This window comes from Homo sapiens, chromosome 1 (genome assembly GCF_000001405.40).
Source record: "Homo sapiens chromosome 1, GRCh38.p14 Primary Assembly".
Classification (NCBI taxonomy): domain Eukaryota; kingdom Metazoa; phylum Chordata; class Mammalia; order Primates; family Hominidae; genus Homo; species Homo sapiens.
Window position 1 is genome coordinate 143,304,726 of NC_000001.11, and position 138,734 is coordinate 143,443,459.

The following is a 138,734-nucleotide window of genomic DNA, read 5'->3' on the forward strand; positions in this document are numbered from 1 at the left end:
CTTCCCTAAAGCTAGCACCAAAATTTATCTCCTCAGTATAAAGAAGAATCAGAGGTAAATTAGTCTCATTTCACATTCCCTGGAAATGGCAAATAAAAATGACTTGAGATTGGACAGATTTAAAGAAACTCAATCATTAATGATTTACAGCAATTAATTTAAAAATTGTTTAAATGTGCTGTCCAAACATACGTCCAAACACCTTTAGGCCAAGAATTAATATAATGTGGTCCCAGAATGGTGGTGCCTTTAGTAGACTCACAAAAAATTCAAATTCTCTTTGGCAAATTTTCTTCTTACTAATATGCAAAAGTGCACAATAATAATTTTCAGAGAAAAATAAATCTTTGTCATTCAAAGGCATCTAAGTACGCAAGGAAATGATATTCCACCATTTGAAAGGAAAGCAGAAAAAGAGTACAAACAGATCCACAGAGGTTCATTAGTAGAAATATCACTGTTAGATTATAAAGCACATTTGCTTTCAAAAAATTTAAAAAAAGGAATATATTTTTAGGAGACTAAAAAGTTGATGTAGTAAATTTGAAAAGTAGTTTGTATATAGTATTTTAAATTAAAAACTCAAAAATGAACTCATCAGATTAGACATGGCCATGGTGAGAGCTCATAAATATTTCAGAATGCATTACAGAAAATTTAAAAAAAGGCACAATGTGGACAGAATCATGAAGAGACATGGAAGATACAGTGAGAAAGTGTAGCATGTGTTTAGTGAGTGTTCTCATAGAGGAAGGGAACGGGGAAGGGACAATATGTGATGGTATTTTGGCTGAAAGTTCTCTAGAGTTCTGTAAGACACTAATCCACATATTCAAAACTTCTATGCATGCTAAGCAAGCTACGATGGAGATAAACCTACATCTACATATCTCCTAGAGAAATAGTAAACAATCAGGAAGGGAAAAATATTTCAATTAGCACTAGAAAAATCAAATTACCTTTAATCATATTGAAATCTGAAAGCATGAAAGGTAAAATAAACAATATTATTTGTTAAGAATAATAATGCCATTCTGAAATTCTCAACCAAGAAAAATATTCATCAACCTATGGCTAAATCACATATTTAGAGACAAAAAACAAAATACCACCAGCAGAATTCCACTAAAGAAACTCAAAGGAAACTCTGAAAACACGCTTCAGAAAGATTGAAGTTCTGAAATCAAAGAATGAACACAGAGCAAAATATATTGTAAACATAAAGATAGATCAAAATAGAAAATTAGGTGTTGAAACAAAAGAATATTTAAAATTAGATAAGCACTGCAATATGTATGTTAGGAAGCAAATTATTAGGGCTGAAGTATTCAAAGACCCCTTAATTGTCTGACAAGAGCAGAAAGATATGACTTTGCAACTCTTTTTTTTTTTTTTTTTTGAGAAGGAGTCTCATTCACCCTTTCTCCCAGGCTGGAGTATGGTGGCGTCATCTCTGCTCACTGCAACCTCTGCCTCCCAGGTTCAAGCAATTCTCCTGCCTCAGCCTCCTGAGTAGCGGGGATTACAGCCGCGTGCCACCCTGCCTGGCTAATTTTTGTATTTTTAGTAGAGACGGGGTTTCACCATGTTGATCAGGCTAGTCTCCAACTCCTGACCTCGTGATCCACACGCCTCGGCCTCCCGAAGTGTTGAGATTACAGGCGTGAGCCACTGCGCGCGACCGACTTTGGAACTTTAATAAATTGACTGGACATTATGCATTTCTCTGTTGTATCTATGAAAACAATAAAAATAAAAGTCATAATTTTAAAACAAGAAGACAGAAAGTGATAGGAGAAAATGAGACATTATATATATATATATATATACACAACAAATTACTAATACAAAATTAAGTATAAATGATCAAAGATTAACTTAAACCTAAGTAGACAATGTTTTTGTTAAAATACAAAGATTGGCAAAATTTAAAACATCCGTCTCTATCATAGTTACAAGAGACACAACTAATATATAAATTTACAGAAACTTTGAAGTTCAAACAATACAGATACTGTGTATATATGATATACATACAAACATACTACATGAATATAATTTTTTAAAAAGTTGCTATGTAGACCAAATAGAATGTAAGTTAGAAACATTTATTAAAATAAGTTAGTGTAACCAGTGTGATAAAAGTTTTAAGTTATTAAGAAGATGTGATGACTTCAATGTGTATTAGCCTGATACATACATATATATACACACAAACCACACACTCTCTCTCACACACACAGACACACACGTATTTAGAGAGAGAGTCAAATTATATAAAGCAAAAATATCAGAAAGTAAGTAGAAATGGATAAGCCCCCAAATATTATAGACATTTCAAACACACGTCTTTCAGTAATAGATAAAAGAAAAAATTAAAAGAGTAAGTTTTAAAAGAAGCTAGTGGATTTTAAAACGGGCAAATATTATATAAGGAACTTGAATATTATAATTCATGTTATTTTCATGTTCATACAGAATACTTACAAAAATTAACATTTTCTAGACCATACCACAAATTCAAACAATTTTCACGGAAATAACGTGACACAGAATATATGTCCTAAACAAACAGCAATGAAGGCAGATATCAATACAAAAACGAAAGTTAGAAACATAAGTGTAATAATATTGGTTGGAAGCCATTTTATTGAATATTGAAATATTTTAAAGGTGAATAGTCACTACAAATAAACCAAACACTTTTGTGAGGCCACTAAGATGCATGTGTAATGTGTAATGCCTCCTTTTATAAGGAGTAAATCTGTAACATCACCTGGGCTATTTGACAACTGCAAAGTGAATGTGAGAAGGAGAGAAACAGTGAGAGAGAGAGAGATAAAAGCAGTAAAATAAACATAAAGAATGAAGGAGATAGCCAGGCGCCATTGTTCACGCCTGTAATCCCAGCACTTTGGGAGGCCGAGGCAGGTGGGTCACCTGAGGTCAGGAGTTCGAGACCAGCCTGGTCTAACATGGTGAAACCCACTCTCTACTAAATATACAAAAATTAGCCTGGCATGGTGGCATGCATCTGTAACCCCAGCTACTCGGGAGGCTGAGGTGGGAGAATTGCTTGAACGTGGGGGCTGGAAGTTGCAGTGAGTAGAGATCACGCGACTGCACTCCAGCTTGGGCGACAGAGCAAGACTCCGTGTCAGAAAAAAAAAAAAACAAAAAACAAGAAAGAAAAAAACGAGGAAATAGTACACGAAAAAGCAGAATTAAAGCAACTGGGTATATATTTAAAAATGCAAAAGCTCACTTTTTCAGAAAAATATTAAAATATTAAATCTAACAAATATCTAGGTAGACTGATGGAGAAAAATACAGAAAATGCACAAAAAAGCAATTACCTGGAATGCGAACGTTACAAAACGTCAGCAGTTGTAGATTTTAAATAAGCAATGATTTTTGAGTTCAACCATGATGGGGTATATTGAAAAGAATCTCTCAGAAAAAAAGAAAAAGAAAACTGTTATAAAGCTATGTACAAAATGTTAAGCACTATTAAAGTCTTCCAAATCTACCAGTTACGGAGTTATTGGTCTTGGACTAAGACTCCTGAAAAGAAAAAAAACAAACAAAATAAGACAATACCTAAAAACCTGGATAAAATGGCCTACCGTGGGCACTGGCAATGCATCCAAGCAGGTAGGACCTGGGTGCTACATTCTCTTTGTCAGAACACAAAGCATTCATACACTCTTCTCACCCTCACTTTCACCTTTTAATCTTTGATCTACTATTAAATGTATTCAACATTACTATCAATCCTTTGCTCAAAATTTCTTTACTCACATTTTGCTTGATGCACTTGGATAGACTGTTCAAGAAAGTGTGAGTAGTGAATTCCTCAAACTCTTGCATATTCAAAATCACATTTTTGAACCTCGATGCTTGAAGTGTAGCTTGGGTAACAGATGGGCTTTAAGCCAATTTTGGCATGCAAGGGGTTGAGTTTATTAGGCATCAGCACCGCTGAAAATCGTGGGGATGCAGGCTTAATTTCAACACTATTCTAAATACTTGAAAGATATTATATAAGTCTTTAATAAACTCCTGTGTCTACAAATGGTTCACATTAACTCAATATCCATGATGAAACATCTATAAAATCAAGGCACTGTTATTTAGTGGAGACTTGCTGGCTATTCTATGAGAGGAGGTATTGTTATTGTAATCTCATCATCTCATAAAATTGTATCACATTACTCATAACCAGCCCTTCATATTCTATTCCTATTTTGGTATTTTAAAATAAGACATCTTTGAAACTCTTGAATTCAAAGAGGGAATCTGAATAATTTTTAAAATGTCAATGAAATGCCATTTCTTCATGCTTCAACAACTAAAAATTGACTAAAGTGCTTCTCTTCAATCTTTCTGGGACATTTCTTATCTAAATTCTAAGAACAATCACAATAGGTTTTAACCACAAATGTGAGAATATTCTAAATGTTAGGGTGGAAAAAATTTTTAAATATTTTATAGTAATTTTTTTCATCATAGTGACAGTGTGCTAAATTTTTTTAAGCCAACTATTACTGTAGACATTTAAGTCAGGATTCTAAGAAGCTGTTCTAAAGTCCAAAATTCAGTTTCATATACACTGATATTATATATATATATTTGCTTAAAAAATTAATACATGTGAGCCGTGTTTCAAATAGTTGAGAGATTATTATATCAAAGATTCTTGATTATATAAAATGTCAATTACTTATAGGCAGACATGCTTTAAATAATTACTAAGGCAGTTGTGGTTGATTCTACTCTTGCTACTGGCATTTATATGGACATACTATTATGGTCTGAAGAATATTTAGGCAAATTTATCCCTCATATGATCAGAAGAACAATGCAAGATAGTTTATATCTGAAAGGAAAAAAATCTTTATATGGTTCTGAAAGCGTAAATCATTAACAACTTGGATAATAACTAGCATAAAAATACACAAACATGCCCTCTTCCTAGCAGTAAGTACACAGTGACAACAGAATCAAAGCATGTGGCTATGTGCATGTTTATATTTCAAGACGCAGAGCACTCTATTCCTCCTCTCTGCCCTTTCTAGATGGCACAATCCCTCATGAATCTAAGTGCAGTCATAGGGTGGATTAGGGTGACCTGCCATTTGTATGCAACTGATCTCTAGTTTGGAAGTAATTAATGTCAAAATATATTTTTAAAAGGTAATTTCAAATTTCAGGGCAAACTAGCATGGTTTCGCCCCTTTTCTTTGGAACATTTTTTCTAAGGTTGGAAAAGTAAGGTAGGCTTTAGTAAGATTTTAAATAATAAGTTTTCAAAGTGAGACGCAAAATGGTGGCGCCAACACATTTCAAATCTGCTACATTTTGAAGACACTTATTGGAGAAAAGACCTTCTCATCATTTTTCTCTTACAGGAAAGGAAATAACATGTACAGTTGACCCTTAAGCAACACGGAGGTTGGGGTGCTGGCCCCCCTGCACGGTAGAAAATCCACTATAACTTTGACTCCCCCAAAACTTAACTACTAATAGCCTACTGTAAGCCTGACAAATAACACAGTCAATTAACACATATTTAATATGTTATATGTCTTATATACTGTATTCTTAACAAACATGCCAGAGAAATGAAAAAAGAAAATCATAAGGAAAATAGATTTACTAGTTATTAAATGGAAGTAGATGATCAAACAGGTCTTCATCCTCATCTTTCTCATGGGCAGGATGTGGATAAGGATGTAGAATTGTTGGTTTTGCTAAGTGGACGTGCACAGTTCAAACCCCTGTGGTGCAAAGGCCAACTCTATAGCCATTGAATAGCAATTTATATTTAGAAATTAACCTCACTAAAATACTCTTAGAAAGATGCCCAGAATAAAAGTGAATAAGAATTTCTGGTTCATCTATTACATCATTTCATTTCATTATTTCATTTCTTTTCATCATTTCATTTCATTTCCTCATTTCATCCTTTCATTTCATCATTTCATCTCATTTCCTCATTTCATCCTTTCATTTCATCATTTCATCTCATTTCCTCATTTCATCATTTCATTTCATCCTTCCATTTCATCATTTCATCATTTCATCTTATCATTTCATCTCATTTTATCATTTCATTTCATTCTTTCATTTCATTCCATCATTTCATCTCAACATTTCATTTCATCATTTCACTTCATCTCATCATTTCATCATTTCATCTCATCATTTCATTTCATCTCACCATTTCATTTCATCTCATCATTTCATTTCATCTCATCATTTCATCTTTTCATCTCATCATTTCATCATTTCATTTCATCTTTTCATCTCATTTCATTTCATCAATTCATCATTTCATCTCATTTCATTTCACTTCATTTCATTGTTTCATTTCATCATTTCATTTCATCACTTCATCTCGACATTTGATTTCGTCATTTCACTTTATCTCATTTCATCTTTTCATCTCATGATTTCATTTCATCTCATTTCATTTCATCTCATTTCATTTCATCTCATCATTTCATTTCATCTTTTCATCTCATCATTTCATCATTTCATCTCATTTCATTTCATCATTTCATTTCATTTATTTCATCATTGCATCATTTGACTTCATGTCATCATTTCATCATTTCATATCATTTCATCATTTCATGTTTTCATTCAATCATTTCATCATTTCACTTATTCATTTCATTTCATCTTTTCATTTCCTCATTTCATCATTTCATTTCATCCTTTCATCATTTCATCTCATCATTTCATCCTTTCATTTCATTATTTCATTTCATAATTTCTTCTCATTGTTGCATTTTGTCATTCCATCATTTCATCATTTCACTTCATCTCATCATTTCATCATCTCACGATTTCATTTCATCTCATTTCATCTCATTTCATCTTTTCATCTCGTCATTTCATTTCATCATTTCATTTCATCTCATCTTTTCATCTCATTTCATTTGATCATTTCATCAATTCATCATTTCATCATTTCATTTCATTATTTCATCATTTAATCATTTAACTTCATTTCATCACTTCATTTCATTTCATCATTTCATATCATTTCTTCATTTCACCATTTGATCTTCTCATTTCATTTCATCATTTCATCATTTCATCATTTCATTTCAACATTTCATCATTTCATCGCATCATTTCATCTCATCTTTCAATTTCATTTCAATATCATTTCATCATTTCTTTTCATTTCATCTCATTTCATTATTTCATTATTTCATTTCATTTCATCTCATCATTTCATCTCATCATTTTTCATCTCATCATTTTTCATCTCATCATCTCATCTCATCATTTCATCTCATTTCTTCTCATCATTTCATCTCATCATTTTATCTCATTTCATCTCATCTCATTTCAATTTCATTATTTCATTTCATTTCACTTCATTTCATTTCATCTCATTTTATCTCATCTCATTTCATCTCATCATTTCTTCTCGTCTCATCTCATCATTTCACCATTTCATCTCGTTTCATCTCATTTCATCTCATCTCACCTCATATCATCATTTCATCTCATCCTTTCATTTCATCTCATCGTTTCATCTCCTCATTTCATCTCATCTCACCTCAGATCTCATCTTTTCATCTCATCATTTCATCTTATCATCTCATCAACTCTTTTCATCAACCATTTCATCATTTCATCTTATCACTTCATTTCATCTTGTATCTTCTCATCTCATTTCAATTTCATTTCATTATTTCATTTCATTATTTCATGTCATCTCATCTCATCATTTCATCTCATCACATCTCATCATTTTATCATTTTATTTCATCATCTCATCATTTCATCTCATCTCATTTCAATTTTATTTATTTATTTCAATTTCATTTCATCTCATCAGTTCATCTCATTTCATCTCATCATCTCATCTCATCTCATCATTTCATCTCATCATTCATCTCATTTCATATCATTTTATCTCATCTCATCTCATTTCATCATTACATTTCATCTCATTTTGTCATCATTTCATGTCATCATTTCATCACATCTCATCTCATCATTTCATCTCATCATTTCATCATTTCATCTCATTTCAACTCATTGCATCTCATCTCATTTCCATTTCATTATTCCATTTCATCATTTCATTTCATTATGTCATTTCACCTCATCATATTTCATCTCATTTCATCTCATCTCATCATTTCATTTCATCTCATCATTTCATCTCATTTTATCTCATCTCATCTCATCATTTCCATTTCATTTTCATTTCATTATTTCATCATTTCATTATTTCATCTCATTTCATTATTTCATTTCATTATGTCATTTCATTTCATCTCATTACATTTCATCTCATTTCATCTCATCATTTCATCCATCATTTCATTTCATTTCATCATTTCATCTCATGATTTCATCTCATCTCATCTCATTTCATCTCATTATTTCATCTCATTTCCATCCTCCTCGTTTCATCTCCTCATTTCATTTCATATCACCTCAGCATTTCATCATTTCACCTCATCATTTCTTATTTCATCTCATTTTATCTCATTTCATCTCATATATCAATTCAATTTCCTTTCATTATTTCATCTCATTCATCTCATTTCATTACATCTCATCATTTCCTCTCATCATTACATCTCATCTCATCATTTCATCATTTCATCTCATCATTGCATCTCATCATTTCATCTCATTTCGTCTCATCATTCATCTCGTCATTTCATCTCATCTCATCATTTCCATTTCATTATTTCATTTCATCATTTAATTTCATCATCTCATTTAATTTCACCTCATTTCATTATTTCATTTTTTCATTTCATTATGTCATTTCATTTCATCTCCTTTCATCTCATTTCATTTCATCTCATCTTTTCATCTCATCATTTCATCTTATCATCTCATTCCATTTCATTTTCATTATTTCATTTCATCATTTCATTTCAGTATTTCATTTCATTTCATCTAATTTCATTTAATTCATTGTCATTTCATATACTCATTTCATTTCATCTCATATTTTTGATATCATTTTTCATCTCATTTCATCTCAATTCATCTCATCATTTCATCTCCTCATCTCATCATTTCCTCCTTTCATTACAACATTTCATCTCATTTCTTCTCATCTCATTTCAATTTCATTATTTCATCTCATTTCATTATTTCACCTAATTTCATTATTTCATCTCATCTCATCTCAGTTCATCTGATCTCATTTCATCTCAGCATTTCATCTCATCATTTTTCATCTCATCATTTTTCATCTCATCATTTAATCTCATTTCATTTCATTTGATCTCATCATTTCAGCTCATTTCAAGTCACATCTATTCATTTCATCATTTCATTTCAACATTTCATCATTTCATCGCATCATTTCATCTCATCTTTCACTTTCATTTCAATATCATTTCATCATTTCTTTTCATTTCATCTCATTTCATTATTTCATTATTTCATTTCATTTCATCTCATCATTTCATCTCATCATTTTTCATCTCATCATTTTTCATCTCATCATTTTTCATCTCATCATCTCATCTCATCATTTCATCTCATTTCTCATCATTTCATCTCATCATTTTATCTCATTTCATCTCATCTCATTTCAATTTCATTATTTCATTTCATTTCACTTCATTTCATTTCATCTCATTTTATCTCATCTCATTTCATCTCATTTCTTCTCGTCTCATCTCATCATTTCATTATCTCATTTCATCTCATATATCAATTCAATTTCCTTTCATTATTTCATCTCATTCATTTCATCTCATTTCATTACATCTCATCATTTCCTCTCATCATTACATCTCATCTCATCTCATCATTTCATCATTGCATCTCATCATTGCATCTCATCATTTCATCTCATTTCGTCTCATCATTCATCTCGTCATTTCATCTCATCTCATCATTTCCATTTCATTATTTCATCATTTAATTTCATCATCTCATTTAATTTCACCTCATTTCATTATTTCATTTTTTCATTTCATTATGTCATTTCATTTCATCTCATTTCATCTCATCATTTCATTTCATCTCATCTTTTCATCTCATCATTTCATCTTATCATCTCATCAACTCTTTTCATCTTATCATTTCATCATTTCATCTTATCACTTCATTTCATCTCGTATCTTCTCATCTCATTTCAATTTCATTTCATTATTTCATTTCATTATTTCATGTCATCTCATCATTTCATCTCATCACATCTCATCATTTTATCATTTTATTTCATCATCTCATTTCATCTCATCTCATTTCAATTTTATTTATTTATTTCAATTTCATTTCATCTCATCAGTTCATCTCATCATTTCATCTCATCATCTCATCTCATCTCATCATTTCATCTCATCATTCATCTCATTTCATATCATTTTATCTCATCTCATTTCATCTCATTTCATCATTACATTTCATCTCATTTTATGTCATCATTTCATGTCATCATTTCATCACATCTCATCTCATCATTTCATCACATCTCATCTCATCATTTCATCTCATCATTTCATCATTTCATCTCATTTCAACTCATTGCATCTCATCTCTTTTCATCTCATCAACTCTTTTCATCTTATCATTTCATCATTTCATCTTATCACTTCATTTCATCTCGTATCTTCTCATCTCATTTCAATTTCATTTCATTATTTCATTTCATTATTTCATGTCATCTCATCATTTCATCTCATCACATCTCATCATTTTATCATTTTATTTCATCATCTCATTTCATCTCATCTCATTTCAATTTTATTTATTTATTTCAATTTCATTTCATCTCATCAGTTCATCTCATCATTTCATCTCATCATCTCATCTCATCTCATCATTTCATCTCATCATTCATCTCATTTCATATCATTTTATCTCATCTCATTTCATCTCATTTCATCATTACATTTCATCTCATTTTATGTCATCATTTCATGTCATCATTTCATCACATCTCATCTCATCATTTCATCACATCTCATCTCATCATTTCATCTCATCATTTCATCATTTCATCTCATTTCAACTCATTGCATCTCATCTCTTTTCCATTTCATTATTCCATTTCATCATTTCATTTCATTATGTCATTTCACCTCATCATATTTCATCTCATTTCATCTCATCTCATCATTTCATTTCATCTCATCATTTCATCTCATTTTATCTCATCTCATCTCATCATTTCTTCTCATCTCATCATTTCCATTTCATTTTCATTTCATTATTTCATCATTTCATTATTTCATCTCATTTCATTATTTCATTTCATTATGTCATTTCATTTCATCTCATTACATTTCATCTCATTTCATCTCATCATTTCATCCATCATTTCATTTCATTTCATCATTTCATCTCATGATTTCATCTCATCTCATCATCTCATTTCATCTCATTATTTCATCTCATTTCATCTCATCTCATTTCATCATTTCATTTCATCATTACATCTCATCATTTCAACTCATCTCATTTCAATTTCATTTCAATTTCATTACATTTCATAATTTCCTTTCATTATTTCATTTCATTTCATCTCATTTCATTATTTCATTTCATTATTTCATTTCATCTCATTTTTCATCTCATCATTTTTCATCTCATTTCATCTCATCATGTCATCTCATCGTTCATCTCATTTCATCTCATTTTATCTCATTATTTCATCTCATCTCATTTCAATTTCATTATTTCATATCATTTCATTATTTCATTTCATTTCATCTCATCATTTCATCTCGTTTCATCTCATCATTTCATCATCTCATCATTTCATCTCATTTCATCTCATCTCATCTCCTTTCAATTTCTTTTCAACTTTGTCATTTCATCTCATCATTTAATCTCATCATTTCCACTCTCCATTTCATCTCAAAATTTCTTCTCATCATCTCATCTCATCTCATCATTTTGTCATTTCATCTCATCATTTCATCTCATCTCAAGTCATCTTATCATTTCATCTAAGTGAAATGACATAATGGAATCATGAAATGAAATGGATAGGATGCCCTCAGTGATGTTAAATTTAAAAATTGTTTCTTTTCATGCATGCATTTTTATATTTATATGTATTTATATTTATATTTACTAATATTTCTTTTTACTTATTTTTATTTATATTTTTACTTATTTCTTTATTCATAGACAAGGTCCTGTTCTGTGGCCTAGGCTGGAATGCAGTGGTGCATTCACAGTTCACTGCAGCCTCGAGAAAACCTCCCACATTAGCCTCCCAGGTAGCTGGGACCCCAGGTGCGCACCACCACACCTGGTTAATATTTTATTATTTGTAGAGATGGAGTCTTGCTATTCTGCCCAGGCTGGTCTCAAACTCCTGGGCTCAAGCAATCCTCCTGCACTGGCAACCCAAAATGCTGGGATGACAGATATGAGCCACAGTGCCCAACCTATTTATTTATTTATTTAATAAGGACAAGGTCTCACTATGTTGCCCAGGCTGGTCAACTCCTGGACTCAAATGATTCTCCAAACTTGGCCTCTCAAAATGTTGGGATTACAGGTATGAGCCACCATGCCTGGCCTAAAAATAGTATTATATTTTTGTATCATATAATTTTCAATTAGGTAATATGAATATTCTGTACAGGAAATACGCCCTTAATTACATAGGAATAAACGTTTGTTACACTGAGAAAAATCTAATAGAGCTAAAAATAAATATTAATTTGGAAAGGTCATTAGATACTGATACATTCTTACGTTTATACATTCTTTCATATATTCATATATTCTTTTAACAGTATCAATGGTTTGGAGTTATGTGTACAAAACCATGACCTATATGTAATACAACTAATAACAGGCATTTACAATTCAAGGCATATTATATACAAAGCTTTAACTTCTTATCAAAATATTTTGTTTTTTTTCTTTCTGTTTTGGCAGATACTATGAACACTACATTCAACTCACAGACACCATGGAGCCCTTACTAAGCATAAAGTACTGTGAAAGGCCAGGGCTAGGACAGAACTGAGACAGGGCCAGGGATAGGACAGAACAGGGGCAGGGTCATGGCCAGAGAAAAACCAGGGGCAGGGTCACGGCCAGGGACATGAGAGGACCAAGGCCAGGGCCAGAAGCAGGGCAGAACCAGGGCCAGGGCAGGGACATGGCAGGGCCAGGGCCATGGCAGGATCAGGGTCAGCAGAAGGCCAGGGCAGGGCTAGGGTAGCGCAGGGCCAAGGCAGGGCAGGGTCAGTGTAGAGCAAGGAACGGGCCAGGGTATGGCAGGGCAGGGACAGGGAGGTCCAGGGCCAGAGTCAGGTCCAGGACATGGACAGGACAGGGCCAGAAATATGGCAGGACCAGAAAGGGGACAGGGCAAGGGCAAGGCCAGAGAAGGACCATGGAAAAAACACGGCCAGGGAGGGTCCAGGGCAAGGGCAAGGCCAGGGCAGAACCAGAGCCAGAGCAGGCCAAAGGCAGGGCCAGGGCAGGGCAAGGCCAGGGTAGGGCGGGGCCAGTGTAGGGTGAGGGTAGGGCCAGGGTGAGTTCAGGGCCAGGGCAGGACTAAGATAGCACAGGGCCAAGGCAGGGCCAGGGCAGGGCCAAAAGGAGGGGCCAGGGCCAAGCATGGCCAGTGTCAGACCTGGGGATTGTCAGGGCCAGGGTCAGGGTCAAGGCTGGGCCAGGGACAGGGCCAGAGCAAGGGCAGGGCCAGGGAGAAAGCAGAACCAGAGAGGATCCAGAGCAAGGCCAGGGTCAGGGCAGAACCAGGACCAGGATAAGGCAAAGCCAAGGCCAGGGCAGGGCAAGGCCAGGGCAAGGCAAGACCAGGGAAGGGCAAGGCCAGAGTAGAAAAGGCCAGTGTAGGGCCAGGCCAGGGTAGGAGAAGGCCATGGTAGGGCCAAGGCCAAGGCAGGGCAGGGCTAGGGTAGCACAGGGCATGGCCAAAAACAGGGCAGGGCCATAACAGTGGCAGGACTAGCAACAGGGCCAGGGCAAGCGCTGGACCAGAGCATGGTGGGGACAATACAGGGCCAGGACAGACGATGGCAAGGCAGGTCCAGGGCCATTTCATGGACTCGGTAGGCCTGGGGTCAGGCCAGGGCAGGGCAAAGGCAAGACCAGGGAGAAGGCAGGGCCGGGGCCAAGGCAGTGCCAGGGCAGGGCAGGACCAGTGCAGGGCCAATGCAGGGTGAGGGCAAGGCCAGGGCATGGAAGGGCAGGGCAGGACCAAGGAAGGGCCAGGAGAGGGCCACGGCAGGGTCACGGCCAGAACAAGGGTATGGCTGGGGTCAGGAATGTGGTAGGACGAGGGCTGGGCCCAGGCTGGGACACGCAGGGCAGAGCATGATCTGTGCAAGGCACGGCCAGAGCCAGGCCATAGAGATGGGAGGGCAACACCAAGGCAGAGTCAGGGTAGATCCAGGGCTGAGCAGAGTCAGGGCAGGTCCAGAGTCGAGGCAGAGCTAGGGCCCAAGCAGGGCCATGGTAGCACCAGGGCAGAGGAGGGCAGGGCAATGCAGGACTGGGCCATGGCAGTGCCTGGTCAACTCCCGGGCAGGGCCAGAAGCAGGACAGGGCCAGGGCCAATGCTCAGGCCAGGGACAGGGCATGACAGGAAGTGCCAGAGCAGGGCTGGACCAACGTTGGGGCAGGGCAAATCAGACCAGGACACCTCCAAGTCCATCTCTGGCCCTGCCTTGGCCCTGGCCCCTTCCTGGCCTGACCTTGTCCCTGGCCCTGCCCTATCCATGCCCTGTGTGTTTGACCAGTGTTTTATAACCAGAATCCTACAAGAAACTTAAATTAGTTCTTTTTGTGCATTTTTAGTAGAGATGGGGTTTCACAATGTTGCCCAGGCTGGTTCCAAACTCCTGAGCTCAAGCCATCTGCCTGCCTTGGCCTCCCAAAGTGCTGGGATTACAGGAGTAATCTGGCCAAGTATTTAACTTCTTTATACCTGTTTCCTACATTTGGAAAATGGGGATGCTTTAAGTACCTAGCACATAGAATTATTGTGAGAATCAATGCCTCACATATTAACATATTGATAAAATTATACTCATAGAACACTACTGGAAGCAAAGATAGTATTAGTTAAAATTTAGTGATTACTGCAAATATTATTACTATTACAAACAATATAGTATAGACATTACTACTACTATAGTTATCTTAAAAATCTAAAATAAAAATTTTATGTAATAGCCCAATGTAATCTCTCCTGCTCTGTCCTGGCTCAGCCCTAGTGCCGGCTCTGCCCCTAGTCCTACTACATCCCTGGCCCTGACCCTTCCCTGGTCCAGCCGCTGCCCTGGCCCTTCCCATCTTCAGGCCTTACCATGGCCCTACCCTGGTCCTGACCCTGCCCTGGTCTGGTCCTGACCCTGGCCCTACCCCAGAGAAGGGGTATGGCAGAGCCAGGGAAGGGCCAGGGCAAATAAGGGACAGGACACATCCAAATCCAGGAAAGGGCCAGGGCCATGACAGAGCCAGGGCGAGTCCTTGGCAGGGCCAGGTTCCAGGCCAGGGCCAGGAAAGGGTCATGGCAGGGTCACTGTATGGCCAAGGTCCAGGCCAAAGCCAAGGCAGTGGCAGGGTCAGGTCTGCATAAGGGCAGGACCAGAGCCAGTGATACGGCAGGGCCAGGGCCAGGGCCAGGGCTGTGCCAGGACAGAACAAGAGCAGAGCAGGGCAGGACCAGAGCCAGGCCATAGAGAGAGTAGGGCAAATGCCAAGGCAAGGCCAGGGTAGTGGTAGTGCCAGGGCTGAGGCAAGATCAGGGAAGGTCCAGGGCTCAGTCAAGGCTAGAACCAAGACAGGGGCAAAGGCCGGGGCAGATCTAGGGCACAAGCAGGGCAGGCTAGGGCAGGGAAATGGCAAGACCAGGCCATGGCAGGGCCAGCCCAGGATAGAACAGGGCACAGGCAGGGCAGGGCCAGGGCCACGGCTGGGGCAGGACAAGGACCAGGACTGGGGTCCAGGCCAGGGCAAGGGTATGGCCAGGGCAGAGGTAGGGCCAGAGCCAGGGTCTGGGCAGGACCAAGGCAGGTCTATTGCAGGGCCAGGGTTCAGACCAGGGCCAGAGCAGGGCTGGGACAGGGCCAGGGCCAGAACCAGGAAAGGGCAATGTCAGGACAAGGGCCGTGGCAGGACCAGCAATGGGGCTGGGGCCAGAACAGGGACAGGGACAGGGTCAGGGCTAGGGCCAGAATAGCATGCCAGGGTAGAGCCAGGCCAAATTAGGGCCAGGACAGGGTCAGGACCAGGGCTGGGCCAGGGTATGGCCTTAAGTAGCGAAGGGTCAGGGCCAGGGTCCATGCCAGTGCCAGTGCTGGTCCAGGGAAGATGCAGGGCCATGGCCAGATCTAGGACAAGGCTGGGGCAGGGCCAAGGTCTGGGTCAGGGTCAGCAGAAGGCCAGGACAGAGCCAGGGGAGGGACAGGGCCATGGTAAGACCAGGTTACATCAGGGACAAGACACCTGCAAATCCACTTCAGGGCCAGGGTCAGGGCAGGGCCAGTTCAGGGCCAGGGTCAGGGCTGCCAGGGTCATTGGCAGGGCCAGGGCCATGGCAGGACCGGGGTCAGGAGCAGGGGTCAATGCCAGGCCTAGGCCACACATAGGACCAGGTCTGTGCTAGGGCCAGTGTGAGGGCCAAGGCAGGGTCAGGGCAGGGCCAAAGGGAGGGCAGGGCCAGGGCAGGGTGGAGCAGGCCCAGGGTAGCACAGGGTTAAGGTAGGGCACGACCAACCAGGGCAGGTCTATGGTTGGGGCCGGGGCAGGGCCAGAGCCAGGGCACAGCCAAGACAGTGGCAGCTCCTGGGCAGGGCCAGGGTTAGGACCATGGACATGTCCAAGGCCAGTGCCAGGGCAACAGCAAGGGCAGGAGCAGGGCCAGGTTCATCTAAGAACCAGGGACAAAGCCAGGCCCAGAGCTGGGCCAGGACAGGTACCTGGCAGGGCTAGGGTCTGAGACAGGGCCACAGCAGGACCAGGGCCACAACCAGGTCTGTGCTATGGCCAGGTCCAACACAATGCCCAGGTAAGGCTAGGGTGAAGGCCAAGGTAGGGCCAGGGCAGGGTCAAAGCCAGGCTAGGGCCAAGGCAGGGCCAGGGCCGGCAAGGCAGGGCCAGGAAAGCATAGGGCCAGGGCAGGGCAGGGCCAGGGCAGGGCGGGGCCAGGACAGTGCCAAGACCTGGGCAGGGCCAGGGCCAGGGCCATGGCCACGGCCTGGGGAAGACCAGGTTCAGGGCAGGAGCAAAACAATGGCAAGGACAGTGCAGGTTCTTGGCACAGCCAGGGTCCAGGACAGTGTCAGGGCAGGGCCAAGGCAGGGTCTGGGCCATGGTAAGACCAGCAACAGGGCTGGGGCTAGGCCAGTGACAGGACCAGAGTCAGGGCAAGGGCCAGAGCAGTGCAAGGCCAGGGTAGGGCCAGGCATTTCAGGGTCAGGGCCAGGGGAGAACCAGGGCAAGGTCTCAAGCAGGGAAGGGCCAGGGCCAGGACAGGTCCAGGGCAGGGCCATGACAGGGCCAGGGGCTGCGTTAGGGCAAGGGCAGGGCCACAGCAAGGTAAGGGTCAGGGCCAAGGCCAGGGTAGGGACAGGGCAAGAAATATGGCATGACCAGGGGCAATGCCAAGGCCAAGGTTGGGCCAGGGCTGACCCGGGACTGAGTCAGGGCAGGGCAGGGCATGGTATGGCCAGTGCAGGACAGGACAAGAGCCGGTCCACAGAGAGAGCAGAGCTGATGCCAAGAAAGAGCCAGGCTAGTGCCGAGGCTGAGGCAGTGTCAGAGCATGTCCAGGGCAGGGCCAGGGCCAGGGCCAGAACCGAGCCAGGGCACAGCCAAGGCAGGGTAGGGAAGGGAAATAGCACGGCCGGGTCAGTACTGGGACAGGACAGAGCAGGGCAAGGAGATGGTAGCGGCAGGGCAGGGACAGGCCAATGCAGAGCCATGTTATGCCGGGGCCAGGACACCTCCAAGTCCACTTCAGGGCCAGGGCTATGGCAGGACAAAGACCACGGCCAGGATCAGGGCCAGGTCTGTGCTAGGGTCAGCTCCAGAGCAGGGTCTAGCGCAGGCTAGGGTGAGGGCCAAGGTAAGGCCAGGGCAGGGTCAAAGGCAGAGTAGGGCCAGGGCAGGGTGATGACACATCCAGAGCGCAGCAGGGCAGGGTGATGGCAAGACCAGGGGCAGACCATTGCCAGCTCAGGGCCAGGGAAAGTCCAGTGCAGAGCCAGGAAAGGGTCTGGGTCTGGGTCAGGGCCAGGAACAAGGCAGAGCAGGGCCAGGGCCATGGCAGAGTCAGGGCAGGTTCTTGACAGGACCAGGTTCCAGGCCAGGGCCAGGGCAGCAGCAGGGGCAGGGCCTGGATAAGGGCAGGGCCAGGGATATGGCAGGACCAGGGCTAGGGCCAGGGCCAGGCCATAGTGAGGGCAGGGCAAAAGCCAAGGGCAGGGTCAGGGCAGGTCCAGGGCAGGTCCAGGGAGTGGCCAGCACCAAGCGGGGCCAAGTCACAACCAGCGCAGGGTAAGGCAGGGCAATGGCACCACTGGGCCATGACAGGGCAAGGTCAGTGCCAGGAGAGGGCAGAACAGGCAGGCCCATGGTGGAGCCAGGGCAGGGATGGGCCAAAGCAGGGCCAGGACATGTCCAAGGCCAGGTCAGGGCCAGAACAGGAGCAGGACCATGACCATTGGCAGGGCCAGTGCCATGACACGACCAGGGTCAGGACAAGAGGCAGGGCCAGAGCCAGGGCCAGAGCCAAGGTCAGGCCAGTGCAGGTTCAGGGCAGGGCCAGTGCCAGGGCAAGACCAGGGCAGGGACAGGGTAGCACAGGGCCAAGACAGGGTCAGGATGGGACCAGAGCAGGACAGGGCCGAGAGTCCAAGTAACAGTAGGGCAGGTACAGGGCAAGGCAGGGCAGTACAGGGCCAGATCCACGGCAGGCGCAGGGCAAAGCCAGGCCCATTGCCAAGGCACCAGCCCTCCCTACAAGGCTCCTACCACCTGGCCACTGCTGCAGCCCGTCCATCGCTCTAAGCCTGACCCCCAACCCTGGCTGCAGCCGCCTGCCCTCCTAGCGCAGCCGCTCTCCTACCGCTCTGGCGCACCGCAGTCTCTGTCACTGCCGCCCACCCGCAGCGAGGCGAGCCATGGTGTCGCAGGCTCTAGGTGTCTCCTCCTCCTCCTGGCACAGAGCAGCTGGGCGGGCAAAACCAGAAAAGCCTAGGGAAAGATGTGAGGGGTGGAAGGGTTAGAGCCTCAACTTGTCATGCCGGCCACTGGGTGGCAGGGGCCAGTTTCAGCAAAGGCACTCACACCCACCCTACAAAGTCCAGCCTCTCCTTTTGGCCCAAGCTGGGCAGGAACTGGGGTCTGGGGTGGGTGCTGGAGACACCACAGCATCCAGCTCCCCACTCCACAGGAACCATTGGGCCCACTGGGGCTGCACTCCTCGGGGAGCAGGAGAAGCAGAAAAATTCAGACCCAGCCAGCCCTCCACACCCAGGTGCCAATTCCTGTTCCGGACGCCTCCACGCACAGGGCCCTGTCCCCCGTGGTGTCCCCAGGGGTGCCTGGCAGCCTCTGAGGCACAGACCCACAGTACACAGGCCCAGGAACCACGGTGGGTGTGGGGGCTCTGCCATGCTCAGGATTCCCACGCAAACGCTGTGTGCCCTGCTGCACTCCAGTATGACCAAGAGTGGGTCGCCCTCTGGAGTGTGGAGTCAGGGAGAGGAGAACCACTCCTTCCTTGGATGCCAACTCTGTTGACCGACACCAGCAGTGCAGCCCCTGATAGCACCGAACTCGCCCCCGCTCCATGGCTAGCCCTGCCCTCAATAGCGCCCCCCACCTCCGTCCCCCAATGCCGCCAGTAGCGTATAACTGATAGTGCCCTAACCTGTCCTCCTCCATGGGCATTGCAGCCCCAGAGAGCACCCATAACCCACCCTCCCTGCCGTGGGCAGTGCAGCCCTGTACAGTGCTACCAACCAGTACCCCTAATGCAGGCAATGACACCCTGGATAGCGCCCTCAACCCACCCCACACTGCGAAAGGTGCAGCCCTGGATAGCCCCTGTCCTACCACTCTGGTCGTCCTGCAGTCTCTGTCACCACCACCACCAACCACAGTGAGGCAAGCCAGTGGGCCACAGGCTCTAGGACCCAGCAGCCAGGCATGGAGCAGCTCTCGCTGATGGCCGGCTCCTACCACTCTGACCACGCTGCTGTCTGTCTCCGTGGCCATCTTCTTTCACTACAAAGGAATAAAACTAGGTATCAATAAGAAAAGCAATTTTGGAAACAATACAATCACATGGAAGTTAAACACTACCCTCCTGAATAAATGACTAGTGGGTCAATGAAGATACTAAGACAGAAATTCAAAAATTTCATGAAACAAAGGGTAATGAAAACACAGTATACCAAAACTTGTTATGCAGAAAGCAGTACAAAGGCAGAGATTTACAGCTATAAGTGCCTACCATCCAAACAAAAGAAAACCTTCAAATAAACAATACATCTTAAAGAACTAGTAAAGAACAAACTAAACTGAAAATAAGAAAATAAATAAGATCATAGCACAAACAAAATTGAAATAAAAAACAGACAAGATTAAACGAAAAGTTGGTTTTCTGGAAAGCTAAACAAAATTGACAAACTTTTAACCAGGCTAAGAAAAGAGACAAGATTCAAATAAATAAAATCAACAGATTAAAAAAAGGAGACATTACAACTAATACTTCAGAAATTCAAAGGATCATAACTGGCTACTATATGCCAATAAATTGGAAAGCCTAGTAGAAATTGGCAAATTCCTAGATGCATACAACCTACTTAGGTTAAACAATGAAAACATCCAAGACCAGAACAGATTGGTAACAAGTAATGAGATTGAAGCCATCAGAAAAAGTCTCCCAGTAAAGAAAAGCCCAGGAACTGATGTCTTCACTGCTGATGGCTTCACACCAAACAATTTAAAGACCTAGTACGAATCCTGCTCAAACTATTTTGAAAAACAGGAGGGAATACTTCCAAACTTATTCTATGAGACCATTATTACTGTGATGCCAAAATCAGACAAAAGCATCAAAGAAGGAAACTACAGGCCAGGATCTCTAATATTGATGCAAAAATCCTCAACAAAATACCAGTGAATCAAATTCAGTAATACATTAAAAAGATAATTCATCATGATCAAGTGGGATGTATCCCTGGGACCCAAGGGTCACTCAACATACAATGTGATACATCATATCAACCAAATAAACGACAAAAACAGTATCATCACGTCAACTGAAACTGAAAAAGCATTTGATGAAATTCAACATCCCTTCATGCTATAAATCCTCAAAGAAACGGGCACAGAAGAAACATACCGCAACGTAATAAAAACTACAGGAAAGACACCCACAGCTAGAATCATATGGAATGGGGAAAAATGGAAAGCTTTTCCTCTAAGATCTGGAACATAAGGATGCCCCCTGTCACCACTGTTGTTTAACATAGTACCAGAAATCCTAGCTAAAGCCATCAGTGCAGCCCCTGATATGGCCCCCAACCCACCCTGCCCCCTACCACCAGCAGTGTCACCCCCCCAATAGCACACCCAACATACCCAAACTGCCCCGCCTCCCCACACCATGGGCATTACAGCACCCCATAGCGCCCTCAACCCGAAACCGCCACCCCCCCGACAGCCGCACAGTGCAGCCCCGGATAGCACACTTAGCCCACCTCACTGTTGCCAGCAATACAGTCTGGGATAGTGCCCCCAACCGGCTCCCCACCAAAGGCAGTGCAGCCCCGGTTTGGCCCCCAAACCACCCCCCCCCCGCCCGGTGCAGGCAGCACAGCCCCAGATAGCACACCCAACCGGCCACCCAAGACGGGCAGTGACGCCTGAGATAGGGCTCCCAACCCGTCCCAGGCCACCCACAGTGCAGCCTGGATAGTGCACTTACCCCGACGCCTTTCTACGCTCTGGCTGGCTGCAGTGTCCATCGCTGCCACCAACCACAAACAGGGCTGCAAACAGGAAGGATTTTATTCACTGTCCATGCGGCCCTGAGTTGTCCCAAAGCGAGGCAGTGCCCCCAAGGTCTGTGCAGAGCAGAACGCAGCTCCGCCCTCGCGGTGCCACCGGCCCGCCCGCCCGCGTCTCTGCTGAGGAGAACATTGCTCTGCCTTCGCTGTATCTCCGAAGTCTGCAGAGGAGAACTCAGCTCCGCCCTCGCAATGCTCTCCGGGTCTGTGCTGAGGAGACCGCAGCTCCGCCCTCGCAAAGGCACACAGCGCTGGCGCCGGCGTGGCGGAGAGGGGGCCAGTGGCGGAGAGGCGGCCAGCGGCGGCGCGGCGGAGAGACGGACAGCGGCGGAGAGGCGGCCAGCGGCGGCGCGGCGGAGAGACGGACAGCGGCGGCGCGGCGGAGAGGCGGACGGCGGCGGAGAGGCGGCCAGCGGCGGCGCGGCGGAGAGGCGGACGGCGGCGGAGAGGCGGCCAGCGGCGGCGCGGCGGAGAGGCGGACGGCGGCGGAGAGGCGGCCAGCGGCGGCGCGGCGGAGAGGCGGACGGCGGCGGAGAGGCGGATAGCGGCGGCGCGGCGGAGAGGCGGACGGCGGCGGAGAGGCGGACAGCGGCGGCGCGGCGGAGAGACGGACGGCGGCGGAGAGGCGGACAGAGGCGGAGAGGCGGACAGCGGCGGCGCGGCGGAGAGGCGGACAGCGGCGGAGAGGCGGACAGCGGCGGCGCGGCGGAGAGACGGACAGCGGCGGAGAGGCGGACAGCGGCGGCGCGGCGGAGAGGCGGACAGCGGCGGAGAGGCGGACAGCGGCGGCACAGCGGCGGCGCGGCGGAGAGACGGACAGCGGCGGAGAGGCGGACAGCGGCGGCGAGGCGCGCAGCGGCGGCGCAGGCGCGGAGAGGCCGTGGCGCCGGCTCTGGCGCGGAGAGGCGCAGGCCCAGGCTCCACTCCCCAGCTGTGAAAGGGTAAGAACCGAGGGTGGCTGAGACTCGGGGTTGTTCAGGGCGGGGTGGGCTCTGGACCCAGCAGGCCCGGCACCCAGGTCAGGGCTCCAGGGGAGGCCGGGTGGGCGAAGGCCAAGAAGGGGCTGGGGCTGGTCAGGAAGGGCTCCTGGTGACCGGAGCACTTTGCGTGAGCCAGCGTGGGAGGAAGGTGGGCTGGATGAGCCAGGGAGGCGCCGGGAGGGGCCTTGGCAGAGGCGACCCCCTCCGTCACCCCCAGGCCACTGAACCCTGGGTAGCGGAGAACCGACAGGGGAGGCTGCAGACAGAGGAGTGGAGGCTCCCCGGCTTTGGGGGCTCTGAGTAGAAGCATCTAGGGTGTCCCTCAAGAGGCCCCCAAACGCTTCCCCATGGTGAGAAAAGAAGGTGCAGAGAGGGGCACGGCGCTGGTGCAGAGGGGCACACAGCGAGATTTGCTGTGAGTTCTTTTATTGCCCCAAGTGTACCTCATCTTGGTAGATTTCTATTGGCTTTAAAAATGTGTGTGTTTTGCTGTTGGGGAGTGGGGTATTATACGGATGTCAGATTTTGCTGGTTGACTGTTCAGATCTTTTGTAAATCCTTGCTCCTTTTGTGCCTAGTTTCACTCTGTCACTTACACTAGAGTGCGGTGGCACGAACATGACTCACTGCAGCCTTGACTTCCTAGGGTCAAGTACTTCCCCTGGCTTAACCTCCTGAGTAGCTGGTACTATAGGTGTGTGCCGCCACACCTGGCTAAATTTAAAATTTTTTGGAGAGATGAGGCCTTGCTATGTTGCCCAGGCTCGAACTCCTGGCCTCAAGCTATCCTTTGTTTTTGCCTCCCAGAGTTCTGGGATTACAGGCATGAGCCACTGTGCCCGGCCTCTGCCTAGTTTTAACAGTTGCTAAGAGGAGGATGTTGAAGTAGATGTCTTCTTGGTGGGTTAATCCTTTTGTCATTAAGCAGTTGTTATGGTCACTTCCTCTTTTCACCCCATTGGTGAAGGAGGGGTCCCTGCCCTAAAGTGTAGGAGATGGCTGAACACGACACCTGGCGTGGATGGATGCGATTGACAGCAGTGTTTTAGTCACATATACCCACAGCTCAGAGGAGGACACTGCATGCCACACAGGGTCAGATGGGCACCGCACTCTGTAGTGGAGTGAGGGCTGCGGGCTGAGGAAGCAGGCGGGCTTGGTAGTAACAAGAGCACACGATGACCAATGGTTCCCGAGGGGGAATGCAATTGGCTTGTTTGAATAAATTCATGGGCTGGCAGACAGGTGAAGTGAAACTTCTTAGGCTGAGGTGCAACTGTTCTGGCTGATAAAAGAACTAGCCAGGTGGGGAGCCTTTCCTGTTGGGTGGCGGGGTAGGGGGTGTCTGGTAGAAACAGGAAAACCCACGGCTAGGTCTTTGGGGCCCTGTGAGGCTCAAACATGTCAAGGCAGCATAGGAAATTTTAGATCTTAAAATTCAGCGAAGACCCTCTCCAGCTCTGGTAAATTATTTTGCTTGAAGTCTACTTCATGAGATATTAATATATTCACTCCTGCTTCCTTAAAAAATTAATGATTTCACAGGATATCTTTCTCCATTCTTTTACTTTCAACCTACTTAGGTCCTTAAGTGAGTTTGAAGTTTCTTATGAACAGTATTTAGTTGGGCCATGTGTTTATTATAGGCTCTCCATCAATCTGTCTTTTGGTTTATTTAGACCATTTACATTTAAGGTGCTTATTGTTACATAATTGCTTATGTCTGATGTTTTTATTATTTGCTTTTTTGTTTCCTTTTTCTTTCCCTCCATCTTGATCTATTTCTGTATAATGTTGTTGCGTGTATCTCTTTGTATAGTCTTAAAGTGTTTGCTCTGGATGTTACAATATGTGTATTGTAATATAGTAGTCTACTGGTACCAGTATTTACCACTTCAAAGTGTGGAAACCTGCCTTGCATTTATGTCTCTTTACCTTTTCCACTTGTATAAATCACTGGCTTGAGTATTAGGTGGTGGTATAGTTTTTGTTTCAGTCGTCAAATGTGATTTTAAGAACTGTGGATTGTCTCGCATATGTATCCACATTTCTCGTCTTTCCTTTGTCCCTCCTCCCATAGTCCCATATTCATCCCTTCTGCATAAGAACTTTCTATAGCCATTTTTTTATTTTGATTTTTTTGTTTTAATTTTTTATATTGTGGAAATGACAGAACATATTTCTGTAGCCACTTTTTAGCATTTCTAAATTGACCAGTGACAAATTCCTATATTCTCTTCCTCTGAGAATGTCTTTATTTCTCTCTTCATTTCTGAAGGGTAGTTTCATGGGATATAGAATTTGCCTTTCATGTATTCAGAGGTTTTCAGTATTCGTATAATCAAACCTGATAGTTTTCCTTTTGGTTTTGAGGTTGTGTCTTGTTTGGGTGAGTCTCCTACCCATTTGACTACAGAAATGCCCTTTCATTTTAAATATCCTCCTATTATGAAACACATTTCCACATTTTCTAAATTTTTAATTTTTAGCTGAGAAATAAATTAGTAATTATTTAAGTATTAATTACTTTTATCTTGCTATTATTGGTTTTATTTATTTACATGTAGTTGGCTTACATTTAGTTTAGTTTAACTTAATTACTTTAAAGTAATGTATAACTATCTGCAGTTTGTACCTCATGTTCTCACTCATAAATGGGAGCTGAACAATGAGAACACGTAGACACAGGGAGGGGAACATCACACACCAGGTTCTATCCAGGGGTTGGAGGCAAGGGAAAGGAGAGCATTATGACAAATACCTAATGCATGCAGGGCTTAAAACCTAGATGACAAATTGATAGGTGCAGCAAACCACCATGGCACATGTATACCTATGTAATAAACCTACATGTTCTGAACATGTATCCCAGAACTTAAAGTAAAATTAAAAAAAAAATAATTAATTAAAAATATATATCTTCAGTTTGTAAACGTCCCGACAACACAGGAACAGAGTTAAAAGAGTGTGTGTCGTCCTTAGCTGCTCCCACCCCATCGTCTCCTCCCTAGCCAACCCAGCCGCCAGTCTGGCGTGCGCCTTCAAGGTTTCTTCCTAGACACTGGCAAACATAGATCACTATTTTCTGCCACATGGTATCTTTTAAACACACACGATTGTTTTGTGCAGAAACTTTCTATTTTTACCTCTCATAAGTGTCCTGTGGATTCTTTCCATGTCACTGTGGTGTGTGTGCGTGTGTGAGATTCAAGTTCAGCTTGCTAATCTTGTAGAAAGAATTACACTCCACTTCCCCTGTGCTCTGGCCCTCCCTAACACAGCAGCCCATCCCTGGAGGCTGATGGAGCCCCTCGAGCACCTGCTTACCATTTCTGTTTGTTCTGTTTATTCAGGTTTTCTGCCTCCTGCTAAGCCAATTTATACATTCCAAGAAAATCTTCCATTTCATCCAGGTGAAACAGAACCTACTGGAATGAAGCTGGCCTCCCATGGAATGAAGCTGGCCTCCCGTCTCCTTGATTTGAAGCAGCTTCTCCACGTTGGTTATTATGCCATTTTTCTAAATCTAACATTTTAAAATTTGTGCCTTTTCTTTCTCTTTTGCTTGACTTCTCAGAGGTTTTTTTAATGGTCTTTTCAAAGAAGTGGTTTTGGGTTTTATTTATCAAGTCTACTTTTATTATGGCTGTTTTAAAATTAAATACATTTATTTCTTGTTTCCCTTAAAAAAGCTTCTTGTATGTTTACTTAGTTTATATAATTTTATATGTCTTCTGTTGAAGCATATTAACAAACACTTCCAGCTATAACGTTTCCCCTGAGAACTGCTTTGGACACATCCAGAGATTTTGATAGGTCACACACTTATTGTAGTTTGTTTCTGAAAAGTTTTTCATTTTAGTTTTTATTTTCTCTTTTACTCAAATTATCATCAGCTTTCTCCTTTTATCCTGTTTCTGACAAATTAATCTGAGGATATAAATTTCTCCCTAAATGTCAATTTTGTTGAGTTTCATAATTTTAATATGTAATACCCTATTGCTATTGAGTTCCAGGCATTTTATAATTTTCATTGTGAAAACTAACTTTGTTTCCAAAACACACTTTTTCTTCTTTTTTGAGACAGAGTTTCACTCTGTCGCTCAGGCTGGAGTGCAGTAGCACAATCTCATCTCACTGCAACCTCTGCCTCCTAAGTTTAGGTGATTTTGTTGCCTCAGCCTCCCTAGTAGCCGGGTTTACAGGCTTTTGCCACTATGCCTGGCTAATTTTTTGTATTTTTAGTAGAGACAGGGTTTCGTCATGTTGCCCAGGGTGGTCTCGATCTCCTGACCTGGGGTGATCCACCCGCTTCAGCCTCTCAAAGTGCTGCGATTACAGGCATGAGCCACCATGCCCGGCCCCAAAATGCACTTTTAACATGGCCTTTGTTATTCCATGTTTCTAATTTTGTTGCACCCTGGTGAGAGAATGTGATTTGTGTAACAGCAATTCTTGGGAAAGGGGCTGAGGCTTCCTGCTCCTTTAGCACAGCTAAATTTTCCCAAACGCCATCCATGAGCTTGGAAAGAGCATTGTACTCTGTTGGGATGGGCTCAAATCTCTCTGTAAAAATGAGTGTTCTTCTGTTGTTGTTGTTCTGTTTTTTGTTTGTTTTGTTTTGTTTGTTTTTTGTCTCAGTCGTTTTGTTTGCTCAGATCTTTTGATGATCCAGATGATCTTTTAATTTATGCAGGATGTTTCTCTGCTTGTGCAGGCTGGTGGGATTGGGGACTGGAGAGAGGATAAGTGTCTGCTTGCCCAGGACTGGCAAACTGTCACTTGCCCTGGTTGTGCCTTGCCAGGAGCTCCCGTGCCTGTCTCTGAGAGTGTCATGAGCGCAGCAGTGGTAGTTGTGTGGTGGATGCATTTCCCCTGGGTTGGGGGGTGGGTGGCTGGTCCTAGCTCTGTTTGTTGTTGCCGATGAGACACAGCACACTTCTGCTTCCTGATGGATCTTGTCGGTCATTTGACTTCTTCCTGGTCTGGGCTCCTGAGCTGGCCCTCCGCAGGCCAAGCAGGAATGGAGCTGGCTGCTACAAGAGTTCCTTCACTAGAGGGCATCTCTCCTCTCTCCTCCCACACATGGGAACACAAGGGTGGGCTTTCCTCCGCCCACTGTGATCCGCAGCCCGGCTTTCCCCTCCTCACCCTCTGCTCTCAGACAGACTTGGTTTTCGCTGGTGTCTGTGAGAGGTGATTCTTCATGGTGCCAAGAATGTGGATTTTTTTGAGAGCAGGCACTCTCACAGATATTTGCACACCCATGTTCAAAGCAGCGTGATTCACAAGAGTCAAAAGGTAGAAGCATTCTGAGGGTCTATGGGTGAGTGGATGGGCAAGCGAAATGTGGTTATGCATACAGTAGACTGTTACTGAACCTTTACCAGGAAGGAGATTCTTTTTTTTCTTTCTTTTTGTGGAAAATGCAGTCTCGCTATATTGCCCAGGCAGGTCTCGAACTCCTGGGTTCAAGCTATCTTCCTACCTCTGCCTCCCTAACAGCTAGGATAATAGGCGTGAGCCTATAATATCACCCAGCCAGGAGGGAAATTCTGAGAGGTGTGCCAACACACATGAACCTTGAGGACATTGTGCTAGATGGAATAAGCCAGCCACAAAAGGACAAATACATTGCGATTTCACTTACATGAGGGGCCCAGAATGGGCAAATTCAAATACAGAAAGAGCAATGGTTAACAAAAGGAGGGAGTTGGTGTTCAATGGGTCTGGTTTCCTTTTGGGAAGATGAAGACGTTCTGGAGATGGACGGTGGTAGGGGATATGCGACAATGTGAGTGCACTTAATGCCAGTTATAACACGGGGAGCGCGTGTGCACACGGCTCTGGGAGTTCTCGTGCAGCACTCAGAGCTCAGCGTGGGCGAGGGCGTCACCCCTCTGGGGGCGTCCATGGGGCCTTGGAGAAGGGAGGCTTCAGGGCACCAGAGCAGTCTACCGGGAGAGGCCGGGCCGAGCGCTTGTTCACCCCCAGCCCTCTTAGGGAACTTTCACATGCTTCTCCCACTAGGCCTAGGCACCCCTCCCTACTCTCCCTACCCTCCTGGTTCCCTGACCCTCAGTGACTGTGTCCTTCAAGACTGAACTCCAGAGTCCCCACCCGAGGACCCGCAGTGCCCAGCCCCCGCGAGCTCGCGGGGTGTATGCCCACCCCGAGGCTCCACCGCGCCTGTGTGCTGGGAAGCCTGGCTCCATGGGACCCTCGGGCTCTGGGCGCGCTGTCGCTGCAGCTGCCAGCAGCTCCTGAGGAAGTGGCTCGAGGCCCTGGGGCGGGCCAGGCGTGCGGTGGGCCCGCAGCCCTCACACCGGCCCCGGCCGCACACAGGAGGCACAATCAGCAGAGACGTTGGACAGGGTTGGACACTGGCTGTCTCTTTCGGGCCTCAGTTTTCACATCTGAAATAAAAGCGAGCATCCTGGCCCTGGCGCCATGCCTCTGCCGCGGTAGAGGTTTCCACCCCTATGAGCCCAGTGCGCCTTCCAGGCTCGAGGGAGAGGGAGTGTGCGTGCGTGTGAACGCGTCACACTCTTGTGTGAACGCGTCATACGCTTGTGAAAGACTGTGCGTGTGCACACGCGTGTACGTGCATGTGAACGCATCAGGGTGCCCGAGGATGCACACATGCACGTGTGAGTGTGCGCGAGTGCGTGCTCAGAGGACAGCTCTCAGCAGGCTGGGGACCTCCTTCCTCTCACCCCTGAGGGTTTTGGGGGACCAGCCCCCGTCTCCGGGTGCTATGGGATGCCCTGGGGCGAGCTCCCACCGCTGTGCTCGGGCTCCGGCTTTGTGGGGACCCGGCCTTCCCCGCCCGCACCACGGGGAGTTCCACGCAGCACCCACGAGGTGGCGCCGCAGACTCGCTATCGCGGAGCGTGGCGGCTCCCAGCAGCCTTGCCTACAGCTGTGGCCAGGGCGATCCCTCTCAGGCCCAGGCCGCTGCTGCCAGGAAGAGCAGGAACAATAGCCAGTCACGCCTGGTGATGCCCCTGAAGTGCTTATGCTCCCAGGCATGGGCTGTCCACAACGTGCATTCTCTCCTTTTATGCCCCTACTATTTGGAACGCTGTATTTTTTCATTTTTATTTTTATTTTTTGTTGTAAATCTGCCACTTAAAAATACCCAGGGTGGAGCTAAAAGTACAGACACTGCTCAACTTACCCCTGGCTGCGGCCCAATAAGGCCGCTGCGAGTGGAAAATGACTGAGTCCACCTGACTACCGAATAGCACAGCGTGGGGGGGCCCACCTTGGCCTGCTGAGAACACTGCCCTGAGCCTGCGGTGGGCAGAAGCATCAACACGAAGCCTGTTTTGTAGTCAAGTGTCGGATACCTCATGTAATCATTGACTGCTGTACTGAAAGTGAAAAACTGGCCGTGTGGGACTCACACGAGGGTTTCTGCTGACTGTGGATGGCTTTTGCATCACTATAAAGTTGAAAACTGTTAAGTGGAACTGCGGTAAGTCGGGGCTGTGTGCGCTAGAGACCTGAGTTCTGCCGCTCCATAGCTGTGTGACTTTGGACACATATTTGAGCCTGAGTGTCTTCTACACAAAATGGATTTCTTAGCATAACCTACACATGTGTACGTGCCCGTGAGCGTGCACGTGTGTGTTTGCATGAACACATCTGTGTATGCACGAATGTGTGCACATTTGTGTGTGTCTGTGTAAGTCCGTATGTACATTTGTGTGCATGTCTGTGTGTGCATATGTTTGTATGTGTGTGTGCTATGCATGTGTGTGTTAAGGCCCTGGGGTGGAGCTGAGGAGTTGAGGGGAGATGCTGGGAGGGCAGCCAGCACCAGGCGTTTGTTGGCCAGGAGAGAAGCTGCCATCCAGGTGCACTCTGGAGCTCGTGCTTCAGTGGCACAAGGCTTTGGGAGTGAGGAAGCTGGGGGCTGGGGCAGGGCAGTCCTGCACCTCAGGGGAGGTGCAGAGTGAGGCCAGGAGGATGGAAAGAGTGCCAGAGAATGGGGGAAATCTGAGGCATCAGGAAAGGAAGACAAAGGCCATGGAGAGGGCAGCTGGGCCCTGGGTGAGGCCGGCCCTCAGGAAGGAGGTGCCACAGGCAGGGGAGTGCCCAGATGGAGAGCCCAGGGGTATGGACCCACGGGTGTATGACAGTGGGGGTACTCCTGAAACAGAGCAGTGTTATCCAACAAGCAGGGTTGGGACAACTAGTTATTTCATTTAAAAAAACAGGTCAATGTCAGTCCTCATACTGTGCTTTAAAATAAGCTCCAGATGGACTCATGTTTTACATGTAAAGAAAAGAAGGCAAAAAGAAAATAAAGAAAAGGCTTGTAAGCAGGTAGTTAATTGGAGGCAATCCCAGGATGCAGGAGAGAGGGGATGGAGCCACAGCAGGTCTGGGGAAGGGAGAGAAGCCGGCCCCGAGACCGCAGCCCGAGGACCCATTCAGGCCAGCAGTGCCTTCTGTGCACTTCCACAAGGTCACACGTTCTTCCAAAGTTGCCATCATGGAGAGATAGGCTTCCACGTAGTCTTGACTCCACTGGATTTCAGTCCTTAGGTGACTTTTCCTGTGATCACACTCAGCCCTGATACAGTCATTGCTGGGGCCTCCCCTGGCTGGACGTTCCGCTTTTGGTTCACATTCTTTCCTCCTGCCCCGAGACTGGCCATGGGCCTCCCAAAGGCTAGCTGGGAGGACCTCCCTTCCACGGCTGTGCTCTTGCTCTGCCCATGCTGTCGCCTCCATCTCCACCTCCCTCTCCATCCTCACCACCAGCCCTCGAGTCAGTGGGGAGCTTTCCACTCACCAAGCCCAGGCAAGTGCATCGTGTGAATTTCTCTTGCGCCTCCCACTAGAGGTAGAGGCGCTGTTGTCACCCTATCTGCTGAGGATATGCTGGGGCTGGCAGGGGCCACCCAAGACCAAGGGTGTCACTGTCTCCATCCTGTGCCCACCCAGTCCTGCCCCCTGGGCTCCCTTCAAATCTTTTTTTTTTTTTTTTTTTGAGACAGAGTCCTGCTCTGTCTCCCAGGCTGCAGTGCAGTGGTACAATCTCAGCTCACTGCAATCTCTGCCTCCTGGGTTCAAGCGATTCTCCTGCCTCAGCCTCCCAAACTGCTGGGACTACAGGCACCCACCACCACACCCGGCTAATTTTTTATTTTTATTTTTGTATTTTTAGTAGAGATGAGGTTTCACTATGTTGGCCAGGCTGGTCTTGAACTCCTGACCTCGTGATCCCCCTGCTGCAGCCTCCCAAAGTGCTAGGATTACAGGCGTGAGCCACCACACCTGGCCCCCTTCAAATCTTAACAGAGAAGCCACCAAAGTCTCCTTGGGTCCATCACATGGATGGGCCTCCTGGGCCCCTCAGACCCTGGGCTTCCCTTGAGGTCCTGGAGCTATGTGGGCTCCAGCTCTGGGAAGGTGGACCCCCATGCATGTGTCCTGCCGTCACTGTCTCTATGGAGTCTGGCTCACACTAAGTGAGCCATAAGGCCTTCTTCAAGGTCATCTGTCCCACTGATTTCAGACTCAGGGCGGAGTGTGAAATCATCTGTCCCCCACAGTGCACTCAGAACCCTGTCTGGACTAGGGCACACACACATGCATGCGCATATGAACACACATATGCATATGCACGCACACATGCAAGGCTGCAAGTCTCATGCACACACACATGCACACACATGCACATGCATGCTCACATGCACAGGCACTCAGGCACCTAGAGCCTTCTCATCCTGCACTTTGAGTCCCCCCTCCCCTTGCCCATCCTTGCCCATCCTTCAAGGCCTCAGTCAAAAGCCATCTTTTACAAATTGTCTCTGGTTGACTTTCCTTTTTTTCCCTCTTAGAAGAAGCGATGCTGTCCTCAATCATCAAGCGTTCACTAGGCGCTTGGTGTGTGCCAGGCCCCGATGTGGGTCTTGGGCATGTTCCAGTTCTCACGTCCTCAGGGCTCCTTGGTGAGTCGAGGGTGAGGAGGACACAGAGGCACAGGAGGCCATGGGGCAGGTCTGGGTGCACTCAGGCTCCAGAGCTCAGCCCTCCCTGCTGAGTCAGGGCGAGCAGGATAGACGCCTGCTCCTGGAACTCAGTGGGTGAGGTGGACACGCATGCAGGGAGGTACCAGCCTCAGGGGCTGTGGAACAGAGAAAGGGAGCTTCCAGGACATCAAACAATTCCTGGAGTGCCAGGGCAAGAGGGGAATCTGGGTGGAGGAAAGTGTGAACAGGGCAGAGGTTGGAAGTGGTTGTGGCCCCCGAGCATGTCGGAGGCGACTGAGCTGCTCCTTGACTTTGGGCATCTTTGTTCATCTCTGCATTTGCACATTTGTTGAACAAACCTACTGAGACACTTGTTTTCTTTCCATGGTCCATACATTAGGAATATAGAGTTAGCTTCCTGGGGAACATTTTAAGACGTATTCTTAGAGAAGAAACCAGGAGGCATCCTTGTGGGACGTTGGTCCAGGATCTTGGGTGTGTCCTTTGGTCTTTTGTGGGTCAGGTTAGCAGGAATTGTGTCCTGAGGTGTTGGAACTGCAAAGTGCAGGTTCCCTCCTGCCCGCACTGATGCCTTCAGGGAATGGCCTGTCCGCTTTTCTAAGAAGAACACTTAACTCAGCCTTGGCTGACTTCAGCTACCTGTGCTTTCTCCAGCCAGGCTCTGTGTTTTGTGCTTTTACTCTCAAAACAACCCTATTATTATCCGTGTCCCACAGATGAGGATGCTGAGCCCCTGAGAGGCTCAGTAGGTGCCTGAAGGCATTCCAGCCAAGAGGTGGCAGAGCCAGGGCCAGCCTGGCCTGAGGACTCTGAAGCTCCCACAGGCACAGCTCCTTCATGCCAGCTCTGTGTCAGGATTTTCTGTGGTCATCACAGCCATCTTCCTGGTCGGCTAAGTTACAGACAGGGTGGAACTAGGATGGCCAAGCTGGAAGCAGAGCTCATTCCTGAGCAGGGCACCCGGGCCCTGCCTACGGTGCTGGGCAGGCTTCTGGTGTGGAGGGTGGGCTCAGATCCTGCTGTCCCTGTGGCTGTGGGAGGCTTTTCTAGGCACCCTCCTGACTGCTAACACCAGGAGGGCCTATGATATGGGACCGCTGCCCCATGACGTGTGCCAGGTTTCTGCACGCGACTGCTGGGAAAGGCTGGCCCTGGGCTGGGTGGACCCGCACTGCCTGCTGGCCCCTGCACCCAGATGGTGCAGCCCACACCCCTCTGATGTCCACCCATGCTCGGCTCTGGGACTTCCCTCCTTCCACCGTGTCTGACCCTGGTTGCCCTTGTTCTGCCACTGGCTTGTAGCAGCCCTTCCTGAAGCCACGTCCTCCAGGGAGATTTGATTATGTCCTGGTGTTGCAACCTCGCTAATGCAATCAGGAAGTTTTCTCAAGACTTCAGCTGCTTTGTTGGCAGCCAGGCCTGACTCTCAGCAGCTCTGCAGGCTGGAAGGGCCCAAGAGACCCCTCACCCACCTGGTGTCTCCAGCAGTGGGGAGGGCTCCGGGGCATAGCCTATTGCTGCTCTGCTCTCCTCCTTTCTTTGGGTAAGCTCCTTTGCTCTGATTTTATCTGGAATCATCGAGAGCCTCTATCTGTCTAGAAAAAGCACTTAGCAATGAGGAATCAGCACTGCGGAGGATACTCCAGAAAGCAGCCATTTTCCATCAAGATTAGGCTCTTAATTGAAAATTTTAAGAGGAGAGGAAATTAGGGGAGAATCCAGATATTCTCTCCATTATGGTAATTGGCTGTAATCAGAGCCCAAGAGCTGTGTTCAATCCTGGGGGTTCTTCCAGGATTACCAGAGCTGTCATAGTCACCTTCACTGACCTGCACTGGAGTCAGTGGGAGGGGCTGGCGGGGTCCGGGGCTGCTCTGGCAAGTGGATCCAGGAGGGCTGGGCTGGATCCAGGGGGCTGAGTTCAGAGGGGACTCTGCTTAGCAAGTGTGAAACACACGACAGGGCCTTCCAGGCAGAGGGAAGATTGAGAACTGCGGCCGAGCGAGTGCGTCCAGGGGCCCGAGTTTAGTTGAGGGCCTAAGTTTTCCCAGCAGGGCAAGGTTGAGGGTGAGGATGCTGCAGGCCAGTTTTGTATGGCCTCAGAATGAGGACAAGAAGGGGGAGATGGGCCACAGGGATGAGGGTGCCTGCTCCCTGCAGCAGTGTGCACACCACGGCTGTGCAGAGGCAGCAGGTGGCAGGTATTGGGAAGAAGCCCTTCCCTTGTGTGTCCTAGGGGCTGGGCACAGCCTGATGGGCCCCCTTTGCTCACAGTTGCAGAAGCCCATCCATGTAGGGTCCTGCTGAACTGGCTTCCATGGGGCTGGGAAGGACTGGCCTGGCCTCTTTGCTCACTTCACCTTATGGGCAGTGTCCTGCAGGTTTCTGTGAGCAGAGCAGACAGAAAGGAGATGCCCAGTGACGTCAGCTGTCCCCCACAGAGCTTCCTGGAGCCTGGGCTCCAGGCTGAGGGTCCTTGGACAGACGTCATCTCCCTGGCTTCAGCAGAATCACCCACAAACCCACCCTGTGCCCACCCTCCCATCACAGAGAGCAGCTGCTGGAGAAGGCAGCATGAGACTTTGAAGACCTCGAGGAGCAGGAGACACAGGAGACAATGGCCAGGATGGTCATGGTGGCGCGGCTATGCCATCACTGATTTCTGCCTACCTGCCCCCTAAGTCTCACTTGCTACTACTCTCAATTTCCTACTTAATGCTTCAGAGAGCACCAGTCCTGAGATGAGAGGCGGGATGTTCACTCTCTGGGAGTTGAGATGGAACCCAGGCAGTTAGAAAAAAGTGCCACAGCCACGTGCCGAGCCTACTACTTGTCAGGAGCTCAGTGAGTCATCCAATTCCTAAAACAACTGTGCTGCATGTGCTCCACCGCGCCTGGGCGACTCGGGGAAATGGGCTGCGGGAGGCTTAGTGACCTGCCCTGGGTGACACGGATGGCATGGATGCCCTGTCCATGCACGGGGCTGTGCTAGGAGAGGACAGGATCATCCCCAGAAGCTGGTCCTGTGTCCACTGCTCACGGTGGCAGCTGCTTGGGCTGACAACGCCCCCCACCTCCTGATCAGATAGTGATATACTTGGTCCAAACTTCGAAAGTAAAAAAGTTAAAACAGAAAAATAGTCTCCTGGTCATTCATGCTCTCTGGTTCCCTTTTCATTAGTATCTCTTTCTCCTTCTATTTATGGATCTAGTTATTTAAAGCACAGATGGTGACATTCTGTACATATTCTGCATTTTGCTTTTTAAGTCTATTTTATTATGACGTACAATACATATAGAAAAGTGGAAAAAACTGAAATGAATGAATTTTCATGAAGTGAGCATTGGTGTAAACTGAGCCAGTACATTGGGAACCCCCTTCATTCTCCCTCCCAGTTACTGCACCATCCCTCCTGCCACCGGTAAATACTGCCCTGACCTTCATGGTAACTACTTGCTTTGCTTCCATTAGATATTCTATTTTTGTTTCAGCTGTGCTTTTGAACTTTATAGAAATGGATTCATACAGGGTGTATTCCTTCACATTGAGCTGGCTGTGTGCAGCATTGTGTGCAGTTGTTTCATATTGTAGCCGGGAACAGTGACTCATCTTCATTGCTCTTTAGCATTCCATTGTTTAATTGAATCCCAGTTTTCTTTTCCACTGTTGGTTGTGTTTAGATTTTTTTCAGTTTGGGGTTACTATGAAGGATGCTATAAAGAGCATTCTTGTACATGGCTCTTGTAGCACAGTGAACACATTTCTGTTGGGTGTAGAGATGTACGTATATGTGTGTGTGTGTGTGTGTGTGTGTGTATATATATATATACACCCCAAGGGGTAAAATTGTTGGATGTACATACCTTTGACTTCAGTAAATCATGCCAAACTGCTTTCCAAAGTGGTTGTTCATCTTTTTTTCCTTTTGTTTTTCAGTGGATCCTTATAGTTTGGGATTCTTCCATAATGGTACATATAGATGTGTCTCATTTTTTTAAACAGTTGCATAGTTTTCACAGCATGGACATAACATGATTTATTTAACCTGTCTTCTGTTGTTGGACTTCGTTATATTTATACTCAAACAATGCCACAATGAATAACCTTCTTCATAAGTTAATTAAATACTCGATGAAAAATACAGGTTTTTTTTCAGTTTATAAAAGTAATACTTGCTCACTGAGGAAAAAAAATCTGTAAATTACAGAAAAACACAAAGGAAATATATCCTCTGATACAACCAGAAAGAAAACTACTTTTCCTATGTTGTGCGTAGCTCTCTAGTTTTTTCTTTCTTTATATCAATTGGATTTTTTTTTTTTTTTTTTTTTTTTTTTTGGAGACAGGGTCTCACTGTGTCACCCAGGCCAGAGTGCAGTGGCATGATCACAGCTCACTGAAGCCTCGACTTCCCAGGCTTAAGTGATCCTCCTACCTCACTCAGCCTCCCGAGTAGTTGGGACCACAGGCATGTGCCACCACATCTGGCTATTTTTAATATTTTTTGTATAGATGGGGTTTCGCCATGCTGCTCAGGCAGGTCTCAAACTCCTGGCCTCAAGCCATCTGCTTGTGTTGGCCTCCCAAAGTGCTGGATTACAGGCATGCACCACCACCCCCGGCCTAATTGAATTTTTATTTTGGAAGAACCATATACCTTTATACATATTCTTTCTATGACTTATTTTCTGTAGTTGAAGTTCAAGGGTGTTTGACAGTGTGATGTGGTTATTGTTAACCTGTATGTGGGGGCATACAGATATGTTTTTTTACTTTTTCCCATAAGGCTAAGATCATCTCCAGAAATATTAATTTTTTAGACAGTGTGATTATAGTTATTTAATACTCATACTTATCAAAATATTATATGTTAAAACCAATAACCATCTGAACTTATTTGAATATAGTTTTTCCTATTCTGTTCTTAGAAATTTCAGTCACTAACAATCTTTACACTTAGAAAGTGTTTTAATTTTACTTTGATGACAGGAATAGTGTTCTTCTCAATGAAATATAGAATAGCAGCTTATAAGTGATAACTGTTTTCATTCTGTTTTTAAGAGAAAATACTTTGGTCTTTTTTACCATGATAGTTTAGTGTGTGATGTCATAAAAATGGGCTGTAGCCATTTAAATTCTTGTTCAAGTGCAGAAACTAAGAGACTGCAGTTTCTATTAAGCCATGTCAACTCCTATTAGGAGACCTTTAGTGGTTCCAGTTCCAGGGCCTTCTTGAAGAAATTGTGATACTTGTGTAAGTATATCTAGAGTTTTCTTTCCAGCATTGGCTAAGTCACATAGCTGAGAAATATGATACATGGAGAAGGTTGCTGACTGGATGAACTTTTCTACATTGAATACTTTAAATCTGGATTCTAGAATAAAATATATTGATGCATATTTGAGTTGTCAACTGTTTATGTCTTGTTCTTTTCAGCTTCAACATTGCTTTATGGCATGTGTGGTCGTTTTTCACTCCATTGTTGTTGTTTACCCAGTTTATGGGGGTTGTAATGTTTATCACACTCCTTGGATGATTTCCGAAGGTAAGATATCTGGAATGGTTTTTCTAAAAATGAACTCATTTGAAAAATGTCTTTTATGACAATTTTCAGTGGATGGAGCTGTAACAGACTATTTGTGAATTATTTTCAGTCATGTTTACACCAGAGTTGTCCACACTAGAATTATCCATTCGTTGAACTCTGAGATAGACTCCTTTTTTTTGAGACAGTGTCTCACTCTGTTGTCCAGGCTGGAGTACAGTGGCATGATCACCGCTCACTGCAGCCTTGACCACCTGGGGGCTCAAGCGATCCTCCCACCTTAGCTTCCCAAGGAGCTGGTATTACAAACATGTGCTACCACGCTTGGCTAATTTTTAAAATTTTTTTTGTAGAAACAGAGTCTCCTTATTTTGCCCAGGCTGGCAGGGGTTGGGGGCTGAGACTCTTTCTTTTGTAAAAGTTGGTTCTAAGTGACTACTTTTTAGAGAAGGTACCCTGCCTTTCAAAGACCTCATAAAGACAGGATTTGTACCTTCCAATATAGTTAAATTCACACATTAGACCATTTTATGTTGAAATTATATTAATTTGTGTCAGCTTATATTCAATGACTGTTGGCTAGATCATTCTTAAGAAATGGGAATACAGGAAGAATGGACAATTTTACCCAACTGGGAAAAAAAATTCTACCATCTTCTAATTATTCTGACTTCCTCATAAAAATGTGTTGGATGACACAATCAGCTTTTGTTTGGTGTTATTTATAGAATTTCTGCCTCCCTACAGATCACCCCATCCTGAGATCTGCTGCCTTACACAGTGGAGGCTGTTTTCTGAGTGTCGGATAACTCTGTTATTAAATAAGTGCATATTGAGAATACTCACTCCAGATGCTTAGAGGCATGTTGAGAAGGACAAAGATAGTGCCTCCTGTCAGGTCACTTACATCAGAACTTGCAGGAAACCTGCTTTATACAGCAGTTGACAGGTGTGGAAATTGAAGCTCATGGAAATGAAAGTTAATACGCTAAATTTTCAAGGAGTTAATGAAAACTGACATTTCTGCTAAAAACAGCATGTTCTCCCTGTGGGATTTTAAAGGAAGGTCAATGGTAACTGTACAAAGAAGAAATGGACACAGTCTCATTGTTAGCAGTCTGAAAATAGTTGCTAGCACCTCCATGCCCACGCCAATGTCTCCAGCCTCTTTCAGGCACCTTGCTGTGTCTTGGAACCACTGGGAGCCCTCACAGGAGGCCCTTCGTTCCTGTATGCATGTGGTGCCACAAGCTGCTTTGGGCCCGGAGGAATCCTACACATCTCAGAACACTTCCTCACCTGACCCTGTCACCCATCTCTCCCCTTCTCATGTGCTCAGCCCCTTCTTTGACTCTTGAATTTTGAGTTTTTACAGATGTTTGGGAGCTCTTACCCTGACATGAATTTACAATTGTAATGGAGACTCAGACAACGTTGTAGATCACAGAGTGAACTATGCTTTTTAGTGTTAAATGCAATAGCTTAAGATAGAATGTTTTACTTGTTACATAAATGCTGGTTTTCTTTCAGATTTAAGGATATATACTTTTTTTTTTTAAGAGATAGGGTCTTCTATGTTGCCCAGGCTGGCTTTGAACTCCTGGGATCAAGTGATCCTCCTGCCTCAGCCTTCAAAGTAGTTGGGACTACAGGCCCACGCCACCGTGCATGGCTGGACACGTAAATTTGAAGTGAATGGTTAAACATCCAGCTAGCTGAAAGCATGACAGACCCTAACAGAAAAGCTACAGTGTGTTTTTGCAGCTATGAAGTGAATGGTTTCCTGGGGAAAATTGTGACTTTGTATAACTATTTTTGAAACCAGAATAAATTATATTTCACTTGCATATTCTTAAATTATTAAAATTTTCAGAAGTCAGTGATACAGAAATACTATTTTGCAATGTTAATCTGTTTGAGTCTTTGGAGAAAGTGGTTTCATTATAGGTACATGATGCACTCTTAATATTTTAAACAAATAGTTCACTCTTCCATTTAAGGGATAGCAGTTCCTTGTATAAAATGACTGGATATGTATAAAGGAATTACGTTGTCATGTGCCTTTAACCAGCTTTAGTAATTACTATAATCTCATATTTATGATCGTTTTGTTAGGTGACAGGACCAAATGAAAATATTTTATGTTTTCCCATCACTTTAGATTTTATCATTGTGTAAATTACTGGGTTTTTAGCATTTCCTAATGTGAAGTTTTAATCATTTTTAAGTATACATATTTTTTTCTGTACCATTTAAATAAAATATTTTTATAACTTTCTTGTGAGTTTTGTTCATGCAAACTTTGGAATGACTTCTGGTTTTTAGCTATTAGCACTTTGAATTAACCATAGAAATAACAAGGGCTAACTCTGTTCTTCAAAGACTTTATAAAGACAGTATTTGCACTTTCAAATGCAAATATATCTACATTAAATCTAAACAGCATAAGCATTGTGACAGAATGTACCTCATGTTGATTGTTTTCTCTGTAAGGTGACTTCTAGTAATGATTTGACTTAATCACCACTTGTGTCTGGTTCAGATCATACCCTGCCATTTACTAGCTGCAAGACCTTCAGTAGTACAGGTTTAGTATCCCTAATTTCAAAATCTGAAACTTTTTGATTGCTGATATGGCACTCAAAGGAAATGCTCATTGGAGCATTTCGGGTTTTGGAATACAATGCAAGTATTCCAAAATCCAAAACACTTCTGGTCCCAAGCATTTCAGAGAAGGGGTAGTCAGCCTGTAATCTTTTTTCAGCTGTGAAGTGGGAACAATATCTGTCTTGTAGGGTTGTGGGTAATAGTAATAATGTTTGTAAAACACCAATTACAGTGCCTGACACAGTAGGTGTCCACTCAATAAATGGTAATGGAGAGGGAAAGAAAGGGAAAGCAGAATCTAGGATCAGGAATATCACATCCCGTCATGATGTTTGCAAAGGGGAAAGTCAGGCATGATGAGTAGACAGAAGTAAACCCAGTTTGTTGTCATGGGTATGTGAAGGTGTGGCGAGAGTGTCATTTAAAATAGGGAGCAAGGCCAGGCAAAGGCCACAATCAGGCAGCCGAATCAGGCAGTGATGAATCAGGCAGTGATGTGAGGGTCCGGCACAACCGAGGCAGCAGCCCGGGAAGGGAGGGCATTTGGATCACACTCCCTGGAGGGAGCTTGGGTGGAGAGTGCCCCAGTGTCAGCCTTCACACATTTTATATCTTTTTTTTTTTCTTGAAGAGTATGTTTACAACATGGATAGAAATCTAAGGCTGGCATGTGTTTAAAACAATTAGTTAAAACCCAGTTTCCCAAGAGCTAATAACTGGCCAATTAGGATGGTATGAAGATTGTCCTATTACTTAAAAAAAGACTTTTTGAGACAGAGTCTTTAACTTGTCATAACATGTCTGAACAGGATCTAGTTTGAGACACTAAGAAGGATAAGACATCAGTTTGAAAAGAGACCACATCAGTGCAACATTAATTCTGCTAAAATCGAAGCAAGAACAAACATCAATTTATTATGAAGCTTGGGTGAAAAATGGTAAAATCACTAATGCTTCATGAAAAGTTTATGGGAACAATGCCCCAAAGAAATCAACAGCTTACAAATGAATAACTTGTTTTAAGAAGGTATGAGATGATGTTGAAGAGGAAGCCCTCAGTAAGAGACCCTACACACGAATCTTTGAGGAAAAAATTCATCTTGTTTATGCCCTAATCAAAGAGGACTGATGATTAATAGCAGTTAACAATAGCAGAAACAATAGACAGTGTCATAGACGTCAAATTGGTTCAGGTTACACAATTCTGACTGAAAGCCAACTTTGCACTTGATGGGTGCCAAAACTGTTGTGCCCAGATCAGTTGCAAACAACAGCAGAGCTTTCAATGGAAATTTAAACAGTGGGATCAAGATCCTGAAGCATTTGTTCGAAAAGTTGCAACAAGTTATGAAACATGGATTTCGTAGTACTATCCTGAAGACAAAGCACAATCAAAGCAATGGCTACCAAGAAGTGGAAGTGGGTCAGTCAAAGCAAAAGCAGACCAGTCAAGAGCACAACTCATAGCAACAGTATTTTGGGGCTCAAGGCACTTTCCTTGTTGACTTTCAGGAGGACCAAAGAATGGTAACATCTGCTTATTATGAGAGGGTTTTGAGAAAGTTACCCAAAGCTTTAGCAGAAAATTCTTGGGAAAATTTCAGCAGAGTCCTCCTCCACCATGACAATGCTTCTGGTTATTCCTGTCATCAAGGGCAATTTTGGGAGAATTTTGATGGGAAATCATTACAGTCCTGATTTGGCTCCTCCTAACTTCTTTTTGTTTCGTAATCTTAATCTGTAAAGGATACCCTTTTCAGTTAATGTGTAAAAGACTGCATTGATATGGTTAAATTCTCAGGACCTTCAGTTCCTTAAGGATGGGCTAAATGGCTGTAGCATGACTTATACAAGTGTCTTGAACTTGATGGAGCTTATGTTGAGACATAAAGTTTATATTTTCAATTCATTTTTTCCAAGTTTTGAAGTCCAAGGGTACATGTGGAATGGCTAGATGGAGTTCATTAATATATGCATTACTTTGCATACTTATTTTTTGTGGTGAGATTTCTTAAAATCTACTCTTCACAATTTTTAAAATGCTATAAATTGTTATTAACTATAATTACTAAGCTGTACAATAGATCTCTTGAACTTACTCTTCTTACTTAAATGAAATTTTGTACCCTTTGACCAACATCTCCCAACCCACAAATTCCACCTGCTGCCCAGCCCCTGGTAGCCACTCTTCTACTCTCTACCTATATGACCTCAGCTTTTTTAGATCTACATATAAATGAGATCATGTGACATTTGTCTTTCTGTGCTTGGCTTATGTCACTTAACATAGTATCTTCCAGGTTCATATCCATACTGTTACAAATGTCAGGATTTCCTTTTTTTTCTTTTTTGAGACAGGGTCTGGCTCTGTCACCAAGGCTGGAGTGCAGTGGCACAATCTCAGCTCACTGAAACCTGGACCTCCCAGGCTCAAATGATCCTCCTACCTCAGCCTCCCAAGTAGCTGGGACTACAGGTGCACACCACTGGGTTTAGCTAATTTTTTTTTTTTTTTTGAGAGAGAGTTTCACTCTTGTTGCCCAGGCTGGAGTGCAATGGTGTGATCTTGTCTCACCCACAACCTCTGCCTCCTGGGTTCAAGTGATTATCCTGCCTCAGCCTCCTGAGTAGTTGAGATTACAGGCATTTTTAGTAGAGAAGGGGTTTCTCCATGTTGGTCAGGCTGGTCTCAAATTCCTGACCTCAGGTGATCCAACTGCCTCAGCCTCCCAAAGTGCTGGGATTACAGGCATGAGCCACCACACTCAGCCTTTTTATTTTTATTTTTTTGTAGAGTTGAGGTTTTGCCATGTTGCCCAGTTGGTCTTGAACTCCTGGGCACAAGCAGTCCACCCACCATGGCCTCCCAAAGTGTTGGGTTTACAAGCGTGAGCCATTGTGCCCGGCCATTTCCTTCTTTTTAAGGTTGAATAATATTCTGTTGTGTATGTATACAATGTGTATACATACACACATTTTCTTTGTCCATTCATTCATCCATTGATGGATGCACAGGTTAATTCCATATCTTGACTATCATTTGTGTGTTATAGATTAAATTTTTGCTCACCAGAAGATCTGTTGAAATCTTAACCCCTGGTTCCTCTGATTGTGGCCCTATTTGGAAATGGAGTCTTTGTAGATTTAATTAAGATGTAAATTACAATGAAGTCATACTGGAGTAGGTTGGGCCCTTAACCCATTATGACTGGTGTCTTTATAAGAAGAGGAAAAGAGACACAGATACAAAGGAAAGATGGTCAAGTCACAACAGAGGCAAAGATTGGAGTGATACAGCCACAAGCCAAGGAATGCTAGGGGTTGCCAGCAACCAGCAGAAACTGGAAGAGGCTGGCGATGACCCCCCATTGGAGCCTTCAGAGGGAACTTGGCTCTTCTGACGTCTAGATTTTGGACTTCTGGCCTCCCAAACTGTGAGAGAATAAATTTTCATTGTTTTGAAGCCACCCCGTCAGTGGCACTTTGTTAGACCCACCCACTTGGCTGTGCACAGTGACTCATGCCTGTAATCCCAGCACTTTGGGAGGCCGAGGTGGGTGGATCATGAGGTCAGGAGCTCAAGACCAACCTGGCCAACATGGTGAAATCCCATCTCTACTAACAATACAAAAAATTATCCAGGCATGGTGGTGTGTGCCTGTAATCCCAGCTACTCGGGAGACTGAATCAGGAGAATCACTGGAACCCAGGAGACAGAGGTTGCAGTGAGCCAAGATCACACCACTGTACTCCCGCCTGGGTGATAGAGTAAGATTCTGTCTCAAAAAAAAAAAAAAAAAAAAAAAAAAAAAGAAGTGAATACACTGTCTAACTCTTTTGTTCTTAAAAATACTGGGATTACATAGCTACCACCAAAGGTGACTGGGGGCAAAATGTGCTAATTGCCCCTTGGGACCTTCTATTATCTCTGGTAGTTGAGAGTGCCAGTGGGCCTCTGGCCTTGTGAAATCCTGTCAACTTCACTGGAAGAAGGGAGCTCATGTGATCATTAAAAAGGAAACAACAGGTGCTGGAGAGGATGTGGAGAAATAGGAATGCTTTTACACTGTTGGTGGGAGTGTAAACTAGTTCAACCATTGTCGAAAACCGTGTGGTGATTCCTCAAGGATCTAGAACTAGAAATACCATTTGACCCAGCGATCCCATTACTGGGTATATGCCCAAAGGACTATAAATCATTCTACTATAAAGACACATACACATGTATGATTATGGCGGCACTATTCACAATAGCAAAGACTTGGAACCAACCCAAATGTCCATCAATGATAGACTGGATTAAGAAAATATGGCACATGTACACCATGGAATACTATGCAGCCATAAAAAGGATGAGTTCATGTCGTTTGTAGGGACATGGATGAAACTGGAAACCATAATTCTGAGCAAACTGTCGCAAGGACAGAAAACCAAACACTGCATGTTCTCACTCATAGGTGGGAATTGAACAATGAGAACACTTGGACACAGGATGGGGAACATCACACACCGGGGCCTGTCATGGGGTGGGGGGAAGGGGGAGGGATAGCATTAAAAGAAATACCTAATGTAGATGACGAATTAATGGGTGCAGCACACCACCATGGCACATATATACATATGTAACAAACCTGCATGTTGTGCACATGTACCCTAGAACTTAAAATATTAAAAAAAAAAAAGAAAAAAAGGAAGGGAGCCCATGCCCGAGGGCACCATGCCTCCCTGTCCATCTGCGTGGTACTGAATCATCACTGGGAAGCAGCTGCCTGGTCAGGACGTTTCCAGCTTTTACACTGATTGAGCCATGCCACACAGTTCTCAGGACACAGTGTGGGCAGGGGTAACATGCACCAAATGTGGTGAAAACAGCAGGCCTGGGCACCACCAGAGCACCATTTCTGACCCCTTGTATCTTCCCATCATGGAGCAGGGGTCAGTCGTAAGAAATTGGGGGCCCCGTGTGGCTCAGACTTTTGAAAAAAATCTCACTGGTGGAAGGCAGAACACAGTGTGGGTAAATCTCTCAGTTTTATTTATGTATTTATTGAGATGGAGTCTCTGTCATCCAGGTTGGAGTCCGGTGGCACAATCTTGGCTCACTGCAACCTCTGCCTCCTGGGTTCAAGAGATTCTCCTGCCTCAGCCTCCCAAGTAGCTGGGATTACAGGTGTGCACCACCACACCAGCTATTTTTTGTATTTTTAGTAGAGACGGGGTTTCACCATGTTGGCCAGGCTAGTCTCGAACTCCTGACCTCAAGTGATCTGCCTCGACCTCCCAAAGTGCTGGGATTACAGGCTCTCAGTGAGTTTTAACATTGTCTTGAGATTACAATAAAGGGGGCTGACTTTAGCCTCCAGAAACTTTCATTTCATTGCTTCTTAAAAAAATGCAGGCCAGGTGTGGTGGCTCATGCCTGTAATCCCAGCACTTTGGGAGGCCAAGGGGTGGATCACCAGGTCAGGAGTTGAGACCAGCCTAACCAACATGGTGAAACCACATCTCTACTAAAAATACAGAAATTAGCCGGGCATGGTGGCAGGCGCCTGTAATCCCAGCTACTCGGGAGGCTGAGGCAGGAGAATCGCTTGAACTCAGGAGGCAGAGGTTACAGTGAGCTGAGATGATTGTGCCACTGCACTCCAGCCTGGGTAACAGAGTGAGACTGCATCTCAAAAACAAACAAACAAACAAACAAACAAACAAACAAACAAACAAAAGTGCAGGTAGCCCAGAGACAGGCATTCCACTTGATTTTCAGATAGTGACTGAGTGTTATTTATCTTTGTACTCAATGGGTTAAGGTACTGCTAGCTGCTGTAACATTTCAGACTTTGGTGGCTTAGCACAATGGAAGTTTATTTCTCACTGATGTAAGGTCCAGCTTCGGGAGGAAAAGCCACCTCACTAGTCACTGGGGAGACACGCAGACAGGCTCTTCCATCTTCAGCTCAGCCTCCCAGGTTGCTCTGGCTGTTGGTAGGAAGAGGAGGGGAGAAGGTGGAGGATTCCCAGTAGGTTTGCTGGATCCTCTCTCTGGACTGCCTTTCCAGACCCCTGCTCCCTTCCACCTGGCCATCCACTCCTAAGCCTAAAGAATGTGCAGGAGGCTGGACGTGGTAGCTGGAGCCTGTAATCCCAGTGCTTTGGGAGGCTGAGGTAGGAGGATGGCTTGAGCCCAGGAGTTTGAGATCAACCTGAGCAACACAGCGAGACCCCTGTCTCTACAAAAAACAATTTTAAAAAACTGAGCCAGGCGTGGTAGCACACACCTGTAGTCCCAGCTATCTGGGAGGCTGAGGTGGGAGGAGCACTTGAGCCCCAGAGTTCGAGGCTGTAGTGAGCTATTATCACACCACTTCATTCCAGCCTGGGAGACATAGGGAGGCCCTGTCCTTATTAAAAGATAAAAATAAAATAAAGAAAGAAAGAAGACTGTGCAGGTGTTGCCTCCTCCCTGAACCTCGCAGCCTTCCTGCAGACCTGGGCTCCTCCCAGGCCCCTGGTGGTAGCCCTGCTCAAGGGTGCTGTGCTGCTTACTCTGTCCCCACCCCCAAGCTCTTAGAAGTTGAGGGCTAAGTCTCACAGGTCACGCTCCCCAGCTTCCCAGTCAAGGCTCATTAGCTGTTTGTTTATTGCTGTTTCTCTACCTGAACATCAGCTCCACCTGAACAGAGCCTTTCATAGCTGAAACCCCAGCGCCTACAACAGAGACCAGCAAATGATTCATAGGTCAACACATACATGTGTGTTGATCAAATGAATGAATGCATGAATTGGAAGAATGATGGCGGCAAGGCAAGGTCCCCCAGGTTGACTTCTTGCCGGCCCAGGACTCCCCACCCCTCCTTTACTAGTCAGGACCTGCTATTGCAATTTGCTGCGCTTAGCGCAAAACAAAAACCTGGGCCCTCTTGTTCAAAAATTAAGAATTTCAAGACTGCAAGAGCCTTAAACCAAGAGGGAGAGGGTGTCTTCCGGGGCCCAGCCCCGGGCTGCTGCATGGTGGGATGGGGGCTCGCCCCAGGCTCGCTCCCAACTCCCCTCTCCAACCTGCAGCTGGGGGGCTGGGGTCCACCGCCTCCTGTCAGCCACGCCCGACCGGTAGAACGCTCTTCTGCAGAAACTTCCCAGACCTCCACTTAATGGCACCCGAGCAGGGCGCCCTGGCAGACGCAGTCTCCTTCCGGGAGCAGGCAGGTGCAAGGCAGGCACCGGGGCTTTGGAAGGGGCTGGTGGAGATGCTTGGGCGCCGGTTGCCCCAGGGCAGACCCTGGGGCCTCCCTCATTCCAGCTCCTCTGCGTCCAGAATGGCTGCCGCTCCTTTGGGGGAGGGTGCGGGATGGTCTCTTTTCTTAGAAAGTGGCTCAGGTCTTATTCTGCGCCTGGGCGTCTCGCAGCCGACACACAGGCACACCAGATGGACAAACAGAAAAACCCACAGAAGGCGGCCCCTCCCCCAATTCAGAGAGCCAGTGACTGGCGCTCCTCCACCCCTAACCAGACACACCCGAAAACAGACGGCCAGACACAGAGTGACCGGCACAGAGAAGACAATACAGAAATACGCAGGGACAAGGACAGACCATCGGACGCTCGGACACGGACCCAGGCAGGATCACCTGGACCTCTGGGTTCCCCAACGGAGACCCTCGGGGAAGGCCCGGAGCATAGCACGCCCCTGTGGAGCCCCGTGCGCCCCACTTGGCAGCAGCCACGCCCCCCGCGCACACCCCACTTCGGGCTGGCTCTGGAAGACCCCCTCTCCCCAGCCCCGCAACCCCGGGACTCTGGGAGGCATCTCTCGTCACCCAGCGTTTCTGAGGCGCCGGGACAGGGGCTGGGTGGGTGGGCGTCGGCGCAGGAGTGAGGGCTGCAGACGGTGGGCGGGGGCCGGGCGCGCGGGCGGAGGTGCGGGAGGACGCGCTAGTGTCGGGGCAGGGCTGGCCAGTGTCCCAGGGATCAGGAGCCGGGAGCGGTCCGCGTGGGTCCCGGAGGGGACAGATGGCTGCCCCGGGCGTTGCCCAGTGAGGGGCAGTGGGCAAGGGAGCTCGTAGAATCCCGGGTCAGCGGGGTGGGGCGCTGGGTAAGTGGACAGGGTGGTACCTTGACTGAGGACGAAGGGGCAGAAGAGGGGAGGGCGGGCGTCGGGAAGTGACAGGAGACGGGGCAGGTTGTCGGGGGCGTGGGGTAGGAATCGGAGGGGAGTTGAAAAGGGGGGTGCTGGTTGCAGAGGCGTCGGGGCAAGGACAGGAGCCAGGAGCGCAGGCGGGGCCCGACGGCAGCCACCCCCGGGGCCAGACTTGGCGCGGGTGTCTTGAAGATGCTTGAGGGCCTGGGGTCGCCCGCCTGGCCCCGGGCAGCTGCGAGCGCCTCAGTCGCGAGGTCATCGGGGCCCGCGGCCTGCCCGCCTCCCTCGCCGTCGGCCCCGAGGTGCCCGGAGTCCCCGGCCCCCCGGAGGGGCGGTGTGCGCGCCAGCGTCCCACAGAGGCTGGCCGAGATGCTGAGCAGCCAGTATGGGCTGATCGTGTTCGTGGCGGGGCTGCTGCTGCTGCTGGCCTGGGCCGTGCACGCCGCGGGCGTGAGCAAGAGCGACCTGCTGTGCTTCCTGACGGCGCTCATGCTGCTGCAGATGCTGTGGTACGTGGGCCGCAGCTCCGCGAACCGCCGCCTCTTCCGCCTCAAGGACACGCACGCCGGCGCCGGCTGGCTGCACCGGCTGGTGAGTCCAGGCACCGGGCAAGCGGGTCTCTGCCTCCTCGCCCGCTGGCTGCATCCTGAGACGGCTCTGCCCCCTTCCTACCACTGCCGTCTTCCCTTCAGCCTTTTCTGCCTTGGTCTCTCTGTGCATCTTTCCTAGCTTTCCTATCTGCCCTTCCTTCTTTCCTCTCTCTCTCTCTCTCTGAAGCCTGGGTCGTCGCAGGAGCCTCCTCTCCGCCTCCAGACGCTTCCATCATTACAGCCACAGTTACAGAAACCTCTCCTGTCCTTCCCTGGCTTAAAGCCATACAGTGGCCCTACTGACCCCATGAGGGAGGTCACGCTCCCTCTCCTGACACTCAGAGCCTTCTAGCACCCGGCCACCGAGGGCCCGTTTCCTTTGATCCCCTTCTTTGTTCTCATCCTATGCTGGGGTCATTCTCGAGGACTTTCTCTCCTGTCACAGGATCTCTGCCTCTGCACATTCAGCACCTTTGGTTCCCTCCTCCAGGAATGTCTTTTCCACTCTCCCACCTGCCCCTCTGCTTTCCGAGACAGGCCTCAGGCCTCACCCCATTCTCCCCGCGAAGCTTCTCCGACCCCCTTCTCTTCCCCGCTTTGCAGGTCTGACCACACGCTCCCAGCCCGCACTGGGTTCCAGTGTTCTTGTCGACATGTCTGTACCCTCCACTCCACTGGGGAGCTCTGTGATCCCTGTCTCTCGGTCCTAGAGCCACCTCAGGGCCTGGCACAAGTGGGTGTTGAGAAAATGAGGGGGGATGAATGATGTAATGAATGCGTGGATGCAGGGTGGGGCAGAGAGGGATAGAGGCTCCTGCTGGTACTCACGGGCATTGGCTGAAATCGTCAAGATAGGAGCTCTTCCTTTCTCAAGGGGCTGCCACATCTTTTTTTTTTTTTTTTTTTTTTTTTTTTTTTTTTTTGAGACAATGTTGCTCTATCTCCCAGGCTGGAGTGCAGTGGCACAGTCACAGCTCACTACAGCCTCTTCCTCCTGGTCTCAAGCAATCCTCCCACTTCAGCCTCCTGAATAGCTGGAACTATAGGTACACATGGCCTTGCCTGGCTAAGTTTTGTTATATTTTGTACAGATAGAGCCTCGTTGTGTTGTCTCCTGTTCTCAAACTCCTGGCCTCAAGGGATCCTCCTGCCTTGGCCTCCCAAAATGATAGGATCACAGGCATGAGCCACTGTGCCTGGCTGGGGTTGCCAGTCTTGAATGGGAGACAGACATGGTGCAGGTGAAAGGGAGGAGGCCGTGGGGAGCATGCTTGTGAAGAAAGCTTCTGTCTGAGTAACCTTCCCAGGAGAAGCCGACTGCATTTCACACCACGTGGTCCAGACACATCACACATTGCCACTTGGATTCTCATATTAGACCTGAATTTAAATCTCCATTAGAGTGGGGCTTCCGTGTTCCTTGCATGTATGACCTCGGGCAAGTTGCTTGATTGCCTTCCTTACTCTGAACCCTGGTGTCGGCATCTGTAGAATGGGGATCTCACACTGGATAGGATCCAGTGATTGATGAGGTGGCTGCCCAGCACACACTAGGCCTCCTTTCTGCACTTCTTTCAAAGGTCCTGGCCAGATGCCACCTTCTTCACAAATGCCTGGCAGGAATTACTCCTCACTTCCATGGGCCACCATGGCCCTCCTTCTGTAAAGCTCTTTTGGTCCTTGTCTGTTTCTGCCTTGTATTATGACTGTTGAATATTAGCCTTATCATCCAGAAGAGATTTTAGACTTCTTAGGCTCAGGGACTGGATCTAGTTCATCTTGCTTTTGGGGAAATTTGACACCATTGCAGGGTGGCCCAAATTCCTGTTCTGAAATTGGTTGTTTTAGGGAAGTTAATGGTTTTGTGACTCTATGAATGACAGTGAATCTGGTGCTATTTAAAACAAGGCACAAAGTGTTATTTTAGGATATTGACTTACACAGGCTAAAAAGTATTATACACATGAGCCTTTACCTGTGTTTTCCTACAGTCAAAGCCCCCTTTTTTGTTCCTCACTTCTTTTTCTCCTCCATCCTTTTTTCTCCCTTCTTCCTTCTCTCTTTCTCCTTTCCTTTCTTCCTCTTCCCTCCCTCCCTATTCCCTCCCCTTCCCTTTTCTCTCCCTTTTCTTCCTTTTTATCTTTTTTTTGCGATGGAGTCTTGCCCTGTCACCCAGGCTGGAGTGCAATGGTGCGATCTCGGCTCACTGCAACCTCCGCCTCCCGGGTTCAAACGATTCTCCTGACTCAGCCTCCCAAGTAGCTGGGATTATAGGCGCTTGCAACCATGCCCAGCTATTTTTTGTATTTTTAGTAGAGACGGGGTTTCATCATGTTGGCCAGGCTGGTCTCGAACTCCTGACCTCGTGATCTGCCTGCCTCAGCCTCCCAAAGTGATGGGATTACCAGTGTGAGTCACCATGCCCAGCCTCCCTTTCCTTATTTTTTTCCTCATTTTCTTTCTCTCTTCTCCTCCTTCATTCTTCCTTCCTCTCTTCCTTCCTCTAGCCTTCCCTCCACTATCCCTCTTCCCTCTCTCCTCTCTTTCTCTTCCTTCCTCTCTTCCTCTCTCCTCTGCTGTTTTTGTTTTTGTTTTTGAGATGGAATCTCACTCTGTTGCCAAGGCTGGAGTGCAGTGGCTAGATCATGGGTCACTGCAACCTCCATTTCCTGGGTTCAAGTGATTCTCCTGCCTCAGCCTCCTGATTAGCTGGGACTACAGGTGCACATGCCACCACACCTGGCTAATTTTTGTATTTTTTAGTAGAGACAGTGTTTCACCATGTTGGCCCAGTTGGTCTCAAACTCCTGAGCTCAGGTTATCTGCCTGCCTTTGCCTCCCAAAGTGCTGGGATTACAGGCATGAGACACCACGCCCAGCCTGGTGCATTTAGAATGTGCCTCCTTCTCCTTCTCCTCTCCTTCTCCCCCTCTCCCTCCCCCTCCCTTCCCCCTTCCCACCCTCCCCTTCCCCCTCCTCCTCCTTCTTCTTCTTCTTCTTCTTCTTCTTCTTCTTCTTCTTCTTCCTCTTTCTTCTTTTTTCTACTCAGTCTATCCTTATCCAAGGAATGCTCTTCTTTATATTGAAGTGCAGTTAACTTCCCAGAACCATCATCCTCTTCCCTGGAGCTTCTATCATCATTCACTTATTTATCCACCATGCATCCATCCACCCATCCACACTTATTCATCATCCATCCATCCATCTATCCTTCCATCCATCCATCCATCTGTCCATCCATCCATCTGTGTTTTTTTGTTCTTCCTCTCTCTCTGCCTCCTTTCAGGTTGACTCCGAGCATTGGCGCCTGAGTCTATGGGTGAATGGTTGCACCATTTCCCAAGATTGGGAAGCCAAAGGGAAGAGCAGGGTGGGGACACAAAACCAATGACATGTTACAGTTCTCTTATGGACATGCTACATTTGAGGTGTCTTTGGGACACTAAGTAGAGAGGGAATAAATGGGCAAGGTAGAGAGAGCACGTGATAGGTGTTCAGTAGGTGGTAGCTCTTTAGACATTCAGTGAGTTGTCCCATAATAATGTAATTCAAGTGAGGTGTGTGTATCATGGAAATGGTGTTGGCTCTGGAGGGCTTGGCTTGAGGTCTCAGCTCTGTCACCTTCACCTTTCTGAGTTCTGCTTTCCTCATCAGTAAGATAAGAATCCCAGTCGACTCTCTGGGAGGAGCTGGGGGATGTTGAGAGAAGCAGTTTGCAAAGCCCTGGCCATTCCTGTGGGTTCCTCAAAGAAGCAAGACGCTAATTATTAGTGTCGAGAGGCCCCGACGCCAAAAGGAAGCACCTTCAGGCCCAACAGGGACTGGGGTTTCCTCTGGAATTCTAGCTGGAAAGACAGGTTTGACCCGGGAACTCAGCTCTGCCCTGGTGTTGGTGACAATCTTAGATCAATAGGCAGAGGGCAAGTCCCTCAGGAAAAAGACCAGTGATCCTCAAGATCCATTCTGGGGCCACTATGAGGGTCTTGCTTAACTGCATGCATTTTCTTACTTATTTCTTTTCTTAGATGATATTTCTGGTCCAATGGAAAATATAGACATAGTGTCACGATTTCAACACAAACGAGCGAATGTGGCTGCCAAAAAATCAGATGCAGGCTTGGCTTTCATTGGAAAGGAAATCAGACTGTGTGTGGAGGGTCTCATCCTCCTTGAGCATTTCACAGGCCCTTGGAAAGAGTGGCGGCAGGAGGAGCAAAAGGAGGTTCAGTCCAGAAGAGAGAAGGATGCGGAGGTCACAGGGTAGAAAGTGCTGCTGCCTTGCACCTGTCAGCTCCAGGCCATCCTCTGTCTTTCAGCAAGTAAGAGTCATTTCCTCTGGGAAGCCTCTCCCGATAGTTTCAGACCAGGGGAAGCCCCCATGTTGTATGGTCTCATAGCACTCTTCATTTTCTTTCTAGCACTAATCAAGCAGGATATTGTATTATTCAGTGACTGTTGGGGTAGCCAGACTGAGCCCCTAAAGGCAGAGACCCTGTCTGAATGTGCTTACCATTGTATCCCGAGCTCCTGGCACAGTGCCTAACATGTAGTAAATGCCAATTCCTAGCTACTGAATAATTGGATGATTGAATGATTGGGTGGATGGATGGATGACTAGATGGGTGGATGAATAAGTGAATGATGATAGAAGCTCCAGGGAAGAAGATGATAGTTCTGGGAAGTCAACTGCACTTCAATATAAAGAAAAACATTCTGAAGTAAGCACCAGGCCATGCGTGGTGGCTCACGCCTGTAATCCCAGCACTTTGGGAGGCTGAGGTGGGCAGATCACCTGAGGTCAGGAGTTTGAGACCAGCCTGGCCAACATGGTGAAACCCCGTCTCCACTAAAAATACAAAAAGCTGGGCATGGTGGGACACAGCAAATTATGAATCATTTGCTGATCTCTGTTCTAGGTGCTGGGGTTTCAGCTATGAAAGGCTCTGCTCAGGTGGAGCTGATGTTCAGGTAGAGAAACAGCAATAAACAAACAGCTAATGAGCCCTCACTGGGAAGTTGGGGAGCGTGACCTGTGAGACTTAGCCCTCAACTTCTAGGAGCTTGGGGGTGGGGACAGAGTAAGCAGCACAGCACCCTTGAGCAGGGCTACCACCAGGGGCCTGGGAGGAGCCCAAGTCTGCAGGAAGGCTGCGAGGTTCAGGGAGGAGGCAACATCTGCACAATCTTCTTTCTTTCTTTATTTTATTTTTATCTTTTAATAAGGACAGGGTCTCCCTATGTCTCCCAGGCTGGAATGAAGTGGTGTGATAATAGCTCACTACAGCCTCGAACTCTGGGGCTCAAGTGCTCCTCCCGCCTCAGCCTCCCAAATAGCTGGGACTACAGGTGTGTGCTACCACGCCTGGCTCATTTTTTAAAAATTGATTTTTGTAGAGACAGGGGTCTCGCTATGTGGAGTGCCTGTAATCCCAGCTACTCGGGAGGCTGAGGCAGGAGAATTGCTTGAAACCAGGAGGCAGAGTTTGCAGTGAGCCAAGATCATGCCACTGCACTCCAGCCTGAACAACAGAGTGAGACTCCATCTCAATAAAATAAAATAAAATAAATTAAAATAAAATAAAAATAAAACACAAAGTAAGTACCAGCTGGTGATGGAAGGGTGCGCTTTGAGAGATGTTGAGCCTCCCAGCCCTGGGCTTGTCCAAGTAGAGATCAGATGGCTTCCGGTCATGATGCATTGGAAAGCATTCTTGCATGGGATAGAATGCAGACTAACTCTGTGGGACTTTCCGCCTCTAAGAGGGGGGTTCAAGATTCTAGACTCCTAGGAGGGATTTGGGTGCCTAACAAAGAGGAGGGGGTTCCCTCTGCCATCACTAGATGGGTACCCTATGTAGTCTTTGGATTATTCTCAAGTATTGTAGCTGGTAAACTTTCTAATTGGTTCTAATGCATCAACATTTTCTTGGCGATTGAGTGATGATAATAACATCCCGCTTATAGAACTTTCTAGGTAAGGAACACTGTTCTAGGTGACTTCCATGTAAAGACTCACTTAATCTCCTCAGCACCCCTATGAGATAAGTGTTATTACTGTCATTACATCTTAGAGATGGGGAAACTGAGGCAAAGGTAAGTTAAGTAATTGTGAAATTATATATGTATATATATTTATACATGCATAAATATATATGTATATGTGTATATATATTTATCTATGTATATGTGTATATATATACTTGTATATATATATTTATACATATATATGTGTTTATATAAATCAAAATCTGTTTCATTTGGGCACATGTGTGGCTGTTATAGCTTCCTCATACAGTCGTTGTGTTTTTTGTTTTTTGTTTTTTTTTTGGGACAGAGTCTCGCTCTGTCGCCCAGGCTGGAGTGCAGTGGCGCGATCTTGGCTCACTGCGAGCTCTGCCTCCTGGATTCATGCCATTCTCCTGCTTCAGCCTACCAAGTAGCTGGGACTACAGGCACCCCCCACCACGCCCGGCTAATTTTTTGTATTTTTGGTAGAGACAGGTTTTCATCATGTTAGCCAGGATGGTCTCGATCTCCTGACCTTGTGATTCGCCCACCTCGGCCTCCCAAAGTGCTGGGATTACAGGCGTGAGCCACCACACTGGACAGTCTGTCTTTTATTATATGTAGTGATAAAAGAGGAAGGATTCTTTATCCTACTTAATACATTAAATCCCGTATGGTCTGATATTAATATTGCCATTCCAACTTTCTTTTTGTTTGCATTGCCTGATTCCTCTTTGTCCACTACTTTATTTTAAACCTTTATTACTTTGTTAAAGGTGCAATTTGTGTAAAGATCATGTAACTAGGTTTTGTTTTTAATTCAATTTTCCTATTCTTGCTGACTACTTAGTGGGAGGATTTAGATCATTCTAATTTATAGAAATAATTTATGTAGTTGACTTTTTTGTTTCCATTTTTCTTTTCGATGTTTATGATGATATATTTTACATTCCTATTTCTTCCTTTTCCTCTTCCACATTTGTCTTTTTTGAGCATTTGAAAATTTATTCTGATTTTTTATTCCATTCATGGCCATTTTTTTCTTCCCTCACTCTCATAATCTGATGCATATTACTTCATTCTTTTTTTTTGAGCCGGAGTCTCACTTTGTTGCCCAGGCTGGAGCGCAGTGGCATGATCTCGGCTCACTGCAACCTCCGCCTCCCAGGTTCAAGCGATTCTCCTGCCTCAGCCTCCTAAGTAGCTGGGACTACAGGTGCCCATCACCACACTGGGCTAATTTCTTGTGTTTTTGGTAGAGACAGGGTTTCACCATCATGGTCTGACTGGTCTTGAACTCCTGACCTTAAGTGTTCCGCCCATCTTGGCCTCCCAAAGTGCTGGGATTATAGGTGTGAGACACCGCGCCCAGCTGCCTATTACTTCATTCTTATTTGAAAACAAAATATTGAACATTTCCCTCAGCAAGCCACACTGTGTCCCACTCCAAGATGTTCACTGCTCCCACTTCCTCTCTACCTAATGGGATGAGATCTTTAGGATACGTTTGCCTCCCTATTCCTTTCCCTTCTTCCCTCTCCTTTTCCATTTATTTACCTTGAGGGCTTTCAAAGGTTTTTCTTTGTTCCCTATCCAGTCCTTTTCCAACTTAGGTTTTTTTTTGTTGTTGTTGTTGTTTTGTTTTGTTTTGTGTTGTTTTGTTTCAGATGGAGTCTCGCTCTGTCACCCATGCTGGAGTGCAATGGTGCAATCTCAGTTGACTGCAACCTCTGCCTCTTGGGTTCACACCATTCTCCTGCCCCAGCCTCCCAAGTAGCTGGGACTACAGATGCTTGCCACCACGCCAGACTAATTTTTGTATTTTTAGTAAAGACGGGGTTTCAGCATGTTGGCCAGGCTCATCTCGAACTCCTGACCAAAGGTGATCCATCTGCCTCGGCCTCCCAAAGCGCTGGGATTACAGGTGTGAGCCACTGTGCTTGGCCGAACTTATGGGTTTTGTAGAGATAGTTAATAGAATTTCGCCTCAAAATGTCTATTCTGTATGACAAGTCTTTATAGGGTATGTAAATTACACATCTCAGGCAGTTTATCCATTTGAATTTAAGTTCTTCTTTTCTCTCCTATTAATCTAATTATCTATCTCCATCTGTCTCTCCATCCATTATACCTCCACCCTCCTCTAGCCTTCCACAGAGTTGATTGGTCACTATAATTTGCTCTCCTCCTCATCTTCCCCTCTTTTGGGGACTCTCTTCCAGTTCACAAGCTCCTTGGTTAAAGTCCTTTGTCAGACAAGTTATGTGGATGACAGTTTTCTCTGTTCTCTGTTCAACAATCACCTCCTTTCCTGCCCATGTACCTTCAACCTCAGTCCCCTTTTCTGCTTTACTTTTCTTCATGCACTTAGCACTTCCTGACATTCTTTATGTGTTTACTATTTACCGGTTTATTTTTTGCCTTCCCCACTAGATGTGAAACTCCTCAAGGGCAGATACTCTATTTTATTGACCTTTATATCTTCAGTGCCTGGGACAATGCCTGGCCCATGGTTGCTGCTCAATAAATAGCTGTTGAAAAAATTACATTTTGTATACTTCAAACATCATTCTGCCTTTTGCCCTGACACATGGGCGACATCTTAGCTGAGAATAAGGTTTTTGAGGTGCAGTCCTTTCCTTGTGGCACATATGTCCACTGTCTTCTGGTTTCCCAGGCTGCACAGAGGAAGTCTGTTGCCAGCTCATCTCTCTGATATTTTGTGCACACCCTAATTTATGCAATATTATACTCGTATATTTTTGTTTCTACAGCAATCTCCTATGTCTGTCTTTGAGCCCTTGGCACAATGTCTCATGCATAGTAGGAGTCCCCAAGGTGTTTGTTGTATAAACAACTGGCTGAATGAATCCATGGATGAATGGATGAACACAGGAAGAAAGGGAGGACTGAAAGAGTATATTATTGAACACTTGGCATGTCAACCACAGAGATGGTCTAGACCAGTAGTTTTCAAAGCGGGGCCTAGATCAACAGTGGCAGCCCCACTTGAAAACTTGTTAGAGATGAAAATTTTGGGGCACCACCCAGACCTACTAAATCAGAAACTCTGGAGGTGGAGCCCAGGAATTTGTGTTTTAACAAGCCCTGCAGGTGATTCTGATGCAGTTTCCAGTTTGAGAACCACTGCTGTAGACCATCCGCATTTTCTGTATGGGAATCCTGAGGTTGGGAGCAGGAAGTGACTCATGTATTCTGTGAGTGTCCAGGTCTCCGTACTTTCAGGCCTGTACTCTTGCCACTCAACCACGCTGCCTCACCTGATCTTGCTATGTTTTTTGTAATTAAAACCAACCACGTATTTGTCAAAACATTTCAAAGCACTGGGATTGAATCTCCACTCTTACAACGTTTCCGATTTCATTGGGGTGTTTCCAGGATTAAAAATGTGAGTTAGAGTTGTTTCTATAAGGCTTTGAGCAGTGGAAAAGTGCCAGGCGATTGCATTACTTTTCAGAGGAGGCTTCTCAGGCTGGGGCTGTAACGTTATAGCCCAATGTTATGGCTCATGCCCTCCTCTCTGCTCAGTGCCTTAATGCATGTCATACATGATCCAGTTTCCTCCTGTTGGCAGGAGCAAATGTGTAAATGGCAGTCATTGCTAGCCCAGGAGGGAGATGAGGAACTCTGACTTGATCAAGCACTCATGATCATTGCCTTTTTCTCACTAATTTCTTCATTTGTCACCAAGTGTCTTTTTAATGTATTTTGTACATTCCTTTCCAGTCTTTTTTATATGCAAATTTTTTATTAGTTTGTCTTTATGTTTTGGGCAAAGCCATGCTCATTATACTATCAAAGATTGCTTCCTTTCCTCAGTACACCTAGCACAGGCCCTTCCTCAGCTACTACTATAGAGCCCTTACCCATCTATTTTTTTTTTTCTAATATACTTTCAGCCGGGCTCAGTGACTCATGCCTGTAATCCCAGCACTTTGGGAGGCTGAGACAGGCGGAGCACTTGAGGCCAGGAGTTTAAGACCAGCCTGGCCAGCACACCTGTAATCCCAGGTACTTGGGATTGAGGTTGAGGCACAAGAATCACTTGAACCTGGGAGGTGGAGGTTGCAGTGAGCCAAGATCGTGCCACTACACTCCAGCCTGGGTGACAGAACAAGACCCTGTCTCAAATAAATAAATAAATAAACTTTCCATTTTAGAAAAGCTTTAGATTTATGGAAAAGTTGCAAAGACAGTTCAGAGAATTCCTGTATACCTGTATGACCTGCACACTCTGCACTCTTATTTCTTATTATTTCTTATTAATATATATATATTTTGAGACAGAGTTTCACTCTTGTTGCCCTGGCTGGAATGCAATCATGCAATCTCGGCTCACTGCAACCTCCACCTCCCGGGTTCAAGTGATTCTCCTGCCTCAGCCTCCGGTGTAGCAGGATTACAGGCATGCACCACCACACCTGCTACTTTTGTATTTTTTAGTAGAGATGGGGTTTCTCCATGTTGGTCAGGCTGGTCTCGAACTCCCAACCTCAGGTGATCCACCCACCTCGGCCTTCCAAAGTGCTGGGATTACAGATGTGAGCCACTGCACCCAGCCAGCTGCACTCTTATTCTTTAGAGAACAGGATTTTAGGATTAGAGAACTGAGATTTTTGAGTAGAGCAGTGACATTCTTAGATTTCTCCTTTTTGAAAAAGCTTCTGGGAGCATTCTGTTGACTGGACCAGGCTTCGTTGATTGTGTATCATTTGTCAGACTCTGGGCTATGGGGTGGGTACAATGATGAACGGGACACAACACCTGCCTTCTAGTTTTACCTTCGCAGCTCAACAGTAGAATTTGTTTATTTATTTAGAAATAATTATTATGTTATTTTTGGGTAGAGATGGGGTTGCTTAGGCTCTTGGCCTCAAGTGATCCTCCCGCCTTGGCCTCCCAAAGTGCTGGAATTACAGGCATGAGCCACCATGCCTGGGCTAGAATTTATTTTATTAATATATTTTTAATTATGGTAAAACATGCATTTATATACATAAAATTTACCAACTTAGCAGTTTTCAAGTGCACAGCTCAGTGGTGTTAAGCACATATGCACTGTTGTGCAACCAACCTCCAGAACTTTTTCATCTCGCAAAACTGAAACTCTGTCCTCATTAAACACTAACTCTTCATTCTTCCCTCCCTCTAGCACCTGGCAACCACCATTCTATTTCTGTCTATGAATTTGCTTACGTTTGATACCTCATATAATGAAATCCTACAGTATTGTACTTTGGTGGTTGAGTTTATTTTACTTAGCATAATGTCCTCATGGCTCATCCATACTGTATCGTGTGTCAGAATTTCCTTCCTTTTTAAGCTGAATAATATTCTGTTGTATGTCTATACCTCATTGTGTTTATCCATCCATCTGTTGATGGATGCTGGGTTGCTTCCACCTTTTGGATACTGAAAATAATGCTGCTATGAACAGGAGAATACAGATATCCCCTCGGGTCCCTGCTTTCAATTCTTTTGGGTATATACTCAGAAGTGAAAATGCCAGATCATGCCATAATAGTATTTTCAATTTTTTGAAGGCCCTCCCTACTGTTTTCAGTAGTAGCTGTACCAATTTACATTCCTACCAACAGAGCACTATTTCTCTATATCCTCACCAATGCTGGTTATTTTCTATTATTTTCTTTTTTTTTTTTTTTTGATAGTAGCCATCCTGATAGTGTGAAAGTATTTTGTAGTTTTGATTTGCATCTCTCTAATAATTAGTGATGGTGAACATCTTTTCATGTACTTGCTGGCCATCTTTATGTCTTCTTTGGAGATATGTTTATTCAAGTCCTTTGCCAATTTTTAAATTGGCTTTTGTCATTGTTGATTGATCGATTTTTGGAGACAGAGTTTCGCTCTTGTTGCCCAGGAGTGCCATGGCATGATCTCGGCTCACTGCAACCTCTGCCTCCCTGGTTCAAGGGATTCTCCTGCCTCAGCATCCCAAGTAGCTGGGAATATAGGCATGCACCACCATACCAGGCTAATTTTTGTATTATTAGTAGAGACAGGTTTCACCACGTTGGCCGGACTGGTCTCCAACTTCTGACCTCAAGTTATTCACCCTCCTCGGCCTCCCAAAGTGCTGGGATTACAGGTGCGAGCCACTGTGCCCAGCCCATTGCTGTCAATGTATAAGAATTCTCTATAAATTCTCTCATAGCAGCATTATTTTCAGTATCCAAAAGGTGGAAGCGACCCAGCATCCATCAACAGATAGATGGATAAACACAGTGAGGTATAGACATACAACAAAATATTATTCAGCTTAAAAAGGAAGGAAATTCTGACACACGATACAGTATGGATGAGCCATAAGGACATTATGCTAAGTAAAATAAACTCAACCACCAAAGGACAGTACTGTACGATTTCATTATATGAGGTATTTAATGTAAACAAATCTGTATATTGTGGATATTAATGACTTATTAGGTATATAATTTGCTAATGTTTTCTCCGGTTCTGTGGGCTGTCTTTCCACTTCATTGGTAGCATCCTGTGATGTGCAAAAATTTTTCATTTTCATGTAGTTCATCTTATTTATTTTAATTTTTGTTGCTTGCATTTTTGGTGTCCTAGCCAAGAAATTATTGCCAAAGCCAATGTCATGAAGCTTTCTCCCATGTCTTCTTTTACAAGGTTTATACTTTTATGTTTAGATCTTTTATCTGTTTTGAGTTAATTTTTGTATATGCTGTAAGGTGAGGGTTCAAATTCATTCGTTTGCATGTGGACATCCAGTTTTCCCACATTTGTTGAAAAGACTGCCCTTTTCCCATTGAATGGTCTCAGCACCCTTGTGAAAAAATCATTTGACCATATACATAAGGGTTTAATATGTAATATAATTTATTTTGAAATGACATCAATGTATATTAATGGAATGTGTGTGTTTCCACTTCCCCCTTTATCCCACATTTAGGTAGTATCACATTGTTTGCAGTCATTACCATCATCCTGGGATGCCTTAAAATTAGATACTTCATTGGATTTTCAGAATGTTTATCAGCCACTGAAGGAGTTTTCCCTGTCACCCATTCAGTGCATACTTTGTTGCAGGTAAACCACTGATGTTTATTCATGTTGTCTCATTCCTGTGAAGTGTATCCCAGGTTGTGTAGAAACTTGTAACATCAAGACATGTGGCAAGTGGAGACAGTGTGCACAGCTGTGAACTGCAATGAACTGAGGTGAACTGAAGTCTATCTTTGAGGCTTAATTCTTCAGCTGCCTCCATTGCAAAATAAAACTCTGTGTCCCCATGGCCATTTTTGCAGGGATCCTATGAGGCAGAACTTCTAATGATGAAGAGTCAGGAAATTCTGCCAAGCCAGGGTCTACAGTAAAAGCTTGAGGGAGTTTTATTTTCTGGGTATGTAACAGGTTTATTGAGAGAATTCACATGGCATATAATTCACCCATTTAACATGTGGAATTCAACGGTTTAGTCTGTTCATAGAGTTATGCAACCATTGCCAAAATCAATTTTATTTTTTAAAAAAATTTAATATTCTTCCTACATAGAAACCTTGTGCCATTGCAATGCCTCCTCTGGGTCATGGAAGCGCTTTTGTTTTCTCGTTTGGGGATTAAAGTCTTAGAAATGTATAAGGATTTTTTCCCACAGCATTGGTAAACTTGGTATGGCTCAGAAGGAAGGATTTGATAAATATAATTTAAATACATAGCTTAGGGTCAGAAAAATCTCATGGTTGAAAAGAATGTTAGATGGGCTTTCAGGGTAGTGTTCGCCCTTGGCAGAAATCCGTGGTAATGTTATCAGAGTCAGGATCTGAATTGTTGAATTGTCAGTCTCATTTTTTTTTTGTTTTTTGTTGTATATGTTTAAGGTATACAACATGATTATTTGATATTCCTATCCATAGTGAAGTGATTACTACAGTCAAGCATATTTATGTCTGTCATCTCACATAGTTGCCTTTCTTTTTTTGGATGTGGTAAGAGCACCTAAAATCTATTCTCTTAGCAAATTTCCAGTATACAATACAATAGTATTAACTACAGTCTTCACGTTGTCCATTACATCTCTAGAATTATTCATCTTACGTATTTGCAACTTTGTACCCTTTGACCAAAATCTTCTAATTTTTCCCCTCCAACTACCATTCTACTCTTTATGTTATTTTGTTTTTATTTATTAATTTAATTCAATTTTAGAGACAGGGTCTTGCTCTGTTGTCCAGGGTAGAGTGCAGTGGTGCCATCACGGATTACTGCAGCCTTGAATTCAGCTCAAGTGATCCTCCCGCCTCAGTCTCCCTAGTAGCTAGGACTACAGGCCCACATCACCATGCCCAGCTTCTACCATCTGTTTTTATGCATTGGATTAAAAACGTTTTTCTAGATACTACATATAAGTGAGATTATGCAGTATTTTTCTTTCTGTGTCTGCCTCATTTCACTGAGCACAATGTCCTCCAGATTTGCCCATGTTGTTGCAAATGGCAGGCTCTGCTCTCATTTTTTTCTAACGAAGAAGTTGGAGCTCAGAGAAGACAAGTGACTTGCTCAAAGTCACTGCGGAGACACAATGATTATTTTCTTCCTGACAAGTCACCCTGGAAGACCATGAACTTGTTCTGGTGATACTGCCATTGCTGGAAATATTTTTGGATTTCCAGTTTGAGAAGGTTCTTTGGAAAGTTTTCTACCTCTAGAAAACCAGGGATGACATGTTTAAAACTTCATCTTTTATCCAAAGTGACCGTCAGCTTGTACTCCCAGCTGACTTACCAGACAGCACTGGATGACCTTAGAGTGTTTCTCTAGATCAAACACATTCTCAAACAGTGAAGCTAACAGACAGAACGTGCCCAGTGAGCCTGGAAACAGTTTAGCTCCATGGTGGCATGGTGGGATCACTGGGGAGCTTGCTGAGGGGCTCATTTGGAGGGGCTGCCTTGCACTTGAAAGCTGTTATGAACTGAGTCATATCCCCTGTGAAATTCATATGCCAAAACCCTCATTCTCAGTACCTGAGCATGTGACTGTATTTGGAGATAGGGTCGTTTAGAGGAGATTGAGGTTAAATAAGATCATTAGGCTGGCCCAAATTCAATATGCCTAGTGTCTTTATTTTTTATGTTTTTGAGACGGAATTTTGCTTGTTGCCCAGGCTGCAGTGCAATGGCATAATCTCGGCTCACTGCAACTTCCGTCTCCTGGGTTCAAGCAATTCTCCTGCCTCAGTCTCCCAAGTAGCTCGGGTTACAGGCACCTGCCACCATGCCCAGCTAACTTTTGTATTTTTAGTAGAGATGAGGTTTCACCATGTTGGCCAGGCTGGTCTCGAACTCCTGACCTCAGGCAATCCACCTGCCTCGGCCTCCCAAAGTATTGGGATTACAGGCGTGAGGCACCGCGCCTGGCCCTGGTGTCTTTATAACAAGAGGAGAGAAGGACACAGACACACACAGAGAGACAGCCATGTAAAGACACTGGAGGAAATTGACCATCTACAAGCCAAAGAGAGAGGCCTCAAAAGGAACCAACCCTGCCCATACCTTGATCTTGGATTTCTAACCCCAGGACCCTGAGAAGAGAAATTCCTGTTATTGAAGTTGATGATCTGTGGTCCTTTGTTATGGCAGCCCAAGCTGATCAAAGATAACTGGCTGCTCATTCCAGGGGAGCCAAATCCCGTGAAGACAGAGCCTTATAGTGATACAGTGACAATGTGGAAAGCTTTCGTGAGGCCAGAACGAACTGCATTCGTTCATTCATTTTTCTTGTAGTTCATCTTTAAATACTGGACGAACATTGTTCTCAGCATGGGGAATACAAGGCTGTAAAGTCTGTGTCACACACCATGGGGGTGTCAGTTAGGTGAGAGGCAGTCCCCAAAACAGTGACAACGCTGGGCTCAGTGCTTTGACCAGAGTGTCCCAGAGCAATGAGGGAGCACAAAGGAGGGCATTTTGGCAGCTTGGAGTGACAGTCAATTTCTGCCAGGGAAGGTCCCAGAACCGTTTGTGAGAGAGGGAGGAGCACAGGGTTAGTGGGTCAGAGGCCACTGGAAGAGGGTGTCTTTGGGACATGCAGTCTTTCCTCACAGTGGGGTAGCGGGAGGATGTGTGGGCACAGGCTGGATCCCTGTTTGTTGTAGGGCTTGTAAGCTTGCACTCTGGTCAGATTGCATGACTCTGGCTCTGACCACAGCTGTGTGACTTCAGGCAAATTACTTAACTTCTCTGGGCCTCATGGGTCTTACTTGCAAGGTGAGGACAATCACAGTACCTACTTCATGGGCTCGTTGTAGAGATTAAAGGCACATGTGTATGAAAAGCACTTGGCACAGGGCTAGGTGTGCAGCAAATTCTTGGTCAAGGCTGACCGCCACCTAGGGGCTTGGGCTTCACCTCGAGGGCAGTGGGGAGCCACTGAAGGCTTTAGGCAGAAGAATGACTGGGACAGATATGAATTTTCAAAATATCCCTCTTAGTTGGTGGGTTGGAGATCCTAGCTTTCTAATTTAAGGCATTTTATTGGCCAGGCAAGTCAATGAATTAATCATTCTATACCTGTTGGACACTTACCATGTGCTTTTGCTACATTAGATGACTGGCGAATGGAAAAAAGTATATATAACAATTAGGCGCTGTTCTAAAAAACAGAGCATTTATTTTAAAATTGTGGCAAATACTGAAAAACCTGTAGATATCAGGATGAAATCGCTTTTGTCAGACCCAGGCAAAATAGGCCTGGGAAGGCGCTAAGGAGAGGGCACTTCTGTCTACGTGTCTGAGATACAAAGTGTTTCCAAAGACTTTCTAAAAACCCTTCATGCATCTCCTGCTTTGAAGAGGTTGGACATTACTAGACATTCTTTAGGACTGCAGTAAAGCAGATAAGATGCTCTTGGAAGAACACTTGTCCAGCACTGGCATCTCCACCAATGAACTGATGACAACTCTGGCTTTGAGCCTCTAGAACCGATGAACTCTTTTTCTCTGTGGATTATGTAAATCTCTCTTTGCTAATAACAGCTCCTCCTTACCCTTCCCTCACCGAATGCGCTGGTGGCTTGCCATTCCATGCATTCTGGACTGTAATTCCTATTTCCAAGTAAATCCAACATATTTAGTGATAATTTTCTCTAGTGTCTTTTTTTTTCAGGTTGACAATCACATAACATTTACCATCTTAGTCATTTTAAGCGTATGGTTCATTAATGTTAAGTACATTCACTTGTTGTACAACCAATCTGCAAACGTTTTTCATCTTGCAAAACTGAAACTCTGAGCCCACTACACAACTCTCTATTTCCTCCTCCTCTGGCTTTTGGCAAACTCTGTTCTACTTTCTGTCTTTATGAGTTTGAATATTCTAGATGCCTCGTATGAATTGAACCATACAGTATTGGTCTTCTTGTGTCTGGCTTATTTCTCACAGCATAACGTTCTCAAGGGTCATCCATGATGTAGCCAGAATCATGGCTGAGAAGGAGCCGTGTATTTGTGTGCACATGTCTGTCTCACCCTATGGTGCCTGAGGCTCTCCCAGGGCTGCTTGAGAACTGAGTCCTTGTGTTTTTCAGGTTTGGGGTGATCCACTTGGTGTTCACCAACCTGCTTCTGTGGGCCAACGGCATCCTCAATGAGTCAAAGCACCAATGAGCACAAGGAATGGCTCATCACTCTGGGCTTTGGGAACATAACAACAGGTGAGTGCTGAGAGAGGTGAGTGGCCCCTCTGCCATGTTGGAATGTCTTGGAAACCTGCAGAGTCCACAGTGTTCAGAGATGGAGTGCAGGTTCCAAAGAACTTCAGGCCCACCAAAGTCAGCATCAGCCAGACAGCCCCCTGTTGTTGAAAATCTTCCAAAACCTGAATCTCTCATAAGTGATGTGTACTGAGCATAATTAAAGGTTTCTTCCATGACTCAGGGACTTGTAAGACCCACGGTGATCATTCTGATGGCCATTTCTCATGGTCCAGTTTGCCGCAGAAATAAATGTCTTTGTTTTCAACTACAGAAGATTGATGGTTGCCTCTGCTTGTGTTTTTAATTAAACCTCTACTACCAGTTCTTTCTAGTAAAAGTATGGCTTTTAAAAATTCATAAAAGTCTAATGGTAGGTTGTGGTTAATAGGCTGTGGTTCATTTAAAGTTTTAATTTAACTGTAGTTGGCTTATAATTCTAGCTCATGTCTGTTCTACCTTGTTCCTATTTGAGAGCCTGTTGGGTTAATCTTTATATTTTCATCTAAAATCCTTTAGCATTTACAATATGTCACTTCTATATGAGAACATTCAGGCTGAGGGGAATGTGGGGCAGGGAACTGGGTGTCTCAGGTTTGTTCCCATCATGTACAAGCTGTGTGACCTTTAGAAGACATTTAATCTCTCTGAGCCTCCCTTTTCTCATTTGTAAAGTGAGGGTATCCAAATCATGCACTTGCAAAGATCCCTTCCAGCTTTAACATGCAGCAAGTCTGTGACAGCTGTGTGAACCCAGGCTGTCCTGGAGAGCCACTTTGAACCTGTTTTGTCATCAGTGGGGTGGAGACAACGAAGTCACCACCCCCAACCAGCAGGCACTCGGTGTTTGGGCCTCATGTCCTCCTTGGTATCAATATTAGTAGCAGCAATGACCACAATAACAAAAGTAAATTTTTATTAAGCATTTGCTGAGTGCCAGCCACTGTTGTTGGAAATTTACACATGTCATTTAATTTGTACCCCCACACTCTCTGGTAGGCTATATATGTGTGTATGTGTGTGTGTGTATATATATATATATACATATATATATATATATATATATATATAGTTGTTTGTTTGTTTTGAGACAGAGTCTCACTCTGTCGCCTAAGCTGGAGTACAGTAGCGTGATCTCGGCTCACTGCAACCTCTGCCTCCCATGTTCAAGTGATTCTCCTGCCTCAGCTTCCTGAGTAGCTGGGACTACAGGTGCATGCCACCATACCTGGCTAATTTTTGTATTTTTAATAGAGACGGGGTTTCACTATGTTGGCCAGGCTGGTCTCGAACTCCTGGCCTTGTGATCCGCCAGCCTTGGCCTCCCAAACTGTTGGGATTACAGGCGTGAGCCACTGCGCCTGGCCTCAGGTAGACAATATTAACCTCATTATATGGATGAAGGCATCAAGCCACGGAGAAGTTAGCCCAGGGTAACACAGTGAACATGTGATACAGCCATGATTTGAATCCTAACAATCTGGCTTCAAGGCCCTCTGTGAAAGATGAGGTTGGATTAATTTTCTAAAAAAGGACTCTGTCAGCTGTAACATTCTGTTACTCTGAACTTTTCCTCCTGATTTCTTCCCTTGTCTTCTGCATAACACCGTATTGAATTGTAAGTGCTAGGGAAGCCCTGTGTGAATTGAAGATTATTACTGGGGCAGTGACTCACACCTGTAATCTGAGCACTTTGTAATCCTAAGGCAGGAGCATTGCTTTAGCCTAGGAATTTGAGACCAGCCTGGGCAACAAAGGGAGACCCCAGCTCTGGAAAAAAAAAAAAAAAAAAAAGCCAGGCATGGTGGCATGGGCTCGTGGTCCCAGCTATAGCTACATGGGAGACTGACGCAGGAGGATCACTTGAGCCCAGGAAGTCAAGGCTGCAGTGAGCTGTGTTTGTGCCACTGCACTCCAGCCTGGGCAACAGAGGGAGACCCTATATAAAAAAGAATAAAAAAAAAAAAAGAAAATTTCATAGTGTTCTGTGAAAGTAAAATTAATGCTACGATATAGTTTTTCTCAGATTTTTTTTTTTTAGACGGAGTCTTGCTTGTCGCCCAGGCTGGAGTGCAGTGGCATGGTCTCGGATCATTGCAAGCTCTGCCTCCCGGGGGTCACACTATTCTCCTGCCTCAGCCTCCTGAGTAGCTGGGACTACAGGCGCCCACCACCACGCCTGGCTAATTTTTTGTATTTTTAGTAGAGACAGGGTTTCACCGTGTTAGCCAGGATGGTCTCAATCTCCTGACCTTGTGATCTACCTGCCTCGGCCCTCCAAAGTGCTGGGATTACAGGCATGAGCCACCACACCCAGCTGCTTTTCTCAGATTTTATAAGTAATATACACATATCATAAACTAAAACAATGACAAAGTGTGAAGCAAAAAAATCCACAACACTTACCCAGAAATGCAGTAAATGCTGTGAATGTTTGGTTATTTTTTTGTAGTGTGCCATTTATTTATAGTTGATTTTATACTATATATTTGATCTTTTTTTATTGCAACCTTCAATAAGAGACAGATTTTACACTGTAATCCAAACACGCACATACTTATGTGTGTATGCTTGATGAAATAATACTTAATTTTACTGTATCAGAGATGCTTCCAAATTTTATCGGAGTTGATTCCACTCCATTCTATCCTATTCTAGTCCACTGAAAATTATTTCTGCTACAAAAAAGTTGGTTGCTACCTGATTTTACAGCCTTGTACTGGGTTGTGACTTGCATTAAAGAAATATACAGTTTGTTCTTACTTTTTTCCATTTTCCTTGAAACGAGATTACTTTCTTAATATTAAAACACATCCTGGCTGGGTGCAGTGGCTCATGCCTTTAATCCCAGAACTTCGGGAGGCTGAGGCGGGCAGATCGCATGAGCTCAGGAGTTCAAGACCAGCCTAGCCAACATGGCGGAACGTTGTCTCTACAAAAAATATAAAAATTAGCCGGGAGTGGTGGCATGGGCCTGTGGTCCCAGCTACTCAGCAGGCTGAAGTAGGAGGATGCTTGAGCACAGAAGGCTGATGTTGCAGTGAGCCAAGATTGTGCCACAGCACTCCAGCCTGGGCAACAGAAGGAGGCTCTGTCTCAAAACAAACAAAAAACAAAACAACCCCCCCCATACCCAAAACCATAAAGCACATCTTAATTATAACGTGCAGTGGCTGTCTACTATCTCATTGTTGGGATATACTAAAATTTACTTAACAATTTCTAAGTTGTTGGACCTTGAGCTGTTCCTCTCTCTCTCTCTCTCTCTCTCTCTCTCACACACACACACACACACACACACACACAATTTTACCTGACTTTTTTTTAAATTATTTTTTGAGACTGAGTCTCGCTCTGTCACCTAGGCTGGAGTGCAGTGGTGTGATCTCAGCTGACTGCAACTTCTGCCTCCCAGGTTCAAGCGATTCTTCTGCCTCAGCCTCCCCAGTAGCTGGTATTACAGGCTTGCCACCACACCTGGCTAATTTTTGTAGTTTTAATAGAGATGAGGTTTCGCCATGTTGGCCAGGCTGGTCTCGAACTCCCGACCTCAAGTGATCCACCTGCCTTGGCCTCCCAAAGTGCTGGGATTACAGGGCTGAGTCACCACTCCTGGCCTTACCTGACTCTTTGATTACATTTTTTTATTTGTCCCTTTGAGTAGAAGGGTAGAATGGAAAGAATGGAATTATGGGTCAGAGACTGCATCGCCTTCAGGGCTTTGGTGACCTGTTTCGTCATTTACTTGCAGCATCTGCCTTCCTGTGATGAGAGGGCCCTCCATATGACAGCCAGCTTCTCTTCCAGAAGGTGGTGCCCGTTTACTTTCCCCGCACTGATATCGGAGAGCACCTGTCTCCTGCATGCTTGCTAGCACTGGAGTCTTAAGAGGCATATCTTTTGCTAATTAAAAGGGGTATTTTCTCCAGAAAGTATTTTTTAAAAATAATCTTAAAAAATCACACATGTAAATCATCTTCACAGAGAAAATTTAGAAAATACAGGGAAGCAAAATCTAGAAGAGATTAAAAATCATCTGTCATTTTTCCACCCAGAGATAACAATTGTTGACATTTTAGTTTGTGTCCTTCCAGGTTTTTTCCATCTGTCTGTGTGTGTGTGTATCCATCTATCTATCTATCATCTACATATCTATTTTTTACAACAATAGAGTCATCTTCTCTATCCTCTTTGGCAACTCACCAAATAAATGTGATTTAGGTAATGAATATGCTTTGGGGATACTCAGGGCTATCAAATTAGCCATGATATTAAACGTGATAATAAGCCATGACATGAAAAAGCTTGTAATCCAGTGGGAAGACCCAAGCCTGAATCCACAGTGGAAACAGTTTTCTGTGCTTTTCTGCTTCCCCTTGCACCTGCTAATAGCCCCCCTGTGTGATCAACCTGTCTCCCCTAGTTTTAGATGACCACACACCGCAATGTAACTGCACGCCCCCAACTCTCTGCACCACCATCTCCCACGGGATCTACTATATCTACTACCTCTACCCCTTCAACATAGAGTATCAGATCCTGGCCTCCACAGTGCTCTACGTCCTATGGAAGAACATCGGGCGCAAAGTTGACAGCCATCAGCACCAGAAGATGCAGTTCAAGCCTGATGGGGTCAGAGTGGGCACAGTCCTGGGCCTGACCGCGCTGGCCGCCACCATTGCCGTGGTGGTGGGTGGTGTACCTGATTCATATTGGGTGCTCCAAGACCAAGAGCAAGTCAGCACTCATCACGTTCTACCTGTATGTCATCACCCTGATGAAGCTTATGGGGGCTGCGGGGCTGGCTGGAATCCGGATTTACAGGACAGATGAGAAGTCACTGGATGAGTCCAAAAATCCGCCCCGCAAACTGGACTCGGACCTCTTGGTGGGCACTGCCTCAGGCTCCTGGCTTATCTCCTGGGGCTCAATCTTGGCCATCCTTTGTGCCGAGGACCACCCCCACTACACCTGGTACAACCTGCCCTACTCCATCGTGGTGATCGTGGAGAAGTACATCCAGAACCTCTTCATCTTTGAATCCATTCACCGAGAGCCTAAAAAACTCTCTGAGGACATCCGAACCCTTCGGATGGTCACAGTCTGCAATGGCAACACCATGCCCCTTGCTTCCTCCTGCCTCAAGAGTGGAGGTGTGGCCGGAGACGTGGCTCCCTGGGGCAGGGACATGCCACCAGCAGCCAATGGAAATGTGTGCCTGAGAGAAAGCTGTGACAAGGAGGAGAAGCACGAGGAGAGCAGCTGGGGAGGGAACCCAAGCCCAGTCCACCTTCCTCGTTTCTTACAGGGCAACGCCAAGAGAAAAGTCCTGAGGAATATTGCAGCCTTCTTGTTCCTCTGCAATACTTTGGTAATCTGCACCAAGTTATTCTTATTCTTTTAATTTTGCTGTAAACTTTCATTTTAGGTTCAAGGGGTACGCATGCAGATTTGTTACATGGGTAAATTGCGTGTCGCTGAGGTTTGGTGCACAAATGATCCCGTCACCCAGGTAATGAGCATAGTACCCGATAGGTAGTTTTTCACCCTGCACCCCACTTCCGACCTCTCCCCCAGTAGTCCCTAGTAGTGTCTATTGTTCATATATTTGTGTTCATGACTACCCAATGTTTAGCTCCCACTTATAAGAGAGGACATGAGGTATTTGGTTTTCTGTTCCTGTGTTAATTCACTTAGGATAAGGACTCCATTTCTATCCAGGTTGCTGCAAATAATGTGATTTCATTCTTTTTTTAAGGCTGCATAATATTCCATGGTGTAGAGCTACCACATTTTCTATTTATTTTTTTTTTTGAGAGAGGGTCACGCCCCATTGCCCAGGCTGGAGTGCAGTGGCATGATCACAGCTCACTGCAGCTTCGACCTCCTGTGCTCAAGCAATCCTCCCATCTCAGCCTCCTGAGTACCTGGGACCACAGGCATGTGCCACCACACCTGGTTAATTTTAAAAACTTTTTTTGTTTTTGAGAGAGAGTTTCACTCTTGTTGCCTAGGCTACAGTGCGATGGTGCTCACTGCAACCTCTGCCTCCCGAGTTGAAGTGATTCTCTTGCCTCAGCCTCCAGAATAGCTGGGATTACAGGCACCTGCCACCACAGTTGGCTAATTTTTGAAAATATTTTTAGTAGAGATGGGGGTTTCACCATGTTGGCCAGGCTGGTTTCGGACTCCTGACCTCAAGTGATCCACCTACCTTGACCTCCCAAAATGCTAGGATTACAGGTGTGAGCCACCATGCCTGGCCAAAACTTTTTTTTTTTTTTTTTTTTTTGTAGAGATAGGTTCTCACTGTGCTGCCCAGGCTTGTCTTGAACTCCTGCGCTCAAACAATCCTCCTGCCTCAGCTTCCTAAAGTGCTAGTATTACAGATGTGAACCACTGTACCCGGCCATAATACATTTTCTTTATCCAGTCCATTATTGATGGACATCTAGGTTTCTCTTGCCTTTTTAAAATAAGGAATGGAGGCAGCTTGTAATAAAAATACTGTAAGTATAAAATTACAATATAAGGCTGGAAAATAGACCTATATTCTACAAATCTACCTACTAAAGACTTGCTGTGTGCTAGGGGCTGGGCTAGGTACTAAAGATTAAAGTGGAAAGACTCAGTCTCTTTCCTCTAAAAGGTCTCAGTATAATGGGGGAGGGAGACAATGAGCAAATCTAATATAGTGAACAGGACAAGTGCTGAGATGGGCTTGTGCAAGGTGTACTAGGAGCAGGGATCCAGAAGGACTTCAGTGAGTAGTGGGTGCTTGAGGTGAGGCCCAGTGTCAGTCAGGAGTGCTTTTAGTTGCAAGTGACAGGCAATTTGATTCACAGTGTCTTCAGTCTTAACAATGTTTAATTATCTCATGAGAATTCCGGAGGTTGGCTGCTTGGGGTTGGCCTGGCAGCTGAACCATGTCATCAGGCATCCAGGCACTGTTCATCTTGTCACTTGGGTGGTGTGGTGTTTGTTGTGACATGGTCATGAGATGGCTGCAGCTGCACCAGGCATCACATCTGGGTTCAAGACAGAAAGCAGTGGGGAAGGGCTGGTGCCAGACAATGTCTCTCATGTGGGCACCCCTCACTGCAAGGGAGGCTGGGGAAGTAGAGGGTTTGCTTCCCAGCCTCTCTGATGGAAGGTAGCAAGGGAGAGGAAGGTGTACAGTCACTCACCCATCTGTCTGCATCAGCAAGGAATGACTGGAAGTTCACCAGGTTATCAAGGCGGGGAAAAGCATTTCAGGCAGAGACACACAATATGTGAAGACACAGAGGCAAAAGACACCATGGCATGTTTTGAGAGCACCAAGTAGTTTGGCATAAATTCCATGTGTGTTAAGCAGAGTAGCAGAATGGGAAATAGGAGAGAGGGCCCAGGTAGGTGGACTCTGGCTTGAGCAGGGCTTCCTAGGCCTGGCTGGAGTCTAGTCTTTATGCTGAGGGCAAGGGAAGACTCTCTCAGATTTGTGTTTTGGAATGATCCTCCCAGTAGCTGTGTGTAGCAAGGATGGAGACAGATAGGGCCAGAAGCAGAAAGACTGGGAGAGAAAGCCCTGCAACAGCCCAGGCAGGAAGGGGAGGAGCTTGAACTAGGGCAGTGATGGAGGGATGGAGAGAAGAAAAAGGAATAAGAAGCATTGTGTGCTGTTGGGATTTTTTTAAAGACACATAAAGGAAGGATGGTGGGGGTCAGTAAGAAGGAGGGGGAAGCAGCCTTTGCCACCGCATGAGTCTCTGCAGTGATGGTGACTGGTGGCTGGAGGGGAGTGCCCCAGTCCACAGAGGTGCCTGCCCATCACTCTGGGTGAAGTCAGCTCTGTGCTACTAGCCTCTGTTATCAAGCCTGCTCCCTGTTGCCCCAGCAGCTCAGAGGCTTTTGAGCTTCCTCCCCTGAATTTCAGATGGTGCATACGGGGTCTGCAGCTTTTGATATCACCCTAAGAACACAAAGTTGGGAAAGTAAGTCCCGTCTAAAGTCAGAATGGCTGTGTGTCTGCCAAGCAAACCTGATCCACCCTAGCCTTGGATCACCCAGGTTCCTTCAGTTTGCTAGGCAGTGAGGAGGGGCTCTGAAGGTGGAAGGCCCAGAAGAGTTTGGCTGCAGGGAGACCCTCTTCTCCATCTAACAGACATTTGCCAGGCACCTGCTGTATGCCAGGGACTATGTCAGGGGCACAGCAGTGAGTCAAAAATTGAAAGAGTTAACAAGAGAGATAGATACTGTAAGCTGCATTTTTTTGAGGTGCATATTCCAAAATGCAAATTCTTATAAAGTCAGAGCTAGTTCTAGAATCTTCCTCAAGTATATGCTTTTTGTACATATCCTGTGATTAATATTAATATACATATATTTTGAGATGGAGTCCTGCTGTGTTGCCCAGGCTGTAGTGCAATGGTGCGATCTCGGCTCACTGCAACCTCCGCCTCTTGGGTTTAAGTGATTCTCCTGCCTCAGCCTCCCGAGGAGGTGGGACTACAGGCATGCAACAACCATGCCCAGCTAATTTTTCTACTTTTAGTAGAGACAGGGTTTCACTAGGTTGGTCAGGGTGGTCTCGAACTCCTGACCTCAGGTGATCTGCCTGCCTAGGCGTCCTAAAATGCTGGGATTACAGGCGCGAGCCACTGCTTCTGACCTAATATTTCTTTTTAAAACTAAGTTCTGAAAAGTTATCTTTCCCTGGTTGCCTTTTTGGTTGACCACTGGGTGAAATACTTGGCTTGCATTTTTGGACCCACTTGAAGAAAGATAGCACTGTCCGAAATACCAGAATCAAGTGGCAATTCATGGTCTGTCAGGACCCGAAAGCCAGACCCAGGGCCCAGTCCAAGGAGAAGGGTGGGCTCCGTCTCTTCCTCCCTGTGCTTGGCCCATGATGCCCCCAGGCACTGGTTGGGTTCTGGGGGGTTGAACCAGAGGATGGAAATCATCGCAGGGTGGAGTCTTAGGATACCCGTGCTGGCTCATGGGTGGCACTTTGAAACCTTGTGATTGACCCCAGGTGGTGCCAAAGGCATCTGGCAGAGAGCAAGAGCTGTCTTCTCCAGCATCGGGAGCCAGTCCAGAGGCCCCAGCTGCAGGTGCTGATGTGCATGTCCAGGTGGAGTGGGCTCCACTCCAGAGACGGACATGGAAATGTTAGTTGAATTTCCAGGAGCCGTGGCACTGGAGACAACAGAGGGTGGTTGTGGTGACCGGGAAGGGCAGGGTGCTGTGGGAGATGGGTCAGGGAAGGCCTCTTCTAAGGAAGGGTGTGGATGGGGCTGGGATGAGAGACTATCAGGGCAGAGCTGCAGGTGTGGGGAAGGGACGGATGCAAGGCAAGGCAGGGCTCACTGGACATGACCTGGGAGCACAGAGCAGAGGGCAGAGGGGAGACCACACAGGGCCTGCGAGCCAAGACTCAATCCTAAATGCAACAGAAAACCATGGAAAGGTCTACACTGAGAGTGACGGGATCTGACTCATGCTTATTTTGTTATATTTTTAATTGTGGTAAAAAACTCATCAAATAAACTTTCCCATTGCACCCACTTTCAAGTGTATAGTGGAGTAAAGTACGTTCACATTGTGCAAACATCACACCATCCATTTCCAGGTTATTCTCGTCTGGCAAAACTGAAACTCTGCCCCCATTAAATATGAACTCCCCATTCTCCCCAGCCCCTGACAACCACCGTTCTTTCAGTCTCTAGGAATTTGACTCCTAGACTCCTCATATAAGTGAATTTATGGAGTATTAGTCCTTTTGTGATTAGGTTATTTCACTCATCATAACATCCTCCAGGGTCTCCAGGTTGCAACTCGCAAAGGGTGACAGACGCCAAACATGACCCCTGCCTTCACACTTGAGTTCCTGGGGAGATGGTGATACTATGTTGGAGATGGAGGAGGACTCTGGAAGAGGGGCAACCTTGGGAGCAGTGGGTGGAGGTCAGTGTGGAAGGAAGAACCAGAGTTAAGTAATGAACGTGTTCTGTTTCAGGTGCCTCTGTGGCATCCAAATGGACGAACCCAGTAGACAGATATTTTGGTTTTCTATTGCCGTGCAATGAACTACCACTAATGTATGACAAAAGCAACATGCATGACTGTTTTTGTCCCATAGCATTTATTGTGACTCGTGGCTTTGTGGGTTAGAAATTCTGGCAGGGCTTGGATGGGCAGTTCTGTTCCTCACAGCATCAAGTGAAGTTGGTGAAGCCTTGGCCAGAAGCTCCGTGGTCTGGTGCCTTGGGTGGGGGTGGCTGGGAGGCTGGGCTCAGCCAGGACTCTTGACTGGGGCATCCACAGGTGGGTCTCCAGCATGACGTCTCAGGGTGGTTGGACTCCATGCTTGATGGCTGAGGGCCCCAGAGCTGACCCTCCAAAAGACTGAACTGGAAGCTGCCTGTCTCCTAAGGCCTGGGCTTGGAAACTGCATGGTGTCATTTCTGCCATATTTTATTAGTCATGTAGTCACAGAGTCCATCTAGATTCAAAGAAAGAGGTCATAGGCCACTTCTCAATAGGATAAGTAACAAGAATTTCCAGCCAACTAAACAGCACATATAAAGATGTGGATTTCAGAAAAGAGGTCCCATTTTCCTGCCTTCCTTTCTTCTCCCTTTTCCTCCCTGTCTCCCTTGCCCTTCCTCTCACCCTTCCTTTAAAAGGTGTCCCTTAAGTACCTACAGAGGTACAGGGACTGCTATGAATGGTGAGGGTACAGCAATGACCAAGATCTCTGGTCTTCCTCTTATGGGGCTTACAAACCAGGCAACAGCAGGTGAAACCATCAACTGAGCAAGAAAGACACCTTATAGTGTACCCGTGTTAAGCAGAGAAGTGGAAAAGGAGGGTGTGGGAAATAGCTCTTGGGCTGCCATTGTAGATCAGATGGACCAGCTTAGCGGGAAGGCCTCGCTGAAGGGTGACACGAGACAGGAAGGGGTTGGCCACGCATGTTCAGGGCAGAGGGAACAATGGCTGGTATAAAACCCCCAGTGGGAGTGAGCGGGTCTGGTTTGAGAAACAGGAAGAAGGGTTGCCTGCAATGTGGGTGGGGTGAGTGGAGAGAAGCGTGGGTGGTTAGAAATCAGCTAACAGAGCACTTTATCACTCCGTGCGGGAGTGTAGAATTTATTTTAAATATTTTGGGAAGACTTTAGGGGTTTAATCAAGGTAGGGACAGGATCTGATTTCCATATAATGTAAATCTGGTGGCCGAGTGGAACCCTAGTTCGAGCTGGGAGACCAGGCACGGGGCCACCGCCATGGTCCAGGTGAGAGAGGCCGGCTGGACAGGTGGAGAGAGAGAGCCACAGGTGGGCTGAAGATACTGCTTTGGAGGTGCACAGTGGAGATGCGCTGAGGGACTGGATGGGAGGGGGCATGGTTATGAGAGTAGGAGGGAGATAAGGTTGACACCTGGAGCCTCGATGGACCACCTGGGAGGACGATGTAGCTGAGCAGATGGAGAAATGGGGAAGGTGGGTTGAGTTTGAGATGTGTTTTAGACACCCAAGTTGCCACCGGAAACTATGAGTCTGGGGTTCTTGGAAGTGGTCCAGGCTGGAGATTGAGACTGGGAAGTCATAGGCCTATAGCTGGTATTTACAACCAGGGACTGGGAGAGAGCCCCAGGGTTCATGTGTAGAGAGAATAGAAAGGGACCCAGGAATGAGCCCTGGACGCTGGCTAACATTAAGAGGCAGAGCAAAGGATGAAACAGCAAAGGAGACTGGGAGGGACCCGCCGAACAAGTAGGAGAGCTCCTAAGAGTCACAGCAGCCAGTAAGCAAAGCAGAAGAGAGGGGTCTTGGTTCCAGGGCCCCCGTGGTGTATACCAAATGCACAGATGCTCAAGTCCTATACTTGCATGTAACCTACCCATCCTCCCGTACACTTTAAGACATCTCTAAATTACTTAGAATACCTAATACAATTTAAATGCTATGTAAATAGTTGTTACATTGTATTGTTTAGAGAATAATGACAAGAAGAAAGTTTGTACCTATTCAGTACAGACACAACAAACCATTTTATTTTTTTAATTAATTTATTTTTATTTTTTGAGACCGAGCTTCACTGTTGCCCAGGCTGGAGTGCAGCGGCATGATCTTGGCTTACTGCAAGCTTCGCCTCCTGGGTTCAAGGGATTCTCCTGCCTCAGCCCCCTGAGTAGCTGGGATTACAGGCACATGCCACTACACCTTGCTAATTTTTTGTATTTTTAGTAGAGATGGGGTTTCACCATGTTGGCCAGGCTGGCCTTGAACTCCTGACCTCAGGTGATCCACCTGCCTCGGCCTCCCAAAGTTCTGGGATTATAGGTGTGAACCACTGTGCCCAGCCTACTTTTTGAATATTTTTGATCTGTGGTTGGTTCAATCCACAGACACAGGTCCCTGGATACAGAGGTCGGCTGTATATACCAGGGAGTGTTCTGTATGGAGATACAAATGAAGGCTATGTGTCTCAGTTACCTATTGCTATGGAAGAGACCACCCCAATACTCAGCAACTTAAAACAATGTACATTTATGATTTCATAGTTTCTCTGACTTATGACTCCAACTACAGTTTTAGCTGAGTATCTCTGCACAGGGCCATTCCCAGGCTGAAACTGTTGGCTGGGGCTGCATTCATTTCAAGGCTTGACTTTCTGAGAGGTGGCAGAGGATTTGTTTCCAAATCTACTCATGTGACTGTTGGCAGGATTCAGCTGTGGCTTGTTGGGCTGAGGGTCTGAGTTCCTTGCTGGCTGTTGACAGGGGTACTCCCTGGGCCCCTTGCCGCATAGGGTGCTTCGCAGCATGGCAGCTCTGCCACCTGTCTTTCAGGAGAAGATGAGCAAGAGGGATAGCAGGTCCTTTTGCAACCTAATTTCAGAGGTGACTTCCTGTGTCTTTTGCCATATTTTGTGAGTTGGAAGTGAGTCATTAGGTGCATCCCACACTAAAGGGGTGGGGACTCCACAAGAGGGTGACTGCAGGAGCTGGGGATCATTGAGGGTCATCCTAGAGGCTGCCTGCCACAGCCAGGGAGTGGAGGAAGCTGAAGAAGGGTGCAGCCTGAAGCGGGAGTGAGGAGCCTGACAACTCAAGGGGTGGCAGAAAGGGAGAGAACTGGGACAGAGAAGAGCCTGAGAAGCAGGGAACAGTGTGTACGTTCTGTGAGCAACACAAACAAAAGTCACTGCTTTCAGTTTTGCAAACTTAATTCTCATCTAAGCCCTCTCAGACACGTGTTAGAATTCCCATCTTTCAAATGAGGAAACTGAGGCTGGGCGAGGGCTGTAGAGATGGAGAGAGTTGGATGGGTTCAAAGAGCGCTCATTAGGGATGGATTGCAGGGAAGGGTGGGTGAGGAAGTGAGCAGGATCATGGCAGACATGGATTTGGTGGTTTCTGTGGAGATGGGAAATGCCACGAGGTCTCCTTATTGTTCTGTCAGGGGTGACTCAGTCCCCGTGCATCAGGGTCAGCTCCCATGAGGCCTGGGACTTGAGTGGGGCCTCCGTGGTGGCTTGGAAGCTGCTCCCCACCACAGGCCATTTTCTCTTCTCTTGCAGCTTTGGATACCTCCCGCTTTTGGCTGTCGACCTGAGTATGACAATGGATTGGAGGAGATTGTCTTTGGCTTTGAACCCTGGATAATTGTGGTCAACCTGGCCATGGCTTTTTCTATTTTCTATGCAATGCACGCAGCTGCCTCCCTCTTTGAGGTCTATTGTAAGATATAGTCTAAGTCCACAAGAGACTAACAAGTGACTAACAAGAGTGAGCTAACAAGAGTTCATTGGAGCCAACTGGGAATGGCCAGGTTGGACAAATATTGCCTGACAAACATGAGAAGGGCCACCTTTTGTCTGCAAAGATTGTGCTTCCTGTGGGCTGGAACTGCCCATCACCCCTGATGAATGTAAACAAGTTAGATCAAAATCCATAAGGTGGCTGGAATCTGTCCTTGGTTAGTTAAATGCTAATCAAGCCCAAATTATTTTATTGCCTTCTAAATGATTTAGAAGAATGTGATTCTGGCTTGGGAAAAAATCTATCCAGTTTGTTTTTCATAAAAAGCATTTTCTTTGTGTCATTTATCATGTGACTCCATACAACCTTTTCCTGACCACCTGCATAGTAATTTATACTTTAAAAATTTATCCTTCTCAAAGCCTATGAATTTAGACACAATCACTATTGTTTCTGAATAGGTTTAATTTCTTGAAGTTATTTTTATCAGCTGGATAGAAATTTGTATACAGACCCATATAAAAACACATTTCTTACCTGAAATGTTGGCACATTTTTGTGATCATTTTCAAGTATTTTTAAAAAGAAATTTCACTGTTCTCTCTTTCACTGTAAATACACACATGTTTATTGTAAAAAATTTGGATATTTCAGAAAAGTAGAGAGAAAAAGTCACCTACGATGCCATTGTTCAATTAACAATTACTTTTAATATCTTGGTGTATTTCTTCCGACCATGTTGATGAGATTCTTTTTATTGTCATTATTATACCTTTGAATGGTGATGTAACATATTTGATTTTGTATTCAGTTATTTTCCTACTTAACAATATGGCATAAACCTTGCCCCCATATTGTTATAAGTTCTTTATAAATATCATTTTAATGCTGTATGATAGTCTATCAAGTGAATGTACCTTAATTAACATAGTTTCCTATGGTTGGTTTTACAGTGTTTATAACTTTTTGCTTTTATAGGTAACTCTGCAAAAATCAACCATATTTGTGAAGCATTTCCTATATTTAGAATTGCTTCTTTAAGATATGGAATTACAATTAGGATGCCTAGTCCAAAGATTAAGTTTAGAAATATTTCAAAGGTGCCTAAGGAATATTGACATTTGGGAGGCCTTTGTATAGCTTTTCCACAGCTATTTTAAAATAATAATAAAATTAATTTTCTTAATGTAAGTATTAATGTATCTTTTCATTTGAGTGTATTTTTTTTCAGACAGTGCAGGCAATGGGACAGTAATAAATACAAAGTTTTTTTTTAACATGACTAAAGTACACTTATTTTAGAAAAAACTAAAAAATAGGCATATATACTAAAAAACAAAGGAAAGCATCATCTATACATGTCCCATCTAGAGAATCGGTTCTCCAACTGGGGACCTTGTTCCTTGAGGGGACATTTAGCAATATCTGAAGACATTTTTTAATATTTATTTTTTATTAAAATTAAAATAAATCTAAATTATACATAATATTTATACATACTTACAGGGTACATGTGATATTTTGATATAAACATATAATAAATAATAATCAAATCAGGGTGACAGATATTCATACCCTCAGGTATGTATCTTTTTTGTGTGTTAGGAACATTCTAATTTCACTATGTTAGTTACTCTAAAATATACAATAAATTGTTGTTAACTATAGTTGTACTTTTGTGCTACCAAACACATTTTTGATTGTTACACTACTGCACCCAGGGATACTGCTAACACCCTACAACACACAGGACAGCCCCACCACAAAGTCTTCGGGCTGATTGTCAATGGTGCTGAGGTAATCTAGAGGTAATTGCTGTTAAGTATTGTTATCTAGGTAGCTATTAGTACACACACACAGGCTGGACATGGTGGCTCACGCCTGTAATCCCAACACTTTGGGAGGCCACAGAAGGATCGCTTGAGGCCAAGAGTTTAAGACCAGCCAGGGAACACAAACATAGTGAGACCCTGTCTGTACAAAACACAAAACAAAAAACCCAGGTGCGGTGGAGTATGCCTGTAGTCCCAGCTACTCATGAGGCTGAGTGGAGAGGATCACTTGAGCCCAGGAGTTTGAGATTGGGTAGTGAGACAAGATTGTGCCACTGCATTCTAGCTTGGGTGGCACAGCAAGACCCTGTCTCTAAAAAATAAAAATTAAAAAAATTATATATATATATATATATATATATATATATATATATATATATATTTTGTTTTTTTTATTTTTTTGAGACAGACTTTCACTCTTGTCACCCAGGCTGGAGTGCAATGGCATGATCTTGGCTCACTGCAACTGCCGCCTCCTGGGGTCAAGCGATTCTCCTGCCTCAGCCTCTGGAGTAACTGGGATTACAGATGCCTGCCACCACGCCCAGCTAATTTTTGTATTTTTAGTACAGACAGGGTTTCATCATATTGGCCAGGCTGGCCTTGAACCCCTGACCTCAGGTGATCCACCCACCTTGGCCTCCCAAAGTGCTGGGATTACAGACGTGGGCCACCACACCCAGCCGATATTTTTTTTTTTCAAAAGTACGCATACATCGACACCCACACCCACACCCACACCCACATGAAGGCGGTGTTTTTATGTATACTGCGTTTGTATGTAACTTGCTTTTTTCCTCTTGATACACCAGAGTGCTTCTTCCCTATTTTGGGTCCCAGGCATCGATGCTCTGGCTTTAGTGTGCCTGAGACTCATCTGGGGAACTTGTTAGGATTCCTGCCCTCCAAGCTGGAAGTGCAGATTCAGTCTGGAGGGGGGCCCGGAAGTCTGCACTTTCATGAGCATCTCAGGGGGTGCCAACTCCCTTTGATAAGCATCTCCTTGGACGTCCATGGACCCCAAGCTAGGACTCCCGAGTAAGTTTCCTTGACATTGCATATCCATATGCAGTATGATTTTGGGTGGATTTAAGGTACATTCCATGGAAGGATGTACCATTCCTTATTTTTTCAAACGGTGATGTTGGACATTTAGAGATATTTAGGTGGTTCCTTTTTTTGGTGCTACTGTAAACAATGCTATGGTGATCATCTTTGTAACTGAGTCTTTGAGGTCAGTAACAAACTATCCTCTGGAGTGATTTATGCTGACTAAGCAGTGACTGAGCAGGAATACAGGTTTCCCCATTTTGGTTGGCATTACCTTTACCCCTGTTCTAAGCACATTAGAAAAGCCCTGAGGCCTCAGCTGTGGGTTTTGGGCTCTTCCAAGGAGACAAAGGAGCTATCATAATGCTGGGAATGATGGATCCAGGCTGTGGGGATGCTATTGTGGACACAGGGCAGCATCAGAGCTTGGAAAAGCCTGCATGGCTGGCCAGGCTCAGCGTTTCCAAGAAAGGATCTAAAGATGGATGAAGCATCTCCTATCCTCAACAGGCAGCCTCAGGGATGGCTATTTCAGCCAGGTGCTTTTTACCTCCAAGTAATTAAGCATCCTGACTCAACCAGCGTAGGTGGCAAGGAAAATTTACTATCTTAATGCCAAGGCAATTTGCCAAAGAGGAACCAGAATGTGCAATACACAAGTGTTAAGGTCTCAGGGAATACAAATTGAAATAATAATGAGTTACCACTTCCCATTCATTAGATTGGCAAGAGTTGGCAAGAAGTGAAAGAAAGACTCATATATACTGCTAGTGGGAGCGTAAATGAATAAAATCAGATAGGACAGCAATTGGCAATATTGACTAAGGCTGGAGGTACACATTCCTTACGACCTAAGAATTCTGTTCCCTGGCATGTGCTCCAGAGACAACCTCACACCTGTGTTCAGGAATGTTCACTCAGCATAATTGTAATTAGGAAAATGGAAAACAGCCTAAATGCCTGTCAATTAGGAGTGCAGATAGACACACTAGGGACAATTTCCATAATGGACTATTTCACAAGAGGAAAAAATGAACACAACAGAATTCATGTATCAACATGGATAGTCCCCCAAAACAATGTTGAATGAAACATTAAGTAGTGTAGGGGTATAATTGGTATGATACCATTTATATGATGTCTAGGAACAAGCAAAACAATCCCTGATATTGCTGGGGGATATGTCCATATGTAGTAAGATTACAAACACACCTGAAGAAAGAATGCATGCCAAGTTCAGTGTAGTGAGAAGGGGAGGGGCTTGGAACCAGCAACTGAGTTCATGCTGTGTCCGAAATATTTTTTCTTAAGCAAAGATGTATTCATTATGTTTTCATCTGCACTCTTAAAATGTACTCTTTAAATGCACTTTTAATGTATTTTAAAGAAATTTTAAATGAGATATTTAATAATACAAGTATTTGAGAGCAATAAAAAAAGAAAGTCCATACAAGGAAGATGAACTTAGAGAGAGCTACCAGAGCAGGTAAATTTCCAGCATTCTTCCATCATTGTTGAGAGATGGGTGTCAAAGCCAGTGGTGTTCTGTTCTCCTTGGCAGGTAGATCCCCAAGGTGGTGTAGCTCAATGCAATTAGCTGGTAAGATCACCGGACTCACTCTTCCAGGGATGACTCCGTGCACATTAGGAAACCTGACATTGGTTTGCCTTCCAATGTCGCTCTTTTCTGTGGGGGCAATGCCCTGGGCACACATATTATCAGAACAATCTGCAATGGACTGGATGTTTGTTTCCCCCTTAAATTCATATGTTGAAGCTTAATGGCAATGTGGTGGTATTTGGAGGTGTGGTCTTTGGGAGGTAATGAGGTCATGATGGTAGGACCGTTGTGAATGGGATTAGCGCCTGTAAGAGGGGGCCAGAGAGCTTGTGCACTTCTTTTCTGTCATGTGAGGATGCAATGAGAAGACAGCTGTCTGTGACCTGGAAGAGGGCCCTCACCAGAACCCAACCATGCCAGCACTGGCACCCTGATCTTGGGCTTCCAGCCTCCAGACCTGTGAGAAATAAATGCCTGTTGTTGATTAGCCACCCAGCTTGTGCTATTTTGTTACAGCAGCTTGCACTGAGTAAGTTACTCCCTTACCTGCTGTAACCGTATACAGGAGGGGCCTGTGCATTTGGTAGCTTGGGTTCCTCCCTGAGCCTGTGAAACTCAGATTTGAACTCATGTATTTTGGGTGCCATGACTCTTGTCGAGGCAGAGTGAAAGGGCAAGGGCATGGAGCTAGATATCCAGGGTGACAACAGGCTCCCATGGTGCCTGAGTGTGCATTAAAAAAAGCACCCCTTCCACAAGACATTCTCCAAACTGTCGAACCAAACCCACCAGCATCTTCCTACCTGCCCATGTGCCGGGGTGGGGGGAAAATTAGACATGTTTGTCTCCCCACTACAAATGTCGGCCAAAAGATCCAACTGGAAAATGCTTGCTACTACCTTCCAGTTTCACGACCCTCTCAGCTAAGGAAGCCCTTCCTGCATCCATGTCTCTCTATGCCTGTCTGTGAAGTCCCAGCTCACAGCTGACCTGGTTAGGTAAGCACTGTTATTTTGTTTCAACGGAGGGAACTTTTGGATTACATGTACATAGCTAGTCAGTGGCAGCATTTGGTTCATCACGCTGGTTTTAAAAACTCCATTGCCTTTTCTCTTCATTAGTCCTATCATCTTATGAAGAAAGTCAACTCAGTAAAAATATCCGTCAAACAATGGCTTAGGGATATGCGTACAGAACAATCAAATCAGCTGACAGAATATCTGGCTTTTCACCCAGTTATAAAATGTTGTGCTTTGCTTAACATGGTGAAGAACGAAAGCTGCTAACAGCTGATTTCTTTCTCCCAAAATGTGAGCCCTGCTATGGGAGAGCGCAACCAGCAGGGGGTGCTGGCGTCTTTCCCTGAACTTCAGGGCACGCTTGAGAGAGGGTACCTGGCGGGTGGGCAGTGGCCTCAAGTTACCAAACGAAGGGGTGGGCGCAAGGTGTGCTGATTGGACTCCATTGGCTGCGCTGGGTTCCCGTAGCGTATGTGAGAGATACCTGTCACCACTTCCCGGCTAAGACCCAGCCAGTTTCAGCAAGGACGTTCCCTCCACTGGACCCACCAGGACCCACTCCCTGCAGGGCACCATGGTCCCTCTCAAGAGGCTTTGGAGGAACTTGGGAGTTACAGGGTGTTCCCCTGATGGGAGAGTCCCTGGCATGCCGCGTGTGAATGGGACTGAGTTGGGTGGGGGAGGCTAGGAGGGCACTTGTGCTGGGTGTGATGGGGGAATGTAGTCCATGTTAGTTCCTCCTAAGAGCAGCCACTAAGAGGACTCTGGGGAGGGACAGATGGGTGCAGTGTTTTAACCCACAAATGGGAGGGTAATTCTGGCATGATGGTGGTTTTAGCAATGTTAGTAATGCACGGACCACCATAACCATGATAGTGAAGCTACATGTCTAAAAAATGTAAATCAAATCAGGCCACCTGCTAAAAACGATTCAATGGTTTCCCATTGCCCCCCCTCCCTTTTTTTGAGGCGGAGTTTCGCTCTTGTCACCCAGGCTGGAGTGCAATGGCATGATCTCAGCTCACTGCAACCTCCGCCTCCTGGGTTCAAGCGATTCTCCTGCCTCAGCCTCCTGAGTAGCTGGGATTACAGGCGCGCGCCATAACACTTGTCTAATTTTTGTATTTTTAGTAAAGATGGGGTTTCACCATGTTGGTCAGGCTGTTCTCGAACTCCTGACCTCAGGTGATCCACCCGCCTCGGCCTCCCAAAGTGCTGGAATTATAGGCATGAGCTACCGCGCCCCGCCCTCCCATTGCTTTTAGTAGAAAATACAAACTCCTACCCGTGGACTATTGGGGCTATCACGATCTGGGCTCTGCATCTCCATCTTCTCATGCCAGTCCCATCCTCTGCCTCCCCAACCCCATCGCCCTTCCTCCTGCATGGCTGCAGCCACACCTGGCTTCTTCTCTTTAATATTCCTACCATGCCTGCCCCACAGGACCTCCGCAGGAGCTGCTCTCTCTGGGGTGTGCACTTCTGGCTCAGGGCAAGGATCCATCTTTCTCACCCTTCAGGCTGTGTGTAGATAGATGTCCCTCTGTAGTGAGGTCCTCACTATCCAGCTCATTACGCTTCACTTCGGCACCCTGTCCAGACCCTTCACAGTCAGCTGCCAGCTGTGTTTTCTTATTTATTGGTGCTCATCCAGTCCAGTCCTGGATGGGACTGCCTGCCTCATGAGGGCATGAGCTTTGCCTTCTCCTCTCCCAGAACCTCCCTGATGTGGTTGCTTGGACACGTGGGCCACCCTCCCAACACCAGACTATCGCAGGGTGCGGGAAGGGCTGGGGCCGCCGCGGGCCTTGAGGATCGCCATGTTTCCTTCTCTAGTTTTTGAGACATTGGTGAAGATCCTCTGCCTGCTTCTAGCACACACATCCTGATCTCCTTCTGCCTTCAAGACACAAGATGGCGCTTTAAGCCTGGTTGTTAAGAAAGAGGACTACAAACGCTTGAGTTTCTTCCCTCTGCTCGCTCTCAGACGTGGCTTGCGAGGGGATTTGTGGGGTCCACCTCTCCACAGCTTGGTGGGTGGGTTCCGTCCTCCTCCTCGGACAGGGCAGGACCAGCAGCCAATCACTCCTTCCTGCCAGAGAAGGAAGTGGCGCTCAAACTGTTTTTCTGACATCAGTAATATCTGCCTACACTCCTCCAGCAGGCATCTCTGAAACATCAGTTTTGGGTGATTGGTCTAAGCCAAGCACCTTTGATAGCAAGGGTAAGCCCGCTATCCTTTGCTGGAGATGGGCACGGAGAGGGCATGTGAAGAGTGCCAGACCAGGCGTTGACAAACTATGGCTCATGAGAAGAATGGAGTGTACATTTTTAAAGGGTCATCTCTCTCTCTCTCTCTCTCTCTCACACACACACACACACACACACACACACACACACACACAGAATATGCTGCAGAGATCATATGTGACCTGACAAGCCTAAAATACTCACTATCTGGTCCTTTATAGGAAATGCTTACTGACCTCTGGTCTAAACACTGAGAGGTAAGGGACCTCTGCTGCACCGCCCTGGAGGGATTTTTGATCCCTAAATAAGAAGAGGTGAGGAGGAAGCCTGCCCTTCCTCCTGGCCTGAATGTGCTTCTGAGAGGCAGTCAAGCCTGGAACTGTGGCAGCCGGCTTGTGACCATGAAGAAACCAGCCCAAGAAGAAAGGCCAACCTGCCAAGGAGGGAACAGGAGCCTGGGGCCTCGAGGACTTTGCTGAGCCTTCGTGTGACCCTGGAGCCACCTTCCTCTGGAGTTCTTGTGATGGCAGATAATTCAATGTTGTCATTGTTCAAGCCAGGGGTGGGTGAACTTTTTCCATAAAGGGCCACATGGAAAACATTTTAGGCTCTGTGTGGGCCATGAGATCTCTGTTGGCACTACAACCCTAAAAACAACCATAGACAATGTGTAAATGAATGGGTACACCTATGTTCCAATAAAACTTTACTTATAAAAATAGATGGTGGGCTGAATTTGGCCCTGAGGGCCAGAGTTTGCTGCGTATTTTGTTTGTTTGTTACTTGCAGCTGACCTATCCTAACTAGTACTCCCTGAAGTCTGCCTCAGCTCAGAAGCGTCCTTGGGTTCCAAGCCACAGGGGCTAAGCTTGAGTGTGGGTGGGGTCTGCAGCAGGGTGGTGGGAGGGATAAGCACATAAAGGCCCACACATTGATCTGCCCTTTCTATGGTCCAGGTCGTGCTTTCCTGCAATATCTTCTCATCATGGGCCTAGCAATCATGATGGGAAGGCCTCACTTTAAGAGAATGCTTTCAGCATTTCCAGGCGGTCCCTGCTTGCCCTCAACACTACATGTAGGCCTCAGCCTCCACACCTAGCATGTTTGTTAAGCAAGACTAAGCCACATGAAGCAACAGGGCAAGGGGAGGGCCCTTGTGTTCTCAGGGTCCCACGGCAGAAGTGTGGTTCCGGGAGAAATGGGGGAGTGTGCCCTTCCCTGAACAAGCATATTCCCTCAGTGTGGAGGAGCCCCTCCAAAATTTACAAGTGCTGTGATGACACGATGCTCATTCAGACCATCAGCTGCAGACAGATTGCAGAAATATGTAAGGGCTCTGTCCTTGGAGGTAGGATCTGGTTGCTCCTTGTTCCCTAAGCTTGGCCCTGAAGGGAGGGCAGGATTCCAGCCAGAGTGAATGAAGAGTGAGGCTTTGGGGAAGGGCTCGGATTGCCTCTCGTGCTTGTGTTCAGATTCCTGCTGATTGGTTGTTCCCCAGGGAGACGAGGCTTCGAGGCCAGGTCTCTGCTCTGAGTTAACTTCACCACCCTGCACCTTGGTGGCAGTAAGAGAGCGACCTCAAAGGGCCGCTGAGAGAATTGAGGTGGATGCCTGTACAGCTCTAGTTATGGCACCCATTCCGGCCCCTGGCAAGCTCTTACTACGGTTGCAGGTGTAATTTCCAGTCTCTGCCTCCAGGGATTGCTGCTGAGCACAGACACGTTTCTCTGCTCACAGAGTGAGGCCGCCAAGATGATTCTCAGATCTCTGGTTCTGTATACAGCCCAGATAGCCTGTGAAAGGGGGAATGATAACCCCCAAAGATGTCCACGTCCTAACCTCCAGAACTAGTGAATGGGATGTTGGCAGAAGAGACTCTGTGGATGAGATTACTTCAAAGATTTGCGACGGGGAGACTATCGTGGGTTATCTGTGTGGATACGCAATGTAATCACAAAGTGTCCTTATAGATGAAGAGGGAGGCAGAGGAGATTCGACTACAGAAGAGAAGGTGATGCGACCGTGGAGGCAGAGATTGGAGTGATGTGCCCACAATTCACAATGCCAGCAGCCACCAAAGAGGCAAGGAATGGATTCTCCTCTAGGGCTTTTACCAAGGGTCCTGGCAACACCTCAGTTTTAGTCCAGGAAGACTCGTTTTGGATTTGTGACCTCCAGAACTATGAGAGAATACATCTGTGTTGTTTGAAGCTGCCAGGTTTGCAGTAGTGTGTTAGAGCAGCGTGGAAAATCCATTGAGTCCCATTGCCCTGCTTTTTATGCCTTGATGCCTTGTACAAAAGCAGAAAATGGTATGGATGGAATGGGAGGTCATTATGTTAAGTGAAACAAGCCAGGCACAGAAAGACACACATTGCGTGTTCTCACTGATTTGTGGGATCTAAAAATCAAAACAGTTCAACTCATGGAGCTAGAGAGCAGAAAGGTGGTTACCAGAGGCTGGGAAGAGGAGTGGGGGGCTGAGGGCAGGTGGGGATGATGTTAGAAAGAATGAATAAGATATACTGTTTGATCACACAGCAGGATGACTGTAGTCATTAATAATTGTACATTTACAAATAACTAAAAGACTGTAATTAGATTGTTGGTATTAGAAAGGATAAATGTGCCGGGTGCAGTGGCTCAGGCCTGTAATCCCAGCACTTTGGGAGGCCGAAGTGGGCGGATCATGAGGTCAGGAGATCGAGAGCATCCCCGTGAACACTGTGAAACCCCATCTCTACTAAAAATACAAAAAAAATTAGCCTGGCATGGTGGCGGGCACCTGTAGTCCCAGCTGCTCAAGAGGCTGAGGCAGGAGAATGGCATGAACCTGGGGGGCGGAGCTTGCAGTGAGCAGAGATCACGCCATTGCACTCCAGCCTGGGTAACAGAGCTGGACTCCATCTCAAAAAAAAAAAAAAGAAAGAAAGAAAGGATAAATGCTTCAGGGATGGACACCTCATTCTCCATGATGTGCTTATTTCACAGTGCATGTCTGTATCAAAACATCTCATGTACCTCACATATATATGCACCTAATGTGTACCCAGAAAAAAATGAAAAAGAGCATAAAAGAAAAAAAAAACAAAAAACAAAAGCAGAAAAGAGGGCAAATGAGAGTGGGACTGTGATCTCATTTTGCCCAGGATGAAGCTGGGTGACCCGGGTACAGAGCAAGCCCCTTGGCTTCTTGAGCTCCCATGTGCAGAGTGAGGGGCGGATGCAGGGGCAGGGTGTGACTTTGATGAACATTCCCTCCAGGTGGCTCTGCCCTCGGCCCCCTCTCAGGATTGTTTGTAGCTCTTTGCCTCTTCTTGGCCATTTGGAGTTTTCAGGGGCCCTACTAGGTCCTCTTGACTTCTCACTTTGCTCTCCTTGGTGGTCTAATTCATGGCCAAGGGCCCACCTGCCGTCCAGACACTGCTTTTCAACCTGACCTCTCAGCTCCAGGCTGGTTATTTCCAACAGCCTACTTGGGTGTCTCAAAGGCACTTTACACTCAATGTGTCCAACACTGAACTCAAGGCTCCCGGCATCGCCATTCAGTTATCCCTCCACATTTCCAACCCTATGGATTGCACTAGCGTCTGTCCATTATGCAGGCCAGGCTGCAAAGGCTGTCTCAACGCTGCCCTTATGCTGTCGGGGCTTAGAACATGACACCCCAAAGCGTGGTGCCTCAGCCTGAGTATTTTGAACTGAAGGACATTGGAAGGAACTCAGAAGCAAGGTCTTTCCAACCTCCTCAGACCCTCTCTTCTGCTTGCCTTCATCCTCCAAAGTGAGTCACAGAAACCAGAATTTATCTTCCTCAAGATGGGTCATAGAACCTAGAAACCCTCCTGCTAAAGCAAACCATAAAACCTAGAAAGGTCACTCTCTATCTTCTCCTTCTCCTTTGAAAACTCTCATTTCAGAAAGGGTCCCGCCCCATACCCAGGAGGAATGGAGGCTACACAGAGAGGCTGAGAAGAATCTGAGCAGACAGTTTTGCTGGGTCCCCTTTCAGTCTGTTCCCAGTAGGTCATACCCGTTTGTCCAATCACATTTCTATCTGGCTGTCCATTCTTCATCTAATCTAAGCATAAAAATTAACAGTTTTCCCTGGGCCTTTGGGTTGTCATTTCTGAAGCCTCCCATGTCACATAAAACTTGGATTAAATAAATTTGCTCTGTTTTTCTCTTGTTAATGTGTCTTTTGTTATAGGAGTGTTGGCCGTGACCCTTAAGATGGATAAGTAAAGGACTCACACCTTCACAGCTCTACAGCCCCATCTCCAATAAGTAGCCACACCTGCCACTTCTACCCACAAATACCTGGATTCCGCTCATCTCTTCCCATTGTCATTCCTACCACTCAATTCCCTGTCACCATCATCTCCTGATGGGTCTTCTGGAGCAGCTTCCTCACTCATCTCTCCAGTTCATCCCTTGCTTCTACCAGTCTATCCTTGCTACGGTAAAACGGGCATTTGAGAAAGGCAATTACACGGTTACCCCTCCCCTGCTCAGCACTCTCCAATTTGATGGACACCAAAATCCTTGCCTTGGTCCCCTTGGTCCTGCGTGCCCTCCTCTCTGGCCTCATCTCAAGCCACTGCCCTCGTGCTGCACTCTTCCTCTGTAATCCACACTGCTGGCTTCTTTTCCTTGAATGTGCTATGCTCTCTCCTGCTGCAGGAGGGCCTTGCACTTGCTGCTTCCTCTTCTTTCTTCTAGTGAATTCCTATTCCTCCTTCAGCTCTCCATTCAAGCCAGTGCCTCAGGGAAGTCTTCCCTCACCTCTAGACCAGGTCTGGTGTCCCTGCCATGAAGCCTCACAACACCATCCAGCTTTCCTTCCTTGCATCTGTCATAGCTTTTGATCATACAATGATGTGTGGGACTTTCTGAATAGTGGTCCCTCTTTACCAATTAACTGTGAGCCTCAAGAGAAAGGAATAATGTCTGTTTGCTCCTCCTCTGTATCCCTAGTGGTGGTAGAAGAGGAGATCAATAATTATCCTCAAATGAACTAAAATGAATGGATGCTTAGATTTTTTTTTTTTTTTTTTTTGAGACAGGGTCTTGCTCTGTTGCCCAGATGTGATGATCATGGTTCACTGCAGCCTCAACCCCTGGGGCTCAAGTGATCCTCCCACCTCAGCCTCCCAGGTAGCTGGAACTACATGCATCCACCTCTATGCCTGGCTAATTTTTGTATTTTATTTTATTTTATTTTTTTAGAGATGGGCTATTTTTACGTTGCCCAGACTCGTCTCGAACACCTGGGCTAAAGCAATCTGCCCACCTCGGCCTCCCAAAGTACTGGGATTACAGGCAGGAGCCACTGTGTCTGGCCCAATGCTTAAGATCTTTTGAGACAAAAAGGAGGAAGTGGGAGATAGTTTCAATACCACAGGAAGCTCAGAAAAAAAAACACCCCCCAACCCCCCCAAAAAACACACATGTATTTATTTGATATTTGGCTGTGCAGGTTAAAAAGTTATTTATTTATTTATTTGCTTTTGGAAAAACTCGAGTCAGCTTGATGAGGTCACTTTTTCCTGCTACTCCTTCTTATTTGGGGAGTAAAGGGACTTCCATGATCTGGATGGATGATTGTGATGAGGAGGTTACCGGGATTGCCCTGAGAGAATGGACTGTGAGCTTTCAGGGATGGAAGCTGCATCTTCATCTCTATAATCCCTTGTTTGGCACAGTGTCAGCCTGAGAAGATGCTTGGCGACAAATATGAATTATGGCACACACTGTTAATTTCTTACCCATGAGCAGTTCCTTTGCTTGCTAACAGAAAATCCTGATTTTGCTTGGATAAACAAAGTGTCCAGTGTCAGGTGATGACTCAAGGTTGGTTTAAGCCAGGCTGGGGCCTTTTGTTCCTTTTTGCCTGATACTTGAAAGAGTTTACAGTAGGGACTGTCCTGTGGTCCACTTCTGGATAATGAGACATAAGGAGAAGTCTGCTGTGTCCTTCTAAGAAGATTTTCTTCACTGGTTAAAGGCGAGAGACACATCAAGAAAAGCCCCCCTTGACATAGCTTCCTCCATCTTGTTCCTGGAGTCTGAACTTGGTCATGATGGCTGGAGCTATAACAGCCATCCTGTGATCATGAAGCTCCAAGGGTATAAAGCAGTAATATTCAGGAAGGTGGAGCCTTTGGACAAAATGATAAAAGGAATCTGGGGCCTCAGCTACATCACTGAGCCTTTTCAAGTCCTTGCCTTCTTCCTCTTAAATCCTGTTATGTTACATAACTAAATGTCTTTATTGCAAAAGCCACAAGTAGTCAGGCTTTCTGTTATTCACAGCTGAAAGCATTTCTCTTATTTTCAAATAATTTCAGACTTATAGAAGAATTAATTGTAAGGCAAAGAACTTTCATGACCTTCACCCACCTTCACCAATTGTTATTTGCCACATTTACTTTCTCCATCTATATAGTCTATTCTACTCTATTATCTTTCCCTGAACCATTTGAAATTCAGTTGCAGGCATCCTTCTCCTCTCCCTTAAACATTCCAGAACATATTCCATCAGAACAAGAAGACTCTAGTGCTCAAGTTCGGGGAATTTGAGGTTGATGCCATACAATCGTGTAGTCCTTGATAATTGTCTAATATACAGTTCACTTAAAATTTCGCCAACAGTCCCAATAATGCCCTTTAAGGCACGTTTCCCCTGATCCAGCTGTCATACCTTTTTAGTCTCCCTTAATCTGGAACAGTTCCTCTGCCTCTTTTTGTCTATCATGGGGTTGACGCCGAAGAACAGTTCAGGTCAGTCCTTGAAGGTCCCTCCATCTGTGTTTGTCTGATGTTTCCTCCAGGGACCGGAATGCTACAGAAGCAATGCTGTGTTCTCAGTGTATCACATCAAGAAACACTTGGCACCCATTTGTCCTATTCCTGGTGTTGTTAACTTTGTTCAGCTCATTAAGGGAGGACCTGCTGGGTTTCTCTACTGTTAAGTTACCACTTTTTCTCTTTGCAATTAATAAACCATATGAGTGGAAGTGCTATGAGACAATGAAAACATACTTTACCTTCCTAAATTTTCACTCAGTGATGATTCTTCCTTGAATAAACTATTATGATCATGTTTGCAAATGGAGTTTTCTATTATTCCCTCTGTATTTATTCATTGGCATTCTACTGTAAGAAAGTCTTCTTCCTTCTTCCCTCCCTCCGTCCCTCCCTCCCTCTCTCCCTCCCTCCCTCTCTTCTTCTTTCTTTTCTTCCTTCCCTTTTCTTTCTTTCTATAGCTATAGGTTCCCATTTTATTCAATAGACTATAATCTACCATTATCATTATTAATTTGGATGCTCACATCATCCTAGATTTGGCCAGTGGAAGCCCCTTGAAGTTGATTGATGTGTCCTTTGACATGTCCCTGTCATTTTTTAAATGCTTCCTTGCTTTCTGGCACCACACAGCACTCTGGGCTCACCTTGTACTTCCCTACCCCAGCCTTAGCATCAGCCATTTCTACAAGGAGCTCTGAGTCCTTTTAGTGAAGGGTGGTATTTATAAACCACAATCTGGATGGTTTGTGGATATTGCACAGCATTCAGTCAGAAGCCATGGGAAATGAAGCGACATTTATTGAAACTTGTATTAGTCAAGCAACTTAATGCTAGGCTAAGTTGCAGTGAGTAATAATCCCTAACCCCAGTGACAGTGCAGAAAAAGAAGGGTTTCATATGTGGAGTGTGATGCATGTCAATGGGAGTTTCCTCCACCTGGTGACTCAGGTATCCAGGCACATTCATCTCTGCGGGTCTGCCATCTTGACACGAGGTCATTGCAGAAGGAGAGAGGGTGTAGAGTCATGCCAGTTCTTAGGTGCTCCTGACAAGGAGATCTGCAGCACTCTGCTCACATTCCTGTTTTCCAGAACTCAGCCAGTACCCAGTGCAACTGCCAAAGAGTCTGGGAAGCATAGAGAGTACACGGATAGCTGGAGATCCCTCATCACTACTGTCATGATATGTTCATTTATGCAATACATATCAATGGGTTCACCCCAGTCAGGCTGACTCCAAGAGGCTAAGATGACTTCACCTTGGGTGGTTTGCAGCTGGGAAAGAAAGGCAAGTCGGCACCGATCGAAGAGATCATTCACTTCAGTGGGCTGTCGAGCTGTGCTAGAGGCAGGTGCAGTGTGCTGCAGAAATACAGATGGTGACTACTACCCTGGAGTCTTGGGGAGATCCTGGTGTGCATTGGTGTGGGGTTGGAAAGGTGAGTTGGCACTCACCCCCTTCAAGAAGAAGTGGGAAGGACATTTCAGACAGGGGCAAGTGCAAACGCACAGGGCCTGAAAGAACTAGGCTGGGAGAAGAGGATGGCATTGGAATGGGTGGGAGAGGGGTCTGCTGGGGAAAGCTGGGGAGGCAAGAGACGAGGCTGGACAAGCAGATTGTGAAGGGCCACACTGAGGAGCTGGGGATTAGTACATTAATTTTTATTAATTGGATTAATGATTAATAATGTGGGTGGCAGGGAATCATAGGGAGTGTGAAGAACACTGTGGTTGTGTTTTAGGAGGATTGCCTTGGTGGTAGAGCGTTGGATGGAGGAGATAGGAGTGGGGGTGAACACATCAACACAGAGACCTGCCCAAAGGCTCTGGCAGCCATGCAAGCAAAAAGCGTCGAGGACCTCAATTAGGAGGTAGCACTGGGGATGGATAGAAGGGGTTGGCTGGTGGAGCCATTTTGAGATAATGAATCAATAATAGCTTCCATCTATTGTGGATTGTCAAGATGTATTATTGGCTCACAATCCTTCCTGGCCTTTCCACATTCCTGCGACTTCCCTGTGGACAGGACAGAGCAGATTTCTTGCTGTGCACATGACCAGCTTTGGCTAGAGATGCATGAGCAGAGTTAGTGCATGCCTGGTCTGACTGGAGGCTCTAACTGAATGTGGTGTTGGGTGGCAGCACTGACCCTACCCCTGCACAATGAGAAGAGCAAGCTCCGGGGAACCACTGGCCTGTGAATGAGACACACAGAAGCAAACAGAGCCTGGCCCCCAGTCCGAGGCAAGGCTTCCCAGCTCACTGCAAATTATTAGCAAGAAATAAACACTTGTTTTGAGCTGCTGAGCCCCTGGGGCTGTGTGTTATGCAGCAATGCTGTAAAAACACTTGACCAATACAGGGACTTGCCCTTTCGTAAGTACAGCATCTCATTTACCCATGATATCTCTTCATAGTAAGGATTAGGGATGCCATTTTAAAGATGAGGCAACTGAGGCTTAGAGAGGTTACGTCACTTGCTTAAGGTTCCAGAGCTGGTAAGTCAGAGAAGGATTTGAAGCCAGGACTGTCTCGTAAGCCCATCCTTCTGCCTCTGTCTACACAGTGCTGCCTTTCAAAGGTGGCAAGCTCTTGAGTTAGCCATTTTAACCTGCCAGAAACCTCCTTGCTCCTGAACTGGGGAGAGGGACTGAGCTTTGGATTTCAAGAGGAGGATCTAGGGCCACCATCAGGGGTCCTGTGCTTGAGGTGATGTGGCTGGCTCATCACCTGAGCCTTTCCACCTGCCCCTCCCCATCCCCTCCCCTCTACCCTGCTCCCTGCCCTGTGCCAAGCTGAGCACATTGGCAGGGCTGGTGGCTGGGAGCTCAGCATGTATCCTGTAGCCACAGAACAGAGCTTTTCTTGCTATAATACAGAGTTCAGTCTTGATATCAGCAGTGGGTGCAGCAAAATCCCACCGATTTTCTTATCAAGTTTTCCATTTGTGTCAGTGAAGCAAATCCAATTTAAAATACATCTTCAGAAAAAGGAGGGTCAGTGAGTTCAAACAGAAGAATATTTGCTAACTGGATCAGGAAACCTCGCTCTGTGCTAAACTGTTTGAGGAAAATCCTCTTAGCACAATTTTGCAGGAGCCAGGCATGTGAAAGGATCATTTCCTCACTATCATCCCCTGAGATCAGGGCTCTGGCTGGATGAAACGAGGCAGCTGCTTAGCTGATTAGAGCCTGTGCTGATGAGGCTGAGCTCTGAAAGTCAACATCAGGGAGAGATCTTGGTTTCCAGTAGTTTTTAATTCTTCCCAACTCTTTGTGGGAAAGAGCCTGGGTAAGACAGGACACCAACTACTTGCTCAAAACCACCATCCCCACCAGACAAGCAGCTCATGGAACCCTCCCTGGGAAAGACTGAAGGCTGTGGAGACCTAGCTGCATATTATATTATATTTTGCATTATAAGGTCTTATCGATACAGAGAAAACTCTCAATTTCAAAAAATGATGAGAAACTCAGTCTTTTTTTTTTTTTAGATAGTCTTGCTCTGTCTCATCTCCCAGGCTGGAGTGCAGTGGCACGATCTCAGCTCACTGTAACCTCTGACTCCTGGTTCAAGTTATTCTTCTCCCTCAGCCTCCCGAGTAGCTGGGATTACAGGTGTCTGCCACCTCACCCAGCTAATTTTTGTATTTTTAGTAGAGATGGGGTTTTGCCATGTTGGTCAGGCTGGTTTGAGCTCCTGACCTCAGGTGATCTACCCACCTCAGCCCCGAAAGTGCTGGGATTAAAGGCGTGAGCCACCACACCTGGCCAAAAAATGAAGAGAAACTCAGTGTTTTGGATAACAGGGAGAATGTTTAGTGTTCTAAAAATGTATCCTTTCACATGTAAAGCTTCTTGCCTCTGAGCCTTTGCCAGTGCTGTTCCGTCTGCTAGGGTCGTACTTCCACCCTGCATGCTGGTGAATTCCACTTTGCCCTCCAGCCCAAGCATCATATTTTCCAGACAGTCATTTGCCATGCTGCCCACCAAACAGGCTGTCCCTTGTTCTCATGCCACTGCTGAACATTGTTTATTCCTTGTGCTAGGCAGGGCTCTGTCAGTTGTAACAACTGAAACTCCACTTAGACATGTTTCAGCTGAAGGGTGACTTATTGATTTTTATAACTGCAAAGACCATGGTATGCCTGAATTTGGAGGTTCAAGTAAGTTATTTTCTCTCTCTCTCTCTCTCTCCTCTTCCTCTCCTCCTTCTCATTTTCCTTCTCTTTTTCTTTCCTCTCCTCCTTCCCTCCGTTCTTCTTTTCCTTCTTTTTCTCTTTCTCCCTCTCTCCTTACTTTTTTCTCTTTCTCTCCTTTTAATTTGCTCTATTCTCTATATGGGCCTCGTTCCTTCTACTGCAAATAAGGAAAATGACCACCTGGAAACCCAAAAGGCCCACCACATCCCAGCAGAGCCACCCCAGCTGAAAGAAACCCAGCTTCTCTCTCCAGCTTCTACACATCAATCCAGGCCAGAACTCCATCTGACCCTTGTGAGACATGCTTCCACACCTCGGTGGACCACTGAGGCTCGGGAATTCAGCATAATGATGGGCACTTCTGGGGTCATGGGCCTTCCCTGTAGCTAAGGTGACAAAAGGACAGACTGGTCTGGAATGTCCATGCCAGCTGGCTTACATGCCCAGCCATTGATGCTGGCTGCTTTCTGGGAGCTCAGTTGTGCTCTAGACCAGAAAACCTCCATGTGGCCTCTCCACATGACCCTCATTTCTCAGCATGGTGGCTGCGGCCCAACGGGGAGACTCTCATGAGCAAAGTTTCCAAAAGACCAAAGTGGCAGCTGCGAGCCTCCTCATGGCTGAGCCTCAGCCCCCATGCAGCATCAGAGCCACTGCAGTCTTGGCTTCCCAGGAGGCCAGCCCAGAAGCAGCAAGAAAGGGGACCTGGAAACCAGGAGGTTTGGTTCGAGGGAAGGCCCTCTGATATAATTTGGATATTTATCTCCACCCAGATTTCAAGTTAAATTGCAGTCTCCAGTGCTGGAGTTGGGGCATGGTGGGAGTTGTTTTGACCATGGGGGTAGATCCCTCATGGCTTGCTGCTGTCTTTGAGATAGTGAGTTCTTGTGAGATCTGGTTATTTAAAAGTGTGTGGCATGTCCCTCCCCACACCCACCGACTCTCTCTTCCTTGTTCCTGCTTTGGCCACATGATGTGCCTGCTCATGATTGTAAACTTCCTAGGCCTCCTTAGAAGCCAAGCAGATGCCAGCACCATGCTTCTTGTGAAGCCCGCAGAACAATGAGCCAATACAAACTCTTTTCTTTATAAATTAACATCTCAGATATTTCTTTATAGCAACGCAAGAATGGCCTGATACGCCATCTTTGGAGACTAGCTAGCACATGGGCCTTCTCCATCTGTAGCTACACTTCTAGAACAGACATGGCTTCCAAGGCCACTGCAGCAGCTGGAGGAAGAGCTCAGGGTCCTGTGGGATGTTCCTCAGGCTCAGATCTGTGGTTCCGCCCACATTCTATTGGCCATAATCTCGCTCCCTAGCCTCCACTTGACAGCAAGGAACCTAAGGGAAGGGATCTGCTGAGGGCAATCTCTGCCACAAGGAGCAAGTGAAAGCAAGTAGAGAGGAAGCCAAGACTGATGCCCAAGTGGGAGAGGTGCTGAGGAGAGAGGTCTTTTTTTTTTTTTTTGACAGAGTTCTGAATGTTTCAGAGTAGTCCAAGTGCACCCAAAAGCACAATAATTAAATGAGGGGCAGGAGAGTGGTTTAGAAGAAGATTGTTTTTCTGGATTCAGCTCCAACAAAGTTTGTCCTGCAGGTCTTGGTGCTGTGCCATGGTCCTTCTCGCCAATAATATTCAGCCTGGATACCCCGCTGTGGCTCTACCAGGGAGGAAAATATTTTCCTGCCACTGCCCTGAGCCTCCTGACTGACCCCAGCTGCCTTAGACATCCCAGCTTTTGGGACTACCCCAGACCTCCCTATAACCAGCAATCAGAGGCTGGCACAGCAAGGGTGCTTTGGAACCCTGCCTGGTGCTCCAGGGTGACAGGCAGCACCTGCTGTCATTGGTCAGTGTCTGTGCAGTATTTGCTAGAGTTTTGTGGATCTCAGCCTTGAAATCTGTGTCTTTCTATAGTCAAAGGATCTGAGTTGGGAGAAGGCACCTAGATATGCTCCACCATAGCGTTCTGGTGTTTCCTGTCATCTCTGAAGCCTCTGAGCTCTTATAACAGGGGCTTAAAGATGGTAGCATTGAGATATGAAGGCTTGTAGTTGTTGTCCAGTTCAGGGGACTTTAACTCCAGGTATCTGGAACTTAGAATAAATCCTCATGCCCTCACCATGGCAACAGGGCTCACCTCCTCTGTCTCATACCTCTCCCTCCCTTGGCCACTATTGCTACAGATATCCTGACCCTTTTACCTCTTTATCAAATAAGCCCACTCTGCCCCAGGGCCTTTGCATGGGCTTACTTTCCTCCAAGAATAATTTACTCCTGATATTTGCCTGACTAAATCCTTCTCACCTTTCTGATTGCAAAGAGGCTTCCTTGACAACTCATTCTGAAGCAGCTTTTCCCTCCAGTCTAGCTACTTTCTCTTTCGTTATTCTGTTTGATTTTATTTATAGCACTTAGCACTGTATGACATTGTTTATTTTGAAATTGTTTATTTCTCTCTCCTCAATAATATAAGCCCAAAAAAGACAAGGAATATGTTTTTGATTCTGTTTCTATCCCCGGGCCCTAGAATAGGGTCTGGGAGATAGTTGCAGCAGAATCCCTAGCTGAAATGGCAATCTTGTGCTAACTGGAAAAAAAGAGCTCCCTTGCCCCCATCCCTGTTTTTTTTTTTTTTTTTTTTTTTTTTTTTAGATGGAATCTCCCTCTGTTACCCAGGCTGGAGTGCAGTGGTGTGATTTCGAAGAGAGCCCTTTCTTGATATACTTTGTCATCTTCTGCTAGAAGTTTTTTATACTCATTATACAAACCCACCCTATCTGTTACTTACACACCCTGTATGGCCCTGCTTCCACCCCAGCAAAAATGCTTGTGGAATGAATGAATGGGTTGGTGGAAGTCAGGGGGACTGGAACATCTGAAAACAAATGTCAGTGTGTGTGGCCAGCGTCTGTGCACCTTTCTTGATTGATTGAATCTTCTGTGCATTGATTTCATGGTATTGGGCACAGAATCCCCTTTTTTGCTCATTACCAACAAAGATTTGTCAAGCACCCACTCACTGTGTTCACTTGGGGAATTCAGACATGAACAAGACACAATTTCTTGATTTAAGAAGCTGAGATTCTAGAAGGCCAGGCAGTGATGTGAAAGATGGTGCATTCCAGGGTCATAATGGCTACACTAGGAGCCAGCCCAGGGCTCTCCTGGAGCACAGGACACCTGTTCAGTGCAGAGGACTCAGTAAGTCTTTCTGGAGAAGTGATTGAGCTGGCTCTGCAGGATGGAGAGGTTTGAAAATTGCTAAGTGCTTTGTACAACTTATAAAAATCCACGTTGCCCAGTTTCCAAGCAGTCTCATGTTCAGTAGACAAAAGGCAATTTTCAAACTGAAATTCTTTACTTGCATTTCTATTTCTATTTTCCTTCCTTCCTTTCTTCCTTCCTTCCTTCCTTCTTTCCTTCCCCCACCCCACCCCCTGAGTCTTGCTCTGTTGTCCAGCAGACTGGAGTGCAGTGGTGTGATCTCGGCTCACTGCAACCTCCAACTCCTGGGTTTGAGTAATTCTCCTGCCTCAGCCACCTCTCTATCTTTCTGTAGCTGGGATTACAGACACATGCCACCATGCCTGGCTAACCCAGATGCGGTTTCACCATGTTGGCCAGGCTCTTCTTGAACTCCTGACTTCAAGTGATCCACCTGCCTCTGCCTCCCAAAGTACTGGGATTACAGGTGTGGGTCACCGTGCCCGGCCCTTTACTTGCATTTCTTAAGTTGTGTGAAGTCAGTAGGGATTGTTCTCTAGAATTCCCTTTTACTCTCCTATCCACATTCCCCTAGATTGTAGTTCCCTCACCTCTTTCACACAATCTTACCTGCAAAACTCCACCCACAGCTTTCAATACCTCTCCCACTTCTCTGCTCTTTATTGTGAAGACAAGCACAGTTTCTTCCTTTTGGGACCATTCCTCCCTGCTCTGGCTTTTCAGGTCTAATAATGTATCCATCCTCTATCACAAAAGCCAAGCTAGAATCCTCTTTGGAGCACAGCCCAGGTCAAGAAACTGCATAGATACAGCAGAGGGAGAAACGAGGTTCAGAACACTCATGCATTAACTGTTTTGATCTCATCACAGTTTCTTCCTTTTTTTTTTTTTCTGAGGTGGAGTCTCGCTCTGTCACCCAGGCTGGAGTGCAGTGGTGCCATCTTGGCTCACTGCAACCTCTGCCTCCCACACGCCACCATGCCTGGGTAATTTTTGTATTTTTAGTAGAGACAGAGTTTCACCATGTTGGCGAGGATGGTCTCAATCTCCTGACTTCATGATCTACCTGCCTCGGCCTCCCAAAGTGCTGGGATTACAGGCCTGAGCCATCACACCTGGCTGGTCTCATCACACTTTCTAAACGACTATTATTAACTCATTTCCCAGATGAGAAAACTGAAGCTCAGAAAGATCAAGCGACCTGCCCAATATCCCAAAGCTATTAAGTGCCTATTCTTCCTGCCTGCCATACTTCCCTTCCCTCTGTCTTCCCCTTTGCCTACTTAACTGTGATTCAACCCAAAGAGAAATTTCCCCAGGAAAGCCTTTCCTAAACATCTTGCCTTGGCCAACCTCCCCAACTACTGTACACTTCGATAAGGCTGTGAACTTTCCCTTCACAGCCCTTGTCACATTCGTAATTGTTCATTTCCTTGGATTATTCCTGGGTTAAAGTCTATCTAGACTTTACGCATTTTTTTTTTTTTTTTTGAGATGGAGTCTGGCTCTGTCGCCCAGCCTGGAGTGCGGTGGTGTGATCTTGGCTCACTGCAAGCTCCGCTTCCTGGGTTCACACCATTCTCCTGCCTCAGCCTCCAAAGTAGCTGGGACTATAGGCGCCTGCCACCATGCTCAGCTAATTTTTTGTATTTTTGTAGAGAGGGAGTTTCACTGTGTTAGCCGGGATGATCTCAATCTCCTGACCTCATGATCCACCCGCCTCAGCCTCCCAGAGTGCTGCGATTATAGGCATGAGCCACTCTGCACAGCCTAGACTTCAAGCTTTTAGAATAGCGTCTCTCTCTCTCTCTCTCTCTTTCTCTGTCTCCCTCCCATTGTATAACCAGTGAGTAAAACAACATCTGGGACATGTCAGTACTTGCTAAATATTTACTGAATAAAAGAATGAATGACTGAAATTCAAACCCGTGTCTCCAAAATCCAAGTTCTTGTCTGACATCATGACTTGTTGTTCTCCAGGAGAACAGGAGACGTCTCTCTCTGTCTCCTAGGCTGAGATTGCAGTGGTGCAATCTCAGTTCACTGTACCCTCTGCCTCCTGGGCCCAAGTGATCCTCCCACCTCAGTCTCCCAAGTAGCTGAGATCATAGGCATGGACCACCATGCCTGGCTAATTTTTGTATTTTTAGTAGAGACAGGGTTTCGCCATGTTGGCCAGGCTGGTCTTGAGCTCCTGGCCTCAAGTGATCCACCTGCCTTGGCCTCCCCAAGTGCTAAGATTACAGGCACGAGCCACCATGCACAGCCATGCATATCTCCTTTATGTAACTTAACAACATCTGCAACGTTTGTTTGTGTGAGTTTTTTTATTCTGCCTGCATTTGTGTATGTGAGTCTTTTCCTATGGATTTTTCCCACCATGGCTGTAAGCACCATGAGAGTGAGGAAAATAGCTGTTTTGCTTTATCATATTTTCTCTGGTGCCTAACAAAGTACCTGGAACACAAGAGAGTAACTAATGGGATAAATACACGCATTAATGGGATTTGTCAATGAAGGGAAAAATTTAGTGCATTAGCTTGAATGAGGAGGTAGGTCCTACTGGCCTCTTGGGTAGAGGCCAGGGCTGCCACTAAACATTCTACAATATACAGGACAGCCTCCCACACCAAAAACTATACAGCTTAAAATGTCGATAGTGCTGAGGTTGAGAAATCCTGGTTTGACATATTATTCCTGTGTTAAAATTAATATATGTAAAACAATTTCCTCAGTTGTTAACATGGCATTTTTATCAAGCAATTTTGTTTTCTCTGAAATATACCTCAGATTGTTTTTAGTTTTTCCAGGGGAAACTATTCATCTTTTACTAGAGAAAAGAATATGGCAAACAGTGAATCTGTGTTTCAGGAAGGGTAACGTCGTTTTTCTTTTAATTTCCCTTTTGAAGCTCTCGGGGTGCTACCAACATCTTGGAAATCTGGATAATTTGAGTATTACTAAGGGAATAGTTTCATTCTACATGCTACAAATGTTTAATCATTTTATTTATCTAAAGCTCCTTTCTTGGCCAGGTGCGGTGGCTCATGCCTGTAATCCCAGCACTTTGGGAGGCTGAGGCAGGTGGATCACCTGAGGTCAGGAGTTGGAGACCAGCCTAGCCAAAATGGCAAAACCCTGTCTCTACTAAAAAAGTATAAAAATTAACTGTGTGTGGTGGTGCGTGCCTGTAATCTCAGCTACTTGGGAGGCTGAGGCAGGAGAATTGCTTGAACCCAGGAGGTGGAGGTTGCAGTGAGCTGAGTTTTCGCCACTGCACTCCATCCTGGGCAACAGAGCAGGACTTCTTCTCAAAATGAATGAATGAATGAAAGAAGGAGAGGGAAAGGAAGCTCCTTTCTCTTCTATTCCCAGTATTGCACCCCAAAAATAAGTAATCCATAAACCCCCAATGTATATTTCTGTTTTCTTAACTAGTTCTGAACAAAATGTTCAGTGTTGGCTGGGCATGGTGGCTCATGCCTGTAATCCTAGCACTTTGGGAGGCTGAGGCTGAGGTCAGGAGTTTGAAACCAGCCTGGCCAATGTGGTGAAACCCCCTCTCTACTAAAAATACAAAAATTAGCTTGGCGTGGTGACGTGTGCCCGTAATCCCAGCTACTCAAGAGGCTGAGGCAGGAGAATCACTTGAATCCTGGAGGCAGAGATTGCAGTGAGCCGAGATCGTTCCACTGCACTCCCGCCTAAAACTCCATCTCAAAAAAAAGCAGGTGTTTTACTCTTAAAATAAGACATTAAAAAAATACTTCTGTTGTCTCCCCTCTTAGAACTGGCAATCTCTTCCTTCTCCACCCTCATCCCCTGCTGTAATTCTATATTGAAATATCATTGTATTTTGTGCCAAATGTCTTTGTATAAAACCAACTTAGTTCTGTGAGAAGAGTTGTACGTTTTTAATATTTTTGTTCTTTTTGTAGACTGCAGGAACAAAAATAGCCTTCCTATAGTAAGGTGGCAATTCACATTAAGAATGTAGATAAGCAAATTTAAACTTTTAAATGTAATTTGTCTAAAAAAATTGAAAAACAGTGTATAGTAAAAATCTCTCTTCCAACCAACGGAAAGTACTTTTATGTAAGATCCTTTAAGTTACTGACTTGAATCTTTACGTAAGGTAATTTGCTAGTATCTATTTTATAAATAATGTTATTTAATACTGTTTTATTTTCTATAGAATCCTGGTGTTTTTCCATGTAAATTTTTAAAAATTCTTAAAGTATGTATCCCTCATTTTCCCCTATAGTTGTTTGCTTCTACTTCTGTTTTTAAGAGATAGCATCTCAGTTGTTTAAGCTGGAATGCAGTAGCATGATCATGGCTTACTGCAACCTTGACTTCTTAGGCTCAAGCAGTCCTCCTGTCTCAGCCTCTAGAGTAGCTGGGATCACAAATGCATGCCACCATACCTGGCTAACTTTTCTTTTCTTTTCTTTTTTATTTTTTTGAGATGGAGTCTCACACTATCACCGGGCTGGAATGCAGTGGCGTGATCTCAGCTCACTGCAACCTCTGCCTCCCAGGTTCAAGTGATTCTCCTGCCTCAACCTTCCAAGTAGCTGGGATTACAGGTGCCCACCACCATGCCCAGTGAATTTTTTGTATTTTTTTTGATAGAGATGGGGTTTCACCATGTTGGCCTGGCTGGTCTCGAACTCTTGACCTTGTGATTTGCCCACCTCGGCCTCCCAAAGTGTTGGGACTACAAGTGTGATCCATCACACCCGGCCAACTTTTCTTTTTTTTTTTTTTTAAGAGACAGGGTCTTGCTCTGTTGTCCAGGTTGGTCTCAATTCCTGGGCCCAAGCAATTCTCCCACCTGGGCCTGCCAAGGTGCTAGTATTATAGGCGTGAGCCACTGCACCCAGCCCTTTATAGTTTCTTTCTTTTTTTTGAGATGAAGTTTCCCTCTGTCACCAGGCTGGAGTGCAGTGGTGCGATCTCGGCTTACTGCAACCTCTGCCTCCCTGGTTCAAGCGACTCTCCTGCCTCAGCCTCCCGAGTAGCTGGGACTACAGACGTGTGCCACCACGCCCTGCTAATTTTTGTAGTTTTAGTAGAGACGGGGTTTCGCCATGTTGACTAGGATGGTCTCAATCTTTTGACCTCGTGATCCACCCGCCTCGGCCTCCCAAAGTGCTGGCATTACAAGCGTGAGCCACTGTGCCCAGCCAGCTCTTTATAGTTTAAGAGGAAGGATAAACCTTAAGAGATCACAACACTATATTTGTGTCAGGGATCCACAAGACTGCCTCCATGTTTGGAGATTTGCTATAAGGACTCATGGGATCAGCTTAGGGTTGTAATGGCTAAGATTTATTACTGTAACATAGTATGGATATATAGTAGAAAGAACTCAATGGCAAAAGACACTGACAGAGTCTGGAAAAATCCATGTACCGGCTTCCTTATGTGCTGTGCCTTCCATGAGGATCACACAGACTACCTTCTTTCCCCCTTAATGAAAATACAACAACCTATGTGACTTCCCAAGAAACACAGGTTTTATCTCGGCTGGGTCACATATGTGTACTCTGCCTAGCATGTGTGAAATTTCCAGACTCACAAAAAGAATAGCAGGATAAGCCACATTATTTCCATAGTCTAGATACAGTAAACCATGATTACCAGTTATGGAACCCTCTTGAAATTCAAGTCCTCAGAAGCCAGCCTAGGACCAACTGTGCAGACAGACAGACCCTCCTTCACAGGATAATATAATAGTCTCAGATCTGCTTTGTTAATTTTTGTTTGCATAGAGTTTTATAATTGGAAGATGTCTCAAATGCTACATATTTCTGTCTAATGGACTTTAGTAAGAGTGTTGTATAGTATACAACATGGAATTATTCTCCATTATAGGCAGGCTGTGATAAGTGTTCTAATGTTTATACAAAAGAACTCTGTAACTTTGAGCAGAGTAAAGAGAGTGTTAACGATACTTTTGACTGCAAATAGTGGAAAAATGTTGTGTTTAACTCTGAAATATGCTTTGCCTGATATTAGTATTTCTACTCTAGCTTTCTCTTGACTAGCGTAAGCATGGTATATATTATTCCATTCTTTTATTTTAACCTGTTTGCATCTTTGTATTTAACTTGTGTTTCTTGAAGGCGATAGTTTTATTTCTCTGATAAAAACATATAAGAAGACAATCACATTAAATGTATATGGTCTAAAACCTCTGCTTTTTAATTGGGGGTATTTAGACCATGTACATTTAATATGATTGTCTTCTTATGTTTTCTATTTATCTCTATCTGTTCCTTGCATTTTTCTTGCATCCCCCACCTGCCAAGATGGGGTCTTGCTCTGTCACCCAAGCTAGAGTGCAGTGGTGTGATCATACCTTACTGCAGCCTTGACCTGCTAGGCTCAAGTGATCTACCTCAGCCTCCCAATAGTGGAGACCACAGTTGTGCACCATCATACCCGGCTACTTTATTTTTTTATATATGGGGTCTCACTATGTTGTCCAGGCTGGTCTCATACTCCTGAGCTCAAGTGAGTCTCCTGCCTTGGCCACCCAGAGTGCTGGGATTACAGGTGTGAGCCATTGCACCTGGTCTTCTTGCATGCTTTTACTTTATTTATTTATTTTTTTTTTTTGAGAGAGAGAGTCTCGCTCTGTTGCCAGGCTGGAGTGCAGTGGCGCTATCTTGGTTCACTAGAGTCTCCGCCTCCTGGGTTCAAGCGATTCTCCTGCCTCAGTCTCCTGAGTAGCTGGGATTACAGGTGTGCACCACCACACCCAGCTAATTTTTGTATTTTTAGTAGAGACGGGGTTTCACCATGTTGGCCAAGATGGTCTCGATCTCCTGACTTTGTGATCCGCTTACCCTGGCCTCCCAAAGTGCTGGGATTACAGGCGTGAGCCACCGTGCCCAGCTTACATTATTTATTATGATTCCAGTTTGCCTCTTTTTAATACTTTTACTTATTTTTAAAAATTATTTTTGTGGTTCCTTTAAGATTATAGTGCACATTTAGAGAGGTCAAGTAATATTGTACACTTCATCTATAATAAAAGCATTCCTTCATTTACTTTCTTTTCCTCCCTCCTGCACTTTGTGCTATTGCTGCCATGCATTTGACTTTTACATATGTTATAAACTCTGTAACATTTTGCTGTTTTTTTATTAAACATGTATCTCTTAGAGATTTAAATAATAAAAAATTTAAAAGATGTTTGCTCATATAGTTACCACTTTGGTGCTCTTTATTCCTTCGTATTGGTCCAGATTTTCATCTGACATCATTTTGTTTCTGAAGAATATCCTTTAACATTTCTTGCAGTGAAGGTCTCCTGGTGATGAATTATTTCATTATTTATGTTTCTGGTGTGTCTTTATTTCACCTTCATTTTTGAAAGATATTTTTGCTAGGCATAGAATTCTAGTTGGCCTTTTTTCTTCTAGAACTTTAGAGATGTACTGCTGTCTTCTCACTTGCATTGTTTCTCAAAAGAAATCTGATGTTGTTCTTATCTTTGTTCTTCTATAGGTAACATGTCTTTTTATACACCTGCTATTAATAATGTTTCCTTGATTTTGAACAATTTGATTATGTTATCCCTTAGTGTAATTTTCTTCATGTTTCTTGTGCTTGGGGTTTGCTGAGTTTCTTGGATCCGTGAGTTAATAGGTCTTGTTATGGCTAGAACATTTTCAGCAGTTGTTTCTTCAAGTATTTTTTTTCTCTTTCTTTTTTTTCTCCTTTGGGGACTCCAGTTACCTGCATATTATTAGGCCATTTGAAGTTGCCTGACTGCTCACTGATGCTTTTTAAAAATCACTTTTTAACATTTTTTTTTCTTTTTGTACTTTAGCTAGTGTCTGTTCTTGTATCTTCAAGTTTGCTAATCTTTTCTTCTGCAGTTTCTAATCTGCCTTAGTTCATCCAATGTAATTTTCATCTCAAATGTTTTTGTCTTTGAAAGTTTGATTTTGGCTTTTCTTGTTTATCTCCCATGTCTCTATTTAATGTTTTGATTATATGAGATACATGTATAAAAACAGTTTTAATGTCCTCCTCTGCTAATTTTAACATCTATTTAAGTTCTGGGTCAGTTTTGATTGATTATTTTCAGTTTGCATCATGATTGTCTGCTGCTTTTTATGCCTGGTAATCCTTATTTAGTTGTAAAATTTACCGACAAAAGCAAAGTGACAAAAGGAGATAGGAAATATCATGAAAACAATTTCTCTAAAAAAAAAAAAACTTATGATGCCTAATCCCCTGAATAAAGACATTTAAGCCTTTCTTGCTTCATATTTAGACAAAAATCTTCCTGCTTATGTTCCTATTTCATCTCTGAAAACAGTGTAAGCAACCAGTTGTCCGAGGCACCATTCTTGGACAGTAATAATGTGCTGTCCTTCGTATATGAAGATGTAATTACTGTAGTAGCAACAAAAACCTAAGCTTTTGGATTGGATTCTGTTTTGGTTTTATTTTCTTCTACCACTACAATAAATGACACATAATCTTTCACTCTTAACAATAAATGGTGCATAATTTTAAGACAATTATGTGGAATTCAGAGAGAAATTCATGCTCATGGAACACGATTTATATTCTGTGAAGTATTAACAATGACTTAATGAATGAACACGTAATCTGATTTAACTAACACCATCTTATTAATTGATATTACATACACAGATCAAAATTTTGTAATATATTGAACAGGACTTAACAGAAAACTACATATATGTAAGTGATTAATAATCTTTCAATACGATGATGAAGCCAACAGAAAACTATAAAAACTATATTTGAGAAAGATGGAAAGTGGTAATAGGAGTATATATGTTCTCCAACTTCTAAATTAGAGAAAATCTTACGAGTCAGCAAGTTAACACTTAATTTGATTATTTTTGATGTTACCAGCCCCAGAAATAGCATTCTGAAACAGATTACAGGCTTTCTTCTTTCTATTTGTTGATACATCAACTACCACAACTCACCTTTCATTTTGTTGCTAAATTTTCAGAATAAAGTGTGTGTGTGTGTTAAAATTCTCCTGCTAAAATAATCTTTCTATGTTCTTACATATTTAGGTTTGGAATATGGTTCATGATGGCAGAATTGTCCAGGTCAATATAGTAAAATACTCTGACCAAGACAGTAGGACCCAGACTCAAGCTGGGGAAGAGATAAATAAGCTCAGTTAAAAAGAAAAAGAGGGCCAGGAATGGTGGCTCACACCTGTAATCCCAGCACTTTGGGAGGCCAAGGCGGGCAGATCACCTGAGGTCGGGAGTTCAAGACCAGGCTGACCAACATGGAGAAACCCTGTCTCTACTAAAAAATACAAAATCAGCTGGGTGTGGTGGTGCATGCCTGTAATCCCAGCTACTCGGGAGGCTGAGGCAGGAGAATCGCATGAACCCGGGAAGTGGAGGTTGCGGTGAGCCAAGATCATGCCACTGCACTCCAGCCTGGGCAACAAGAGCAAGACTGTCTCAAAAAAAAAAAAAAAAGAAAGAAAGAAAGAAAAAGAAAAAGAGGTTGGGCATAATGTCTCAAGCCTGTAATCTTATCACTTTGGGAGGTCAAGGCAGGAAGATGGCTTGAGCCCAGGAGTTCAAGACTAGCCTGGGCAACACACTGAGAATCCATGTCTACAAAAAACTAAATAACTTAGTGGAGCAGGGTGGTGCACACCTGCAGTCCCAGCTACTTGGCTGGGAGGCTGAAGTGGGCAGATCACTTGAGCCAGAGAGGTTGAGGCTACAGTGAGTCATGTTTCTACAACTGCACTTCAACCTGGGCTACAGAGCGAAATCTTGCCTTAAAAAAGAAAGAAAAGAAAAAGAAAAAAGAGAAGAAGAAAAGAAGAAAGAAAAGAAACTTGCTGCATAGACATGACCATATTCATTTGAAAGCAAGTTAGTAAATATGTATCCTGAAAAGATAGTTTAGAAAAGAAACTTACAGGCCATGACCAGAGTGATTATAAAACATTCTCTTAACAGTTAGCAGGTGGAATAAAAAGTGTATTCTTTAAAATGATTTCATTACTAGTAAATAGTTCTATAAGGAAAAGTAGGGGGAAAAAGGCAAAGAAATATGAAACTAAGTCAATGAAAAGCAAATAGGCTATGATCACACATCTAAAGGCCATGAACATGGCAAAGAGTATTTTAAAGAATCTAAAAAGTGTACTTTGAATTTTAAAGTATTTTAAGAGATTAATTTTATAAAAGGAAAAACAGTGTTATCACGCAGAAGGACCATATTTAGTATAATCAAAAGTTTAAGAAATTGGCCAGGAGTGGTGGCTCACACCAGTAATATCAGCATTTTGGGAGGCCGAGGCGGGCGGATCGGATCACCTGAGGTCAGGAGTTCAAGATCAGCCTCGCTGACATGGCAAAACACCACCTCTGCTAAAAGCACAAAAATTAGCCAGGTGTGGTGACGCACACGGGTAATCACAGCTTCTTGGGAGGCTGAGGCATGAGAATTGCTTGAATCTGGGAGGCAGAGGTTGCAGTGAGCCAAGATCATGTCACTGCACTCCCGCCTGGGCAATAGAGCAAGATTCTGTCTCAATCAAAAAAAAAAAAAAGAGTTTAAGAAATTAAGGAAAGCTGAGTGTAATGAAACCTTTTCAAGGGTAGTAGTGGTATAGCTCAAACCTGGTTTGAATTCCAGCTTTGTCACTTACTGGGTAAGTAAGTAGCAGCCTTAAGCCCAACTGGTGTTTGCTATTTGCACGTATTTTCATAAATAAAAGTGGTCTGTAATGTTTTCACAGTGTTGTCAAACTTCAAGATTATTAAAACTATTAATATCCTGTTTAATGTTTAAGAATAAATAACTATTTGATATCTTTTAACTACTGTCCTATCACTGACTTTTAAGACTCTTACTGACAATTTTGTGATTTTTTCATGTAATCATCCTTTATATCTTACTTAGCAAGTTCTCTATTAGACATATGTCTGCTGAATGAAACTTAATTACAGATATTTTTGAACATTTATTAAATTTAAATTATATTTGTACTTGTAAGAAATATTTAAACAATGCTTTGTTTTTCTAAAATAAAAGAAAACCAATAGCACAAACCTTCATTTTCTAAGTGTGTCAAGTTGTTTTGTTTTTTTTATTTGCTTGTGTGTTTGTTTTTTGAGACTGAGTCTCCCTCTGTCGCCAGGCTGGAGTGCAGGGTGCGAGCTCGGCTCACTGCAACCTCCAACTTGCTGGTTCAAGTGATTCTCCTGCCTCAGCCTCCCAAGTAGCTGGAATTACAGGCATGTGCCCCTGCGCTCGGCTAATTTTTTTTTTTTTTTTTTTTGTATTTTTAGTATAGACCAAGTTTCACCACGTTGGCCAGGATGGTCTCCTCCTGACCTCGTGATCCACCCGCCTCGGCCTCCCAAAGTGCTGGGATTACAGGTGTGAGCCACTGTGCCTGGCCTATTTTAACTGTTTTATGTCTTCTGGTTTCGTGTGACAATGAAATAAGTTAATATTTCCTGCCTGCACCAACCACATTTAGGCTCTACCTTAATTGTTGATGAGGTCTTGGAGCCTCCCTTCTGCTCCCAGAGGCTTTTCTTGCTCATGTCTCCAGCCACAATATCCCGGGGGCAGCAGAAGGGTATGTCACAAGGGCAGACCCCTGGATCTTGGGGAGTAGAAGCCCTGGGCCCTTCTCTCCTGCCTTGCCTTACCTGGCCAGGGGGCCTGGGATCTGCCTACCAAAACTTTTTCTGTGCGATCCCAGTGGAAGAAGCAGGGAAAGGAATAAAGGTGCCATCCACCTCCACTCGGACAACACAGCCTTCTACACCAGCAAGGGTGAACCCAACCCTACTGCAATACCTCAGGGTTCTGTCTGCCCACATTCATCCTGGACAGTCCCACGCTTGTCTTAACAAGGAAACCTGGCCTGCTACTAAACTCCCCAGTGCTGGCTCTGCAGCCCAGCCTTGCCCCTGGAGGGGACCTTACCTTGCAGGACGGAGTCTTGGCCGCAGACTGAGCCTGTACCTCACCCGTCTCCCACCAACTCTTGGTACTGGATGCAGCCATGCTGGGCAGCTCTATGGAGGCCTGGCGGGCTAGCTTGGGGGTCTGGCCAGCAGTCTGCAGAGGAGGAAAAGCATCAGGATTACCTTAGTGGACAGCCACCGTGGTCACATCAGAGGGTCACACTGGGCAACCCTCTGCTTTGTGTTTGTGTTTTCCCTGGGAGCGATTTCCCAATGCAGCCCTAGAGTGGGGATCACTGGAAAGATGTGCCTTCCTCCATTCAATGCAATTGTGAGACACCTCCCTTTCCTGAAGAGCATCAGGGAGATGATGGCGCACAAGACAGATGTGGGTCTGCCTCCATGCTGCTCATGGGGTAGGGCTGGGGGACCATGGGATGGATGGAGGGACATTGAATGGATGGAGGGACAGTGGTTAAATTGCAGAGTATTGGTTGGATGGAGGAGCATTGATTAGATGGAGGACTATTGGTTGTATAGAAAGGTGTTGATGAAGGAATATTGATTGGATGGAGGAGTACTGATTATATGAGGGAGTATTTGTTAGATGGAGGGGCACTGATTGAATGCAGTAGTAGCCACCTGGCTGGGGGCTGCTGGGCCTCGTTCCACGTGGGGAGGCAGAGCCTGGGGTGCAGGGGCCCTCATGCTCACTCACGCCCCCACTCACGACCCAGCCCCTCCAAATGGAGGGCGGCGCAGAGCTGGGGCAGAGTATTGAGGAGGTGGAGGGTTTCCATGGAGGAGAAGCCTGGCCATGTTGCTCCCCATGTTCCCATGTCCCAGCCCCTCCATGTGAGCAAGGTCTCAGCTGGGGTGTGTGTCCTTGGGCCTGGGGCATGAGATGGAGCCCAAGCTCCTCCTTGGACCTGGGCTTCCAATGGGTCCAGGGCCCTCACTCCAGCTCCACAGACCCCCTCCACCAAGCCATAGGGGAGGCGTGGCTTGGAAGCACACATTGGCACAGAGACCCCAGAAGCCCGTGTGCACACGTTTCCTTAGGTCCACCCCTAAGGGCAACGAGTCCGGGCCCCAACAGCCCCATAAAGGCCCTCACTCTGCTCACAGCTCATGCCCAACACATGGAGTGCGGCCGGGCGCGGGACTCCCTAGGCCTGGGGCACATGCAGGTGCACACCCAACTCACACACATTCTCCACGAGCCCACGCTCCGGCCACACAGGCACACATGCCCGCACCCCATGCACATACAAATATGCACGTGCTCACACACGGGAACCCTTGACATCCACGTGCATGTGCAGACAAGCTTGGGAACAAGGGGACCACGTCCCCCTCCAGGGATCCCTTCAGGGTGCTGCAGCCTCACTTTAGTGAGGCAAACATTGACTGTTTGCCTTGCCATAGCCCTGACAATGGCGGTGCCGGCCCTGGCACGAGGCCCAGGTGTGTACTCTGGGAACATCATCCATGCAGAGCTGGGCCCCTGGAGGATCACTCTGACTGAGCTCTCCCTGGCTAGGGGCCTGGGGGACAGAGTGGGGATGCAGAGTAAGCATCTCCTGGTGTCTCCCCTAAAACCCAGTGCTGGGGAGAAGCCCCGCCAGCCCCTGGCCTCTGACCCAGCAGAGCTGAGGACGTGGAGGCCTCTGGGCCCCTTCTCCGTCTCCTCCCTTTCCCCTACCCCAGGATATGAGTCATGCGGGCCCCCTCCCCATGACCTCACCGCATCACTATTCCACAGCCGGGCTCCGTTCTGGGAACTGAAAGGGGGGCAGCTCTCCTGGGGTGGGGTGGGGGCCTCTGGCCTGGGAAAGGCGCCCCTCGGTCAGCGGCCCAGGCCCCTTGGCATACACCACGGAGCTGTCAGGACTCTGGGATGGCCGACCCCGCCCGTGGCCCTGGCTCAGCCCCGTGCAGCTGCGAGGGATTTGGTGTTCCTGCGCAAATGCAGTTAGGCCATTTCCTATGTCTGTTCCGGCTCCGAAGTCCAAGGTTCAGCCCAAGCGGCCAGGCGGTGGGGGGGGGGCTCCATCCACCTCCCACCCCAGCACACCCCCACCACCCTCACAGTCCCAGGCTCCACTTCGGGGCCCGGCCCCCAGCCAGGGACACCAGTATGCACAGAACCCTGAAGGATGCCTCGTTCTGAGTGGAGCTCCCCAAGCTCAGGTCTGTTCCTGTCGGCCTCGTCCACTGCCAACCACCCCCAACTCGGGACACTGGCCCTTCTTCTCCTTCCTCCACAGACCTCCCCACCTCTACCTCCCAGTCCCCACTGAGGGCCTGACAATGCCCATCTTCGGCCCAGCACTCCCAGCTACCCACTGCCGTCCTTCCCCTGCCTGGAAGTGCAGACACTTCCAGAATGGGTGTCCGGCTCGGTCCCCGTCCTGACTCTGCTCCCTACAGGCAGCTCCTGTGGCTGCCCCGCCCAGCTGTCCTGAGCCCAGAGGTCGGCTGGAGAGGGTCAGTCCTCTCTGGGGTCCTGGGGAGTCAGGAGGCTCTGGTGAAGAGCAAGGGCTGCAGGGAGGATGTCGAGGGGAGGAGGAGCTTCTCCTCCAGGCCTGACCACAGGTCTCCTGGACACCACAGGGAGCTGGCGGGAGGACTGGGGAGTTGGGCTGGGCCTTCCACCAGGGTGGTTCAGGACTCCCTGCACAGCACTGAGGTCTCTGGTCCCCTCATTAGCCCAGCCTCCCGTGGGATCATAGACTTGACCCCTCAAGTCACTGCAGAGCCCAAGAGTGGAGAAACACAGCACCGTGTGCCGGGAAAAGGTGCCCACAGGGGCCCTTCATGGCTGAGGCTTCCAGAGGGTAGTGGGACGGCAACCCCGCTCCCCACCAGCCGCCCACCACAGCGTTCATGATACAGCTTCGGAGTGTGGGTCGGGGTCTATCTGGGAAACCAGGGCAAAGGCGGTGGCAGCTGGCAGCACCCACACCCACAGCTGGGGCACTGCTCACATGAGCCCCCATCAGCAGGCCCCTTGGTTGTGCCACAGGCAGGGGTCCTGCCCCAGGGAGGGGGTAGTCCGGGGGAGCTCGAGGGTGTGGCACAGGCCAGCTGTCACTCCTCCCTGGAGAGGCAGCTGGGGACGCAGCTGGGAGGGGAGCCAGGAGCAGAGACAGCCCGGGGCCAGCAGGTGGGTGACAGGTGGGGCAGCGGGAGGGGCATGCGCTGTCCGCCTGGGGCTGGGGTGTAGAGACGGGAACCTGCCCCCCAATGCCTGGTGCTGGCCCAGCCTCCCCCCGGGGTCTCTAGCACCTTCCCAGTTGTGTCTGCACCCTCCTGGGCATGGCGGGGGAGGGTGGGGGTCAACCCCTTTCCTTGTAGTCCCGTGCCAGTGGGCAAGGGAGACGCCCCAGTGAGCAGGAGCCTAGCCTCTCTGCCTGGGGAGGCCAGGTGATGAGCCACCCGGAGTGGGAGGGGGCCTTGAACTTGGGTCTGAAAGATGAGCAGGGGTTTGCTGGGCCGGGTACAGGCAAGAGCTAATGCAGGAAGGCAGAGAGCAGGAGCGCTTAGAGGGAGTGGCTCTGTGCAGCCGGAGTCAGATGGGTGACCCTCACTCAGGAGGAAGCACTGGGACCCTCTCTCCTCACGCTGGGTCCCCCGCCTCCCTCTAGGATCCCCACACCCAGGTCCTTCTGGGCCTCTGCCACACAGATCAGGTCTGGAAGGCTCCCTGGAGGAGGCGGTGCCTAGACTTGGACATAGGCCTGCAGAGCTGGTTTCCCTCACAACCCTGGGAAGACAGAACTCCTCAGCGGGTTGATGTGGAGGAGGGCGGAGCCTCCCTCCAAGGCACCAGTCCAGTGCTGGGGGCGACACAGAGAGCCAGAAGCTGGCGGGGGCGGGAGGCTCTGCCCCCCAAGGGCTTTACATGCCGAAGCCCCATGGCCGAGCTGGGACCCAGGGTCAGCCCAGGCAGGCCGCGAGAAAGGAGACTGTGGACCCCACCCCATCACACAGGGAGGAGGTGCTGTGCCCGCTGGGGGGGCAGCTGCCCCTCTCTGGGCCCTTTGGGTGGGAAGAGGCTTGGTGAGGTAGAAAGCCCAGCCCCAGCCAGCAGCGTTGCCTTCTCACAGTGGCAGCCCTTTGTAACCCCGGGGGGTCCCTGCAGGGCCTCTCCCTGTTTTCTCACCATGGGGCAGCATTTGGGGGTCTCTTGAGGGACCCCCTAGATGCTTCTGCTCAGAGCCCCCAAAGCCAAGGAGCCTCCACTCCTCCGTCTGCAGCCTCCCCTGCCGGTTCTTGCTACCCAGGGTTCAGTGGCCTGGGGGCTGACGGAGGGGGTCGCCTCTGCCAAGGCCCCTCCCGGCGCCTCCCTGGCTCATCCAGCCCACCTTCCTCCCACGCTGGCTCACGCAAAGTGTTCTGGTCACCAGGAGCCCTTCCTGACCAGCCCCGGCCCCTTCTTGGCCTTCGCCCCACCTGGCCTCCCCTGGATCCCTGACCTGGGTGCCGGGCCTGCTGGGTCCAGAGCCCACCCCGCCCTGAACAACCCCGAGCCTCAGCCACCCTCAATTCTTACCCTTTCACAGCTGGGGAGTGGAGTCTGGGCCTGAGGTCTCCTGTGCGCCTCTGGGCGCCTGCGCCCGCGCTGTGCCTTTGCGAGGGCGGAGCTGCGTTGTGCTCAGCACAGACTCGGAGAGCATCGCGAGGGCGGAGCTGAGTTCTCCTGTGCACAGACTTCGGAGATACAGCGAAGGCGGAGCAGTGTTCTCCTTGGCACAGACCCGGGCGGGCCGGGGGCACCGCGAGGGCGGAGCTGCATTCTGCTCAGCACAGACCCGGGGGACACCGCGAAGGCAGAGCAGCGTTCTCCTCAGCACGGACCTTGGGGGCACTGCCTCGCTTTGGGACAACTCGGGGCCGCATCGACGGTGAATAAAATCCTTCCTGTTTGCAGCCCTGAATAATCAGGGTCAGAAACCAGATAGAAGGGTTCAGTGTGGAAAACGGGAAACCAAAAGCCCCTCTGAATCCTGCCCACCGAGGTTCTCCCCAGCCAAGGTGAGGCGGCCGCAGTGCGAGATCCACACCGCAGCCTCGGAAGACAAATGCAGCATTCCTAATGCAGACATGGCACTCAAAATATGACACCCCCCTTGCTCATGTAACAAGCACCTGTAGTGCTAATGCACTGCCTCGACACAAAAACATTAATATAAGATCCACAATCCCCTCGCTGCCGTGCAGTCCTAAGACAGCGATCATAATAATCAACATTGACATAGTCAATACAAACGTAGTAACGAACCTAGGCTTAAGGTTGGTGTTAGGGGTTAAGTTTAGGGTTAGGGGTTGGAGATAGGGGTTGGGGTCAGAGTTAGGGGTTAGGAGTCAACATTTAGAGTTAGGGGTTAAGAGAGGTTGGGGGTTAGGGATTAGGGGTTAGGGTTGGGTTAGGGGGAGGGGGAGAGTTGTGGTTAGGGGTTAGGGTTAGGGATTAGGGTTAAGGTTAGGGGTCAGGGTCAGGGGTCCCACTCTGTTGGCTGTCTATTTACTCTACTGACTGTTCCCTTTGCCATGCAAAAGCTATTTAGTTTAATTAAGTCCCAGCTATTTATCTTTGTTTTTATTGCATTTGCATTTGGGTTCTTGGTCATGAAATCCTTGCCTATGCCAATGTCTAGAAGGGTTTATCCAGTGTTATCTTCTAGAATTTTTATAGTTCAGGAATTAGGTTTAAGTTTTTAATCCATCTTGAGTAGATTTTTGTATAAGGTGAGAGATGAGAATCCAGTTTTATTCCCCTACATATGGCTCGCCAATTATCCCAACATCATATGTTGAAAAGGGTGTCCTTTCCCCACTTTATTTTTTGCTTACTTTGTCGAAGATCAGTCGGCTGTAAGTATTTGGGTTAATTTATGGGTTCTCTCTTCTGTTACATTAGTCTATGTGCGTATTTTTAAACCAGTACCATGCTGTTTTGGTAGCTATGGCCTTATTGTACAGTTTGAAATCAAGTACTGTGATGCCTCCAGGTTTGTTCTTTTTGCTTAGCCTTGGTTGGGCTACATGGCTCTCTTTTGGTTCCATATTAATTTTAGAATTGTTTTTGTAATTCTGTGAAGAATGATGGTGGTATTCAGATGGGGATTGCATTGAATTTGTAGATTGCCTTTAACAGAATGGTAATTTTCACAATATTGGTTCTACCCATCCACGAGCATGGGGATGCGTTTCCATCTGTTTGTGTCATCTATGATTTCTTTTCTTTCTTTCTTTTTTTTTTTTTTCTTCAGAGGGAGTTTTGCTCTTGTCGCTGAGGTGGGAGTGCAATGGTGTGATCTCGGCTCACTACAACTTCTGCCTCCCAGGTTCAAGCGATTCTCCTGCCTCAGCTTCCCGAGTAGCTGGGATTATACGCATGTGCCAACATGCTTGGCTCCAACTATGATTTCTTTCAGCAGTGTTTTGTAATTTTCATCGTAGAGGTCTTTTGATTCCTTTGCTAGGTATATTCCTAAGTTTTTTGTTTGTTTGTTTGTTTGTTTGTTTTTGCAGCTATTGTAAAAGGGGTTGAGTTCTTGATGTGATTCTCTGCTTGGTAGCTGTTGATGTATAGAAGAGCTACTGATTTGTGTACATTAATCTTGTATCTGGAAACTTGGCTGAATTCTTTTATCAGTTCTAGAAGCTTTCTAGAGGAGTCCATAGGGTTTTCAAGGCGAAAGATCATATCGTCAGCAACCAGTGATAGTTTGACTTCCTTTTTACCGATTTGGATTTCCTCTATTTCCTTCTTTTGTCTGATTGTTCTGGCAAGCACTTCCAGTACTATGTTGAAGAGGACTGGTGAGAGTAGGCTCCTCATCTTGTTCTAGTTCTCAGAGAGAATGCTTTCACCTTTTCCCCATTCAGTATTATGTTGGCTGTGGGTTTGTCATAGACGGCTTTTATTACATTAAGGTATGTCCCTTGTATGCCTATTTTGCTGAGAGCTTTAATCATAAAGCAATGCTAGATTTTGTTGAATGCTTTTTCTGCATCTGTTGATATAATCATTTGAGTTTTTTTTTAATTCTGTTTATTTGGTATATCACATTTATTGACTTGCATATGTTAAACCATACCTGTATCACTGGTATGAAACCCACTTGATCATGGTGGATTATCTTTTTGATATGTTGTTGGATTCAGTTAGATAGTATTTTGTTAAGGATTTTGGCATCTGTGATCATCAAGGATATTGGTCTGTAGTTTTCTTTTTTGGTTATGTCCTTTCATGGTTTTGGTATTAGGGTGATGCTGGCTTCATAGAATGAATCAGGGAGGCTTTCTTCTTTCTCTGTCTTGTGGAATAGTGTGAAAGGATTGGTATCATTTCTTCTTTGAATGAAAGAAGACATTCTTTGAATGTCTGGTAGAATTCTGCTGTGAATCTGTCTGGTCCTCGGTTTTTTTGGTTGGTAATTTTAAAATTACCATTTCGATCTTGCTGCTTGCTTTATTGGTCTGCTTGAGGTATCTACTTCTTCCTGATTAAGCTAGGAGGGTTGTATTTTTCCAGGAATTTATCCAACTCTCCTAGGTTTTCTAGTTTATGTGCCAAAAGGTGTTCATAGTACCCTTGAATAATCTTTAATATTTCAGTAGTGTCAGTTGTAATATCCCCTGTTTCATTTCTTAGTGAGGTTATTTGGATTTTCTCTCTTCTTTTCTTGGTTAATCTTGCTAATGGTCTATCAGTTTTATTTATCTTTTCAAATAACCAACTTTTTGTTTTATTTATGTTTTGTATTTGTTGTTGTTGTTGTTGTTGTTGTTGTTGTGTCGATTTCATTTAGTTCTGCTCTGATCTTGGTTATTTCCTTTGTTTGCTGGGATTGGGTTTGGCTTGTTCCTGCTTCTCTAGTTCCCTGAGATGTGAACTTAGATTGTCTGTTTGTGCTCTTTCAGACTTTTTGACGTAGGTGTTTAGGGCTACAAACTTTCCTCTTCGCACTGCCTTTGCTGTATCCCAGAGGTCTTGATAGGTTGTGTCATCCAGTTCGAAGAAATTTTTTACATTTCCATCTTGATTTCATTTTTCACCCAATGCTCATTCAGGAGCAGGTTATTTAATTTCCATGTATTTGCATGGTTTTGAAGATTCCTTTTGGAGTTGATTTTCAGTTTTATTCCACTGTGATCTGAGAGAGTGCGTGATACAATTTCAATTTTCTTAAATTTATTGAGACTCGTTTTATGGCCTATCATATGGTCTATCTTGGAGAAAATTCCATGTGCTGTGGAATAGAATGTGTATTATGTGATTGTTGATGAAATGTTCTGTATATATCTAAGTCCATTAGTTCCAAAGTATAGTTTAAATCCAGTGTTTCTTTGTTGACTTTCTGTCTTGATGACCTGTCTAGTGCTGTCAGTGGAGTATTGAAGTCCCCCACTATTATTGTGTTGCTGTCTATCTCATTTCTTATGTCTACTAGTAATTGTTTTATAAATTTGGGAGCTCCGGTGTTAGGTTCATGTATGTTTAGGATTGTCATATTTTTCTGTTGGATGAGACCTTTACCATTATATACTGTCTGTGTTTGTCTCTTTTAGCTACTGTTGCTTTAAAGTTTGTTTTGTCTCATATGAGAATAGCTACTGCTGCTCGCTTTTGGTGTCCATTTGCATGAAATGTCTGTTTCTACCACTTTCCTTAAGTTTATGTAAGTCATTATGTGTTAGGTGAGTCTCCTGAAGGCAGCAGATAGTTAGTTGGTGAGTTCTTATCCATTCTGTGGTTCTGTATCTTGTAAGTGGAGCATTTAAGCCATTTACAACCAACATTAGTATTAAAAAGTGAGGTACCATTGCTTTCATCATGCTCTTTGTTGCCTCTATACTTTGTTTTTTTTTGTTGTTTTTGCTTTTTAACTTGTATTTTTGTTTTATAGCTCTTGTGTGATTTATGCTTTAATGAAGTTCTGTTTTGATGTGTTTCCAGAATTTGTTTCATGATTTAGAGCTCCTTTTAGCAGTTCTTACAGTGCTGGTTTGGTAACGGCAAATTCTGTCGGCATTTGTTTGTCTGAATATGACTGTATCTTTCCTTCATATATGATGTTTAGTTTTGCTGGATACAAAATTCTTGGCTGATAATTGTTTTGTTTGAGGAGGCTGAAGAAAGTGCCCCAATCCCATCTAGCTTGTAAAGTTTCTGCTGCAAAATCTGCTGTTAGTTTGATAGGTTTTCCTTTATAGGTTACCTAGTGCTTCTGTCTCACAGCCCTTAAGATTATTTCCTTTGTCTTAACTTTGGATAACCTAATGACAATGTGCCTAGGCTAAGATCTTTTTGTGATGAATTTCCCAGGTGTTATTAGTGCTCCTTGTATTTGGATGTCTAGGTCTCTCACAAGGCCACAGAAGTTTTCCTTGATTATTCCCCCAAATACATTTTCCTGGCTTTTAGAGTTCACTTCTTCCTCAGGTACACCAATTAATCTTAGGTTTCATCGTTTAACAGAATGCCAGACTCCTTGGAGGCTTTGCTCATATTTTCTTGTTCTTTCTTCTTTGTCTTTATTGGATTGGGTTAAATCAAAGACCTTGTCTTCGAATTCTGAATTTCTTTCTTCTACTTGTTCAATTCTATTGCTGAGACTTTCCAGAGAATTTCACATTTCTAAAAATGCGTCCAAAGTTTCCTGATTTTTTATTATTATTATTATTTTTTATTTAAGCTATTTCCTTGACTGTTTCTCCCTTTACTTATTGTATCATTTTTTGGATTTTCTTGCATTGGGCTTCACCTTTCTCTGGCCCCTCCCTGATTAGCTTAATAACTAACCTGAATTCTTTTTCAGATAAATCAGTGATTTCTTCTTTGTTTGGATCCATTGGTGATGAACTGGTGTGATTATTTGGGGGTTGTTGAAGAGTCTTGTTTTGTCAGATTACCAGGGTTGGTTTCCTGGTTCCTTCTCATTTAGGTAGACTCTGTCAGAGGAAAGGTCTAGGGCTGAAGACTGTTGTTCAGACTCTTTTGTCACACAGAGTGTTCCCTTGATGTAGTACTCTCCCACTTTTCCTATGGGCATGGCTTCCTGTGAGCCAAAGTGCATTGATTGTTGTCTCTCCTCTGGGTCTAGCCACCCAGCAGGTCTACCTGGCTTTGGGCTGGTACTAGGGGTTGTCTGCATAGAGCCCTGTGATGTGAACCATCTATGGGTCTCTCAGCCATGGATACCGGCGCCTGTTCCAGTGGAGGTGGTGAAGGGTGCAATAGACTCTGTGAGGGTCCTTAGCTTTAGTGGTTTAATGCTCTATATTTGTGCTGGTTGGCCTCCTGCCAGGAGGTGTTGCTTTCCAGAAAGCATCAGCTGTAGTAGCATGGAGGAACTGGCAGCGGGCAGGGCCCTAGGACTCCCAAGATTATATGTCCTTTGTCTTCCACTACCAACTTAAACATTTGTGAGAATTTCAATATCAGAAATTTATGTGTAATCGAATTTATTCTGGTAGCCTAAATTCTGGTAGCTTATTTTCTTATATGCTTCAATCTTTATAATTTAGTTCTCACATGAGGGAGATCTAATATTGGAAATACTTTCAATCTGTATGTTTATGTATTTATTCTAGTTGTCCTGGCACAAGGTTATCAATGTTGCTGTGTGACCAGCCATTGGCTTTTCACATTTACAACTCCTCTGAATTTTTTCTTGCCTCATTTCTGGTGCTGGGAAATTCTGATATTTTCTCCTCATCTCCATTGTACATTTTAGGGATTCTTGAAACTTGTGATGCACAAACATCCACACCTTCCACATAAGTAAAATATTTTACTTAGATATTTTCTAGCAGACACTGAGTTCTCATGAGAAATCCTCAGTCTCTTTATTTGGAACACCCCACCCCAGTATTCCATATGGAGTAGTCATGTGTAGAATGTGATTACTTCATTAATATGTCGAAGTATGGGTACATTTTGAACACATTTGTGAACTTGTAATCCCTTTCTTGATGAATAGTACCTGCGGATGAGCAGAATTGATATTTTCTTTGGAGCAGTAAGTTAGCACTGGTAGAATCTGTTCTGTAATCCCAGGTCCCTGGGCTCCAGTGTCAATGCTTCCTCCTTAGATCCTCCCTGACCCTGTAAATTTACCTCAGTCTCTATTTCTTAATCCAATAGCTATTTCAATTGATCTTCAATTACTTTGCATGTGGCCAGATATTATTTATGGGTTATATTCTAATTCACATTTTTCTGATGTAATTTCAGAGAGCCTAGAAAATATAATAAACTCCTTCTGACAGGTACTTGAGCCTCAGTATTTAAACATGAACAAATGCAGCATCTATTCCCTATCATGAGCACTCTTAATGGCAGTTGAGTGTTTATATCAAAAAAAAGTCAGGAATCATAATCATTTAGAGATAAAACAGATCCCAGATCTGAAAAGTCAGCTAGCTTAGGAGTTTCAAGACTTTAGGATTTCACAAATCAATAAAATTAAAAAGAAAAAAATGTAAGGTTTAACATAGAGATATCACTTAAACAATGACTACTATTTTGATAAAAGGACATTCAACGGTAAAGGTGTGGGAAATATAACCTCAGAGATGAAAATGTAATAGCTTGGGCCAAGCTCACTAAGTGTCCTTATTTTTGTGTTTCCACCATGGATGGCTGACACTGTCACCTCTGGCATGAGTCCACATCAGCACCCTGGAAATGCCTCCTATAGGGTAATCCTGCAGAAGGCACTAGCACCCCCAGACTCGGGCAGACAGCTGGCTAGACAGTGCTGCTGGGAGAGTACTGCCTCTCAAAACCCGTCTCTCTGTACCAGCTGCCCAGTGTTTCTGTTTCTGCCTACTTGGAGGAACAAAAGCAATCCTGCTCCTCTCCCCAGAGACAGGTAATTATGCCGCATTTTCTTTCCTGTTTCTTACATGACAAGCACTCAAAACTTGTCACTCTTTTGGTTCTCTCCAGTGCCCTCCAAACAGTCCATGTTCAAGCCAAAGAGGAATCACTTCTGCTTACCATGTTAACTTTTAAAATAGTTAACTGCAGCCTGCATTATGAGGATAGCATGCCAGCATAAGGAAGTTAGCATCATCTAGAGTGACCACAGAAGCTGCATCTGTCCGTGTGACTGGACACTGTATATGTCCAGATCTCTGCAAGGAAGAGTCATGTCGTACTTTAGAGTATGACTGAGTCACACTCAGAGGGAAGTGATTCCCACAAGCAGCTCCCAGCCAGTAACTGAGCTTGGCATGGATACTGAGGCAGGCCCCTTCCTGGGAGAAATGGGACTCCAGAAGTCCTGGACCCTCTCTACTTCTTTTTATACCTGCTTACAATTTAGCCAATTCTTTTCTGAGCTCATCTCTTTCTTACAGTAGTGACCAAGGGATGTTACTAACGTTCAGTTTCCCCATCTTTTCACCTTAAGCTTCAAGTTCCTTCAGCACATCATCCGCCCTTCAAGTTATTCCTACAACAGCTTTACCAAATATTTCACCACTGCATAACATAGATTACCATCTTTCCAACCCTCAGTAACGGTTCTCTTGCTGACTGCCATCTGGCCCTAGAGCCACATATTTTAGGGTTTGTGTTTTGGCTGCTCCCCACTCCTGGTACCATAACACCATCTATCAAATCTACCTGTAGATCATGAAATTACATAGGGCTTCACCAAAACTGCTATGGAGGTGGGGAGAGGGACAATTGGAATGGAGCTCAGAAAGCTGCACTTGCAGAGTCATTTATGTAAGACTGTGAGTGTGCTGCCGGTCCACATCAGAGGATGGGGACTACCATGGTCTGAATGTCTGTGTCTCTCCAAATTTCATATGTGGAAACTTAATCAAGGTGATAGTTTTAAGAGGTGGGGCATTTAGGAGCTGATTAAGGCATTTGGACAGAGCCCTTCTGAATGGGATTAATGACCTTATAAAAGAAATGAAGATGAACAAATGACCCCTTCCACCACATGAGGACATAGCAAGAAGGTACCATCTTAAAGCAGAGAGCAAGCCCTCACCAAGACACTGAATCTGCAGATGCCTTGATCTTAGACTTCCCAGCCTCTGACACTGCAAAAAATAAATAAATAAATAAACTTCTATTGTTTATAAATTACCCAATCTAAGGTATTTTGTTTTAGCGGCTCAAAGGAACTAAGACAAAGGTCATGGAGACCATAGGGTGAGTCTCAAGACTTCCCCCAGCTCTACTTGGCTGGTCTCCTGCTGGTATTTTCCATCTGTAGAGAGGAAAAAGAACTCCCATTTTACCTTGCTTACCTGCACTTATGAAAAGTCAAACTGAGTCATGTTGAGAGCCAGGGAACATAGGAGTCGGTTCTTCAGCAGGAGCACTCAGCTAGTTGAAGGCAATGTGGAGTGATGGGAAGAGAGCAGTGATGCAGTGATTCTGGCACCAACTCCTTTACTATGGCATCCATTGTACCAGCTGACATACACCTGGCTACTTCTACACCTTATCTCTAATCACTCCAGAATACGTATTAGTTTCCCCATCTTCTAGAAAGGAAAACTCAGACCCAGAGACACTAAGCAAGTAGCTCAAGATCACACACGTTATCTGTGATTAAGCCTCAGTTAGAACTGGAGTCTTGGATTTCCACATTTATACCCTTTTCATGAAGCTACCTAACTTTGATCCTCAAGTTTTCCCATCTATAGCATGGGACTGCTGGACTAGAAATCTCTAAGTCCCCTTTACCTCTTGAATTCTGTGTCTCTAAGGATGAGAATAACAAAACTCCTTTGCCTCTAGCACTTTCCAACTCAAAGCCCTATCACTCTCATTACATCTAATCACTGCAGCCAGAAGCATTAAATAAAATGGAAGGACTGACATTGGGAGTGGGCGAGGCAGAGAAGTTGGGGGCGTGGAGAAACAGCTCTTTTTACATAATGATTGCTACTATGATTTGGTTATAAATAACCAGTGAAGACAATCAGGCTTTTCTGGCAGTCCCTAATTGTAGTGAATGTTGGAATACAGTGACCACCCAAATGCTCTAGACTGATTGGGAAGGTGCCACTTCTAAATCAGCTGGGCTAAGTGCATTGCATAAGCTGAGTATTTAGCTTAATGATTAGAGCCAGTTGACGAAACACAAGAATATGGAAGCCTCCTGCTACTTCTCAGAAGATAAGACAATGGCATTCCACCACCAGTGTTTACTGTGGTACCCAAAGGGAGCTCCAGTTACTTCCCTCTGTGCCTATAACCCTTGGATCACCTGGTTGCACCAGACTCATCCTGACTAAAATCCCTCCAAAGGACCAAAGAGGAGATACGGACAAAAATAAAAAATAAATCTCATCTGCTCTCTTTCCTAAGGACCCAGCAGCCTCTATCCATCCGTCGTTCATTCACTCATTCCACACACTTTCATCTAGCCCCTGCTGAATGCCAAGCACTGGGCTGGAACTCTGGGGACTGTGGAGGTGGAATAGGAGAATATGGGCTTTCTGTGAGCAGTGATTGCCTAAAATATATACATCAAGGTTGTAGGATCATGTGCACCACTGCACTCTAGCCGGGGTGACAGAGTGAGACCCTGTCTCAGAAAAATAAAAAAAAAATTGTAGGATCATGGAGAAAGTGTCTTAAGTGTTTGGTGCTGTGGACAGGCAACACAGGCAGAAACTGGTGGCTAGGGAATCAGAGAAGTTTTCAGGAGGGAGCATTTGACTTGGGCTTGAACTGAGCATCATAGGGCAATATAGAAACAAGTTTATGGATAATTCACTGAATTGGTGGCAGTTTATAACTTGAGTCTTCCTTCAGATGATTGAAGTTAGTAGCCCAGCTATGAAAGTCTAGGTTACAGATGTCTCAGCCACAGCTTGCATATATATGGATGAGGTTCATACATATGCAGACTTGGGCTCCTGCCAAGATATGAGAGTTTTGGTCAGTCTCTGTCTCAATTCTAATGTCTCTGCCTACATACCTGAGTCCAGAGTTGTCATGCAAAGAACAGAACCCTGGAACAATCACACAAGGATTTGGTACTAGGCTTAGCCATTTTCTAGCCATGGGGACAAAAGAAAATTACTGAACCTCTCTGAGTCCCAGTTTATTTGTCTATAAAATAGGGATAGTGATACTGGGGTTACAAGGAAATTGTGAGAATTAAAATAGTTCAGGAGAGGTTAAGTTGTCCTGGGGCCACCTTTGTCATTGCAGTGACCACACTCTGTAGTGAGGGCACCCTTGAGAGCAGACAGCAGAGCTGCTATGTGATTCATCTCTAGAATCCATGATTCTTGGAACACTTCCTGAGAGCTATTAGGCATTCAAGAAATGTTAATGGTAGATCATAGCATAATGGTAGATCATAGTATTGTGATAGATCATAGTATTGTATTATTGTTCAGCAAACATCTGTTTTCCCTCCTTTCAATGGAAGTGGTGTACCTCCCCACCCCACTGACATTGGGCTTAGCCATGTGACTTGCTTCAGCTAATGGAATGTGGGTGACTCAGTGAATGCCACATCCAAGCAGAGGCGTTAAATATTCCTGCATGGCCTCTGGTGATCCTGTCCTCCAGCATGAGATGAACATGCTTCAGATAGCTGCTGCTACTCCCCTGGATCCTCTTCTGAGAGCCAAGTGAAGCAAATAGGAACCCAATTCACCACCCAGATCCAGGCCCATCTGAATCTAGCCAGCCCAGAAGAGCCCTGTAGAACCACAGCTGACCTATGGAAATGAGAAGTAAATGTTTGTTGTTGTTAGCATTGAGATTTGGGGATTACTTTTTATGTGGCATCATCACAACAAAGCCTGACTAATATATTGTATAAAGTTAATTGAGTACTAACAACATGCCAGGTATTGTTCTAAGTCCTTTATATAAAGAATCCCATCTAATCGTTACAGCACTGCATAAGGAGGTATCATAAGTATCTCCATTCAGCTGATTAGAATTGAGGCATCTGGTCAATCCCCTTCATGTTATTCCTCCTCACTTCCTGCATCCGAATGAACCAAGCCTCCTGTGTTCATTAGAACCACAGACCAAGCCTGCTGGAGAAAGACAGGGTTATGAAGATGGGAATGAATTGGCAAACAGCTTTGGGATGACAATGTTAAGGCCAGGCAAATGCTCTCAGTAACCTCAAATGAGTGTTGATGTTCATGAAGCCTGCTCAAAAAAGACACAGAAATTGACGTCTTTTATCTGAGGACCCTTCCTTAGCCTCAGGACTTAAGGCTATGGGAGCATGAGCCACATAACCATGAGAGGCAGGGGGTTCAGTGAGAAGAATAAGCTCAAGAGTCTCACCTGTGGGTCAGAATCTCAGCTGTGCCACACATACTGTGTGATCTTGAGCAAATCACCAAACCTCTCTATTCCTCATTTTTGTCACCTGTAAAGTGGGACTATTACTTGTACCTACATCCTGGATTTGTTGGGACAGTAAATGAGTTAGTGTTCCCAAGGTGCTTAACACAGAGCCTTTGCATGCAGCAAGCACCCAGTCAATGCCCATGACCATGGCCCCCTGCTCATGCTGCTCTTTTGTTCCCCCTGAGGTCTTTTGGGGACAGAGAGTGTGAAAATGCCCTCTACCCACACAAGGAAACAGGACTCAGGGACAGAGGACCTGTGCCCTGACCAAGGCAATGCATCCCTCACCATATATGCAGTGGTGCATCCTTTCCTGTTGCCTTTTGGATCAGCAATTAAGGCTTTAGTCTTTTTTGTTGGTGTGCAAAGGTATTTTCTTAATGGCCCTGCAGCCCAGCCATCACAAAAATGCTTTCCAGCTCTCAGGGAGAACATTTCTGATGCATGCTGAATCCAGAATTCAAATGAAGCAAAACAAAGGCACCAGGGGCTCTTATGAGACAGAGTGACTCAAAATAGAGGGAATGTGGGGACTTGGGGCATAAGATTGATCATGAATCACCAAATAGAAAAACCTTGGGATGGCTTTCAAGAAAAATCCTCCTTGAAGTTTTAACTTTCACCTACAAGCAAGTTTTCTCACTGCTCTGTACAGCAGGGTAAGGACAGCAGCCTCACAGCATCAGTCTGAGGATAGAATGGGTTAATGCAGCCAGGCACAGTGGCTCATGCCTGTAATCCCAGCACTTTAGGAGGCCGAAGCAGGCGGATCATGAGGTCAAGAGATCAAGACACCCTGGCCAACACGGTGAAACCCCGTCTATACTAAAATACAAAAATACTAGCTGAGTGTGGTGGTGCATGCCTGTAGGCCCAGCTACTTGGGAGGCTGAGGCAGGAGAATTGCTTGAACCTGGGAGACGGAGGTTGCAGTGAGCCAAGATCACACCACTGCACTCCAGCCTGGGTGACAGAGTGAGACTTTGTCTCCGCAAAAAAAAAAAAAAAAAAAAAAAAAGAATGGGTTAATGCCTGAGAACTCTTTGGCACAGTGCCCAGCACAAATTCAGCAGTCACTCAGTGTTGGCTATCATCTTTGGTGATGTTGGTCCCAAACCCAGACCTCTGCTCTTGTCCTCGGCTCATACACCCACCTGTATAGCCCATATGCACTTTAAACATGAGTCCAAAATGGAATCCAAAATATTAGATGCCCTCGTTGCCACCACCAGGTTTGCTTTCCTCTCAAGCCACTGAGGGATCCATAGAAGCAGAGACCATGATGAGAACCCATCTTTAACTCTGGGTCGCTAGCACAGGGGCAGAGTAGGCAGTCACTACATCTTCAGAGCTTGTGAGTTTTATTTTGCTTTGTTTTGCAATCTGTCATCCTCACACTCTTACTATATAAGACAGTGCCTAGCCAGACAAGCATAGGTTTAAATCTCCACCTTGTCATTTCTTAGCTGTGTGACCCTGAGCGACAAGCTTGAGTTTTCTGAGCCTCAGCACCTTCAGCTGTACAGTGAGAATGAACAGACCTCCTCACAAGGCTGCTATAAAGAATTAACGAGGCTGGGCATGGTGGCTCCCACCTGCAATCCTAGCACTTGAGGCCGAGGTGGGTGGATCACCTGAAGTCAGGAGTTCGAGACCAGCCTGACCAACATGGTGAAACCCCGTCTCTACTAATAATACAAAAAATTAGCCGGGCATGGTGGTGGGCGCCTGTAATCCCAGCTACTCGGGAGGCTGAGGCAGGAGAATCGCTTGAAACCAAAACCGGGTGGCAGAGAGAGGATGCAGTGAGCCAAGATTGCACCACTGCACTCCAGCCTGGGTGACAAGAGTGAAATTCCATCTCAAAAAAAAAAAAAAAGGAATTAATGAGATCACTCCACACAAATCCTAATGTGGCATCTGATACAGGGTGAGTTCTAGTAAATGAGCATTTTTTACACTCAAGATGTAAGAGTGATGGTTTCATTATTAGAGATGAGAGAACCAAATTAATAAACGTTTAATCATGTACTTAAAATCACACAACTGGGACTCATAACCAAGCCCTTTTCTTCCTGGTCTGATGTTCATTCCTTGTTGTCTGAAATGTCAAATCATTTTACCAGAATAGCAGGGGAGAGAGGGACAGAAAGTTGCTTAAATTATTGATTTTGTTTTAGCAGCCTCTCATCCTGCAAGAGGGGCTTGCAGTAACAAAGGCCTGGCACCTTTGAGTTTGTTTTTGGTCCATTTTTTAAATCTTCATTCCCTTTAGCTCTTGTTGAAAATGGCTTCCTGCCACTTTGCACAGAAAAATCTCTTTCATGAAATACCAAAACCAAACAAAAAACAGGCCTTCGAAATGCTGTTTTGCCTCCTCCTAAGAGCTAACATTTGCCAGTTGTAATTAACATTCCTTTCGCTTCTTTCAACAGAAAATCAATCAGGGCCCTAAAATCCCTGCACATCTGTATTTAATCCACAAATAATTCAACAATGTTCTATCTTAATGGTGTATTGTGAGAAAAGCATAAATGTCATCAACTTCTTTTACGTGGAAAGAACAATAGGTCATGAACTTGTTTGTGCTCCTGATGTCCTTTAGAAATGGATTCCTAAGGACCAGGAGTGTTCTCCCCACCGACGGTGCACAGTGCCACAGCAAGGACAGTCAACTGGGAGTTGGGAGACCTGGACTTCAGTTCACACCACTTTGCTGGGGTACTTGGGCAAGTCCCTCAGGGCCTCAATTTCTGCATCTGCACAATATGGGGAGTGGTCAACATGATTTCCAAAGTCTCTAGCCAGATTTCAAATTTGTTTACAGCACACAGAAAATTGCTAAAGAGAAAAAACTATAGTGGCCATTTCTGTTCAGGCTGCAAAATCTTGTGCACTATTTACATATTTAGGTATGAACTGTCTCAAAGGGTCTTTCATTTAAAAATGACCAACATGGAGAAACCCCATCTCTACTAAAAATACAAAATTAGCCAGGCGTGGTAGCGCATGCCTGTAATCCCAGCTACTCCGGAGGCTGAGGCAGGAGAATGGCTTGAACCCGGGAGGCAGAGGTTGCTGTGAGCCGAGATAGCACCATTGCATTCCAGCCTGGGCAACAAGAGCGAAATTCCGTCTCAAAAAAAAAAAAAAAAAAAAAAGAGGATGTAGGCTACAGCCATATACCCTGAACATGCCCAATCTCATCTGATCTTGGAAGCTAAAAAGGGTCAGACCTGATTAGTACTTGGATGGGAGAAAATGAAGGTGGAGATAGTTCTTTGTGAAGACACATGTGTGTACTTATTTGTGCACTTGTGTGCTTGCAATTGCATCTTGGGCACATGTGTATTGTGGAGGCATCTGTGTGCCTGTGGAGTGTGTATACATAAGTACCTGATGTATGTTTGGCTGCAGAGGCACAGAAGGTCAGCAACAGCAGGTGGCTGCATGCAGGGGCACTAATAATTACTCATTTTATACAAACTGTTTAGCAACAATGTTAGCTATTCTACTGCTGACTTTACGAACAGAGAAAATGTGGCCGGACACAATGGCTCCTACCTGTAATCCTAGCACTTTGTAGGGGCTGAGGCAGAAGAAGCCCTTGAGCTCAGGAGTTTGAGACCAACCTGGGTGACGTAGTGCGACCTAGTCTCTAATAAAAATTAAAAAAAAAAAAAAAACTATCCAGGTGTGGTGGCGCATGCCTATAATCCCAGCTACTTGGTAGGCTGTAGCAGGAGGATCACCAGAGCCCAAGAGTTTCAGGCTGCAGTGAACCATGATTGCTCCACTTCACTCTAGCCTGGATGACAGAGCAGGACCCTGTCCCCCTGCCACAAAAAAAGAAAAGAAAAGAAAAGAAAAAAGAAACATAGAATAGAAAACGTCTCCTGGTTTGCATCCTGGAATAGAGAAATGAGCACAGGCTTTCAAATCAAACAGTAGTGATTCATATCCTGCCCCTGGCACTCACCCAGCATCTCTGAACCTGAATATTTTCATCCAGGTTGACTTAAGGATGAAATGGAAAAAGATTTACAAAGTACCTGGGGCATAGCAAAGGATTCAATAAATGTTCTCTCCCTTTTCTTCTATATTAGTTATCTATTGCTAAATAACAAATTAACCCAGAACTTAGCAGCTTAAAACAGCAAGTGTTTTTCTGATAGTGTCTATGAGTCAGGAGCCCAGGCAAAGCTTCGCTGGGTCTTCTGGCTCACAGTCTCCCAAAGGCCGCAATCAAGGAGTAATATAAGGCTATGGTCTCATCTGAAGGCTCAACTGAGGGATGCTTCCTTTCCAAGCTCACTCATGTGATTATTAGCAGGTTCAGGTTTTGGCTGACTCTTGGTCAGACACTCCCCCAGCCTCTGGTTTCTTGCTACTGGGCCTCTTCATAGAACACCCACAACATGGCTGCTGGCTTCCATCAGAACAAGAAAGCAAGAGAGCAAGAGAGGGTGAGCAGGATGGAAGTCATTTTCTTTTTGTAACTTCTCAGAGGTGCTGTTCATCAGTTTCACCATATTGTGTTTGTTAGGAACAAGACATTAGGTTCAGCCAAGATATAAGGGAGTGGAGAGGATTATACAAGGGCATGAATACCAGGAGACATGGATCACTGGAGGCCATCTTAGGGGCTGCTGGGAAGCCTGTCCTCCAGCCCCCAGTGATTCACATCCTCCACCCCATGCAAAATACACTTGTGTCCTGCCAAGATCCCTAAAAATCTCCTCCCCCTTCAGCATCAACTAAAGTTCAGAATCTCATCAAATCAGGTATTGGGGTGGGGACTTCTTGAGAATGACTAGTCACATGCAGCTCCTAGAGTACAGTTCCTCTCTCTCTGAGAGCCTGTGAAACTAGAGAGACACAGTATCTGCTTCCATACGCCTAGCATTAAATGGTATAACAGGCATGGGTTAGCTCTATATCTGTCTCCTTTTTCTCTAGATGTTTGATGAGACAAGTATTTTAATTTTGTATTCCACTAATTTATTCATTCAACAAATACTTATTAGGTACTGACTATAGACTCTATTTATTTTGCATTCCCATTTTGCCAACAAGGAATCTGAGAATCAGAGGCAAAATATTACAGCTTGGCCCACTGAATTATTTTTTCTTCTCTGAAAGGACCTCTAGGATTCTCCATCAATGAGGACTTTCTAGTCACAGCTGCAGTGAGGTTTGAGTTTAGCTGATTAGACCATCAACCACAAAGACTACACATTCAAATACTTTTATGTGGCAGAATATCTAAGAATAATTCAAGCTAATAAAAGATCTAGAGAATAATTAGATATATTCATTGTTAATAAGAGCCCATTTAATATTGTAGCAAAGGCAAGATCAGGGCAGGGTCAAGGCAGATAATTTTCAAACATGCCTAATGATAGTGTAGACCAATGGTGTTTTTCAATTGTGGCTATATACATTCTAACACATTCAATTTTTTTTAAAAAGTGAAGCTTAGGTCCTATTCCTTAGAAATTCAGATTTAACTAATTTGGAGTGGGCCCCAGACATCAATATTTTAACTTTCAAGTGGTTCTAGGAAAGACAGGTTTAGGGGCTGTGGAGAGACACAGAATGGCAAGTACTTAGAACATTCACACATCCCCCACCTCCCAAGCTCCTAACAGAAATCATTTATTAGCCAGTCCCCTCAATGTCATTGGTTGGAATGCAATTGTGTAGTCTTTCTCATCCCAGGACTCCAGGCAGCCCCTACCCATGAAGCCAAGTTGACATATGAATGAAGGCATATGTGTTAGCCCTGACAAGCCACACTGGGCATGCTTTCCCAAACCTACAAATTATCAAGGGTGTAGAAAAATAGAGCCCTCTCCATGCTGAGCAGATCTCACTCATGTAGACAACTGAGGTCTAATTACCCATTGGAAATGGCCATTGGAAGAGCACAGGAAAAGGTCCAAGATGGAGAGGGAATTTACAGCCAAGTCTGATAATGGTTTCAGAACCTCAAAATACTTCACCTGGAGAGGACCCATGGGCAATATACATGAAGGAGCTCTCCTCTTCCTGAGTCCCTCCAAAGAGTTGTGTAAAGCCCAAAAGGGGGGCTCTCCAGGAGTAGATGCTCTTCAAATCCCACTTCTATCCCTTACTAGAAGTATAACCTGGCTTGCTATTGAGCCTCTCTCAGCCTCCTTTTCCAAATGAGGACAATGGTGCCTATGTCACAAGAATATTGCAGTGATTCCATGAGAAGATGTATACAAAGCACCTTGCCCAATAGATAGTCAACAAATACTGGTTGTCACCTTTATTCTGTCAGTGTTGGTGGAGTGCTGGTACTCATAGTTCACTAAGAGTTTTTAGGACAGCAATGATCTTAGAAGAGAATCAGATCAAAGTTCTGAGTGTTTTCCCTGGAACTGGCATTGTATTATTAATATCCTACAAATGGGAGACATGTATCCCCTGGTCTCATACCTGGAATATCAAAATGGTACTTCATTAACAGTGTCAAAGCAAAAGTCTGATGGCTCTGCCTGCTCTTGTGAGTAGGGGTACTCATATTCCCTTTAAGCCCTTCCCCCAAATTGGCCTAGAGGTCCAGGGGGTTCCACATGGGCTCAACATTCTCTGATTAACTCTCCCCTCATATCAACAACTTCCTCCTATCAAGCTTGACATCTTGTGCTATTTCTTCCTATTCTAGGTGTAGGCAAGTCTAGTTTGCTCTTCAGCTACTCTATCCCTCTCCTGCATATTGACTCTTGAATTCTTGATCCCTAGTAGCTTCTCACACTGTCTGTAAAATGGAGCATGGAACCACTACATAGAAACAGGAAGGTTCTGCCCTGTACTCTCAGCTCTTAAGGGCACAGTCACAAGAAGACCATTTTTAAATTCTCATTGTGTAACACCCTTACACATTCCACATGCATCATAGCACATAACTCTGACAATAAACTACAAGGTAAGCAACTAATTATTCCCTTTTTAATATTTTTTAAACCTAGGAAGGTAACTTAATCTCTTTGACTTCC

General features: G+C 45.5%; 5 long non-coding RNA genes and 2 pseudogenes across 10 annotated transcripts in view, besides 2 other annotated features; 3 read left to right on the top strand and 4 right to left on the bottom strand.

Moving 5' to 3' along the window:
• LOC101929814 (uncharacterized) overlaps window positions 1–4,231 on the bottom strand; it is a 9,439-nt gene extending 5,208 nt beyond the window's left edge. For all 3 annotated transcript variants that reach the window (XR_426807.5, XR_001738206.2, XR_001738205.2), the window contains exons 1-2: window positions 3,357–4,231; window positions 1,617–1,735 (exon numbers count right to left, since the gene is read on the bottom strand). This is a non-coding gene — a long non-coding RNA (uncharacterized LOC101929814). The remainder of the gene's footprint in view (window positions 1–1,616; window positions 1,736–3,356) is intronic.
• Window positions 4,232–17,163: 12,932 nt separating this feature from the next.
• On the bottom strand, window positions 17,164–22,284 carry LOC105371172 (uncharacterized). The gene is made up of 3 exons (XR_922006.3): window positions 21,944–22,284; window positions 20,065–20,235; window positions 17,164–19,200 (listed from the first exon to the last, which is right to left on the bottom strand). It is a non-coding gene; the product is annotated as an uncharacterized LOC105371172 (long non-coding RNA).
• A 612-nt stretch (window positions 22,285–22,896) lies between these two features.
• On the top strand, window positions 22,897–40,406 carry LOC105371175 (uncharacterized). The gene is made up of 4 exons (XR_922007.3): window positions 22,897–22,966; window positions 26,359–26,504; window positions 38,454–38,562; window positions 39,310–40,406. It is a non-coding gene; the product is annotated as an uncharacterized LOC105371175 (long non-coding RNA).
• A 9,089-nt stretch (window positions 40,407–49,495) lies between these two features.
• On the top strand, window positions 49,496–82,564 carry LOC100996736 (proton channel OTOP1-like; annotated as a pseudogene).
• LOC107985200 (uncharacterized) lies at window positions 77,757–120,037 on the bottom strand. Of its 4 annotated transcripts, none has more exons than XR_001738207.2 (3): window positions 119,887–120,008; window positions 115,348–115,482; window positions 77,757–78,143 (listed from the first exon to the last, which is right to left on the bottom strand). It is a non-coding gene; the product is annotated as an uncharacterized LOC107985200 (long non-coding RNA). The 4 variants fall into 4 exon arrangements; XR_007066536.1 differs by lacking the exon at window positions 77,757–78,143 and adding an exon at window positions 79,699–81,257 and having other exon boundaries at window positions 119,887–120,014; XR_007066535.1 differs by lacking the exon at window positions 77,757–78,143 and adding an exon at window positions 83,916–88,961 and having other exon boundaries at window positions 119,887–120,009.
• LOC107985201 (uncharacterized) lies at window positions 102,539–114,978 on the bottom strand. Its single transcript, XR_001738209.2, has 2 exons — window positions 114,900–114,978; window positions 102,539–103,371 (listed from the first exon to the last, which is right to left on the bottom strand). It is a non-coding gene; the product is annotated as an uncharacterized LOC107985201 (long non-coding RNA).
• Window positions 117,889–118,183: a silencer, noted in NCBI's record as "tiled region #154 duplicate 1; K562 Repressive non-DNase unmatched - State 20:ReprD". NCBI's record gives its function as "represses a minimal TATA promoter and a strong SV40 promoter by Sharpr-MPRA in K562 cells {active_cell/tissue: K562}" and the evidence as "EXISTENCE:reporter gene assay evidence [ECO:0000049][PMID:27701403]".
• Window positions 134,880–134,989, top strand: RNA5SP533 (RNA, 5S ribosomal pseudogene 533; annotated as a pseudogene).
• Window positions 137,651–138,152: an enhancer, noted in NCBI's record as "OCT4 hESC enhancer chr1:148910110-148910611 (GRCh37/hg19 assembly coordinates)". NCBI's record gives its function as "activates a minimal SCP1, AML or CMV promoter by ChIP-STARR-seq in naive H9 embryonic stem cells {active_cell/tissue: H9 hESC(naive)}" and the evidence as "EXISTENCE:reporter gene assay evidence [ECO:0000049][PMID:30033119]".